Source organism: Eublepharis macularius, chromosome 1 (assembly GCF_028583425.1).
Source record: "Eublepharis macularius isolate TG4126 chromosome 1, MPM_Emac_v1.0, whole genome shotgun sequence".
In the NCBI taxonomy this organism is placed as follows: Eukaryota; Metazoa; Chordata; class Lepidosauria; order Squamata; family Eublepharidae; genus Eublepharis; species Eublepharis macularius.
Window position 1 is genome coordinate 145,488,623 of NC_072790.1, and position 107,749 is coordinate 145,596,371.

General features: G+C 40.6%; 3 protein-coding genes across 3 annotated transcripts; 2 read left to right on the top strand and 1 right to left on the bottom strand.

Annotated features, from left to right (window-relative positions):
• The first annotated feature begins 24,624 nt into the window (after positions 1–24,624).
• FAM89A (family with sequence similarity 89 member A) lies at positions 24,625–34,778 on the top strand. Its single transcript, XM_054987874.1, has 2 exons — positions 24,625–24,962; positions 33,637–34,778. The coding sequence occupies exons 1-2, from the start codon at positions 24,699–24,701 to the stop codon at positions 33,793–33,795; spliced, it is 423 nt and encodes a 140-aa protein (XP_054843849.1). The 5' UTR covers positions 24,625–24,698; the 3' UTR covers positions 33,796–34,778.
• A 15,388-nt stretch (positions 34,779–50,166) lies between these two features.
• Positions 50,167–64,307, bottom strand: ARV1 (ARV1 homolog, fatty acid homeostasis modulator). The gene is made up of 5 exons (XM_054981685.1): positions 64,154–64,307; positions 55,755–55,874; positions 53,724–53,877; positions 52,908–53,132; positions 50,167–50,761 (listed from the first exon to the last, which is right to left on the bottom strand). Exons 1-5 carry the CDS (start codon positions 64,250–64,252, stop codon positions 50,655–50,657), a joined length of 705 nt encoding a protein of 234 aa, XP_054837660.1. The 5' UTR covers positions 64,253–64,307; the 3' UTR covers positions 50,167–50,654.
• Positions 64,308–64,507: 200 nt separating this feature from the next.
• TTC13 (tetratricopeptide repeat domain 13) lies at positions 64,508–107,174 on the top strand. The gene is made up of 23 exons (XM_054996405.1): positions 64,508–64,718; positions 66,128–66,222; positions 67,429–67,504; positions 69,166–69,236; positions 70,465–70,530; positions 78,663–78,755; positions 79,582–79,698; positions 80,344–80,454; positions 81,919–82,001; positions 82,286–82,427; positions 83,666–83,840; positions 84,856–85,012; positions 85,877–86,007; positions 86,337–86,469; positions 87,575–87,667; positions 90,700–90,783; positions 94,184–94,268; positions 95,192–95,301; positions 98,422–98,557; positions 99,555–99,634; positions 100,224–100,302; positions 101,454–101,533; positions 107,024–107,174. Exons 1-23 carry the CDS (start codon positions 64,508–64,510, stop codon positions 107,133–107,135), a joined length of 2,520 nt encoding a protein of 839 aa, XP_054852380.1. The 3' UTR covers positions 107,136–107,174.
• Positions 107,175–107,749: the final 575 nt, after the last annotated feature.

Sequence of the window (107,749 nt, forward strand, 5' to 3'; positions counted from 1 at the left end):
AGTTCATTCTGCTTTCTTTTCATGGGGGTGGCTGGCGCTGTGCGTGCGTGTGTGTGTTGCTTTCATTCTTTTGTTAACTGCAGTTGACATTTTTATGGTTCCCAAAGCTTTTGAATGCAGATTGGTTTTGTTCTTCAGGGAAGCAGCGTCACTTCTGGGAGTGACATCACTTCCAGGAGCGATGTTACTTCCAGGCACGAGCGCAAGTTTTTTGCGTTCCACCCAGAGCTTTTTTTCTGGGAAAAGAGGTCGTGGAACTCTCTATTATCACAAATGCACACGCAAAGCACATGTGTACACTCCTGGAAATGAGTGATGACATCACTTCCGGAAGTGACGTCACTCCCAGCAGTGGCATTGCTTCCCGAAAGTGACACCACTTCCCAGAAGTGACTTCGCTTCCCAGAACCCAGCGCAATGCAGCGATGAGATAAATGTTTATAAGATTGGAAAATTACACTATTATGACAAAAGTTTTTTTCACTTTCTGTATCCTCTACAAAAAGTGAAATCTTCCATTCCCTTTCCCAAACATTTCATTTCTTTAGAGTCATATTTTAAAATATGCAAGAAGGAGGGGGCCTCTAAAAATCCAAAACCCATCTCAGAAATTTAAATTCTAACAGATTCCTTCTGCCAGCATAGGGGGAAAAAATCCAAAATTCTTTCTCAAAATTCCAGAGTCTGAAATCCCTAATCTAATGAATACTGATTTTTCAAATTTTCAGGGAGGGTTTTGCTGAAGCAAATCAAAATTAGATAGTCAGCTTTAGCTGCATTAGATCTATACTTAGTTTAAAATGGCTTTTTTTTGTTCCCTGCTAACTCTACCTTACCAATGGCTAAGCTGTTGTGACATTGTAAAATTCTCATGAATATTCCCATGTCCCAGACAAACAATATTCATAAAAACTCCCTTAACACCCATATGTCCACTGCAATTTCAGTGATGTTAATCAGCTGAGGGTGGGGGAAATCATTTGAGTTACAGCTATTAAGACATAAGAACACCTATATGCTGATTAATATATTGATGAAAGCCTTCTGTGACTTGGACACAGCTAACCATTCCTAGCATAAAACTGGAATAACCGCAACTGATATTTTAACTAATACAAATTACCATAACTGATATATTTAACTAACGCAGAACCAATCTCCATTCAAAAGCTGTGGGAACCATAATAATGTCAACTTCAGTCAACAAAACGATGAAAGCAACACATACACATACATGCACAGCCCCACCCACCCCCTGAAAAGAAAGCAGAATGAACTCAAAGCAGCACACACACACACACACAGTTCCACCCACTCCCCCAATGAAAATAAAACAGAATGAACTCAAAGCAGCACACACATACACAGAAACCCCTGAATGAACTGAAAGGAGAATTAACTCAAAGCATCTTAGCCTCCTCTGCAGAGCTCACGCCAGGCCCCAGATTGTGCTCTCTCTCTCTCTCTCTCTCTCTCTCTCTCTCTCTCTCTCTCTCTCTCTCAGAGAGGAATGAAAAGAAAGCAGAATGAACTCAAAGCAGCTTAGCCTCCTCTGCAGAGCCCGCAGCAGGCCCAAGCAGCATCTGCTCTCTCACTCACTCACTCACCCACCCCCACACACAAAGGAATGAAAAGAAAGCAGAATGAACTCAAAGCAGCTTAACCTCCTCTACAGAGCCTGCGTGGCCAAAGGAGGAAGGAATCACATGAGTAGGAAACAATACTCAATTACAAAAATTATCAAAATAGTATAATGGAGTAAAAAACCTCTCAATTCAATCAAAGAATCACATATATCATATAACAAAGTCAAAATACGGTGCACTTCACCAGACAACTTGGTGCACCTATGAATGTCCACATATACAAGGATATTTTAAAGTCCAATGAAGGAAGACATCCAACAGGTAAGTATGCTACCGTCAAGTCAGTAAAGTATACTCTTTATTTTCAGGTAGAGTTGTAATGGTGGGATGTAGATGGTATAGTCCACGATGCCCAACATGCAGTGCTGGCTTGGTACCACTGTTTTGTGTTCACAGCCTCCTCAGGGGCAAGATGTATCCACCACAACTAAAGAAAATATGCAATTATGCATAGCTACTGCATCTAAAAATAATAAAACAATTCCAATAATGCTGTACATTATCAATAAAGTCTTACCAATGATTAATCACAAGACTTCAGTCAAGTCAATCAATACAGTCAATATCAGCATAGTCATAGTGAGTCTCAAATGGTGTCCTCATGCACAGATCACTACCACAGGGCAAAAATATAACTGTGTAGGATAATTGCCACTTTATGCTGGGAATGCTCCTGCAAAGAAGTCACTCCTACTCAGAAAAGAGGCACACTGGATTTTCACTCTGAAGAGCCTCAAAACCTAGGGTTTGAATAGCGAACTAGACTTTTCTTGCTTTCTATGAGGTTTTTTACAAGACTTGTGGCAGTAGGACTGACTTCTTTGCAGGAGCATTGTGCACTATCTCCCCATGAACATTTAAAAACTCAGCTGCCATACTGACTTTTATATAAAATCCCTTTTCTGGAGTCTTGTAGTGTCTTTCTTCAACTGTCTGCAGTTTCCTTGACCTGATTTTTACCTCAGAACACAGAGATCCACAGCTGACCCATCAGCCAGCCAGCCACACAGGAAAGCCAGGCCCCCCAGGGAGATTGGTAACCCTAGACTGGGAAGTGTATTTTTACCTCAGGACACATTCAGTGACTCCCAATAGCAAGTATATACTCTTTAGAATGTTGGGATGATGACCAATCAAGGACGCATATGCAAAGGACCTCAGGGAAGAGTGGTAGTTGGCAGGGGGGGCCCTGCCAGACACTCAGGGAAGCTGTATCCCTATGGGAAAACACATTTGACCCCTTTTTACTCCCTTAGGGGGTGAATTTCTTAAAATTCCTTCTTAGTGAGCCCCTACATCACAAAAGGAATGTCCTGCCCAAACTTCATGTTTCTAGGTCCAGGGGTTTGGGCTGGGCGTTGATGAGTCAGTCAGGACACTTGTCTTTATATATATAGATTAAGCACTGTCCAGTCACAACCAACTTATGGTGACCCCTCATATACCATTACAAAAAGCCCTATTAGATTTAACAAATTGCAATACATATTCTAAATATTAACTTATCCAAATCTAAAGATGAGATGCACATCTCAGAGAAGATATCTAAGGAAAACTGCATTTAAATTGAGGCTTTGTATGATTTTTGCCCATACCATTGCCAAAGAGAAAAGTTTCCATTCCGTTTCAAAAGCAGTTTATCTGTTCACTAGTGCTTAGCATTGCTTCCCCTACTACTCATATGCAAATGTGAAAAATGCTGTCAAATAGTAGCCAACTTATGGCAACCTCTACTGGGGTTTTCAAGGCAAGAGACTAACAGAGGTGGCTTGCCATTGCCCACCTCTGCATAGCAACCCTGAACTTTTTTGGAAGTGTGCCATCCCAGTACTAACCAAGGCCAACCCTGTTTAGCTTCCAAGATCTGATGAGATTAGGCTTGCCTGGGCTGGATAGGTTAGGGGGCAAGAACATTAACAATAATGAATATTAATATTAAAAATAAGACTATAAGAACATCATCTGTGCAACTGCTCGAACTAGCTTCCCCGTAAAGGGAAATGCAGAGCAGCTGTGACATGATTCCACAGCTGGCAAATTTCCAAAACAGACGGCCCAGTAACCAGGCCTATGCATGGAAAAAAGGATTTGACCCTGAGTGAACCAACATTTATACTCATAAAAGTATCAGGAGAGGATGCTGAGGTATTTAGTCTCCAACAGCATTTTGAGAGAACAGTTATATCTCTAAATGCATTATATGGGAATCCTAGAAAATAGTAGAAATCTGTGTATCAACATCAATATAAAGAGAGTACATTTACTGGATTAAAAAAAAATTACTTCCCTTTGTTTTCCCCCATCTTTTGATCTTAATTTTTACAAGGTATGTTTAGGGATTTTTTAAAAAAAAATCCAAGGATCTTTTTTTTAAAAAAACCTATTGGATTATTACAGAAGATGGGGATTAATAGGACACTATACTATCACCCCCACCCTCAAAAAGAAGTCATGGTATTCTTACACACAGGATAGTAAATTACATTGGTCATAATAGCAGCACAGTATGCATTTCCCTTTCCATTAAATATCCATAAGTACCATATTTCCAAAACTGGTGATCCAAGGATCTTGTACCTCATTACCTCCCTGTTTACAAACATACCACTTAAAACGCAATCGAAGCTGAGCACTTTTAAGTCCCATTCATTTCAATGAGAGAGCTAAGCCCCTGCTTCAATCTCACCCATTGTAATGAATGAGCTTGAAAATTTTTAACTTAGGTTGGATTGGACCACAGTGTTCTTTCTAATGGTAAGTAGGCCAGAGCTACTTGGCTCTGCCTCATTATATACAGGATATCATTTCTGCTGGAGCAGCACAAATCATTGTTTGCTCTGTTCCAAGCAATCAAGCCATTCGTCCTATGTAACCAATGGAAATACATATCAAAAATCAAGTGCCCCCCTGTAAGTGGATTGTGGATAAGGGCCTGTGTGTATCTGGGGCACCAATCGCTCAGCTATTCCTTTATGGGTCAGCAGTTAACCTGTTCAGTAGAATTTAATTTCTGGCATGTAATTTATGTGCCATTTTAGAGATTATGTTTTTACCTCAAATAACCTCTGTATCTCATCAGAAGCCTGGCCTTCACCACAGACCTCCCTGAAAAGAAAGGTCTGCTCAGTGTCACTGGGATAATGAGACAAATGCCTTTTTAAACCCTGCTGCTCTTATCTCCTTGCTTATCTTCTTTCAGTAATCAGATTCTCTATAGTGCGGACAGTAAAGAAGCCTGTGTAGTTGCATGACTAGTATGGCCTGAAGAGTGCAGCAGTGCTAGATGTTTTCTTCAGCTGTTCTTTTGAGAGGTAAATGGCTGGTTTTCACCCAAAGATTGATCCAAAATTTAGAGAAGGGGCTAAGAAACCCAAGGCAATTTGAAATGAAACTTGTTTCATTACTTTTTAGGCAATGAAAAGGAGTTTCAGTGAAAAAGTCCAGTGGCCAAAGGCTACATATAGGGTTGTTACCTTCTTGTATTTATCTTTTGTTACAGTCTTCTACTACTACCCTTCTCTGTACAGTTACTATGCAGTGGTATCCCTCCTTGTCCTTTGAGCTAGGTATGAGTCAGGGATCGATTTGTCTAAAAAAACCTTTCCAGGTGCTTTTCTGGTTTTAAAAGAAATCACAAAATGACCATTAAACAGAAAATCACTAAAACCAGTGTAAAACCACAGCACATTACTATATATATCACACCAGAATTAAAAAACCCTTGCAGTAGTGTTGTTTTTACCTGCTGTCAAAAGCTAGGCCACTGACTTTGGGGATGTTATCTCTTTCCTTCCTTCTAGTGCAGCCCCCGACTATGATGTATTATGAATGAAACAACAGAAAACAGTAAATATTTATTACCTAAACACCTTGACTTTTGGGTAGAACTGTCTCTAGTTTCCATTAAAACAAGAAGGAAGCACATTGATGCATAGTATATACTTTGGGTTGAGATTATAAACTTTGAGACAACAGAACTCTAAAAGGTGTAGAACACCTTTGCAGCAGATGGCAGTAGGATTCTGAAGACTTGGAATATTTGGGGATGACTATTGCAGAGTTTAATGTACGTATCACCTCCCTTTTTTACTGCAGTGTCCTTTAAGTTTGTAACTCCCTTATGGGGGTTAATACATTATGGTATGTCATGCCTTAGATGGTTCTTGTTGGCATTGTTTTCCAGTTTTGTAATCTACTGAATTGTTTACTGGAGGCCCTTGCCGTCTGTTTGAATTGCTTTTCTTATTTTGTAATCGGCCTTCAGTCTCACTGAGAAAGGTGAGCTGTAGATGACAATGATAGTGATAATACAAGAAAATGAACTTTAGGGGGAGGAATCTGGTTTAATAGGGAAACAAATATAACATCATAGAATTAGGGAGTTCAAATATATACAAATAGATAGCAGCTGGTTAACCATTTCTTAGATGAAGTGGTTTTAGGAGGGCCTGATCTCATCAGATTTCAGAAGCTAAGCAGGGTCAGCCTTGGTTAGTAATTGGATGGGAGACCTTCAGCAAATACTAGGTTGCAGAGGCAGGCAATGGCAAACTCATTGGCAAAGAGGAATGGGGGCAGAAGAAAGGGCAGAAAACCTACAGGCATTTGACCTAAATTTTATACTTCAGCTAGAAACAGAACATAGTAGCTGAGGAAAGATGCTCTTTAATAATTACTACTACTACTACTTTCAATTTATATACCACCCCTCAGGATGACTTAACACCACTCAAAGTGGTTTACAAAGTATGTTATTATTATCCCCACAACGAAACATCCTGTGAGGTGGGTGGGGCTGAGAGGGCTAGAAGCTGTGACTGACCCAAGGTCACCCAGCTGGCTTCAAGTGGAAGAGTGAGGAATCAAACCTGGTTCTCCAGATTAGAGTCCCAAGCTCTTAACCACTTCACAAAACATGTTCATCTCGCTAAGAGTTTTTAACAACTTCTTCCATTCTAATTGATAAAAAATCATTGAAATAGAACAATTCTTTGAAAGACAGCCATTTACACAGCTCTAATAAACAATTAAAGCACTTCTGACTGACCATGAGACACCAAACACAAAGATTTTATATTTGAACCTAAGACACGGCAGCAAGATCATGACCTACCATGAAAAAAATGCATAAAGTGGGTATTTTTAGACTATAGTTTTGACAATTACAGAAGGGGATCTTCTGTCAGTCTTCATATATCACCATCCAAAAACTCAACACCTAGAGCAGAGTTTCATTTCTTTTTATCAGGGTTCAGGGAAGATCATATGCGAGCAACTTTTCTGTGTTGCCTTGTTTTTATACCTCACCCTTACTGTAGCTTTTGAGAGTCAAGGGTACCATGATTACCAGCTGCTGGAGGCACACCTGAGCTGGGGATGCCCTTTTTACCTCCATCATATCTGTTTAAGAGTATTATGGGGCATCTGGCTTGCTACCAATGGAGAGAGAGTGCTACACTAAGTAAGCCTTTGCTCTGATTCAGAAAGACATTTCTAGCATAAAGAATAGATGTTGGAACTTTATCAAAAGATGGAAAAAACCCAAAACTTGTCCACACTAGATTGCAGAGAAATAGCTGGGCACAATCCTCTCTTTAGTGCCGAATAAAGAATCTTAGAAAGCCTTGATTCTGTTCATTTACAGTGCAATCCTAACCCCCCCAGGCAGCGCCATCGCTCGTGCGCCGGTGTAAATGGGGCAGCGCTGGATGGCACCCTATTGACTTTTGCAGGATAGTCCCGCCGGCGCCCAAACGTGGCAAGGTGAAATGCAGCGGCCCCCTGGGAGGTCCCGCCCACCTTTCCCCTGACAAACCCACTCACACCAGCCAATGGCCACACCCCTCCCCTCACATCCAGGCGAGGGAAAAGCAGTGGCGCAGCCAATGGGGAGGCCGCGATCCCTGCCGCTGCCAAAAGGCCCCTGTCAGAGGGCAGGCATCCCTGCCAGGGAGGGGGGCAGAGGTGACAGTGAAGGTCCAGATAGAACACCCCCCTTGCCCGTCCAGCCCCCATTTCCGATGAGGGCCAGGCTGGTGGCTGCAGCTCAGTGCACCTGCACCAAAAGAAAAAGGTCCCCCCCCCCAGAAAAGTAGGGCCAGACAGTAGGGAGCTGATCTCTGTTGCCTGGAAAGCAGTTGTAATTTTGGGAGATCTCCAGCTACCACCTGGAGACTGGCAACCCTAATTAGTCCCCAGGTTCCGGAGAAGCAGATGGGAGGAGGGGAAGGCAGGGCCGGCAATGAGTGACAGGAATGCCCATTGGGAACTACGTGGGAGGCCGGGAAGCCAGGGAGCCGTTTGGAAACGAGGTGAATGCCGCGCAACAGGAACACATCACTGCATCTCTACAAAGCGAGAGCGGGGGCCGGACCTTGATAGCCATGTCCCAGATGCCCCCCCCCCCAGAGCGAACTGACAGACCTTCCCCATGCCAAGCCCATCCCTGCTTCTGCAAACACAACCCCCACCCCCTGGCAGCACCTTTCCACCTGCACCCCATCTTCCTGGCTTATCAGATGCCAGCCACTCAGCCTATCAGAGAATGAAAGTCCTCAGTGCCTCCCCTCTCCCCGCAGACATTCATGGGCCACAGTTCAATTTCCACCCCTCTGCCTGACATTACATTGGGTGGAGGAAGGGGGCGGGGAGGCTGAACGGGGTGCTGCTTGATACATTTGTGGGGATGAGCGAGTGGAAATGTGTGACAGGGTGTTGGGGGAGGGGCTAAGGACAAAGTCAGTCAGGCATGCAAACACACAAGTTTGTTGTTTTTCAACTTGTTTTATTAAACTGGAAACAGTGCCATTGTTTCTAGGCTGGAAAGGGAGCCAAGGCATTTCGCGCAGCCCTCCTTCTAGCTCCCAGGGGCGGACTGCTGTGAGATATTGTGGACTGAGATGCGGACTGCTGTGAGATATTGCTTCGTGGACTGGATCCAGATGTCACTCACAGAGGATTACGGGGGGGGGGGGGAAGCAGACATGCTCAGGACGTGCCTGCAAGAGAAAGACACACATGTGGGCTTTGCCTCGGTCCACAGCCGAGGCAAAGCCCACACTCCAACATCTGAGGAGATGCGCATAGTAGAGAGCACCAATGGCAGCGGTAATGACCAGTTGATGCAAGACCATCTGGCGAGGACGCACTCTGCCTTGGGGTCTTTCACCTTTAAGGGAGGAAACGAGCTGGTAGTTACAAACACCTGGTCAAGAGTAGTTTTCTGGGCAACTGCCTCTGGGGCAGGCAGGGGCTGCCACTATCGCTCCCTCCCCTGCTGAGCCTCACCTGAAGAGGTTAGTGGTCAGGTGGGTTCAGGTGATGGGGCAGTTAGCACTAATCAGCGGGATGGGTTAGCCATCGCCCCATCTCCTCCTTACCTGTCAGTGCTCCCTCGCTTCTTACTGAGCTGGAACTTCAGAGTCAGGACACCTGCAAGGAAACAGGAGTGGCTGTTGTTAGTTAGCCAGACATTCTGGACTTTGTCCTTCTTCCCTTCAGCGAGTGCACAGTTCTCCCACTTTTCTCGCAAAGTCCCCAAAGTGCACCCAGTGCCTGCCACTGTGGGCATCCTTTCTCCTGCCTCGTGTTCAAAGTGCCCACGGCACACAGCAAACAGGCAGAGCTTCCAGCCATGTGCTCACTTACCTGAGAGCGCGGGCAACGCTGGCTGGATGTTTTATAGGGTGCATTTGCGGGTGATTGGGTGCGGGGAGGAGGGCTCGTCCACGCCGGGAGCGCACAATGATTGGTCCCCATGATAGTTCCCATCCTATGTTCCTTCGGGCCACAGGGGCGGGGCGGGGCACTCAGAGAGGGGGCTGAGTTTTCACCTTTCAATGGGCTCCTATGGGCTATGCCTTGTTCTTTCGTGGCGTAGCTCTTTTGCACCGCTGTGGGCGTTCCCACTTCTGGAACGGCTTAGGGAGCAAACTAACTCCGGACCCGCCCTCCTCCCCACCCCCTCCTGCGCCAACGTGGGGCTCTATGCCGCTTCTCCGCCTCTGCCCGGTCGCCTCTCGCTTGCAGTGGTGCCAGCCTGCCAGCGGTGCTGCGCCTCGTGCCACCACCGACGGAAGGGCATTTACGCTCATGTAGGAGCCAGTTCCGCCGTCGCAAGCCTTAGTTCAGTTTCTATTAACTTTCCCTGCACCCTTTAGGATTGCACTGCCTGTCACATAAGATGAAACAGATATAACTTATGTTCTTCAGTATAAAGGAACAGTCAACTCCTTATTCGTTTTTAAAATGCACCTGGCTGCCCATCCTATTCAGTTATCACAGATGTGGACTGGAAAAACATTTCACTTTCCTAGAACCCATAATAATTTTAGGCATTAACCCTGCACAGTACAGGCAACTTGCCAGAGTTTCTAGGCACTTGCATCAAGTTTTCAGGTACCTGGGATTTTTCTAGCATTCTCAGCTAACCTCTTGTATTCTATTTCACAGATCGGAGCAAACTCCTGTTCTCAAAGTCTTAATCAGGTTATGGTTATTGTTACTGAAAGGTCAGGGAAGGGAAAAGCTTTGCATAGCAAGGGATAATTCTATGAACAGATTTCTATGCTATTACAATTATTTGCCTTAGTAACCATACATTTTCTTGGCATTTGTGCACTACCAAACTCACTCCTGTGCTATCTCAGCATATCTAGAGACCATATACATGGATATAGACAGTGGAAAGTAAAGGTTCTGTTGCACACACACCCTCAAATACACTCTCCTATTCTCCCCTGCAATTTCCTGACCACTGACTATTCCTCCCCCAGCTGTTTGGGTTGGGGAACATTTGTAGGTAGAAATTGGCAGGCAGGCAAGGATAAACCACCTCCTCCAGTTTGCTGGTTCAATATGTGTCTTGGCTTTGCATTTGCCCTTCAAGGAAAGCACTATCAAGAGCCTTGTGTTTTCTTTATAAAGCATAGTTCCAGAGTTCTTGTGTTACCCTAAGGGACAGGTCTCCTTTTGAGTTGGAGGAATTAGCATTCAAGGAGACACAGCAAGAGAGGGTAACTGCGTTCTCCACCAATATATACCAGGATTGTTCCCTTAGAGAACTTTTAAATAGGCAGATGTTCTACAGGAAAAGTTTCTTTTATTAACAGAGAAATAGAAGGCAAGCATACAGAAAATCACATGCAGGATACACACAGATTTAACTAAGAAAGCAGTGAGGAAATATGAAAGCAGTTTCATGGAGGGCTATAGTTACCAGTCTTGAAGAAGGAGGTCCACGGAGAAGCAGCAAAACAACCAGCACTTCACAGAAGAGAACAAGAAGGCTCAGACACTTGTCTGAAGGTGTGCATATGGATCCAGAAACATATACGCAGACACACATAGAGCATCTGGCTGGGGAGTCTAATTATAGGGCAAAACATATCCTGGGGCAAAACTGATGCCTTGCATCAAAGTCAATGGCTTGATGGCTTGTCCAGAGGTTTGGACAATAAGTTAAGAAAGGCTTAATGGCTCCACTTGAGGCAGACAAAAGGTGTGAATAGGGCTTGATGACCCAGCAACTGGGAGATGGGGAGAGCTATCAGGTCCCTGAAAAACCCAGATTGGGAAATTAGGTGAGGGAAGGTACAGAAGGGTGTTGATGAGATAAAGCTGGAACTCCTGAAAGACCTCTTTGTTTCACTTCTCTCCGGGGCATGGAGGGGCAGCTACTCAATCTGACACAACTTCTGGTAATTTTCCAACTCCAACCGGGGTTGGCATCTGTTCTGTCTTGCCAAGCAGTATTTTGTGCTTAAGGCTCATGAGAAAAAGGGGTTTATGATATTCCATATTCATAAACTGCCCTTTCAGTATGGAGAACGGGTCATACTACTAACAATGGTTTGGTCTGATGTCAGATCACTGTGAATAGGTTTGGTCTAAAATGATATACCTGGTGTGAGCCAGGATCTAAGACAAAAGAATGTTAATGTTTCACAATGGACACTGCTTGTTAGGAGAAGCTCTGATCCTTCGTGTCCATGAGAGCTTTGAAATGTATGAGTAAAGGAGCAGGTTTTGAGTTAGGAAGCAGGGGTGGAAGTAACTTACATTTTATTAGAACTGTATCTGTTGGGAGCTTGAAGCAGAGGATGGGAAGTACAGCTTTAGCCACTTTCTTACTGTAGTCTATGTCGGCTTACTTTCACTCCTGTGGGAAAGAGACAGAGAGACATGGACAGAAACAGAAATGAAAGTTGTGCTTTCTTTCTTTCTCTGGGGATCTGATGTGGGGTAGGAAATCTGTTTGGTAGAGATTCCCCTTTGCCTCTACCTGTGTGCTACTTATAACTTTGTAAATAGAGTAGATTTTACAGGAATGCCATAAAACTTCATTGCTCTCTCTTCCAATAATGCAGTCTCCTGGAACTTTTCACAGTTCAGAAAAGGGGGCGCCCATATCAGTCTCATATAAACAAAGTCTTCTTAGGTGGAGTGTCCAGACTGCATTTCAGATGTGCACTGATTCACAACCGAGCTGCACAATCTGAATACCGGTTGAGTACCGGGTCCGGTTCAAGGTCTTGGTGTTGACCTATAAAGCCCTATGCGGACTGGGCCCAGCATACCTTCGGGACTGCCTCTCCCCATATGTTCCCCGGAGGTTGCTTCGATCAGCCACTAAGAACTTGCTGATGGTCCCTGGCCCCAGGGAGGTCCGCCTGGCCTCTACCAGAGCCAGGGCCTTCTCAGTTCTGGCTCCGACCTGGTGGAACTCTCTGTCTGAGGAAACTAAGGCCCGGCAGGATTTGTTATCTTTCCGCCGGGCCTGCAAGACGGAGATGTTCCACCGGGCATTTGGTGGGGGCTAGGCTGTCCTCTCGCTGGCCATACCACTGAAGACCTTCCACCACCCATGCAGGACAATGCTGTCTTTTAATATTTTATACCCGCCAATTTTAATGGTTTTTATACGATGTTTTAATGTTTTTATAATGTTTTACTGTGTTTAATTTGTTGTCAAACCGCCCTGAGCCCGTCTGATGGGGAGGGAGGTCTAAAAATGTAATTAAATAAATAAATAAATAAATAAATAAATAATAGCTCTCTTTGAATCTGCACAAAGTTAGGCACAGTGCCAGGCCAGACCCATGCCATGCAGCCCATTTTCTCCTGCTAGCTGGAGCCATTTGTGATGTAGTTCAGCCAAAACTGTCAAAAATTACTATTGCTTCTAGCAGTTGCTGACCTAATTTGAAGTTGCCAAGGTAGGTGATGAGTCCCCCCATACATGACCTAGTTCATATCATACACATCTTATAGAAGGAAAAATCCTTTTGTTGTTTTTGGATACTAACCAATGTACTCCCTTGATTTATGAAAAATATTGCCTTGGAGGATAGCAGGGAGCTAAAAATGTTAATGATAATTTAAATGTTTCATATAACTATAACTATATTGTGAAAATGTGTATTTTTAAACTGCAGGGTACTATGATGTAAAAACTGCCTTTCAATGAATAGCAAATCAATCAGTTCATATTCTCACAGTGCAGTTCTAAGCAGAAATACAGCCTTCTAAGTCCATTGAAGTCAATAGGCTTAAAGGGTGTAACTCTGCTTGGGATTACACTGCCAGTGGCTCACATGGTTGCCTTAGTTCTGCACTTGAACTAAAAAACAAAGAAACAAAGAAACAAAACCCTAGATTTCTCCATCATCTCAAACTTGCTAAAATTATGGACAGTGAAGAACCATTGAACGGGTGAGCTCTTGAGGCTAAAAATTGAATTGGTGCCTACATGTGGGTTTAAAAATTTAACAATAAAGTGAATAATTGGCCATTTGCTGCTCTTCAATGACACTCATTATTTACTTGGACTTTCAAAAGGCTTTTGGCAAGGTTCCTCACCAAAGGCTCCTGGGTAGTTTAACAATCATGGGATAAGAGGACAGGTCTTCTTATAGATTAAAAATTGGCTAAGCAATAGGAAACAAAAAGTGGGAATAAATGTACAGTTTTTGCAATGGAGGGAAGTAAGCAGTGGAGTCCCACAAGGATCTGTATTGAGGACAGTGCTGTCTAATTTGTTCGTAAATGATCTGGAACTGGGGGAAGCAGTGTGGTGGCCACAAAACAATTCAGGATGGTAAAAATCAAAGGCAACTGTGAAGAGCTCCAGAATGATCTCCATAAATTAGGTAAGTGAAAGTTCAATGTAGGCAAGTATAAGGTGATGCACATGGGGCAGGGGGTGAAATCCTATCTTCAAGTATATGCTGATGAGGTCTGAACTTGCCAAGATGAGAGGGGGGGAAACCTTGCGGTTGTAGTGGATAGATCAATGAAAGTGTCAAGTCAGTGTGCAGCAACAGTTAAAAAGGCTATGCTGAGGAATATTAGGAAAGGGATTGAATATAAAATAACCAATAATATAAACATTTTTAAGAATTTTATTAAAGCAAAGAAATTAAAGTAAGTAAGAAGTTATACAGGTTCTAAATTAGACAGTAAATTGAATGTTATACAATCTTATACAACCAATAAACATATAAACAATCTAGGTATAATAGCTTTGGGAATAAAACAAGCAATACATTCAAATTTCCTTAAACCTAACTATGTAACATTTCTCCTTCTCTCTCTCTCCCTCCCTGTCTCTGACCTTCTGTGTCAATGAATTTCACTTAAGTAATCAAAGAAATGCTTCCATTTTTTCTGGAACTTGGTTATCAGTCTATTTTGTAAGTAGGTAGTCCGTTTAGTCATTGAAGCATATTCATAAATCTTATCTCTCCACTCTGAGAGACCAAGGCAGGCATCATTTTCCCATCTACCTGCAAATAATACCCTCGCTGCCGTCACCATATAACGGAAGAGGTATCCTTGTTCTTTTCTCACATTAATTGGTAAAATATTTAAAAGCATGCTTTTTGGATTTAATTCAAATCTGAGTTTGAGGATCTTTTGCATCTCTTCATGTATTTTTATCCAGTATTTTCACGATTCCTTACAAGTCCACCACATAGGGTAAAATGTTGCATCCATGTTCTGACATTTCTGTCCAGGGATGAACACCCCGAGCACCCCAGACTTGCCACAGATCCCCTGCCTGAGGACTGATGGCACCCTGGCTGCAGGCACAAAGAGCCTGGGGGAGGCAACTCAGCCCCAGCCAGCAGGGAGTGAAGGGGAAACGGAGCCAGCTGGAGCAGCAGGCCAGGCACATGCTGCCAAGCCAAGCCCTGAAGGCAAGAAGGGCACATGCATGCCTGGGATGCTGATACCCAGCCAGATGGGCTAGAAGCCCCTGCAACTGCCCCAGGTGTGGATGGCGGGCCTGACATTCACCCCAGGGGACCGGACAGAACCCAGGAGGCCAGTCTGGCACTACACGAACAGAGGCGGAGGCAGCCAAGCCACATCACCTGGAAAGGTCCTACTAGCCCCATCCTTCAAGAAAGGATAGAAGAGCAGGGAGGACTTGGAACAAGAGGAGGGACACTTGAGAACGTCCCCAGCTGGACGGCATCTAGCCCCACCCTGTAAGAAAAGATAGGAGAGCAGGGAGGAACTGGAACAAGAGGAGAAACACCCGAGAGCTTCCCCAGCTGGATGGCATCATGAGCAATCTGCCCAGGGCTGCCCAGGGATAGGAGAGAGCCTGGGGAAGTGGAGCTCTGCATGGTAGCAGTGGAGCTCTGCATGGTAGCAGTGGAACTCTGCATGGTAGCAGAGCTCCACTGCTACCATGGTGGAACCTGACAATTTCCAACAATGTCCACTGTAACCCTTACTAACCCTTGCAATATCTTTGGGAGTAATGTACCATCTAAAGAACATTTTATACCAATTTTCTCTCAATAACTGGCAACCTGTAAATTTTATGTCCTTAATCCATAAATTTTCCCATACATCCAATGGAATAGTTTCCCCAAAATTTAGCATCCATTTTATCATACAAGTTTTAACTTGCTCAATTTCTGTCTGGTATTGCAATAGTATTTTGTAAATCTTCCACAAAAGATGCGATGAGTCTCTAGATATTAATAGTTCATATTGTGTTTTTTCTCTCAGCCTGCCACCTTCTTTGAGAATTTGATCCTTCAATCTTGATACTATTTGGTGACAAGTCAACCAAGGAATGTTTTTGCCATGGGCCTGGATTTCTTGCTAGATTTTTATGTTTCCTTCTTTATCTATCATTGATTCATAGCTAGGTTGATCTGTTCCTAACTGCTACATCATAGTAGGCGTTAATTGGTGACATCAATGAGGAAATTGGTGGGCTCAATCTATTTCTGCATTGAAACCATATTTTAAGCAGACCATCCCTTACAGTGTGGGTCCTATCTTGCTTATGAATAGATTTCCATGATTTCTTTATCCATAAATAATTATGGATACCTTCTTTAGCATCCGCTGTTTCCAATTTAATATTCATAATCCAATCTGTTATCCAAACTAACACCGCTGCTTGATGATACAATTTAATGTTTGGTACAGCCAGTCCTCCCCTATTTTTGTCTTGCAATACATTCAATCTTATCCTTGTTTTTTTTTTCCTTTCCATATAAAGTCATTTATAGCTTTCTGCCGTCTATTGAGAATCTTTTGTTCTATAAAAATTGGAATCATTTGAAAAAGGAAATTTAATTTAGGTAAGATATTCATTTTGATAGCTGCATTTCTTCCTAACCATGAAATGTTTAGATTTTGCCATCTCTGCAAATCTTCAGTAATTCCTGTCCAAGCTTTTTGATAATTATCTTTGTAAAGGTTCTCATTTTGTGATGATACATTTATCCCTAAATATCTTATTGGCTTTGTAGTGATGATACAGTTAGTTATGCTTCCAATCTTTTCAGATTCCTCTTTCGTTGTCAAGAGTAACGTTATCTTTGTTTTCTTCTTATGCAGTTTATATCCAGAATGCTGCCCAAATCTTGACATTTGTTCCATTACATAAATCAGGGAGGTGTGTGGATTTGTCACTGATATAACCACATCATCTACATAGCTTTTCATCTTATACATCTCTTTCCCCTCTTTTATTCCAGCAATTCTGCTATCTTGTCTGATTCTCACCACCAAAATTTCAAGTGCAATGATAAACAATAGTGGTGAAATTGGAAATCCTTAACGTGTGTCGTGCTCCGACATGGCACCCGGGGCACGGCTGAGGCCAGGCTAGGTTGCTCACCCAGGCAAGGTTGGGCTAAAGGCAAAGTCCGTTTAAGCAAAGTCCAAAGTCGACAGTCCAGGTCAAATCCAGTCAAGGTAGTCCAAACAAGGGTCAGGCAGGTGCAGAGTCCAATAGCAAGCTGAGGCCGAAGTCCGGGAATCAGTCCAAGTGGGGAACAAGGTTAAAAGGAGGTGAGAAGGTCTCCAGGCACGAGGCTCCGGTTGCAGAGTGGCTGATGACTTAAGTTGTTTCCACGCTGCTCTGAGTTCAGCATCCATTCTTATACTCCGCCTTGTTTAAGAGGCAGAAGTGCCAGATGTTTCCTTGTCCATTGATTGCCCTGCCTCATCATTCTGGATCAGCTCCAGCCGTCTCTGCGCTTGGAATCGGGTGCTGTGGTGCCATTGCCAAACAACCTCTCATGCCCAACCCTTCTTCCAGGCAGCTGGCTCTGATGTCTCCCCCCAAGTGGCAGCCGGGGTTGTTTGTGCATTGCTTGCTTCCTCGGCCCCAGCATTTTTCCTGGGAGGCACAGGCTGTACCTCTGGCTGCTGCATGGCCGACTCCACAGGTACCTCTTCGTCTGGGGTGGGATTTGCCTGCCCAACGCAGTCCTCCTCCTCTGATGAGTACTCGCTGGTGGGCGGCAAGAGCTCAGTCTGGGGCTGGGTCATGACACCATGTTCCTTTTGTTATCTCAATCTTTTTCGTAAGCGAACCATTAACTAAAATTGCAGCTTGCTATTTGGTATAAATACTTTGAATCCAATTCAAAAACTCAATCCTGCAGTTCATTCCTTGCAGTGTTTTCATAAGAAACTTCCAAGAGACATTGTCAAAGGCTTTTTCAGCATCAACAAACATAAATGCACTTGGTTGTTGTGGATTTTCTGGGCTGTATAGCTGTGGTCTTGGCATTGTAGTTCCTGATGTTTCGCCAGCAGCTGTGGCTGGCATCTTCAGAGGTGTAGCACCAAAAGACCTTCTCTGGAATTAGAAAGGATTTACAAAATTTAAAGGCTGAAGTTTCAACTGGATTGCAAGAAATAACAAAAAAAATGAAGAAAATAAACAAAGCATTCAAGAGATAAAAGAACAACATAAGGAACTGAAGGAATCATATGATCATATTGAAGCACTGCAAACACAACAGGCAGTGGCCATAAAAGAAGCTGAACAAAGAATAGAGTCATTAGAAATTCAACTCAGGTGTAAGAATCTCAGATTTTGTGGTATTCCAGAATCAATTGGGCTTCAGGATCTTGAGAATGAATTTCGAAAGTTGGTTCAAAATTATGTAAAAGTCCAGGGAGATTTTCCAGAAATTGAACACATTTTTCAGGATCAACTCAAAGTACATGACTTGATATAAGCTTCCAAGAGATATATTAGTTACCTTTTCACAGAAGAAAACTAAGGATACTGTTCTTCAGTAGCAAAGGAAATATAACAATTTGGGAAGAAAGTAAAGCCTAAGAGGAATATTGATGGCAATAGCATCCAAAAAGAAGAAAATTAAGTTAGAAGCAAGAAATAATTTAACCCCAAAATTGAAAAAAGACCATAAAAGAACAAGGGATAGAGAAAAATGGGAAGAAATTAAGCAGCTGAAGAACAAATTGGGTCTACTGGATACAGAAGAAATTCAGAAAAAGTTGAAGTATTTAAAGCATAGATACTTTGAAGCTGCAAACAAGCCTGGAAGGTATTTGGTGTATTGTCTGAAGAAAGTCAGAGAAGGATATTGGGAATTAGGGAAGGCAATCAAGTAATTTACAGAGATCAGAAAATGAAAGAGCAAATTAGAGTTTTTTTCTCCAATCTATACAAAGAAAAATCAATAAATGAAGAAGAGATGGAGAAATATCTATTGGAGACACCAATCAAAGAATTTACTAATGAGCATAGAATTATCTTAAATCAAGCAATAATGATACAAGAGATAAATTCTGCAACCAAAACTTTGAAGACTGTAAAAGCTCCAAGTCCGGGTGGATTCACGACTGCTTATTACAAATCTTTTGAGGATATATTGGCTATACCTCCGCAAAAAGTGAAGAACGAGATACAAACTAAGAAGATCTTACCTCCAACATGGCAAGAAGCAAATATAACTTTGATACATAAAGAGGGGAATGATCCATTAATACCGCAATCATACAGGCCTATATCTTTGTTGAACATGGATTATAAGATATTTACAATAATAATGACTCAAAGATTGAAAAGATGTATCTCAGAGGTAATACATGAAGACCAAACAGGCTTTGTCCCGAAGAGGTATATGAAAAATAATATCAGATACCTCCTTCGTGCAATTGAACACTCAAAATGAAAAGGTGAAAATAACCAGTAATATATTGTCCCCATAGCAATCTATGATGCTGCATCATATATGTGCCTTTCTGGTTGCTGTATCTCCAAAATAAAAAAATAAAAATTGCAGAGTTGGAAATTTTATCCCTCTGCCATAATACTAGAACTTGAGGGCACCCAATGAAGCTGATGGGCAGTAGATTCAGGACAGAAGAAATGAAATACTTCTTTACACAATGAATGCTTATTTAAATAACATGCACAGGTAGCCTTAAAATGGGATTAAGGAGAGTCATGGAGGCTAGGTCTATCAGTGACTAAAGGGAACCTCCACATTCAGAGGCAGTGAACCTCTGAATACCAGTGCCAGGAGGCAACTTCAAGAGAAGGCCTCTGCCATTATGTCCTGTTATTGACCCTCCATAGGCAATTGGTTGGCCACTGTATGGACCGCTGGTCTGATACAGCCAGGCTTTTCTTATGTTCTCTAAGATCTCATTCCCAACAAATGCCATTTTATTCTGCCTACTGGCTTTCATCTCAGGTGTGTCTGTCTGCTCCCACCATCAACTCTGTGCACTGATCATCTGTTTGATGATACTCATGCGATGCATAGACATCACTGGTTGTACAGCTGGATGCTGCACAATATCTTTTCCCTGCAAGTTCCTTTGATGTTTGGGAAAGGAGAAGGGGATGTGCAAACAGGTGATCCGTGATAGGTGGGTGATATATTTATAGAGCCATACAACAAGACATATGCACTTGATATACCTTTGTTCATTCTTTCACCTTCCCTTAGACACACCGATGTCTCTCAGCTTTCAAAGAATGTTATGTTCTTCTGTTGGTTTTGCAGCATATTTTAAATCTAGCTAATCATTTGGGTGCATTTAAATGTCCATTTCCAAAAGAATAATGTTACTGCATACCTATGTTCCTCAGCTCAGACAACAGCTTCCTGAGCTTTTATCTGTTTCCTGCAACAAGACATCCGGATTCCACATGTGTCACTAAAGTCCATTTCCTTTGTTTCCTGTGACCAAATCAAGTGACTTCATACAAAATGAGTTGTAAAACAAAGGAAAACATACTTTATGAATGAAACAGGCTATTGTCTTTCACTGAATGATGAAATACCAATTTTGTGCAATGAACAAATTAAAAAATCCTGAAGTAACACATCTATGCCTTTAAAAAAAAGCTTTATTCAGAAAGTCTATCTGATAAGTGGAACATCTTGATTTGTGCAAGTGTTAATATGTACATGTATCCAGATGTGAAAATAATTTAAATTTCTCTCAGGAAGCTCAAAGCAGAAGCTGGGGTGTTACCACTTTGGCCTTTTTTACCATTCCTCCATACCAGCTTGAACTAGCAGAGCAATCCTAAGCAGTGTTACTCCAGTCTAAGCCCATTGAAATCAATGAGCTTAGACTGGAGTAACTTTGCTTAGGATTGCACTGTCAGTAACTTCCACTCCTGTGTATATGAGAAAGACTGTATCAGACAAAGACCAAAGTTCCAGAATTATGCATTACTAAATGCAATAGGTCTTATTAGTAGAGATGGGCATGAAACAGTAAAAAAACAAAACCAAAGTTTGTTTGTTTATTTATTTAATTTTATTTTTAACCCACCCTCCCCACAAGCGGGCTCATGGCGAGGTACAACATGGATTAAAATACAGCTTAAAATCAATTATAAAAACAGATAAAATACAGATAAAAACAGATAAAATACTGTGCCCCTTTCGGGGCAACCAGAGAAAGTGGACTTTCCATACCCCTTGTATGTTTTATGTTTCGTCATGTTCCATGAATCGCAAAACATGAACTTCCACAAAACTTTCCCATTTTGCAATACGATTAGTTAGTTTTGTGATTCATCAGAACCTGGGGCACTTCAACAGCCCCCTTCATACCCAGAGAGACTGGGCTTGGGGGGAGGGCCCCAAAACCACCACACAGACACCTGCCCAGGTGGGAGAGGTACACAAAATAAAACCAAAGGAAACAACAAGAGTGTGAGCCCTCAAAAGAGCAGAGAAAGAATTAAGAAACAAAGACAAGCAAAGAAAAAATAAGGGAAGCCTCAGTCAAGCTAGGCCCCAGAGCAAGGCAAAGGCCTGAGACAAGGGCGGGGTGGGGTGGAGGAAAAAAGGCATCCTCACCCAAAGACCTTCCCAGCAAGGCCAAGAGCTGAAAATAAGAGGTTTTTCAATCTTTTTTAAAGCAGCAGCCAAAAGCTTAATTCCTCTCTCTCACTCCAATCCCAGCAACAGGTCCTCCCTCTCCCTCTATCTACTGGGACTGAAAAGTACAAGGCAGAGAGCTCTGCCTTATATAACAAATACTCACATAGAGCAGAACAGGAGGTCTGTGGTTGGCAGACAGACTTGCTTAACAGGGTTAGGAGGGATGAGATTGGTGTTCCCATGGCTACAGAAGGCTCATCTCAGTTGCCTAGGGAATTAACCCCCCTGCTCCTCGCTGTATAGGGCAGAATGGAAGCTCTCCAGTTGGCAAGGAGAGCTGTCTTTCAAGGTTATGTGGGCTAAGATTGGGGTTTCCAATGGCAACAAAAGGTCTGCAGACATTCCAGGCCTATGTTGCCTAGGACATCAATGGATCGGTCCCAGCCTGTCTGGCATCATGAATTGTTCACGAATTGAATGAATCAGGCCAAAAAGTCATGAATTTTGTGAAAACTGCAGCCCCACAAAATGAGTTTCGTGAAACATGAATCAACACAATTCGTCATGAAATTTGATTTGTATTTCGATTCGTGTCCATGTCTACTTATTAGTGGTGAGGTGCATAATCATTACCATACCAATGTCTGCTCCAAATCCAAACCTTTATATATGCTTTTGTATATTGTTTGATCTAGCATGCATACCTTTTTGAAAAATGAGATCTTGCTAGAATAAGCCTATGCAAAGTTTAGCAGAGTTCCATTTTTATTTGGAATACCAGCTGTTTTAACATAGAGTAACACACATTCCATTTTAATTGCCACTATTACAAGAACTATGAAATGTTAAATGTATTTTTACATGATTTTTATCTATCTGTATAGAAGATTAGAGAGTGAGAGCCAAACTAGACATGATGGTTTAGGGTCCACATTTATTTATTTACATATCTACATGTGTAAAGTATGTGTGTGTGTGTGGACATTGGAGCTGGGCTAAGAGAAATGCTGTGTAGCAAGGTAAAGAGGGTAAGAGGACATGGTTTATCTTCCTTCATCTGCCCACTGTATTTTCTCTATGAACTGCTTTACACATAATGCCCTTCCCTCTCTTTCACATCTAATTAGCCCTCAGATATTGAAAAAATAATTTTGATCATTTAATTTAAATTTAATTTATTGGATTTATACTCCGCCCTCCCCACATCAGCGGGCTCAGGGCTGATGTAACTATTATGGTTTTCAGTCCTTGATGGCTCCCTGCTTGCCTATATAGCTGAGTATGGCTAGGGAAGAAACAAGGACAGACAGACCATAAACAGTGTTCTAAACATATATTGTTCTAACTGTTCTGTTGGAGACCATCTATCTTCAGTATGGGAATTATCTTGTGGGGTTCCACAGGGTGCAATGTTATCCCCCCATGCTATTCAACCTCTATGTAAAGCTTTTAGGAGAAGTCATTTGCAGTTATGGAACTGGATGCCATCAATATGCAGATGACACCCAGCTCTACATCTCACTATCCAAATCCCCTAGTAGAAGTCTTGATTTGTTGCCTGACAGCTGTGGTCAAATGGCTGAAAGGAAACAAATTGAAACTGGACCCAGACAAGATGAAAGTGATGCTGGGAAAGCAGAAATATTGATGGACATTGTGTTCTCTCTCTTTCCATGGGGTTGTTGGCCCTCATAGATTCAGTTAAGACTAGAACCTAGGGGTTATATTGGATCCAGCATTGCTGCTAGAGAAGCAAGTTAATGCAGCAGCAAAAGATGCCTTCTTCCACCTCAGATTAGCCTGGAAGAGAGCCCCCTATCTTGACATGGCTGATCTAATCACCTGGATTCATGCCATGGTAATGTCCAGACTAGACTACTGTACATAGGCCTCCCCTCAAAGACAGCTTGGAGATTCCAGTTGGTGCAGAATACCACTGCTCAATTATTATCAGGAGCTAGGCAAAGCACGCTTATTGCTCTCATTCTGCAGTATCTCCATTAGCTACACATCAGTTACCAAGCTCAGCTCAAGGTTTTCAGTGAGAAAAGCTGACTATAAAGAACAAAAATAAATACATAAAAATACAGTACCTATATTATTAGTGTGGGATTTCTGTTGGGAGCAGGAGGGGATCCATCCAGGGACCAATTAAATATTCTCAGGTAGCATGGCTAAGCATCAAACTTAAAGAGTTTTGTACTGGAGTGAAAAGTCAACGTAACACTGTTTCTACCAACTTCTTTCAGTGAAATATAGATATGCAGGCTGGAGATAATAAAACGGCACCCCTTTTTTGAAATCTGCTGCCAGAAGTAATTGCTTTATATAGCTTCATTGCAAAGCCGGTCCAGCTGGCACTGGCCTCTGCTCGAGTCTCTGGAGAGTTGTGGCCAGGACAAGACTGGGGTACTCTGGAAACAGCTCTCCAGGGTCTCAACAAGTAGAGGTTTTTTACATCAGCCAATCCATTTAACTGGTAATACTGATTACTCAACTTGGGATCCTCTGCATGCAAAATAGATGTTTTGTCACTGAGCCTTGATCTTGTCAGTGTCTGCTCAATTGTAGAAAAGGAGCTGCTTTTTTCTTTTTGCCTGAAAAAGCTGTCTGGATAAATTTTTTAAACGCTTGCACAAATACCACTTACGTCTGCTTTATATTCCTCTCATTCCACCGCCACCCCCAACTCCTTTTACCTCAGATCTGCCTAACTAAAGGAAAGTATGCATCTTTCCATTTTTTGCAACTGCAGAGCTGAACTGTACTCAAAAACTTACACAATTATCATGGGGGTGGGGGTCAAGTTCCCTTCAGGTGCCCCATCCTCTTTTTCCTCCTATTATTGCTATATAGCAGCATAAAATTAGCTACCTTTTCCTCCTTGATAATGAATTGTGACACTTTAAAAGACTAACCGCTAAGGTTTCGTGGGCTAGAGCCCACTTCTGCGGATGCAACGAGCAAAATGAAACACAAACAGGTTGGTCAAGGGGTCACGAAATGCCGGAAATACTATGTGAAATTCAGATCCTCTCAGAAAAGCACAGGGACCATTCACTAGTTTTGTTAAATGAGTTCACACTTCGAATGGGCGGGAGATCCCCGGTTCTGTTAAGATACTTAACACCCAAAGCGACTAAGCAATCCTAAAGCCTTGCTCGACTGGGAGAGGTGTGGGTCGGAAGCGTTCGCTGGCACTCACCGGCGTGATTTCACAGGCTCTGCCCTCAGCTCTCTGGTCCCGCCTCCTCTCTTTCATGAGGCGAGGGCCGCGGGGCGGAGCCTGCTGAAGGAGGCGGGCAGGCAGCCGAGGGCCGGAGCGAAGGCTCCCCATTTGCTCCAGCGGGCGGAACGGAGCGGGGATTTCGCCTCCGCAGTTGTCTGGACTGTCCGGCTCAGGAGCATGAGCGGGCCCGGGCTGCCGCTGAGCGGTGGGGCGGCGGGGCTGCCTCCACTGCCCAAGAGTCTGAGCGGGTTGCTGAATTCTTCTTCGAGCGGAGGCGGCGCGAGCGGAGCCGGAGGGCGCTGGAGGGACCTGGAGCGGCTCTACGCGCAGAAATCTCGGATCCAGGATGAGCTGAGCCGGAGCGGAGGGGGCCGAGGGTCCCCGCGGCCGCCCAAGCCCCCCAATCTGGACGCGGCGCTGGCCCTCCTCCGAAAAGAGATGGTGAGTGCGCGGCGTGAGCGAGCGAGTGGCCAGCCGCTCGGGCGCATCTACCGAGTTCCTGGGCCTGGGAAGTCGATAGGTAGAGGGGGCCGAGCTCCCACCCCCTGCTCTGTGTGTACTCCTCAGAACTTGTATGTATATGAATTGGAGCTTGGATTTCTTTCCAAGCTTTGACTGCAAGTGCAGGGCTCAGTTTCGGGATGCCAGCAATTCCTCTGAGTAAGTGCAGAGCTCACCCCCCCTCCCCCACATACATACTTCTTTACACACTGCATAGCTGCAAAAAGGTGTTTGCCATAACGTGTATGCTCAGCGAACAGTTGTTGCTAGTATGGGCTCACTCTTCTCTCCTGTTGTATCCCTAGGAGGGACACGTCTAAAATAGAAGAGAGTCCAGTAGCACCTTTAAGACTAACCAACTTTACTGTAGCATCAGCTTTCAAGAATCACCGTTCTTTTCCTTAGATGCATCTGACAAAGAGAACGGTGATTCTCAAAAGCTTATGCTACAGTAAAGTTGGTTAGTCTTAAAGGTGCTACTGGACTCTCTTCTATTTTGCTACTACAGACTAACACAGCTAACTCCTCTGGGTCTTTAAAATAGTACAAGTACAGCATACAATACAGAGTCTAAAAAGCACGAGAAACAATAAAAATGTACAAGCCAACAGGTTGCATCACCAGCATGGAGGCATTTAACAAGACCAGCGGGGAAAAAATCTTACAGATCTGTACATCAGCAGGGAAAGCCAGTAGGGGTTGTGTTGTATGAAACTTCCCTTGGGAAGCCAGTCCAAAGACATGGAAAATATGCTTTCTGGTGGCCACCAACTAGAGAGGCATGCTGTTTGATGTATGTGGTTAAAAAGCTTTTTGTTTTTACCTGTGTACTCTGTGTTTCTAAGGTGCACTGGTAAAACATTTTTTCTGGATACCTAATAGTCCTCAGTAACCACAATGAAGTATTTGTCTATCTGGTGTTTTAGAGAAGGGTATTCAGACCATAGTTTCTGATTTCCAGATACAGATACTCTGGCATCTCTTAATAAACTGACCTTTTAAGCAAATCCTACTTTTAAAATTAACAGTTCGCAGCTCCCCCTAGGAGGCTTTGTAACTCTGAATCAATTGTGGTGGAGTATGCTGAACGCACACACACCCCTCCCCCGTTTTCATGATGGCCGTGTCTAGCTTCATGTTGGTATGAAATGATGAGGGAACTTTTGGGCAGGGAACTAGATTTGAAACATATTTTCCCTTTCCTCTTGTCTCTTTACCCTCAAAAGCAGCATGATTAGTGATGTTAATTTGCTGTTGCTTTAGTATCCAAGTTAAAATATGATCTGAAAGCCCTGAGAATCTGTGCTTCAACTCTTACAAGTTCATGTTTGCATTATTATGAGTATAATTGTACTGGCTTACGTTTTAGAGTTGTTGTAGGGATTACAGAAACAGTATTTTAAGAATTCCAGAAAAAATACAGACAGCTGTGCTGATCCATTAAGGGAAAAAGTCCATAAACAATAGTAATATAATGCCTTTTATCAAGACTATCAAAAAGTTGCAGAGTAGTGAGCAAATTTTTACATTTCTCAGAACTCTTCATTGGCCATTGTGTGTGCTTGATATGTACAATATGAGCATTAAATTGGTTTTCAGGAAACACAAGAAAATGCCACTTGATCACATCATCATGCAAGATATCAAAAGTTCCTGTTCTTTAGTGAGTCAACATGATAATAGAAGCTATTTTTTGATTAAGCAGAAATATACTTTGGGGCCTTCAGATTTACCCAAAATTTTGGGCATACTCAGTGTTTTGTTTCTGCTCCTCCCCCTCCTTCGAACAGCAGGTCCCTATGCCGTATAGCAAACAGTCCTTAAATTACTTTAATGTTTAAAAAAGCTTGCTATGAGGCAAGGGGAACTGTTGTTGGAAGAAATATATGGCTCCTTGGGTGTGCAGAATGACTTGAATTTTCTTTAGATGCACATCTGTGATGGTTACCCAAGTTGTTTCTGTTTTATTTGAAACCTGGCTAGGGTTAGTGACTGAAACACTTCTCTTTTGTAGCAAGATAACATGTAATTCAGAGAAAGCAGACTGGCAAGCCAGGAAACATTTTACAGGCTTCTGATAAGATCTGAAGTATGTGTTCAAAACGCACCTTTTACTAGTCCCTTCTCAGTCCCCCGCCCACCCATTTCTTCTCTTGTTCCTCTTTATTTAATTTAAAATAACTTTCTCAAGTTGTTGCCCTCAAATTAAAGGATGTGGTGTCACACCTTAATTTTTTCAGAATGCTATCCTTGCTGGAATCTATTTTTTATTCTTCTTTAGAAGTAAGTGTTGATTGTTGTAGATTACACAAGTCTGTTTTCAGTGTGTTGTTATAAAAGTTACAGTTTTACTCCAGAAACTGGGACTTTTCTGTAGCAGGCTGTTTATTTCTCACTTTTGACTTTCCTCATTTTAAAGTGTAGGTTAAATTGACTTGATGGGTTTTGCTTCTCTCATTGTTGTTTTTGAATATAGATTGACATTGGTTGTACATTTGACACTGAAGACTGAACACATTTTTCTTAGAGTGAAAGGATAGATTAATAATGGAAATACTGACAAATATTTGATATAGCATATACATAAATATAAAATGGGATAAATGAACTTTGAAAATCAAGGATAGCCTTTAGTAAAAACAATGTTGTGTTAACACTTGTTTCATCATCCCACAAAAGCCTCTTTAAAATTCTACAGTAATGTAAAGGGCTATGAAGTAATAAAGATGTCTTTAACAAGGAAGGGAAATCTTAGAGGGGAACAAGCTATTTTGCTCACCGCAGAGCAAGGCTTAATGATTAGATGCATAATGCTTCTTTGTTTTGAATCTGACATTAAATTTCTAAGCATCAATGATGTATGCTGTTCTGGCATACCCAAGTTAAATAGTCTGGAGCTATCTCCTTATTCTTTTGGAGGAAGGAAGTTCTAATGAGCAATAAGCAACTTTAAAATTGGCTTGTCAGAGTTCATGAATATGCACCGCATGTTAACACTCTAAAGCTGGCTATTTCAAGACGTGATTAAAAGCTATTTTCTCCTCACAGTATCTGGTGGGACAGTGCTGCCAACAAGTGTAAGGTCCTTGGGAAAAGTACTATCAAACCATCTTGGTACTCTTTTCTGGTGCAAGATGTTTTTCTGCAACTAATTAAATTCACAATATGACTCAAATATATCCAGTGCTAGTGTGGGGAAACATATTGTTAGAATTTGTAGATGGCTGTGGATTGTGTCTTCCTAGTTGGTGTATTCCGGAGAGGTTCTTCAAAAGTGTAGCAAGGTATCACATGCCTCAAGCCGTTCAGAAGATTCTCAGTACTTAGAATGTACTTTCCAGTATTTGGTAGAATATTTTTGGGAAGCAGATAACATAGCAGTTGAAGGTTCTGCAACTATTTAACATAGGGTTATTCATCAGACTAATTTGTTTCAATGTGGTGTAGTGGAAATTTAATTTTCAGTTTCTGTAGGGATTATAAATGCTGTTTGAACATGGTGCAGTTGTTGCCCCATAGACTCCTTCCAACGGAGACCTTGTCTTTTTGCATGCAAGATCCTCTAGCCTTCCAAAGTCAGAGGTGTGGATGAATCATTTAGGGTGCCTGCCTTGCTCATTGAAAAGCAGGCTGGCATGGTGTCCAGGAGTGCCTTCTATCAACTGCATCTGGTTCACCAACCACCTCATTACCTAGTTTCAGCTGATTTGGCCACATTGATCCATGCTTCTATAACCTCTCTGTTGGATGGCTTCAACATACTCTTATGTGTATGTGCCCTTGAAAACAGCCCAGAAACTGTAGCTGGTCCAGAATGCAGCATCCTCACTATTGTCAGGGGATAGCCACTGGGAACATATGTTGCGTCTTAAAACAACTACATTGGTTGCCAGTCTGTTTCTGAGCTCAATTCAAGGTGCTGGTTATGACCTTTTAAAGCCTGCCATTACCTGGGACCAACATATTCAAAGGACTGTCTTCTTCCATGTGTCCTTTACACCTTGTATCTTCAGGCAGCCATCTGCTGGCAATCCCACCTCTCGGGATGGCCCATCGGTTGTTTATAACTGCATAGGTAAATATGGCTAAATCACACGTACCCTTTTTTATCTTGCCTGATAGTAAGATCTTTAATTTCTGTTGTTCTGCAATGTCCTGTAGCAGGTCAGTCCACGGAGTAATGTATTGATTATGGAGTGAGATATATCGGGGACAACTAAAAAGGATATGGGCAATTGAGTCAACTTGATCTTTACAATAAGTACAAAAGCATTTCTCAGTGGTGGTGGGGGGGTCTATTAAAATGGCCCTTCATCTCAGTGGAAGGTAAAGCATTGCATCTACGTAACAGAAAAGAACGATGATACTTTGGAACTGTTCGATGGTTGTTTTCCATTCTGCCTCCTGCTCTGTGAAATGGACTCTCTAGAGAAATGATGGGAGCACCCACCTGGGAGGTTGAGAGGCACTGCAAGGCATGTCTGTTTGCCAGGGTTTCTGAGAGGGGCTGAGCGGCAGGCATCTTTTAAGGGAGGGAGGAAGTTGGGGGTTATTTTGATTTTAACTGTAATTCTTTTTAATCTATTATTGCAAGCTATCTTGAACCATGAGGAAAGGCAGGGTAAACATGTTTTAATCAGTCCATCCATTTCACTCTCAAGGTAAGATCTCTTGATTAAGGCACACATTTCACCAGGTGCTTTCAAGATAAAGTTCCTTAACTGCCTTCATACTCCTGGGGAACATTAATCAAGGATCTTTTGTACGACCCTCCAAAACTTCTCACACCTGTGGCCATGAATAATGACCCTGGTTTACAGGATAATAAACTCTCACTCTCCCTCAAAATACACATTTCTCTGGTAATTCTATCATAAGCCATCAACTTTTGTCAGCAGCTCTGAGTCATTCATACCTTCCCCCCTGCTAATTCAATAAAGTGTGGCCAGACACACCTCCTGGTCTCATTATATCACCCTGGTGCTCTTTCCTAGCACCCTTTTACACTAGAATATTTGAACTGTCTTATGACTCCCTGGATCTTGACCCTCTCACCAATGTGGTCTCAGATCCTAAAGTTGCACCAGTCACAGTGCAGTCCAAATTCTATCAGTGCCAGAGCCTGTACTTTTGGCCCAATGCCATCATGGATCCTATTCTGCACCAAATGTGGCTAATAGCAGCCCTTCCCCTGAGCCCAGGTAAATCCAGATGCATCAGAAGGCTATGTCAGTCCCTCCATTTCGGTAGTTGGTTCTTCTCCTGGATTTTCTTCTATCACCTTGATCAGAAAATCACTGAATGATTTCTTCAAGCCAGGCAGAGATCTTTTCCTTCTCTCATCTCTTAATTTAACTCTTCATACCTTCCTACCTGCTTTTTGTCTTCGCTATTACTCATTTTCAGTTGATGTTTCTTACCATCAGCAGGCTTTGTCACACACCCCAAAATAGGGACTCCTACCTTCCTGTCTGAAAATGGTTCCCAATTATCCCTCCACACCTTTGGATCTTTTTTTGGGCAGCCCTAACCTATGTGTTCTCTTGTGGGAGGAAAAGAGTTTGGGTTAAAACTGGTTGTTTAGCTTAAAGTAATACAGCTCAATACTATGGTTGCACTAAAGTGATTTTTTAAAAATTGGACTGTCATACATAACTTTCTGTCATATTGTTGTCATTCAGTAGTTTAATAATAACAACAACAACATTCGATTTATATACTGCCCTTCAGGACAACTTAATGCCCACTCAGAGCGCTTTACAAAGTATATCATAATTGGGTGGAGCTGAGAGAGCTCCAGAGAGCTGTGACTAGCCCAAGGTCACCCAGCTGGCTTCAAGTGGAGGAGTGGGGAATCAAACCCAGCTCTCCAGATTAGTCCCGTGCTCTTAACCACTACACCAAACTGGTTTAGTCTTGCTGTCCTGTACTGCCATCTCACTCCCTCTCTTTCTCTTCTATATCTTGGGTAGGGTAATAATGTTATTTGCTGGTTAAATATCTGTCTTGGTTCCCTGAGAAATTTATTGCTGGGAATTGTCTATACAACAGACTTAATCCCTTTTTACCCTGGGACTCATGTTCCAATTCTACACATGTACAGAATGTGCTTCACATGCTTGGCTTTACACAGGGACCAATTTGGGTAATGCAGCGCTAGACATGGACTAAATATAATCTTTCCTGACTATTGAGTGGCAAGAAGGAACGGAAGCTTATATGGGTAGGAATTGGGGTGGAGGGGAGAGGGAATAAGAAGGCGGGAGGTAGAAAGATGGAGAAGATGTGGAGGCAAGGGAAAAGAGAGTAGAGGATTTCAGATCCAGAATTAAAGTTTGGGATCTTTAACTTGTAGGCAGGAGAAAAGACAAACTATGGCTTGATGAGAAAGCTGCAGTCATTAAATTCTGATCTGCACGTGGACACGTGCACACACAACACAAGCCAATACTAAGTACGTCTACCTAAATTTGCAACTGTAGATATATCTGTTGGCTTCAGCAACACTATTTGTAGAAGTAAATATAGCAAAGATTTGTTCATGGGATACATCTTCCTGGTAATTACTGAGCCTGTTTGTAAGGCTTATGTTGTAAAATGTCCTAAATTGTGTTAAGTGCCAAGGTAGCTTTTTGTGTAGATATAAGACTGTACATCTAAGGTAAAAAAAACCCCAACTGGATATGAATATATTCCTCTACTGTAAATCTTATGTTTTCTAAGTGAAAATATTGAGATATGCGGTCCTTATTGTTTGGAAGATTCCCCGTTAGAGGGAACCTAATTGACAGCCATCCTACCAGTCTTATTCATTCCACACCCATCTTTTGTTTGGCTTCTCAAGCTTGCCACCCCCTTCAAATACCTGCTGCTGTTGATCACCTCTGATGCAATGTTACTCTGCCTACGTTTTCTTATGTATATTTAATACTGAAGGCCAGATCTGCAAGTTAATTTTGCCATTTGCTGGAATTCTTCCTGAGGGGCAGACAAGAAGTTAATATCTGGTTATGTATCCGTTTGTAAGGCTGAATAAGGCAATATACTATGATCTGAAGAATTTTGAATTTGGCAGAAAGGACTTATCTTCCTGAATGAGATGGTGGCAGGACAGAAGACCTTAGTTGCCTGCTCCCAGCATTAACTACAGTGCATTCAGTCCTGCTTCATGTACAATGTTAGCACACCAGTGCAACACCAGCGTGGTCTGAAATCTCTGGCATGCTAACATTGGATACATAGTGTCTAGTTCAGGGGAAATGCTGGGTGTGTGCAAGTTTCTGTTGGGCTTCAGAGGCAAGACAGAATGTGATATTAGCATAATTTTCTTCTTAGTTTTGGGGGTGGGAGGGGGAATCCTCCCATATGGGGTCAGTCTAGCAATACCTAATTTAAAAAGATCCCCCCAAAACTAATTTCACTATTGTATTCACAGTACAGTCTGTGTAATCACAGCAGAAAGAACATTCATGTCAACTTCCAAACAACATAAAGTAGACCCACCCCTTCCAGGGAACACCCCTGTGTAGAAACAGAGTTTTGGATCCTGTAATTAGGTCTGTAGAGTGAGTTTGTGGAAACAATTTTCACCAGCTTTTCCTTCTCCAGCAGCCTCCTGCATCCCTTGAAAGACCAGTACTGGGCGGAAGTGGAATATGGTATGGAGGGAACTGTAGTAAGAAGAACTCACATGGGTGGAAGGAAGCCACATGATATTTCAGGGGGAACAGGAGGCTGAGGAAGGAGAAGCTGATAAATTGCTTCCGTGACTTTGCCTTGTTGACAGAAGCATAGGAGCCAACACTGTGTATCATGGGAAGCAGCCTTGAGAATAAGTAGAAATAATTAGTCTACATTGTCCCTTTGTTACTCCTGGGTAGTTTAAGAATATAAGTGTTTCCAGTCTCTCTCTCTTTAGCGAGGCAAACTCTGATGTCGTAGAACACTTTCCCTTAGGATGCTTGTGAGGAAAGTTGGACTAAAAATGACAGCAATGTTATGATTGTTATTTGCTTTACACAGACATTGCCCAGTATGTCTGCATTCTTTTTAAGGGGGAAGCAAACATCAGGGGACATACCTGTATGTAATCCGGGAGAAAATGGCTGGGGAGAAGCAGCTTTAGAGGGAAAGTCTGAGGTACCACCTGCCACTAGACCATGCAGCATTGCCTCATCTTCCTGCTTAACAATAAAATCAGTGTCCGGCTAATTCTGAGGCACAGGTCTGACCCCTAAAGTTTAGTTTTCCATTTGTGTTGGCCTCACAAAAAAGCGATGATCTGACTTTGTTTCTTTTCCCTTTAATAAAACAGTATATCAGCCTAGGATTACAGGGATCCTTGGCTATTAAAGAGGGCATGGTACCATGATTTAAGCATTAGGAATGTTTTGCCACATTGCATCCTGTATAATGTCACTTTCCCCGCAGCTGTTTCATCTTGTTAGTTCAGTAGGGTGCAATCTCCCACGTAATCTTGCTGTATTGCATAATTGTCAGGTACAACACTATTTCTTTTGGGCTTATTCATTGTGGAGAAAGAAATATGCATGGGGCAGCATTTTACAAGTAAAATTAAGCTCTAAATACTAACGCTGTGTTTCTCTTCTCTAAGGTTGGCCTCCGGCAGCTAGATATGTCATTACTGTGTCAACTCTACTCCCTTTATGAATCAATTCAAGAATACAAAGGTGCCTGCCAAGCTGTGTCAAGTGCAGACTGTGCGTATGCTCTGGAAAATGGTTTTTTTGATGAAGAGGAAGAATATTTCTAAGAACACAGTACCTCTGCCAGGAGCAAAGTGTGGAGGAACGTTGTAGCTATGAAACCATCAGTGTCTACTAGGACTTTTAAGTGCATCCCTGGTTTGTGTTAGAGGAAAGACACTCTGCAACCCATTTATTTCTGGCATACTGTCAACCCAGGTTACACACTGTGCTAATCCTTCTCCAGGAAAGCAACTTGCAACAAGCTTTGAAGTGTACTTAAGTGCGTTTGACTGGCCACATCAGTCTAATTTATACACTGGGTGTTTCCAACTTGAACATGTTGGCAAATGCCTCTTTATAACCACAAGTTGGATTATGCAAGAAATCAATGGACAGATAAAGTGGTAGTTAATGTTACTACCTAGAGTGTGTGCAGTTGTAATTATAATGAACAAGAATCTTGGCTATTTTTTTAAAAAAAATGAAAAGCAAGAACTAGGGAGTCTGTCTCTGCCATAGTACAGTATTAGATGGACCTTCTTGCAGTGTCTTAGATATCCTGTAAGAGCTGCTTATTGTATCTTCTTTCTCTTCTGTCTTAAGACTTACATGTGTTAGTGAATTTAACCTTTCCTTCCAGTGATCCAATTCATTTTCTCTTTTGTTACAGTCAGTAAACGTTAGCTATTTAAGCCAATTTAATTGGACCTGTTTTGTAACACTTTATATATTTTTACTTAAATATAATAAAAACAAGTCAACAGTCTGTCTGTTATTGTGTGGCTTAACAAGTTTACACAATTATTTAGGTAGCTTATACAAACTAAACGAGTAGCAAATATGAAGAAATTCCGCACAAACTCAGATCAACAGCAATATTTTATACGCATTGAATTGCCTGGAAGGTAATCTGTGAACTTGTTTGTTACAAATAAAAGAAATCTGTACAAAGTGTTTGTAGAATATTATATAATGTTATAGCTTTTATACTACCATAATTGAAAGAATTAAAGCTTGAACGCTAATTTATTAAACTTTCTAATATTAACTTATAGTGTGTGTATTTTTTAAAAACGCACAGAAGCAACTAAAGATTTTAGCCAACTGATGGCTTTGGAGATTCAGGTGAAGGCACAAACTACACAGAAAGCACTTGTATGTATGAATTTGCAGCAAGCTTGTGTACAGACTGGTAACCAGTGGGATACTGCGCACAGAGTTTGTTTCTGTTTATAGATGTGGTAAGATTGGCTGTGGCTAACGAGCACACACAAACATAATAGAAATGGGTATTCCATGCAAGAATTTATAAACACATGTATCTCAGCATTAAGCACTGGGTTGTATCCTAAGTGTTTCTGACAGGAAAGGTACTTACTTCTTTTCTTTCTGGCTGCAGCTCCTCACATATTGTGTACCATTCTGGAAGTCCACAGGACTCCAGGAGGAGATTTTAGGGAGAGCACAGAGAATAAAGCCTTGTTGAAGGCGATCTTTGGCATCCTGGCCTATCTGTTTCTAGTCTACATTTGTTATCTTAAAGCACTTATTTTGAGTACAGTCTGCTGAGCCTTGGGGCTGATTTTTCATTTTTTTAAAAAAGGGGAGCACATACCTGAGCACACAAGATGTACATTTCCCTTCAGGGGTAAAGACTGAGTATGCACATGTAGAATGTCTCTCAAAGTTTAGGGAATGACTCAAATTGTGTTGGAAGGTTGCTTATTTTAACTTTGTTACAGACATGCACTTTACCTAATCATGAATGTACACATTCTGTATTTCAGTGTGTAACTGTATTCAGGAAATAATATGGGTGTGGGGGAGGACAAATATTGTCCTATATTGGATTAAAATACAGAGAAACTGCAGCTACCTGTGTGAGAAGTGGAAATCTGAAGGGTTAAAGAGAAGACTTGCCAAGGTTCATGCTAACACATGCTGAACTTCTGGCAAAGTTCGAAGATTTAATTCCAGATTTAGCTGCTGTGTTTTGGTTCCTTGTATCAATATTTTAGTTGGTTATAATAACAAATGTTCAGGAATGGTATTCTCTTCCTGGCCTACTAGACTACAGAATCTTGTATGGATTTTAAGACGATTACAGCTTGTGGTATTTTTTTGGCTAAAAGGCCAAATGGTCTCTAGAGTCTAAAGGATGCTGCTGCAATTCATGCTACAGTGTAGTTAAACTTCTGGATTGAATGGCAGTACAAAAGAACAAGGTTACAGCACAAGTTCTGTGACTACATTAAGAACATTCACTATTGACCTTTAAAATAATATGCCCATTTCCACCACCACCACCACCCCTTAGCTGCTTTGGAATCATTATAGCACAGGATAATTGAAAGCTTGGAATTTGTTCATGACAGAACAAGCAGTTACTATAAATATTGCTACATTGCCTGTTCCAAACCATGAGGTTTAAAAAATTTCCAGTCTTCTCTGAAACTTCAGTTGTTAATGCTTGTTAAGGGTATGGTTGAGCAACTCCTAAATTATCTAATATCCTCTGCCTTGCTATCTTTTAACAGATGAACTCTTCCCTAGCATTCTTTCTCTACCCACCCAAATATATGTAATCACATAGTTTGTGGCTTGTCGACTGCTTTCATGAATTGAGGGCATCAAGATCAGCCCATCGTATCTTGTCAAGAGACAATATTGAAGGCAGCAGTGCAACTATTAGGCTGTTAACTTGGACACAGGTATTTTAATTGAACTTAGCAAACATTCCTTACTGTATCAGACCAAGGATCCATCTAGTCCATCTCTTGGCAACAGTAATTAGCCAGGTAATAGTATTTATGCAATGTTTAATACAAATTTGGCAGGCAATTCACACAAGCAAGACTTCACACAAGCCCAATCCTGAGACCCATTTCAGCACCAATGCACTTGCATCCATGTAACTACAGTGGCGCAGGTTCACTCCCTAAGGACTTTTGCAGGAGCCATGCTGGCAAGCCACGTCCAGCAAGGCATGGCCAGGAAAAAATGTTCTATAATCGCCCAGGCAACACTGGCAGTATCCACCAATTGCAGGGCAGCTGCAGATGACAGCTCTGTGAGCGGCAGGGAAAGATGTAGCCAGTCTATGGGCTGGGCTGCTTTTCCCCCATTGTCAGCTACCAATACGCTGCACTCCCCTGCCCTGCAGAGACCAGGTACACAAGGCAGGGAGATCCCCACGACTGGGCTTGCTGCACCCCAACAGAGGTGCCTACCCTGAGAGGAGCCCTGTCTGGGGGGGGGGAAGGGCACTGAAGGTGCAGACAGGGTGCCTGTCCATCTGCTCACCCAACCCCCATTTCTGGCAAGGGCTAGGCTGGCAGCTGAACCTCTGCTTGCTTGCAAACTCCACTGCCACTCTTGAGAAACATGACCCCCTCCTTGAAAAGTAAGACCAGGAAGGCGGAGGGACCAGGTGAGCAGCAATGGCCCTCAGGATCAGCCCCTCAAGTCTAGAAGAAGTTTCTTAGAGGCAAGCAGGGGGCGGGTTCCAAAATGAATCATGGGACCCTGAGAGACATGCCCCAGTCCTGGGGTGATGTCCCCCAGAGTGGAATGATGGCCTACAGGACCAAAGAAAATGCTCTGGGGGCCATCATCCCATCCCCTGCATCAGAGTCCTGAAGTTCATCCCTGCCTTTGTAAACAGCAAAAGGGGGGTGGTCTGACCTTGTGGAGGAGGAGTGCCTGAGATCCCAGGATGTCGCTCCACACGTACCTCTCCTGGCATCAACCTTGCGCCCTGCATGCAGTGGTTTTCTTCTGCTTGGCTTATCAGACACCAGAAGTGCTGACTGCTGGAGAATGAGTCTTCTATAGCGCACCCTCACCCTGCAAGACACGGGCAACACTACAAATCCCATCTCACTGCCTCTAGTGAAATTGAGGGAGGAGGAGAAAGGAAAGCTGTACAGGGCCGGAGCCTCCACAGTGCCACTGGACACGTGCTCTTACCGGCAGCAGAGGTACCTGGAGCCTTTGGGGCTACCCTATCTGTCCCAGCCCAGAGCCAGAAACCATTTGCTGGGAGGTGTGAAAGGGCATCCTTACCAGGAAGTGGAGAGGGGGGCAACTGTCATTCAGAGGCAAGCAAACAGACAGGGAGGGAGTTGTTGTTCAGCACAGACTTTATTGAACTGCGAAAAGTGGAGAGGATGTCTTGCCAGTGTTCTTCTGCTAGGAAGGGAGCAGAGCTTGTTTGCGCAGCAGTTGGAGCTGTAAGATCCATTCCTCATGCTGCCTTCACAGGAGCAAAGATAAGATGTGGGCTGCCTGCAGAACCACTCCCTGGGCTGGGCTTGAATGGCAGTAAAGAAGGATCATTGGAGGCTGGAACAGCCATACTTCCTGGCCTCCATGACAGCAAGAGGCCCATCCTTGTGCAAGTTCCAGCCTGGTCTACCACGTTCTGGGGAGGGTGTCTGTTGCTGGGAGCAGTGGCAGCAGCTCCATCATTACAGATGTTGCTGGCAGCCAGATGATCCATGCCCCGCCAGCGAGAAAGTACTCATCTGCAGCTAGATGGTCTGCTCCCATGGCTGCTTGCAGCTATGATCCTGTGAGTAAGACAGTCAAGGGGTTGTGCTTTCTGTCAACAGAGAATTGTGAGAATGAGCACCCAGTCACCCTGACCTGCAACCACACTCTCCCTTGCTTGAGGGGGGAGCCCAGCCAAGGGAGTTTGTACAGAGCCCTGGCATGGGCTGCTGGAAGTCCCCCTGTAACAGCTGTATCATGCACAGCTCTTTGGGCATCTGCCCTTTGGCCAGCATGGACCATGCTGGCTCACAGGCAGGGGCTGCACCCCATCCCTGGTAAGCCTGGAAGAAGAGGATATCTGGATGCTGCTTGACCAACGTGGTCATGATTATCTTGAGTTTGATGACACTGTTCAAATCTCTGCAGTTCATAGACACAATTTTAAATTTATCCAATTTGAAGAGATTCTGAATGAAGAAAAAATTCAGGAACATTAAAGCGATGAGCTCAATAGCCCTAAGATATCTCTGCATGCATAGTAGTTGCTCACAGATTTTTATGTTGGATAATGCATGGATTACCATACTTAACAGTACTACAAATATAACAAGAAAATCATAATCCTGCCAACAAGAACATTTTAAACTGTAGCCCTCCTCACTCGCCACAGCCAACAACTCAACCTTCATCTCGAGGTAGATCCTCAGGACCTGAATCAACCCATCCGACCAGGAAGACATGGAAAAATTTACCCCTCTTACCAAGAGATCAAAAACAACAAAGGAGGCTAAGATACTGGTACCCCTCCCCCCACAGCTGCTATTAAATTTTTAGGGAGAAAGAATATTGCCATAAACAGCTAACATTTTCCAGCCAAACAATGTTTGTTGGCTGAGAGAGTAGGTAGTGTTGTTGAAGAATTATTTAAGAAGAGTACTTGACAGGAAGCTTGCTTGTTTTGCTGAATTTGGAGGTCTTCCATGGTGATTCTTTCTGCTCTCTAACATCATTGTTGTCTGTGCTTTTTAAGTTTAGTGACTCGAAAAAGATTTGCCATTTTCTGGGTTGCTTAGGTGATTCACTTTGCCATTTTGAAAGACAGTGAGTCGAGACAAGAGACTCCATCTATAATTAAATGTTGGCATCATTGAGGGCTTTTATTATTGGTTTGAGAACTTCTAGCTTTTGAAGGGTTTCTGCAGATAGGTCTTGAAAAACAGATTTTTAAAATCTTTGTAGGGAAGTGAGCCTTTAAGGTGGAAAATTGGAGGTTTTGAATCTCATCTTGTAGTGTGAGTCCTAGCACGAGTGCCATCTTGGCTGTTTGCACAGTTTCTTTCAGGATTCTTTGATCTCTGTAAGTGATACTACAATGGGATGGAGTAGTTGTTTCAGTTTATCAGAGATGCATTTTCCAGTTTGTCCTTAAGCTCCATTAGGTGTTTTTTGCTAATGGAATCTAGTTCTTCAGTGTTAAGTCATTCTGGCAGCCATCTTGGCTCTTCTTGTTGCCCATCTCTGGGCTCTCTGGGGTTGGGGGGGGATAGTCTTTCACAGACTTTGATTCAATGGCTGGAGGCTTGATTTTGCCTCCACAAGTTCCCCCCATTACAATTGCTTCGTGCTGGCAGCTTTGTGGCAGGTCAGGTAAGGAGCTCCGGTTCTAAGTGACCACCATTTCTGTGCATCACTCCACACTCACCCAACCTGTGTCGGAAGATCTGTCTTATCTGTTCATGGCTCCAATCTCCAGATTTAAGTATCCTCAGTAGAGATGGGCACAAACCAAAATACGAACCAAAGTTCAGCACAAACTGGGCCTTTTTGTGGTTCGCGAACCAGCGGTTCATCAGAGCCCATTTCTGACAAACTGCCATGAACTTTAGGCTGGTTCGTTTGGTTCAGTTTTTGGTTCATCAGTGCAGACAGCCTGGCGCCGATCAATCAGTTTCCTAGGCAACAGAGGATGGACTTCCTGCAGACCTTCTGTTGACCCAGAAGTGGCCTTCTGCTGGCCCAGAAGTGACGATTTGCTGACCTGGATGTGACGTTTTCATGAACCAAACGAACCGGTTCACGAACTGGGGCAGGTTCGTGAAAGTTCATGGTTCATGAAATGCAATGAACCATGAACCGCATGGTTCATATTTTCTGGTTCATGCCCATCTCTAATCCTCAGATCATGGTCACTTTGCTATTAATATACAATATTATGATTATGGTATTTAACCTTAGGCTGCCAGTGAAGTCCATCCAGTCCTGTAATTTTCATGGAGTTGGGGAGCTGACATTGTGCAGTTCAATTATGGATTGGGAATTTAGAAACTTCTGGGCTCTGGTAATGGCATTGCAAGGTAACATAAAGTGGGATCACTGGGGGAGATCCCTTCCCTTTTATTTTTGCAAGAATGTCACAGCAATGAAAGAAACGTGTAGCTGTAGCAATTGGCGCTTATGTCCTTGTGTGACAGGGCCTGGAGATCAGACCCTATTTGGAATCTAGATAGACTTTCTGGATATCTAGAAAATTAATTGCTTTAATTTACCCAGTGGATTGGGTGTCAGCACTATCTATAAGTTCAACATATCTAAAGGGGATTTATACACACAGTAGTCTCTTTAAACAGTCTGAATGTTTTAGTGCTGAAGTTTCTTATTTATTTAATTGACAAAGGCTTGAACTATCCTGTGGTTTATGCATTTCTAAAGAAAGCAAAAAGAATTACTCTCCTTAAATACTTACCAATTTATCTGTAAAATGTTAATCCTGCTGCTAAGAACACATTCCTATGAAACTACACAAAGTTCAGTTTGCTTAGCTTGGTTTGGGCTGTTTCCACATCCATCTGGTATTCTTTGCAGATTCACAAGGACAGCAGGATATCAGGAAAGCAAAGGAAATGGCTTCCTGCTGTGGATTTCCCTCTGTTGTCCAAAAAATGTCAATGTATCTTATGTCAATATTTAAAAAGGCAGCCGTTTTAAGATCCGTTTGAGCTGACTATAGAGCATTCATGGGATTTGGTTATTTTACTGTTGTCATATGCAGCAAATATAGACTGTTTTAAGAATTATAAATATTTGTTATAAGAAACTTTTCAAATGCAGTATTATTAACAAAATATTGTGAGGTGAAGAGTATTGATCTAGTGTCAGTTTTATTTTATATGAGAGTCTGGGAGCCTCCCTTCTCACCAAGAATAATGTTCTAGACCAGTAATGGTAGCAAAAAAGAAATAAAAGCTTTGATGGGTGCCAAGTGCCAAAGCCCAGAAGTCTGTGGAGGACCCTTGAGCAGAGTGCTTCTATCTTAAACTTTGCACGGGGCTTCCAGCAAAGTTAAAGGTATACAAATTGCCCCTCATATGATGCTAGGTTCATGGCAGTGGGCCCAGTAAAATAACAATAACAACCACATTCTATTTATATACTGCCCTTCAGAACAACTTAACACCCACAGAGCAGTTTACAAAGTATGTTATTATCCCCACAGCAGCCCCCTATGAGGTGGGTGGGGCTGACAAAAAACTGTGACTGACCCAAGATCACCCAGTTGGCTTCAAGCAGAGGAGCAGGGAATCAAATCCAGTAACAAATGTAACATGTGGAGGTAGAGATACCTTGGAGGCACAGGTTAGTTCCATTAGTTCTCATACCTTTACCTCTCAGTCTTTGGCTAGTTAGAACTTGCTAATGGCTGTTAACTGAGAGCCTCCAAAATCCTTACAGAACAACCACTTCTTCTTGCTCTTTTACTTGGGATAAGGAATTTCTAAAAGTTTGTCTTTTTCAGGGCTGGTACTAGTAAGACATCATTGTTTTTTTAAAAAAAATTATATGCCACCATTCCAGGAACTCACTTGAGGTGACTCACAAAGCAAAAACAATGATATAAGAATTACTAATAATAAAACAACCCATTAAAAAGGCATAAAAATACTATACAGTCGAGTCAGCATGTTGTCAGAACTGTGGCTAGATAATGTCCTTACTCCAGACTACCTTCTGCAATCAGACAAAAGCCCGTTGTTTTCAAAAGTTTACTGAAGAAAGAATTCATTATAGTCCACTGGCCCAGATTCAATATCCAGGCTGGTACACGTGTATTGTTACGAATGACAGGCAAAGCATGAGGTACAAAGTATCAGAACCCAGCAGGCCCAACCTCCCCCCATAGTTCTCAAAACAATTCCTTTGAAGCTGAGAAAGCGAAAGTTTCCCAAGGCTGGAGAAGCGATAGCCAAAACAATCCTCTTCCGTGAGATAGCTGCTGGGAACATCTTGGCACCTGTGAATAAAGCACTTAGAATACTGAAAGAATTAATATGGAGTCTCTTTGGGTACATACATACACTTCAACCCTGACAGATGTAAGGGCTAGTGTTGGACAAGAATCTGGGAGAACCAGGTTCGAATTCCCATTCTGGCATGGAAGTTTGCTGGGTGACCTTGGGCCAGTCACACATATTAAACCTAACATTAGCAACAGGGTTGTTGTGGGGATATAATTGAGAAGTGAATTATGTAAGCCATCTTGGGTCCCTATTAAGGACAAAGGTGAGGCATAAATAAAGTAAGGAAATAAATATGATATTCATAGAAGAAGTTCTTGATCATATAAGTAAACCACTAAAACAATGAAGCAAGATAAGATGGAGCCCTTCAATTAAAAGCTAGGGTAAAAAGGAAAGTTCACTTGGCAACTAAATGACAGGAAGAGAGATGCAAGCCAAGTGTCCAGGGGAAGGACATTCCAAAGGCAAGGTGCCACCACTGAAAAAGCCCCAACACAGGTCATCATTTGCCTTGGCTCTGTAGATTAGGGCACCAAGAGCAGGGCTCTGGAAAAGGATCTTAACCAGCAGACTGGACTGAACAGGAGGAGGCAGTCTATCAGTATGGGACAATACAGGAGATATGTTTTAAGTAAACATACGCAGGACCATTATGTTGATTTAATGAGGATTGCTATGTATGTCAAAATTCTGAAGATGAAAAGCACGACAGCCAGACGTTGCTCTGTTCTGTGCAGCCAAGCCAAACGTTTACTGCTAAAATGGTAACATTGCCTCAAGAATGCCTGCTTTCTAAGTCTGTGAGATTTTACTGAGGTAAGCATGTACACATTTCCATTTTTTACCTCACAAATATTTACTTTATCCTGTCAGCCAAACACCTAGTCCCTCTTGGGTCAAAAACCATTTTGTGGTACTTGTTAGGTTGGCACGTGTGATCTTCCAAGATTTCATTTTGAATTCTAAGCACTAGGCTCTGTCACAAATAATAATAATGCCTGTCTGAATTCTGCCAGGTATTGCTTAAACTGTTTTGACTGGTTCAGCAGGAAAGCCTGAATCATTTAGAACAAACAAAGCTAGTGTGTCCCTACAAAGGCAGTGTCTTAGGATGTACCAAGAAACCTAAAAAAATGTAATAAAACCCTACTTTGGCTTTTTTGGGATGTTGTTCATGTTCATTTCATCTTGATCACTTATTAGACTTTTGATTTAAAGGAAATTCATTCAAAGGTTTAAAATTAATCCTCCAGTTTATACTGGTAATTGGAATTTAACAGCATATTTCATGGTCTGTAAAAAAACCTGGAGCGTAATCAATCTGAAATCCTAGAAATTTAACAAAGCAAAAGCTATCCTAGTAAAATGATGAAATATAGATCAGGGGATACAATACTTTTTCTTTTTCCAGCTAGTCTATAAAGAATCTGGAAGCAAGTTCTTGCTTTAGCTTAGCCAAAACAAATAAACAAACAAAACCCCACCCCAAACAGACTTTTGTGAAATGACCACAGTGGCTTGGATACCTCTGCAAGTTTCCACTCATGTGAGAAGCATACATTTTTGTAGATGCCCAGCTCCTGCTACTGACCCCTGATTTACCCCTCAGGCTGGTTCTGAGGGGCCTCTGTCCACCAGGAGAATCGTTTTAGGGGGTACTGGGTTTGCAGCAGGAAGGGAGAGGAAAGGAGATCCCATTCTGCTGGCAGAGGTTTCTCCCATTATTGGTGATTTATCATGGGATCCAACTGCTGTTCATATCTGTCCCAAAGGAGGATTTCTTTGCCTTACATGTACATGTGCCAAATGCAGCTCATGAAACCAAAGTGAGCGTAAATATAAGCAAATATATTGCCTTTTCTTCCTGTCTTCTGATAGCTTATTCCCATTTTAATCACTTTACACAATCAGTAGGAAAGAGCAAGAGTCCAGTAGCACCTATAAGACTAACAACATTTGTGGTAGGGTAGGTTAGGTTCTTGAAGTGAGCTGTGACTCATGAAAGCTCATAACCTACCACAAATTTTGTTAGTCTTCTGGAGTCTTGCTCTTTCCTACTGCTACAGATCTTTAAACAATCAAGTTACTTTTCAGTCTACAGCATCATGTTACCATTCTCATTAAACACAGGGGGAACTAAAGAACCAGTATGATGTAGTAATGATTACACTACCAGATTAGGATCTGGGAAACTCAGGTTCAGATTCAGAATAAAAATGCAGTAGAGGATCTAAGAGGCCAATCTGGATGAACAGAGGGCTCTGTGGGGAGCTGAGGAGGAAAAAGGAGATGTTCAAGAAATGGAGGGAAAGAAATGCATCCAAAGAAGAGTAGCTAGGGATAGCTAGGCACTGTAGGGCATCCATCAAGAAGGCCAAAGCTCAGAATGAGCTGAGACTGGCCAGGGGGGCTCGCCACAACAAAAAGATGTTCTTCAGATACATGAGGAGCAAACAGAAGGTGAAGGGGGTGATACACCAATTGCTGAGTGAAAATAGAGAAACAATTGAACATGGTTAAGTGCCAGGTTCTCCACCTGGATAGCAAAAATGCAAAGCATGCATACTGGATGAGGGATACAGTTCTGGGTAGCAGTGTGTATGAACAAGATCTTGAGATATGGGTGGATAGGAAACTAAATATGAGCAACTGGTGTGATGCAGCAGCAAAAAAGGTGAACACGATCTTGGGGTGTATTAACAAAGGAGTAACGTCCAATAACAGGATGTCATTACCCCACTATATACCACATTGGTCAGGCCCCACCTGCTGTATTGTGTGCAGTTCTGGAGGCCTCACTTCGGAAAGGATGTAGACAAATTGGAATGGGTGCACAGGAGAGTAACCAGGATAATCAGGGGGCTGGAGATCAAGCCCTATGAGGAAAGACTGAGGGACCTGGGAATGTTCAGTTTGGAGAAGAGGATGCTGGTGGGGGGGGCATGATTGCTCTCTTTAAAAGGCTGTCACTTAGAGGAGGGAAGGGAGCTGTTCCTGTTGGTAACAGAGAATAGGACTTGAAACAATGGTTTAAACTACAGAAGGGAAGGTACCTGCTGGACATTAGGAAGAACTTCTTTACATGAAGAGTAATTCAGCAGTGGAGTCGGCTGCTTAGAGATGTGGTGGATTCCCCCTCATTGGCAGTATTTAAGGAGTGGCTGGATGAATATTTGTTAGGGATGCTTAAGACCCTTTCAATTCTGATTCCCACTCTGTCATGGAAGCTTGCTGTGTGGCCTTGGGCCAGCCACACTTTCAGCCTAACCTACCTCACAGGCTTGTTGTGAGGATAAAGTGGAGAAGGGGAGAACGTTGTAAGTGGCTTTGGATGCCCATTGGGGAGAAAAGTAGAGTATAAATGAAGTAAAATAAATAATGCTAGTGACTTTATTAGAGACCGCTAAGAAACAAGTGACCAAAGGCTATACATCTGTTGTTAACAAAAACATTGATCCCAGGCCTCCAAAGCCAAAAAGCTGTCCACTGAACTACATCAGCAGATCTGGATGTAATCACATCTCTAACCTAAAATTGAGTCAGCCAGTGTGCTTTGGTTGAATGTCTTCTGGCATTTCTAAAATGAAAATAGGTATGCATGTTTGACGTTATACAAGATAAAATTTCCTCATCCCCATCGCTCATTAGCCAGCAATGAGTAAGCCTCTTTCCTGGTTTCCAGCAACAGTATATATATATATTTTTTCCTACTTTTGGAAAACATCCCTGAGAACAGCAGTTCTAGGAGCCTGAGTTTTCAGCATCAGAAAACTACCAGTAGACCTAAAAGGATTATGAATCTAGTTCTGTTAAGACAAACGTCTTAATGTGCTGAAAGGCAAGCCTACAAATATTATTAATAAATGATGACTAGCTTATGCCATTAGGAAGTATCTTTTGAAACTGGAGGACATTTCAAAAGCAAGGTTTCAGGTTGGTTTTTTAAAATATGGTACGGGATGTGCTGTTCTAAATGAAGCCCTTTTGGGGGGGGTACCTAAGCAGCTCTTACACTTCAGCCGGTATTTTGTGTTTTATTCTTTATTGTGTAAAATAGTATATCTTTGCTTTTATTTTGATCAAAACTGCTTTAAACTATGTAAATTTAAAACGTTAGCACTCGGCATCAGAAGTGTTTCTAAACCATGCTCAGGAGTAGCACTGCAGTATTAATCTAAAGCTCCCTAAAATGTATATGGTAACAGCAAAGTCCTGGTCTTCCAGCAGAGAGTGCATCTGGAAAATAAGCAGAAACTGAAACTTTGGGCCAGTGCTGACACCTGGAAACCAGGAATGAACCTCGACTGATACCTTTATTTTTCAAACCTCATTCAAAACAGCCATTGCCAGCCAACCCCACCCTCTTCTGTTTTGCCTGTATTAAGCTTGTGTTTATTCATATTCACACAGTAATACATTTTGTGAAAACATTCCCATGCAACAGAATTGTGCAATCACAAGCAGGGAAAGGAAGTTGTTACAGACCACTCTACCAGCTGCAGAGCATCTCAACTGTTTTTGCTTCCTGCTTGCGTGCAGCTATAAGAGCTGGACATGCCCAGAGGCTCACGCCAAACAGCACTTGGCTCATGGTTTGCACCTTAGGGTGCAAGAGCTAGTTTTAGGAGCAGAACCCATGAAGGATACTTTTTTGTTCTATTTAAATTATATTGTTAATTTGGTCTGGAAGTGTATATAAACCACTGTAGGACAGAAGAAAAGCAGCATACAAATGCCTTACCAAAGTAAGTGTGTTTTGTTTGGGGCACCACATAGCACCTTAGTCAGTGTATTTTGTAAAAGAGAAAACATGAATAGCACATAACTTTCTAATCACCAGATATCACTCTTCTGGACAAGGCAGCAGTTAATTCCCCAGTAAAGATTAACTAATGTTTGTTCTAACATTCTTCACTTGCTGCTGCTCTGAAAGTGTGAACATAAATAAATATGGTATTGGCCAAAAGGATCTGGGAATATTCTTATAGCTAAATCTTGAATATATGTTGAAAGATAAATATTCTCTTTTAAGAATCAGACAGTTCATGGTCCTTCCATGTTGGGCTAACTGTATACCCATTTTATCATATATAGAACTTTTAACATCAAAGTTTAATGTTAAAGCTGTAGATGTAGTTCGAATGTATTTTAGTTTCTTCTACAGCTACCTTTTCACTTGAATAATCCGCTGTTTACCAGAATTATTAAACTGGAAAGGATAATCTAACCATCAATTGCACACCTCTGTAAGTAAGAGCATCTTCTATACAGTGCCATATTCAAGAGGTCCTTCCTTTTTATATATATATATATATATATATATAATTTCTAACATAGAAAACTACAAAAAACTACAAAAATATAAAGGAAAAAAGGGGACTGGGGAAAAGGGAAGAGCAACATATAAACAGAAAACACACACTACATCTACATGTCTTGTATTCCCTTCATACTGCAATTTTTCTTTAAAGTTAACTTTCTAATATGTTATCAGATTGGTAGATCTTATAAAATACAGACTACATTCAGGATCAGGTCTCCCCCCCCCCCCCACCCCGCGTCTCGGTCTCAGTTCTCTCTGCGCAGCTACAATAGCTGCGCTCGCTCCCCCCCCCCCCCACTCTCCCCTTCAGACTTTGGACTTTCTTCTTGCTGAAACTCCTGATGGTTAAACAAAAAGTCCCTCAGCTGTACTTCCGATGTTATCTTGTAGGTTTGATCCTTGTATCTGAACCAGATGCCTTCCGGAAACAACCATTTATATTTTACTTCACATTTCCTCAGGAAAGCCGCAAGTCTTTTATATTTAAATCTTCTTTTACGAGCCAAAAATGGAACATCCTTCAATATCTTAACCTTATTGCCCAGATAGTCCAAGTCCACATTATACGAATTATGTAAGATGGTGTCCCGAGTCTTCTTAGATGAAAAGTCAATAATAATCTCGCGAGGCAGCTGACGCTTCATTGCATATTTTGGAGATGTCCGATGGACTTCCAGAATATCGCTTTTTAACTCTTCTTTAGTTGCCTTTGCGAATGACGCCAAAAGTTCCGACACCAAATCTTTTAAATTTTCACTTTGCTCTTCTTTTACATTTTGAAGACGCAGTACCGTTTGGGCACGGTCCACTTGTAATCCTATTATTTGATTCTCCAAAAGCTTCACTTCCTTACTTGTTGCTTTCATGAGTACTACGTTCTCGTGTGCAGACTGCTCTGCTCCGGTCGCTGTTTCTTTAATGGCTTTCACTTCACTCTCCACTGAATCAACCTTTTGCCCCATTTCATTCAGTTTCGCAACAAAGGGCTGCACAGCATCAAAGACTGCTTGTCTGACCATCTCTTCCAGGGTTTCCCCCTTCCCCTGTAACATCGCCATCACCGATTTACTCATCGCAGGGCTCTGCTTTTTCGTTGCCATCTTAGGGGGGGGGGGGCGCCAACTAAGTTCCGAAACTCCATGAAGGGGAAGAAATCCGAGCCTTCTTAGCTTCAACTCCCACCAATCCTTCGCAAACGCTTAGAAATCAGAAGGGATTCGCTTACTTACAGGTTTTCACCTTAAATCTGCTTACTGCCGTTCTCCATGGCCTGGCGGCACGCGATGTGCTGCGCAAGTCTGCCGGCCTCCGTTGGAGCAAACGGACAATTTACCCCCTGCATTGTTTTCAGGGGGTTCTTCCCGCCGTGCTCCGGACCCTGGCCCCCTCACTGGGAGTCGTGGGGGTTAACCCTCGCAGGTCAACCGCCCGGTCAGGCTGCTCGGACGTTTCCTCCCGGACCTGCGGAGAGGAGCGTCAGACATGGCCGGGAAAACGAAACCGAATCTCTCAAGAGGTCCTTCCTTGAAGGGCCTGCAAATTCTATGTTGTTTCATGCTTATAATCAAGTAATGCAGGACAGTTTAGACAGAGAGATTGTGATTTTAATATATTGCAATTGTTGAGACCCATTGAACAGATTTTCTTCCACAAAGGAGGTTCTTTAAGTGACATTCTTTGACATTTGGCCATTATCTTCCAAAATTCACAAAGAATAAGAAATGAGAGAAAATAGCTGGTTCTAGATTATAATCTGTTCAATATTTAAAGATCTATAAATTATCTTTGTGTTTTCATCAGATACTTTGCATCAAGGAATAGATAGCATACAAAGAAGTTAGAAACGAAGCAAAGGACTGAATGAAATTATACAAACTCATCTTAAATGAAACAATTCAATCTATTCTGAATTTTTAGAAATATTTTAAAATTTACTTTTACATGAGAGGTAATGCTTTGTAACCGCTACGTAACTATTCCCTTTATTTGGAGTTTCTGTAAACATCAAGTTAAAAATGTGATTAATACCCAAATACAAAATGATCTCACTACCACAGCTGCTGAAGTGATGCCCCTCCAATTCAAGTTTAATGTTATAGTGTGTAGTACTGCAGTCTACTTACTCTATCGTAAGCACTGGCTTGCACAGTTTTTCTGCATCAATTAACAAAGCAATCCAATCTGCTCTGTTCTGAAGAAGTGAGCTGTGGCTCATGAAAGCTCATATGCTACCAATAATTTTGTTAGTCTTATAGGTGCTACTGGACTCTTGCTCTTTTCCACTGCTACAGACAGATTAACACAGCTACCCATCTTGATCTCAATCCAATCTATCATTCTTTATTTCATAAACTTAAGATATTTAAATATTATATGGTCCTCTATGGGCCACTTTCTTCTTTTTTCTCATACAGAAACAACCAAACTAGCTCCCCCCCTCCTGAGTGCTGAACACAAAATAGTGAGGTCCGTTCTTAGTAGTGTTCTCCTAGATTCCTTAGTACTGTTCTCCTTGTGAATCCAGTTGTAATAGCAGTCAAAGATCTTTTTGCAAGACCAAAAGTACCAAAGGATGCTATAAAATTATCAGTGCATGACAAGTGAAGTTCTTGCGCTTGGTTTCAGCCTTTCTTCATTTTACCGTCATCTGCTCAGCCTGGAACAGCAGGTACACTCAGAATTCCTTTACCACTGCATTTATAACTAAAAGGCAACAACACTGTGGCAATGTAACAACTGAGAATTACTCCAAAGGTGTTCCTTTCTTTACATCTTCAAAAATCCACTGTTAGCAAAAAGACAGCTGACTGGCTCAAATGTTCCATCCTATCCTCTGGAACAAATAGATGACACCATTTTCCAAAATGAGTCCACTCACAATGGCCATCAGACAAAGTTTTCGGCTTGTATTCAATGTAACTGCAAAATAAAGGAGACATGAGATGGGCAGTGTTCCAAAGGGTTTGCTGCAGTGGATATAAATGGACAGAATCCTATTTCCAGTTAATATCTGATGCCTTTGAATACTGGCTTGGATCTAGCGAAGCATGTCTACAGAAACAAGTGTTTCCACCTGTGGAATGTAGCTTTCTTACTCCCCCCCTCCCCACTGCAGTCCAAAATGGTCCCAATGCTCCAAGTGGATCCATGGCAAAGCCTACATGATTTGGAACAGTTTGTAATGTTAAAAACTGTTACCAGAGTTTGAATTTTTAATTATTTATGGTAATTCTAACCTGCCTTTCTCTGAAAAGGAATCAAGGATAACTCATCAGTGATAACAGAAATCGAAACTCATTCTTAAGCCTATATAACCTATTAATGGAATAAACCCATTTTACAAAAAATGCCTGTCTAAAAATATTTTAAGTTTTATAGTCTCTGTAAACCAAGCAATCCACCAGGTAGGGCCAATACAGAAAACATTCTAGTATGAGAGGACATCATTTAAATTTTTAAAATACTTTGTTCTCATGTACAACACATTATAGTAGTCTAGCCTGGAAGTAACTGTGGCAGAGTGGCCACGTTGAGTGGGTCAAGATGGGAGCCAGCTTCTGTGCCAAATAGGGGGTGGGGGGAATTTGCTGCCGAGCCAACTTCTTTCTCCGACTCCTGGCTCTTCACTGAATCAGATAGGGCCAAATGAACCCCTCAAATGAGGAGAGTGCAATCCCCTCCAAAACCTCACCCTGACTGACCAGCCTCACCTCTTTCATATTCAATAGGTTTATCCTTAGACACTTAATCACAGCTACCTGACACTGGCCTGAGATGATGACAGCTGCCGAACCTATGGATGATGTCTCCATAGGTGATGTTTCACATCAAGATTAAATAGAATGGGAGATAACAGAGCCCCATGGAAACCCATGAGGAGGACCCCATACGGATGATTCCTAATTTCCCAACAATAAACTTCTGCATAGTCACTTTAAAATGATCTGAACCACTAATTCCACCTCTGACTGTCTTAACAAAATCTTGCAGTCCATTATGTCAAAGGCTGCTGAAAGATCCAATAACAGCAACAAAGAAGCATAGTGTTTAACCAAAAACAGAAACTGCCCATTGGAGCTACCAATGCCAATTCTGTTTCATAGCTGGCCTGAAGCCAGATCTAACAGGATCAAAGGCAGATTAGTTGATTAATTTTCAGTCTTGCTATTTACAGAAAGAAGTAAAATGTACACTTTAATTTGCAAATCTATTTGGTTCTGGTATACCACTGCAGAAGAGCGCTAACAACGAGTTCTTTAAGAACACATAGTAACTTTTGTTTTTTAAACTGGAAGATAAACTTCCTCATCTAAAAAGGTGGTAACACAAATTTACTTAATTGAATATTTAGCTAAAATGACTATAATAAGCTCAAAATTCAATTGACAGTTGTAGTTGTAAACTGAGCAAATATAATAATCCTTTCCTTGTTGAACATAGCTGTGATTTTTCACAGCTCTCCAGTATAATTTTGTTATTCCTTTTGTTGTACATCTTTAAACTAATAGTGAGGTTTAAACTAATAGTGAGTGAAAATCAACCATATTAAAACTATATCTTAAATTGTGCCATGGGTAGCCCAATCCTAAGTGGGGGAAGGATGAAAAGCGCTCAGAGAGAGGACTAAGGCTTACGCGGGTGTAACCCCCCCTCTACCAGCAGCTGCCACCAGTGGGCACACTGGGCGGCCGGACAGAAACATAAGTGTGGCATAAGTTCCCAAAAGTTAGTCAGCTTCCAAAGCTGCTCCCCCTGCAGCGGAGGAAAGTTACACCATGAAAAAAGGATGCATAGCCCATAGGCGCCCATTGAACAGGAAAACTAGGGCCCAGCCCCACCCACACGGCCTGACGGGGCATAGGATGGCAACTACCGTGGAGACCAATCCACGAGTGTCTCCGTGGTGGGTGAGCCCCCGCTCCACGCAGCCAATCAGCTACCTAGGCACCCTGAATGAGAGAGGTATGAAACCTGGATCAGCTGTATGCCAGGACTGAAAGAATGTGTCAGATCTTGACCTATTTCAGGGCATAATTATACTACTAGTAGAAAATTAGAAAGATACCTCTAATTGCTTGAGAATTTGATGTCAAGACAAACACTTTAATGAGCTTGAGACACAAAGGAGTATAGTCATGTTCCCAAATAACAGCTGGAATCAACAGAAGTTTTCCGTAACTAGACAGGAGCAGCGCTTTCAGAAGTAAGATGCAATCTGCCTTTGTTTTTAGGACTATTGGTCTTGCTAACCACAGAGCAGTGAAGATGCCAATCAAAAAGGCAGTTTGTTCTGAATGAGAGAAGGATGAAACAATTTTAAGAAAGAACTGTGATTATAAAGCATAAAGTCTGTACAACATTTTATTAGGTATATTCACAAGATGCCTTTAAAGAAGTTTTGATTGGAAATACAAACTTTTTGGGATTAGACTGTATAGATGGTAACAAGTATTTGAACAGGATCACCCAAAAGATATAAAAAGACAGAAAGAGTGATATCTCTAATCTCTGAGGATAAAGCCAGGATTCAAAGAACTGCAAATCTGCACTGGCACATGCACCAAGATTTTTCAGGCTCGTTGATTCCTCAGTAGCCTTCTGGCTGTGCGTCCCTAAAAGCCACTCATGGTTAAGTGCAATAACTGACAAACTACAAAGGTTTGTGGTTTGTACTTATACACCACATTTCCAGAAAACTCAAAGAAGTTTACAATTAAAACAAAATGCAGCATAACTAAGCAAATTCAGAGGAAGCTTAGAGAGAAATAATGAACCAGCGCTATAACATCCATTCTGCACTAATGATTTAAAGGCACTACAGACAGGTCTGAACTACGTTACACATTTAAAAACAGCAGCAACAAATAATCTTTGATCTTACCCAGGGATGCTATCCCAAACATTCGATAAAAATCCCATTCTTTGGCATATCTAATTAAATCATCAGGGTCAGGGCTTTGACTTGAATCCTGTAGTTGTAGCCACCTGAGATAAGCTTCACAAAGCAAACAAAATATGCAGAGCTTTCCATGGATCTGAGCAATAAAAAAAATGCTAGCATCAGAAGCAGACACTTCAAAATAGTCTCAGAAGCCACAACCCACAACCGTACCACCCTCAGTAGCTATTATAAAGCATGCTATTTGCTAGGTTCTCGAAGATTAGCCGTGAATATCCTCATATATGAAAGGCAGTTTTACACTTTTCTTGTGTTGGGAAGAGAAGGAATGACAGAAGCAGAACAGAAGGAGATGTGATCCTGTGCATGAAACACACAAGCCATCTCTTTCATCTCTTCCCCCAGACTGTTCTTGGAGCATACTAGGCCTGGCACTAAGAAAGCAGTGGGGGTAGTAAAGCAGGTCTCCTTATTCCCCACTAGTCTCAGGAATGGAATTTAACAAATGTGGGAAATGAGGGAGAAGCAAGTTGGACATGAACTTAACTGCCTTTACCTAATCCCTTCTTTTCCTGGTCCTACTGAACCTAGTGGGAGCTGGGGTGGCCTGGAGTAAAGGGCAGGATCACAGAAGCCCAAAACACATGCTACCATCCATCAAACTGACAGGTCCTCATTTAGTTGATGGTTATGAAAGACTTGTCTTAAAAACAATTCAAGAGTTTTGCTTTGCTAAACAAGGAACAAATATTCATGTGCAGAACTTAATACTTACAGAGAGGCAAGGCTACCATGGCCCCTTTTTATGACTATATGTCAAGTCGCTATCCTTTTTCAGTGCACTAACAGCGAAGCTCTTAGGAGAGAGGAACACATTAAGGCAAGCCTATAATAGATCTTACTAGCACTACAATGGGCCAACATTGTTAATAATGCAGTAAGTTGATCACACTGAGCCTAATTCATTTAGTTCAATTTCTGTTCTGCCCTTTCCCAATGACTCAGGGCAGCACACAAGATACCTAATTAATTTCCAAGTATCTACATGCTGGCTTAATCTTGGCTTCTGACTGAAATTTTATTGCTGTTCTGGAAAGTATTCAGGTTCAGACTTTTCACAGCATGACAGAGCCAGTGTAGTGTAGGTGGTTAGAGGGACAGACTAGGATCTGGGTGACCCACTCCCCACTTTGCCTAAGCAACCTCACAGGGTTGTTGTGAAGACAAAATGGAGGAGAGGAGAATGAAGCAAACCACTTTGGGTCTCCAATGGGAAGAAAAGCAGGGTATAAATGAAGTAAAATAAATTTTTGAGACCTTTAGGGGCAATTCTACATTTTGGGAGAAGCTTCTCTATACACTCTCCTTGCTGCTGATCGAGGTCCATTGATCAATTTTAACATATGTGATACCAAAGATTTTTGTACAAGCTTCTGTTCAGCCACTGTTAAGATTTACAAGCTCAATGCAAAACAGATCTGCCCTAACACAGCATCTACTTTTGCAAAGAAAAATGGCTCCTGTGCTTAGGTTTCAACATGTTAAAGGAATGTGGCTACAACTGAAGGCTCAAGGATCTTAAGATTTTTTTTTCAGAGAAGGAACAGTCTCTCCTAGAAGCATATATGCGATCACTACATTTCTTCAGCATATTCCTTGCCGCTAGCTTCCAGGCAGATGTGAACTATGGAACTACTTCCATTAAGGAGCGGTCTTGGAGCTAGCTCAACTCTTATGTATTCAGTTAATATGTTTATGTATGTTATATGGGCACAAGACAAGAGTGATTTTCAAGAGTCTTCCCATTCTCAAAAAACACTACACACAAGAAGCAACACCTGGGAGCCCAATGAAAGTCACTATCACTAGTATACTGAAAGGAAGGGGGAAAGGAAAATCAGTTCCTGGCAATAAGTCACAGATAAAATATTTTCATTATTATTTCACTGAGTTGTGATAAGATCTACATATCTTAAAATAAATTAAGATGAGAAAAAAATCCCAGGAACTTACATTTATCTTTGTATTGAACAGAACATGCCTGTAGGCCTGTGCTTTGCATAAGACAGCATTAATTAATATTATAACAGGATCATATTCAATATATTTGTCCACTGGTTTCTGGCAGGATTTCTGAAAATAAAGCAGGAGCAAGTTAAAATGCTTGCTAACAGTCTTGTAAATCACACAAAGTTCTTCCCATTTTGGGTAACAAAAATGGTCTGCACTGCATCTTCCATTATGTCTTTCATCTGAAACCTTCACAAAAGCAAAGACAAATATGAGAAATAGTTTCATGTTTCACCCTGCATTAAACTCAGCCATTAAATTTATAGACACTGCAAGACAGAGAAAGAGTTATTTGCCCACCGCCAGAGTCTGAAGGAATGTACTAGCAGCTCATAAAAAGTTCTTACTAATGCTGTGTATTTTGGCTATGTGACAGTATTTTGATAATTTGTGTAAAAATAAGCATTTAGAATTAATTATAACATATGTATTAAATATAAAAGCAGTTGTATGATTTAGAAAAAGATCTGAGAGTGCTATAAAAATATGGGTCCGTACCGTAATTCATTCCTGGAAGCACAGCTACATTATAAGCATCCCATGGCAGTGGTTTGTTACAGTAGTAAATAAGGAAAACTTAAAGGACTGGATCCAGCAGTAGATTTCCACTAATCAATTTAATCAAGCCGCAGAAGGCTTTCTAGAAACAGGAATGGTTCTTGTGCTAAGATGAAGTACCAGTGTTATGAACTGGAGATGTGCATGAGTAAGATGTAAAATTTGTGGGTATTTTGTGATCCAGCATGGTGCAGTGGTTTGTCAGACTAGGATCTGGGCAATCCAGCTTCAAATCTCCACTCCATGGAAGCTTACTGGGTGACCTTGGGACAGTCACACACACTCAGCCTAACCTACTTCACAGATAGTTTAAGGTGGTCAGCCGTGTTGGTCTGCAGTAGAACAGCAGGATTCGAGTGCAGTAGCCCCTTAGAGACCAACAAGATTTTCCTTCCCACTACAGCAGCTTCTAGCATCCCCTACATCAACTATCCTAGCTGCTTATTATTATTCATAAAAATATAATTTCTCTCTTGTTTTAAGGATGCTTGGTATACAAGCTCTAGCTTTTGCATGAAGAGTTACAGCTGGCAAACTGAATAAAGTTGATTAATATTATAAATGAAATTTGTGTGTGTGTATACACACACTTGCACGTATCTATATATATAAAGACAAGTGTCCTGACTAACTCATCAATGCCCAGCCCAAACCTCTGGACCCAGAAACATGAAATTTGGGGAGAACATTCCTTTTGTGATGTAGGGGCTCACTAAGAATGGATTTTAAGAAATTCACCCCCTAAGGGGGTAAAAAGGGGTAAAATGTGTTTCCCCATAGGGATATAGCTTCCCTGTGTGGCTGGGAGGCTGCTCATTGCGCCCCCCCCCCCCATCAACTGCCAACTCAGCCACTCTGCCCTGAGGTCATTTGCATATGCAGCCTTGACTGGTCATCATCCCAACATTCTAAGTATGCAGGACACATGCAGTATTCAGGACACATTCAATGATTCCCAGTCATTGAACGTGTCCTGAGGTAAAAATACACCTTCCCTCTAGGGTTGCCAATCTCCCTGTGGGGGCCTGGCTTTCCTGTGTGGCTGGCAGGCTGATGGGTCAGCTGTGGAACTCTGTGTTCTGAGGTAAAAATTAGGTCAAGGAAACTGCAGACAGTTGAAGAAAGACAGTACAAGACTCCTGAAAAGGGCTTTTATATCAAAGTCAGTATGGCAGCTGAGTTTTTAAATGTTCATGGGGAGATAGTTCACAACCTTTCTAGGGACTATTTCAATGCAAACCTCTTACATGAACCTGCCGAAGTGCCCACCACGCCACCCTTCGCTCAATCCAACTCCACCTCACACCTCTTGCAGCCATCACCTCTTACTGCCCCCAAGAAGCCTCATGGCAGACGTTGTGCAAGATATACCAATGCCAAAAGGAGGAAGCAACGAGATGCGGCAAAGAAATATGCACATTGTACTCCTGCGGTGCACTGAGCAGTAGTGGCCAAGTACCAGTAAGTCTCATGTCCAAGGGAAAGGAGACCATTCCTGCAGCTTGTACGTATTTTTTACTTTATTGATTGCACTTGTTGTATGCCATTAAAGGTACTTGATTGATTATTGCACTTGTCAGGGCTTGCGGCGGCCGCCACTGGGCGGGCCCCCGGTCTGACCGGCCCTGACGTCAAAGGGGTGCCAGGGATGCTGCAGGACCCTGCTCTGTGGAAGGAGGGGCGGTATACCTCACCCAGACTCCCTCTCAGTCCACTCGCTGGCCTGCTCAACCTGTGCCACTCACCCCCTTTGATCTCCACCATCTCCTTCATTGACTCTCCTCCTCGCCTCCACTCTGCTCCATTCCATTGCTCCTACTCAACCCGCTCCACCCTGTGGGTGTGCTTCCCTTTTATCCCTTCAGCCTAGCCATGCTCTACCTGCTAACCACACCCTCCTGCTGCCTTCCACCCATGGCCCTAGCTGGCCTAGGCAGCTGCACCTGTGCTCATTTGGCTGGAAGCACTGGGTCGGTCCGCCTGTGCCTCCCTGGCTGGCTGTCCAGCCTCCCTGGCTGATCTGATGGCTGAAGGCAGGCACAGCTGAGCCTCCCTGGCTGGCTGTCCATCTCCTCCCACAGAATGCCTCAGGCAGCTCCACCTGGGGCTGCTTAGCTCCCAGTATCCCCTGGGCTAGGTTAGTGCTTTCCAGCTGAGCTGCTGAGGCTGTTTCTCTTCCCTGGCTGGTAAGGCTTCAGCTTGGCCTGCTGCTGGCTGCCTGTCCCCACCATCTTGGCCCTCTCTGTTTGCTCTAGCCCCCTCTGGGTTGCCCCCAGTCTCCTTACCTGCCCCCCTGGACTCCCACTGGAGGGTGGGGCTGGCTGGCCTCCACCTGCCCCTTCTAACCCTCTGAGGCTTGGGTGTCTCTTCCCTTTCCCCTGTGGCTGGCTGGGGCTTGGGTGTCTCTTCCCTTCCCTCTGTGGCTGGCTGGGGCTTGGGTGTCTCTTCCCTTCCCCCTGGGGCCGTCTGGTGCTGGGCCTGGCTGTCTGCTGAGGCACCTGGGCTGCTGTCTCCCAAGGGTCTCCTGTCCTTTTCTCCAGGTAAGTCCGGGGGCTGGGCTGTAGACCCCGGACAGCACTACACTCTTTTCCTTTTAAAATTCTCTTCAATAAATGTTACATTTCGAAATTCACTTCATCAGTTTTATGCATCAACATGCTCTGTTTTATTCAAACACTTTTGTGAAGTGTGGCTACTATGCTATTATACTACAAAACCAACTAACCCCCCCCCACACACACAACCCAAAAAATGTTACATACCCATAAGTATTATAATGGGATTTAAAGGGTGGGTGGGTGGGAGTGAGTGAGTGAGAGAGAGAGAGTGAGAGTGTGTGTGTGAGAGAGAGAGAGAATTTAAACACCTGTCTCAAGATACCTGTCTGAAGAAGGGAGCTCTGTCTCTCAAAAGCTTACATTCTCAGAATCTTGTTGCTCTCTAAGGTGCCACTGGACTCAAAAGCTAACTATGTTTAAAATAAGACATGGTTTCACACTGTGTCTGGACTGAGTCAATCCAAGGTTGACTATATTATCAACTAATAGCATTTTCAGTCTTGTCTGAGTTGAATTACTGGCCATCCAGTCTGTTACAAATCATAATCAGATGCAACAGAAGGATGGTGAATGATGGGACATTACTCCAAATTCCCAAATGACCTCGAGATTCCCAAATAATACAGTATCAAGATAGCTAACAGTAATCTACCAAGCCCACACTGTGGTACTGATCAACCAGAAAGGAAGGAAACTGTTTGAACATGCTGCTTCCTAATGCCCATCTTAACCAATCCAGGAAGCTACCATTGTTGATGGTATCAAAAGCTTTACACTTACTTGCAACACAGTAAATTCCATAGAAGTCCCTATTGATAGTATGCTGTTTGGCAGAATTCTTCAAATGTGTGTGTTTAATCTGAGAAAACTGTCATTACTAGACCATGGCATAGGCAACTAATAGGCCATATTAAAAATGTACGGTGAGTTTTCTGGCACCTTAATGATTAACATAATGCTTTATTCCACCACCAGCATTCTGCACCTACATTAAGAAGATTCTCTCAATGCAATAGCCAGCATGGTGTACAATGTTGGACCAGGATCTGGGAGACCCAGGTTCAAATCTCTACTCTGAGTCTCTCTTCACAAGAGCCTGGGCATGTGTTCATCAAGTGTCAAGAGTGGCAATGTTAGCCAGGAAGTGTAGTTTTGAAAGACAGAGCTGGCGGAGATTACTCCAGAGGGTACGGATTCTCTCACAGCCCTGTGCTGACTCTGGCATGCCAGACTACCTCCCCTTCCAGAGCTTTTACCCTGCCGCCCTTGTTGCTTAAAACTTTAATTTAACCAGGGCAAAGGCTCCAGAAGGGGAGACATCAGAGGCGACAGAGGGCTGTGAGAGAATCCATCGCCTCCGGAGTGATCTCCGCTGGCCCTGTCATTTAAAACTATGCTTCCTGGCTAACATTGCATCTCCCAGTACATGAAGAACATGTCATATATCTTGTATAGACTCTCTGACATGGTAGCTTGCTGCGTAACCTTTTGCCAGTCACACACTCTCAGGTTAACCTACTTCACAGGATTGTTGTGAGGACAAAATAAAAAATGGGAGAATACTGTAAGCTTCTTTCAGTCCCCATTGGGGAGAAAAGTTGGGTATAAATGAAGTACATAAATATTTGTTTATTATTATTAGTGCTTGAGGTGGTTTACAGCATACTTATAAAAACTATTAAAATAATATAAATACAAACATTAAAATAGGTAGTATAATATTAAAATAGGAATACAAACATCAAAAACCAATAATACAATACAAACATTAAAATCTATACATCTAAAAGAATAGCGCTATCACTAAATCCTACTCATGCCCCTTGTCTATAATAAATAAATTATATGGAGTCAACCCAATAAAAATATCTGAATCAGCCTCCAAATAGCAGATGAAACATCTCTACTTTTCAGGTCCTCTGGAATTTCACCATATTCCAGAGACTCTCCTGTTAATGCATTCCAGGAGGATGGAGTCACAAACATAAAAGCTCTCCCTCTGGTCAAAGAGGGTCAAAATGGCCCTGGGGCTAGGAACCACTAACAGGCCCTGAGATGACGAGCATAGGGCACATGGGGGGTTATACTGGGAGAGGCAGCCCCGTAGGTATGAGGATCCCAGACTATTAAGGGCTTTAAAGGTTAAAACCAGCACCCTGAATATGATTCAGAAGACAACTGGAAGCCAGTGCAGTTGCTTCAAAATCAAAGTAATATGCACTGATCATACTGTGCCAGTCAACAGTCTGGACACTGCATTCTGTACCAACTGGAATTTCTGAAGTGCCTTCATTGGTACATAAAGTGAGTTACAGTAGTCTAGATGAGAGGTGACCATAGCATGGATTGCTTTGGCAAGGTGAGACCAAGATGGGGCTCAGTGGGGGACCAAGGTGGGCTCGGTGGAGATGGTAGAATGCTGACCTTGCCACCATGGACACTTGCTTGTCCATGGATAGTGTGGAATACAACCACACTCCCAAACTCCTGACAGAGTCCACCGCTGTAAGCCGGACTCCATCAAGTGATGGAAGAGCTGGGTCCACTATTGTTGCAGACTGCGAGCGGAACTACAAGTGACAAAAGGCACAGGTTGGACACTTGCCAGCTTCCCTCAAGTTTTGATGGGAAATGTAGGCAGCTTGGCGGAATGTTGGTCAAGTGACAGTTGAAAAGTCAGAGAGCCAAGCTGCAAGACTAGGATGCCTACATTTCCCATCAAAACTTGAGGGAAGCTGACAAGTATCCAACCTGTGCCTTTTGTCACTTGTAGTTCTGCTCTGAGTCAGCCACATGACTTCCACTTCTGATAGATTTAACTTCAGCTAACTCTATCTCAACCAATCAACCACAGCATTCAGGCACTGGACAAGGACTGAGATCTCAGCCTTTAGCTGCTCTATCCAGGATATAAAGTTGAGTGTAATCAGCTACTGGAGGCACTTAACTCCAAACCCTCTGACAATCTCTATTAAAGGGTGCATATAAATACTGAATACCATTGTGGAAAGAATCAATCCCTGAGGGACTCAACAGGAGAGTTCCTGCTGGGCCGACTTCTCCTCCCCAAGGGCAACCCTAAAAAAAGTCCTTGAAGGAATGAGGAGAACCAATCCAAAGCAGTTCCCCTCACTCTCAGTGTGACCAAGCCATTGACCAAAACTGAATGGTCAAGGGTGTCAAACACTGCTGACAGATCTAACAAAATCAGCAGCACATGCCCACTTTTATCCAAGTGCAGTCAGAGATTGTCAACCAGCGCCACCAGAGCTGTCTCGGTGCCAAATCCAGTCCTGAAGCCAGACTGGAATGGGTCCAACACAGATGTTTCCATCAAGAAACCCTGGGGCTATTCCACCACTGGCTGCTCAATTACCTTGCCCAATCAATTACCTTGCTCAGAAATGGTAAATTCTGATGGCTGTCTGGAATTAATATGGATAATATGATTAAGCATTTAGTGTTTTAAAAAAATTTAAATAGATTTTATGGATATGAAATGTAATTTCAATTTTGATTTGGCCTCTTCCAAACTATTTAACTACTATATGGTGAGCCTTTTAGGGATCAGAGTATTTTGATTTGGAGAAACTGCTTTACACTGGTCTAAACCAGTGAGGATATAAATCTAATCAACAAATAACAAACAGCCTAATTATTAAGAAAGCAAAGGATTCTGAAGAAGAACTGCTCAAAGATAAGCATGACTCTACAGAACAATTCATTAATTCAGATAGATGTAGTGGCAGAGTGCCCTCAAGTCATAGCTGACTTATGGCGACCCCTGGTGGGGTTTTCATGGTAAGAGACAAACAGAGGTAGTTTGCCACTGCCTGCCTCTGCAACCCTGGTCCCACCCAATTATTAACCAAGGCTGACCCTGCTTAGCTTCTGAGATCTGACGAGATCAGGCTCACCTGGGCTATCCAGGTCAAGGCAATTCAGATAGATAAGTATTGTCGAAGGCTTTCACGGCCGGAGAACGATGGCTGTTGTGGGTTTTCCGGGCTGTATTGCCGTGGTCTTGGCATTGTAGTTCCTGACGTTTCGCCAGCAGCTGTGGCTGGCATCTTCAGAGGTGTAGCACCAAAAGACAGAGATCTCTCAGTGACACTGAGAGATCTCTGTCTTTTGGTGCTACACCTCTGAAGATGCCAGCCACAGCTGAGAGATCTCTGTCTTTTGATGCTACACCTCTGAAGATGCCAGCCACAGCTGCTGGCGAAACGTCAGGAACTACAATGCCAAGACCACGGCAATACAGCCCAGATAGATAAGGCCTATGAAATTATAAAAATGCAAGCAGAAGCATGGCTATATAACAAGTGAACACTGTGGAGAGAAGGGGAAAAAAGAAAGCTAGAAACAGTATTTGGGAGCTATAGTCAAGAAAAGAGCATTCAGACAATGCTGTAAAAAGAGTAGTAGTAGAAAACAACAAAAGACTGTGCAACCTTGGGGGAGGAAAAAATCATGTACTCCACCCAGAGCTCCTTAGAGTGGGCTAAATAAAAGTGTATTCAAATTAAAAACTACTTGCACTATCAAGAATACTGGAAGAAAAGATCTGAGGAAAATCCCATAGCTCGCAGAGCCCATTAAATGAACTGAAAAGCACTTTGTTTTTACTCAAATGGGCTCTCTCAGATTTAATATCATCTCGTGCTTCTAGGCTAAGTGAAGACTCCAATTCCATGTCAAGGACCATCTTTCTTTTCAGTGGACTTCTAGGCTGCCTTTTCCTTCAAAAAAGCTCAAGACAATTAAACACAGAACCTACACCCTTCTGAAATCTGCTTTTAAAAATAAGACTGGAAAGTTTGTAATTGCAGTGCAGGGGAGGGGGGAGAGTTCTGTGAGAATCCTTTCCCAAATCTTGTATCTTTTTGCCCTCTATTTCAAATCCCCATTCTGCTATGGAAGCGATGGGTTACCTTCGGCTAGTCACTCTCTCTGTCTAGACTACCTCACAGGGCTGTTGTGAGACCAAAGTAGAGAACTATGATGTGAGACTAGTTCTCCACTGGAGACTAAAGCTCGTTATACATATCTAATTAAAATGACAATAAATAGGAAACAACAGAGGGAGCACACGCCTTTCCGTATAGTTTCTCCAGCTCTTTATGCTCCATTTTGTGGTGATATTTGCACACCTGGTGAGCTATTACACTCCTCTACCTTTCTCATTGTTTCTCCTTGCCCATCCTTTGCCCTCTCATAACTTACACAGATGGAGATGCGCAGCACGCCACGCTGATAATCTCTGTACAGCTCTGTAGCCTTTCCATTGCACTCGACGCACCTGTAAGCGCCAGGCGCGGCCATTTTCTTCCTTAGACCGGAGCCGCACCCCCCTAAACATTCGCGGTCTCTTCTTGGATTTTTGCCTCATTCGCTTCCGGAGAGGCGGGCAGGAGGTGGTGCAAAGCAGGTTGGTGCTTGTAGTTTAGCAGCCTCCGACTGCGTTACAAATGAGGGAAGAATTGGAACTACAACTCCCAGAACATATCCCGTTCACCCACTGTCCGCCTGAACTGCAAGATGAAGCGGCAGGCCGCTTTGCGCAGGCGCGCTCAGAAAATGGCCCCCGCCGCCGCCGCTTGGCACGCTCGCCTGAGCCTCGCCGTGCTGCTGCCGCTGGTGTCAGTGATTCTGCCAGCGGTAGCCCTGAGCGAGCAGTATCCGACGCTGTCCTTGCTTAGGCAGGAGCTGCACCGCCCGCAGGGCCAGGGGAACAGAGGCTGTGCGGAGCTCCTGGTGGCTGACTGGGGTGGGGAAGCCGGCGGCTGTGGTGAGTGGGAGGCAAGGAAGGCGCCTGCTCTGCTGCCTCTCTCCAGCCCTGGCTAAGGGCCAGCTCAGTTTGCTCAGCAGAATGGCTTTCCCGGAGCTGCTGGTGATTTTGAGAGAGGTTCCTGTGGAGTTTGTAGGTTGCTCATGTCTATAGGCCAGTTTACACTGAATCAAGAGATTAAATGTTTCCTGTCCTATGCCACTTAATGCTCCTTCTGGGGGGGGGGGGCTGTTCCCCCATTCCTCCTGCACATAGCAGTTCTAGCTGCGCAACCTGAATCTCTTGCCTCATGAGAAGCTGCTGGCTGGGAAGATAATAATTGTTTAAATTAGACTGTAATTGCTAAGCCACACTCCCTTCTGCCAGAGGTCCTCAGTAAGAAACGCTGTTTGGAAGGTGGTTGCCAAATGGTGACCCAAAGGATGCTGATTAGGGAAGACTGAAGATTAACTTTATTTTCTTTTGATCACTTCTGCTGTCTAATAATGACACACAGATTTATCCTTTCAATCATCAAAATGCAGAGAAGTTAGCCGTGTTAGTCTGTGGTAGCAAAATCAAAAAGTCCAGTAGCACCTTTAAGACTAACCAATTTTATTGTAGCATAAGCTTTCGAGAATCAAGTTCTCTTCTTCAGATGCCTGATATCAGGCATCTGAAGAAGAGAACTTGATTCTCGAAAGCTTATGCTACAATAAAATTGGTTAGTCTTAAAGGTGCTACTGGACTCTTTTTAATCATCAAAATGTTTTTGTATAAACAACTTACACAATCGCCTATAACAAACTAATTTTATGTATCCTAGTAATTGGTGTATAATGTTTAAAATGTCCATGTTTTGATACACTTCAATGCTGTTGCAGATAAGTTTTACTCTTGTCACATTTGGGATACCGGCTGTGTTTGTTCCAACTATCTGTTGAGATTTAAACTTGGACTTAAGAGTTCAAAGCTTCCAGCCTGAATGAACACCTGCCCAGTACTACTAAATCTTTTTATACTTGTTCACTTAGAATAAAACATTGATAATCTTGGTGGTAGTTCAGGGCTGAGGAGGTATATTTGGTCTTTCATTATTAAAACAAGAACAAGAGCCCACAAATACTGACATAGCACAAACGGTGTGTTAGGCACTGACTACAAATACAATAGCATCACACTCTTTCCCCCAGAAGGCTTATAGACTGCAACAATAGAACATCTTGAAGTGCTAGATTCTGCTTAGAACCCATCTATTGTAATTTTATTTTGAAGGAGATAATTCAGTGTTTGAACAATTAGTCTAGAAATGTTATTTCAATGTCTTACATGTTATGATTAGTACTGTCTTCTATATTGTAAATTCTGCCCACATGTAATTGTTTTAAGATTGAGTATACTCATTAATGAAGAAAATGTTTCAATTTTAGACTCTTCATTTTTGCACTTTCATGATGCAGACTGTGAACTACGAGGGTCTTCAGCTTGTGAATCCTTGCTTTCATTGAATACTGAAAAACTTTTGGTATGTTTAGCTATTTGTTGTGTATACAAAGGCTTGGATACTGTGGAACGTTTCTGTGGATGGAAGGGGGAGACTTTTGCTGATTTCCCCCTTTCTGCTGCCCACTTCCCTGTTAACTGTTCTTTAGGGTCCCTTGTCTTCAGACACTAGCAGCATCTTTGGAATCAATTTTAGTTCCACTGGGAGTGGGGAGGGAAGGAAGTCCTGTTTGCAGGGTGCAAGACACTAGAGAATGCTGGTGAATCATTACTGGGCTGTCACTACAGTAACAGTTTTACTATGTTACTTAGGATATTCATTTTGTTTGATGATAATGAAAATTGCTTATGTCTTTCATGCCCAAATATTGATACAAATGCAAGAAAGGAATTGTATATTTTATTTCATTTATTGCAATTCTTTAAATATCTCTGTGTTACAAGATACTGTATGAACTATGTATGTTGTTTAACTGTATCATGAGTCAGTGTGTCATACTGGTTAGAGCATCAAACTAGAACTGGGAAATCTGGTTTAAATCCCTGTTCTGTTGTGACGTTCGCTAGATGCTCTTTAGCCAGTCACTGTCTCTTGGCCTAACCTACCTCACAGGGCTGTGCTGAGAATAAAAGGGCGGATGTATGCCACCTGGAGCTGAACAGTGGAATAAAAATTTGTATAATAATAATGATTGTCTTGTTTTCTAAAACAACATGTGGTCTTGGTTATTTTTAAATCCAAGTCTTCTGAATATTTAAGCCTTTTGTTATCCAGTGCTAAGTTTTTGATAGAATTTTGAACATTGGCAGTATAATCCTAAACAGAGTTGTGTTTCAAAGCCATTGACATCCATGGACTTAGGTATAACTCTGCTTAAGATGTACTGTAAATCTCAGTAGTTTTGGTCTTATGCATCTGTCATGCTAACTGAGGTCTTTTCCCCTGATGAAATTAATTCCTTTTCTGGTGCAAGTGGAAGAGGCGTGTCGTATCGAAGGAAGACTACCGTTAGTGGAATGTATTCAGTGGGAGAATTACACTGCAGTGCTAGCAGGGTTGCACTCTTCTAAGTCCATTAATGCCACAGTGGGCTTAGAAGGGTGTAACTCTGCTTGGGATTGCACTGTTAGATTTAGATCTCTCCTGTTGAAATCAATGAAATGAACTTTGGCTGGATAATATACTTATTATTTTGGCTTTGTCAGTGATTTCTTAAATGTTTTGCAGAGCCAAGCAAAATTGCTTGCTGAACAAAAGAGATTTCCCTTTGCCACTGATGAAGACGATATAAATGAAGAGTTGGGTAAGATATACTACATATAATCTGTACCTCCAAATAGATTACAATGTCTGAGGAGCACTGCAAGTTTTTCTGAAATAGGAGTATTAGAACTTAATTACTTTTAATTACTGCTATGACTTCTCGCAGACCGGAGGGAATATTGACACTTACAAATTAGTCCTTTTTCATTTTCTTTTCATTTTCTTTTATCTGGAACCTTCCATCTTTGATATATTCATGCTGTCACAGCTTTATTCAGAACTCTGTTAGAATGGATTCACATGTGCAGTTTTGACACATATACCCACTTGGTGAAAAGTAAAGCTAGACTTGCACATGTGAATCTACTCTTATTTCAACTCTCTCCTTTGTCTTTCCCCCAGTGTTCTTTAAGGGTACATTCCTAATTCTGTTCTCCAGGCCTGTGATGTTACTCTGTCCGTATTATCCCCCTGAGCAGTTTTCTTTCCATGAACATTAGATTACTGCAGATGTGCATTTTAAAAACTATTGCTTTAAGATAAATGTAAATAGATTGTAGGAATGGTCATGTTTGTGCATGTTTAGAAATGACTTGCAGAATGTTGCTGGATAAATGCATGATCTTTTGAAATGTGTGTTTCTCTTTCTATATTATGCTCATGCATGGGTTTGTGATAAGGCTCTGTCTTAGTATTAGAGTAACTTATCCTGGGGAAGTTGCAAGGAGGCTTGCTATCAGTTCCCATTAAGGGATTAAGCTCCACGCACGTCTCATTATTAGACCCTGGAAGAACAGGTTGTGGTGGCAGTGCTAAAATTGTATTATATCTGTGATCTTTTGCTACTGAGCCATATGTGAAGAGTTCAAAGGAGTAAGTGGCAAATAGGTTTTTTCCATGATGGTTAGAGTAATATAGTACTAAATTCTGGTTGTTTAGTAACTTCTAGTTTGGTTTGAGGTGAAGGTACTTTATGCAATAGTCTCTATAGCAAGTTAAATTTTCTTTTAAAACCTGTATTGGTTGTTTTGTGGGGTAAAGCAACAAAGAGCCTTGTTTCACCTTCTATTAATAAATTGAGATAAGGTGGGATAGAAATGTTTTAAATAGATAAATAAATGTATTTTGCCATAAACAATTGTATGTCAGAGCTTTCTAGATAGGTATATATCTCATGAGTAGAAAGTGGGATGTGTGTGTGGTATAGTACTAGGTATTGGACTAAAACCTGGGAGACCCAGAGTCAAATCCTCACTGCCATGAAGTTCACTGGTTGACATTGGGCCAGTCACCCTCTCTCAGCCTCAGCCATCTAAAAGGGTTGTTGTGAGGATAAAATGGGACATGGAAATCCATGCGTGCTACTCTCAGTTGTTTAGAGGATGTCTGGGGTAAAAATACATTAGATAGATGCTCTGTCTACAGGTCAGCACAAATTAAAAATTGTCTTTAAAATATACATTGATGCAGACCAGCTACTCTTTACAGAGTACACATTGCATATACTGAATATTGAAATTAGTTGTTATTATTGTTCAGTAAAACTATCTGACAGCCTAGAAGGGTTAGAAAACTAGAGTATAAAAATTAACTGCTTTCAGCTCTTTGAAGGTGTTCAATTTCTCTTTGTATTTGTGGCAAATGTGGAATTCGTGGAAGCTTGAAATTCAGATTCATTAACCCATAATGTTATTTTGGCAGCTGTTGCTTATATATTGATTGGTAGTGGCCTTTATGATGAAGCCATACGTCACTTCTCAACAATACTCCAGGTAACTTTGTACTCCTTTTAATATAAATTTGCATACTGGAATTTCCCAATATAAGGTCATTGCCCTCTTGGGCCTTGACCTGGATAGCCCAGATGAGCCTGATCTTGTCAGATCTCAAAAACTAAGGGTTGACCTTGGTTAGTAATTGGATGGGAGATCTCCAGTGAAGACCAGGGTTGCAGAGGCAGGCAGTGACTCTTGCCATGAAAACCTCACCGGGGTTGCCATACGTCAGCTATGACTTGAGGGCACTCTCCACTTCTGCCTTTCTGGGAAACAGAAACAGAAGGGAAGACCTGCTTTCTGATCATCCATGACACACAATGAAGTTGAAAGTATAAGGATAGTGCACAGGTTTCACACATGTAAAAGAGAGGTAGATATTGCTGTAAGTATGGCCTGTTGTCTGAGCCTAAGGGGTTGTGTGGTAGGAGGAAAGAAATTCATGTGCAGCCAGTCTCTCTGAAATTGGGGATGGGGCGATCAGGTCACAGAACATTGTCAAGTCTGCTCAGACATGTGACTTGGTGGGGGCATGTCAAGGAAAGATGTGTGACTATCATGTCTGGGTTGGTCATGACAGGAGCTAAAAGTCACCTGAATTTGGAATTTTTCGTTAAAGCTGAACACTAGCTACTTCTCATATTGTATGATAGACAAAACTGCATGATAGTTTTATTGCAGTTTTCTCTATCATACAATATGAGTCGTAGCCAGTGTTCAACTATAAAGAAACATTCCAAATTAATGGATAAGAATCTATGTTGCATATATAAATATACCAGATGAGATGTGCAGACACAATATAGCAAAGCAGTGGTCTGAAACTGGTAATAGCCATCATGGAAGTATCTGTAGTAAATATGAAGGCATAATGAAGCCAAAGCTTTTCCTGAATCTTTTCTGTCCCATTCCCTTTCTCCGTCAACCCACTGAGATCTCTGAAAAGCTGGCAGGATCCATATGGGCAACAATACAATACAAGAAATAGCCAGAAGTAGCTCAGGGAGCTGCACAAAGATGGAAGCAATTTCAACCAGTTCTCCTATCTTGCTGTTCCCATACAAAATCCCCAAGGTGCTTTTTAAATATGTGTGAAAGTTGAAGATATGTGTCCTCTTTCCTGGATCTTGGCTTGTATAAGAAATTAAGGCATTCTAGAATGCAGCATTGACTATTAACTGTGTGGTTCCACTGGAACCTTCTAATTGTATTGTGCTCTGAACAGGAACAGCCGGAACTTGTTAGTGCAATTTATGGACGGGGGATAGCTTATGGAAAGAAAGGATTGCATGTAAGTATCTCATACTTTTGAAACAGTATGCAATAATCATATTGATAGTTTGAGCTACTCTTTAGCATATTAAACATACTAAATACTGATGCCATAGTGAAACTATGTATTGGCATAATGCACGCATTAGCAAAATAAGTATGTGGCAAAAACTGGAATGTTGAGCCTTTTTTTGTTCTGATGCATCTCGTAAATGGCAGACTGGTATTGAAATCCATTTAGGTAGTTCAGTATAGATGAGAAATTGTTGGTTGCAAAGATTAAAGCATTCAAAGAATAAATAATGAGAATTTTATAATCGTAGTGAAGAACAGGGATTCCTGTTTCATAGTTTCAGCTCTCAGCAGTTACGTTGCTCTGGTCAGTGCCACGCAAGTCATATGAATTACAGCTGTGAATATTAAAGAGAACATTATGCAGCATGTTTGATTTTAAATTAGTAAAAATTAACTTGCTAATTAATTGCAATTCTTGTTGTACTTCATTGTTATGATTTCTGGAGGCTTGGATAATTTTGAGCACCAGAGTAGTCTTACAAATGAACAGATATTTCCTACTGGATTTTATAGAGCTGAACTGGCATAGTGTTGTGGATTATGGATACTTGCCAAATACATAGGGCTGGATCTAAATAACTGTAAATGGCCTTCCACACATAGAATAGATCTTTCCTGCTTCCCATGTCTACCTCAGCCCCTGACACCACCAAAAAGACTGCTCCTGAAGATTAGAGGACCTTTGAGAATAGAATAGGATGCAATGCAGGAGACTGCATGTTGAATCTGAAATCTGTGGAAATTGTTTGAATGGAAGTTCCTTCTACTTGCATAAGTGCTGTTTTGTTTCAAATTTTTTTATATATATGAAAAAATATGTTGCATCTAATGCTTTTAAATTATCAGGATGGCACATCAGCAAGTGGAAGGGAGTGGAATTTTTGCTGAATCCCCCTTCTATTCCAGGCCACCAATGCTATTCTTCAAACTGTATCAGATATGTATACAAATATGTATACAGCTTGTAAATATAGAAGTATTGAGTCACTTAATTCACAGTGTACCTATCCCCTGGTATTTATTTTGGTGAAACTTCGAACTCATCAGTGAATTAACATGCAGACTGCATAAAGAAAGAATCAGCAGGAAAAGGAGGGGGGATAGTTGGCCACCAGTCTCCAGAGAATATTTTCATAGCTGATTGATAGACTAGCATGAATAGGAGTCCAAAGGGAAATGCAATGTTCTGTTAGTATGTATCTCGTATCATATTTGTATGAGTAATATCTTACAATCAACATGTGAACACAATTGCTAAATCAAAAAGAGTCCAGTAGCACCTTTAAGACTAACCAATTTTATTGTAGCATAAGCTTTCGAGAATCACAGTTCTCTTCGTCAGATGCATCTGACGAAGAGAACTGTGATTCTCGAAAGCTTATACTACAATAAAATTGGTTAGTCTTAAAGGTGCTACTGGACTCTTTTTGATTTTGCTACTACAGACTAACACGGCTAACTCCTCTGGATCTATGACAATTGCTAAAAAAACCCACCCAAGCATATTTTATATCTTTGTTACACAAGTTTCTTCTTTTCAGTAAGAACACAATTTTCCTTCAGTCCAGTTTTTTTTAAATAAATTTTTATTGGATGCTTAACATACACATAATATTGCTACATTTTACTTATTCCCCATATACCTACTATATGCTTCCCACCCCCTCCCCTCCCCCTTTCCTTTATTGACTTCCAACAGCACTACAACCCCCCGTTTCTTATAATTAATTCTGTCTCCTAGTTGTCATTTTAATGTTATTGGTAAAGATTTAAATTATACCTTATTTAATAACTTTCAAAAGACCATAATTGTCCTTTAACATCCCATCTTTTCTCTAGATATTTTCTCAATTTCCCCCAATCCTTGAAAAATTCCTTTGGATCTTGATCTCTCAATTTTCTTGTTAATTTGTCCATTTCCACCATGTACAACAATTTTTGTATCCACTGTTCAATCTCTGGTATTTCTTCTTTCTTCCAATATTGTGCATACAAAGTTCTTGCTGCTGTTATCATATAGTACAATAATACTCTGTCTTTTCTATTCATGTCCTCTAAGTGCAAAGACAACAATAACATTTCTGGATTCTTAACAACATTATTTTGGAGTATTAAAGACATTTATTTCAGCACACATTTTAGACCAGAAGTCTCTAGCCTTGCCGCAAGTCCACCACATATGAAATACAGAACCTTCGTGCTCCTTACATTTCCAACACTTGTTGGATAGCTGTTTGTTAGCATTGGCTAGCTTTTTCCGTGTTAAATACCATCTATATATCATTTTATAGCCATTCTCTTTAATACTGGTATATGTTGAATTTTTTAAGGTATTTTTCCACAATTGCTCCCATGCTTCCAATCGTTATCTTATTATTACAATTTATCGCCCATTTTACCATTTGAAGTTTAACTGTCTCGTCTTCTGTATGCCATTTTAACAATAACTTGTACATTTTGGAAATTATTTTATTATTGTCCCCCAGTAAAAGTTCTTCTAACTCTGAATTTTTATTCCTAAAGCCTGTCTTCCTTTGATCTGATTCAAATAAGTCTTTAATTTGTCGGTATTGTAACCAGCCATACTTAAATGGTATTTCCTTGTTCAGTCTAAGTTTAAGTTCATTATTTTCAATTTTTATTAATTCTTTATAGGTCAGCCATTCATCTCCCTTATATTCCAAATTTGGATTAATCACCTCCGCTGGAACAATCCACTTTGGTTTCTCTTGATTTATAAACTTTTTTATTTTAGCCAGGTTAGAAATAAGTTTCTTCTCAAATAATGGTGCTGGAACGTTGCATCCATTTTGTGTTTGTCATACCATAGATATGCATGCCATCCAAAAAGTTTGTTATAACCTTCCAGCGTTAACAGTTTGTAATTAGATAAAGACACCCATTCTTTTAGCCATACTAGACATATTGCTTCATGATACAAACGGAGATCAGGTAATTGCATACCTCCTCTTTCTTTGGCATCACAGAGCACTTTCATTTTGACTCTGGGTTTTCTTCCTGCCCACACAAATTCCGATATCTTCCTCTGCCATTTTCCAAATTGTTTTTTGTCTTTAACAATTGGTATCGTTTGCATCAAGAACATAACTCTAGGCAATACATTCATTTTGATTGTGGCAATTCGACCTAACCATGATAAATTCAATTTGTTCCATTTTGACATTTCTCTTTCGATTTGTATCCAGAGCTTTTCATAATTGTTCTTAAATAAATCAATATTTTTGGCTGTCAGCTCTATTCCCAGATATTTTGTTTTTTGTACCACCTCGCAGTTCGTTACTTCCATCAATTCTTGTTGTTTCTTCTTAGCCATATTTTTAGTTATTATTTTCGACTTCTTTTTATTTATATAAAAACCTGCCAGGTCTCCAAACTCTTTAATCTTTTCTAGCAGTCTTGGCAGAGTTTGTACTGGGACTTCCACTATAAACATCACATCATCAGCAAATGCTCTTAACTTACATGAAAACCCCTTTGATTTTATTCCTTTTATGTTCTCGTCTTCTCTTATCTGCCTTAATAATATTTCTAAGACCATAACAAATAATAACGGCGACAGTGGACAACCTTGTCTTGTTCCTTTTCTTATTTCAAATTTCTCTGTCAGGTCATCATTGACACAAATTGCCGCTCTTTGATTCTTATAGATCGTCTTTATTGCCTCTATAAATTCTTTACCTAAATCCATCTTTTCCATCGATGCAAACATGAAGTCCCAATTCAAGTTGTCGAAGGCTTTCTCTGCATCTGCAAAAAAAACCCCAACTTCTTTATCTGGACGCTTGTCATAGTACTCAATGGTGTTTATAACCACCCTCAGATTGTCCTTTAATTGTCTATTTGGCAAAAACCCAGCCTGATCTTCTCCTACAAAATCCATTAGCCATATTTTAAGTCTATCTGCTAATATTCTTGCAAATATTTTGTAGTCGTTATTTATTAACAAAATTGGTCTATAATTTTTGACGTCGGTTAATTCCTGTCTCCCCTTTGGTATCAAGGCAATATTTGCTTCATTCCACATATCTGGAAAACCTTCTCCTTTCAATATATCATTCATTACAACTCGTAATACTGGTACAAGGTCTTCATTGCTTTATAAAACTTCGCTGTAATTCCATCCGGTCCAGGTGCTTTACCTATCTTTGCCACATCTATAGCTTGCTTAATTTCTTCTTCTGTTATTGGAGCATTTAGCTTCTCCTTCATATTGGTTGATATAGTTGGTAATTCTATTCCCTGTAGATATTGGTCTATATTCTCTTGGGCTATTGCTTTCCTTTGAAATAATTTTGCATAATATTTGTAGAAAGCTCGTTTGATTGTTTGCTGGTCTTTTAGTTCTTTCCCTTCGATTATTCTACTAATTATTTTCTTTTCTCTTTTTTTCTTCAGTTGCCAGGCTAGATACTTTCCAGGCTTGTTGGCTCCTTCAAATGATTTTTGCTGTAATGTCCTCAATTTCCATTCTAGTTCTTTGTTTTCAATTGCTCTTATTTGCTCCTGTAATATTTTGATTTCTTATACTATTGATTTTTCCCCTGGTTTCTTCTTTAATTCCTGCTCTGTATTGCATAATTTCTCTTGTATCTCTTGACATTTTTCCAGCTTCCTTTTTTATCTCTATTGTTTAATGTAATTAGTATTCCTCTTATCACTGCTTTATATGTGTCCCATATCATCTGGGTTGAAACTTCATTGTTTTTGTTGGTTTGGAAAAAATATTTTGTTTCTTTCTGTATATATTCCATATTTTCTTGGTTCTGCAATAAATCTTCGTTTATTCTCCATCGTAATTTCTTCTGTCCCATTGTAGCTTTCCACAACAATGGATTGTGGTCTAAACTCACTCTCGGCATTATTTCTATTTTTTTTTGTCCGTACAGCTAATTCTTTTGTTGTCCAAATCGTATCGATTCTTGAGAATGATTGATGTCTCGCAGAGTAGTACGTATAGTCTTTACCTTTGGGATTTTCTTTCCTCCAAATATCCTCCAGTTTTTCTTGTTCTATTAGTTCAAAAAAAGATTTTGGTAGTTTTCCTGATTTCTGTTTGCCTCCCTTTATTTTCCTGTCCATTTGCAAATCCACAACCCCATTAAAATCTCCCATCATTACAATTTGATCGTATGAATCTTGATCTAATTTGTCTGTTATTTCCCTGTAAAATTGATCTTTTGCTCCATTGGGTGCATATATACCTATTATTAAGGTTTTCTTGCCACTTACATTAATTTCTACAACAAGATATCTTCCATTTTGGTCCCGGAGAATTAATTTAGAGTCCAGATCCTCCTTAATATACATTACTATTCCTTTTTTCTTTTGTTTTTCCGAAGCTATAAATTCTCTTCCGAATTGTCTGTTTTTTAAGAACTTAACATTTTGGTCCTTAATATGTGTTTCTTGTAGACAAATTATATTACAATTTTGTTTCTTTAACCAATGAAAAATGGTCCTGCTTTTTTGTGGTGAGTTTAGTCCATTTACATTCCATGATATTAATTTGTACTCCATGTTATTTTCTTACTGATCTAGGAAAGTCATTAGCATTTTCAAAAAGAAACAACTCCATTTCATGTCTTGATTTAATTGTGACTCTCAAACCCTTAAATTGAAAACTCAGCCCTTCTGGTAGTTCCCATCTATATCTGATATCCTTCTCTCTCAACTTTTGAGTCAATTCTCTATATTTTTTCCTCTCTTGGAGAATTCTTCTAGGTATCTCTTTCATTATCTTGATCCTGTTCCCCTCCAGTGATAGGGGATTTTCAGAATGCCTTTTGATAATTTCTTCTTTCATTCTTTTCATTATTAACTGCACAATAATGTCTCTTGGTAGATTCTTTTGTTGTGCATAGGCGGAGTTGACCCTATACACTAGATCCAAATTTGCTGTGATTTCTTCTGGTTGCTTATTCAAAAATTCAGCTAGAATATCTGTCATCTGTTCTTGTACACTTTGTGTAGTCGATTCTGGCACGCCCCTAAATCTTAGTTGTCTTTCCGTTGTCTTGCATTCCATCACTGCCATCCTTTCTCGCGATATTTTCTTTGTTTTGCTTCCGCGTCTTCTTTCTGCTTGCTGTTCTTCCTGCTTCCTGTTTGTTCTTTTCTCCTCTAGGCACAAGTTGTCTCCACCTCTTTCAGTCTCGTCTCATCTCGCGATGTTTCTTATGCTATTTCCCAGCTTCCTCCTCCTCTCTCGCGCCGGTTACCTCTCTTCAAACCGCAAGTATGCGTAAACAATACTATTTATCACTCTTTTTGTCCTTAAAAACTTGCCGAATTGGAGATTTCTTACTCAATAATTGTTCCTTATCGTTTCCTCTCTTTAATTAAGTCTTTATCATACTTTAATTTTTGGTCTTTTTTCTCCATTTTCATTTAAAAAGTCCGATAGCAATCTTTACCTTGCATTGTTTTTTCGGGTTGTCTGTGTTGTTTCCTCCGTTTATAGTTGGTCAAAGCTGGTATTGAGGCTTGGTTTCTGATGATCTTATGCCAAATTAATGACTTCATAGGTACTGCAGAGTTAGTAGCTCGCCCTTCTCCGAGGGGACCTCAAGGTGATGGAGAGAATCCTTGATTCAGAACCCCCCCCCCCACCACCGAGATCACACGCTCTCGGGGTCGCGTAGCGTTCTGGACCCCCTTCTCCCTGAAGGGGGGACGGTAGCAGGTGTTCAAGCACCTCGCTTTCCAAAAACAGTAGCTCCAGTTTTCAGACTGTTTTCTGGAATTCTGTATCGTAAAAGGAATGGTGGATCAAATAGGTTCTTTTATAGTTGATGCTAAGGGCATAAGCACAAGTCTCTCTGCCTTGTGAGTTCACATCAACACAATGCTGGATGCCATTGCACTGAGCTCAGTGGCTGGTGTTCATTGATGTGAGGCAATGCAGAACAGGACACAGAATGTTACATCACAGTTTGTGCTTATGATGTTATGAGGAAAGAGGCACGGAGCAGCATCAGCAAAACAAAAGTTCTTCCAATAAGCCACAACCCCTTTACTCTGGCTGACAGTGGCTCTCCATGGTTTCAGGTAGCAGTTTTTCCTGTACCTTTCTCTCTGATCCTTTATCTGATGATGGTGGGAGTGGAGCCTAGCAGATTGAACCAAAGCAGATGCTCTACCACTAAGCTTCCCCATGTAATATGGTTGAATAATTTCAACATTACACCTCTAATTTTGCAGCTTGTTGGTTAGGAACCAGTTTTATGGGGAACTTGGCTAGATTCAATACATGCCTGGTATGTTGCATGTAAATATGATCATAGCTTTCATCCAGTTTATAATGCTGACAATATTTATAGAGCCATGAATAACGCTGCATTTTGAAACTAAAACACAGGGTCAGATGAAAGAACCAGGTTGGACAACTAGGATGTCCAAATATTATCAAGGATAAGTGTTGAAAAAGGAATTAATTTACTTTCCCCATATTTATACAACCAGTTTTTTTTAATATTATTTGATATAAAGCAGCTCATTCTCTTTGAACACATCAAAATATGATGCAAATGATTGCTTTGGATCAGTTTTTACATTCTATAATATAAAAGATTCAGCCTAACCATACAAAGATTTATTGGCTTGGGTCAGGCTTAAAACAAAACTTAAGATTCAACTCACAGCTAGGCTGTTGAAACCTGGTTAACCTCAACAAATGGTGGTTTCATTCCTTCTCTTTGTAGCCAGGGGAGGGCATCACCAGAGAACAGGTCAAGATTAAGACAAAATGTTTATGTTCAGACATCATGCAAAGCTATAGTTAAGACTAAATGCAATCCTATGCAGAGTTACTCCAGTCTAGGCCCATTGAAGCCAATGGCCTTACACTGGAGTAAGGCTCCATAAGATTGTAATGTAAGTATTGTTAATAAACCAACTTCACCTCCTGGCTTTATGAACCTTAATTTAACCATATTTAGTGGAGTAGCTTGCATTCAGACAGTCTTGCTAACTGTAGTTAGCTTAATTAAGCTATAATTTTCTGTAATGTCTGAAATGAGCCAAAATGTACCACTGCTTATATTTTCCATTTTTAAGGATATAAAAAATGCTGAGATTGCTTTATTTGAGCTGAGCAGAGTAATTAGCCTGGAACCAGATCTTCCGGAAGTATATGAACAGCGAGCAGAGGTAACTTTTTTTGTTTTAAAGAGCTTCTGAATTTTGGTACTTTATATAATTCAATTTTCAATTTTTCTTGAATTCTTCTAAATACTTTCTGGATTTCTATTGTTAAAAATTCTTGTCAAAATAATATGCCTCCATTGTTGAAAAGGCTGCATGGCTGAAAAGGCTTAATTTAATTTAAGATTTGATGTACACAGATATATTGATAGATCAAGGAATACTATTTTGTGTTCCTGTTTAATTAGAAGTATCGTATAATTAAGCAGAATATAAACTTGTTAAGGTTCCTGTCTTCTAAAGAACACACCTGCATGGGAGTAATTACCTCCTCATTTTGTGTGTGTGTTTTATTTTAGGATACTTGTAATAATAGGCACAGCCAGAATTTTTATAAATTTTGCGGATGGGTTGCCAGATATTTGACCAGAAAGGGATATACCATTTCAGTATAGTCAAAAATATACTTTTGTTTTGTTTATTTACTTCAATTATAATTGGCTCAAAAAGCCTCTGGGGCCAATTTACGAACTAAATTTAGTTATACCACATGGTGGAATTCAATAAAAGTTCCCTCAGAATTCATAAGCTGAGGTCTTGCCTTAGCATTCCTTCACCACTTAATGTAATGAATATAGGATCATACACTCCAATGCATTTTAATATACAGTTCCTTTACTACATAACAAGGCACCTGTTAAGTGTAAATAGTGCACCCAAATTCTCAATTGTTCGTTTATTAGTATTGCATATTACAAGTTAAAACTGTATTGAGAAATAAAGGATTACTTGTGTGTTCTTGCTAGGCTAAAATGTTACCTTGAATTTATAGATACTGTCACCTTTGGGTCAAATTAGTGAAGCACTGTCTGATCTCACTAAAGCTATTCAGCTAAAACCTTCAGCACGACTCTACCAGCATAGAGGCACTCTTTACTTCATGTCTGAGGTTAGTTTTTAACTATATAACTTTAGGAAATTAGTTAAGGCAAGAAGGGACAAGGCTTTGTGGACAGCATTTCATTTTCCCCTCCCCCACCATGTCCTCTTTCTCTTCCCTGCCCCACGCCCAGCCTCTCCTTCTTTTCCTGCTTCCTTCTCTCCTTCCCAGCCACCTTTGTCTGCCCTGGGGCATTTTTCAGGCGTGTAAGAAGGTCTGTCTTGTCTGAATTTAAGTAGATCAGGGCCATTTAGCTATTGGTATATAAGATGTTTATTCTCAAGGGCTACGCCTGAAAGCTAACTGAAAACTAAGCTGTATGCTAATATGTATATCCTTTGAAGTTTGCAAGGCAAATATTTCACTTCTTTCTGAAATCCCCCATCTCTAACAGGGTAGCTCACAAAAGGTAGCTGGGAGACTCTTTGATTGGGAGAGTACTGACTGCAGAGTGTGAGGAAGTAATGTAGGTTATATAAACTATGATGCAAAAGCACAACAAATAACTGATACCCCCTAGCAATTTTGGAAACTGCTTGTTTCTAGAGACCAGTTTTATAAAAAGTATTATGTAATTTCAAGATAATTTATATAATCTTTATATTAAGACTGAGGAGGTTTCTCTTTCTGATGGAAATTATGTTTGTCCAACAGGACTATGTGATGGCCCATGAAGACTTCCAGAATTCCCTTGAGCTGAACAAAAACCAGCCTATAGCTATGCTTTACAAAGGGTTGACATTTTTTCACAGAGGGCTTCTAAAGGTAATTATTTTGAAGGACACCAAAGATGTAAATGGCTATAAAATGTCTTAAGGTTTTCTATCATATGCGTTTGCCAGAATGCATAATAGTAGTAGTAATTTCCTCTAATAGATCTTCACTAAATCCCTCCAAACACTGCAGATTCACCCCTCAAGCTTTTCTTTGCAGTCCTCTGTCTCTCAAGAGCAGCATGGGAGGGGCTTTGGGCTGCAGCAAGATGGAGATAAGAAAGTCCCATTCTGTTAATGGAAATCCTTTCCCCTGGATCCAACCCAATGTTCCCATGAGTGTAATCTGCTTCGCATTATGTAGGGGTGTGCAATCTGGATCCGGGATTCAGGAGAAAAGCTGGATTTTTGTAGATCTGACTAAATCCGGCTTTCCTGAATCTAATCAGAGAATCTAGGATCTGATTTGGGAATCCGTTCCAGACCCCCTAGGTAAATCTGGGAAACATGGGTCAATCTCTGGCTGGCTTCTTCCTGGGCTTCTCTTGTTCTTTTTTAAAGAGGGAGGGAGGAGGGAGGCAAAGGGAGGAGGGAGGGGGAGTGAGACAGGGAGAGGGGAGTGGGTGGCCAATCTGTGAGAGCTCTCCATGTTTGCCTGGCTTCTATGAGTGATACTGGTTTAGTTGGGTTAAGTTGCAACACTATCCATTGCCTCAGTTTGGTTTGGGTGGAATTCTCTTGTTTTGACATGAATCTCTGTTTTGATGTTGGTCAGCTTGATTCACTTTGGTTTTGTTGGGCTTCCTCTTGCATTCGAGAATGTGCCTTTGGACCCTGCATTAGGGAGTGTGTCCCTGTATTTTACCGCCTGAGACCCTGCTTGGAAATGCTTCCCCCATAAGAAACAATGGAGAAAGGCATCTTGTTCAGGGGCCCATAGAATTGGACCTGAAACTTTGATGGTCTTTAGAAGATAGTCAGGAGGAGGTTCCCTGCAAATTTGGTGGAATTTGCTTGAAAAACACCATCCCCAGCCCCTGATATCTCCCATACAGCATTCCCCATAGAGAGTAACAGCCAAATCTGGAATTCTTTGAGCTTTCTTAATCAGATCAGAGAAACTTTCCCAAATTTCAGGAATCCTGGATTTTTTGGGGATCCCTGAAACCTGGACCCATATTTCCCAGATTTGGGGGGGGGGGCACACCTCTAGTGATATGTACGTATGGAATTCCCCTGTCTATCAAGCCTAGCCATTTCTGTTCTGACTTGCTGTTCTCTAGGGTCTCAAGGGAAGATCTTTCCCCATGCAGTTTCAGTTTCAGCTCTTTGGTAGGCTTACTGAGATGTCATCATTGTTCCATTCCTTTGTAAATCACTTTGAAGGGGGGAGTCAGACTTGCTTAACTACTTACAAGAAGGGAGTCTGTGGTTTCAAAAATGATCATTTTAAAATCCCAGCAGTGGTAATACATTTACATTGAAATAATGTTAACTATTTTTGCTTTTTAAACAGGAAGCTATTGAATCATTCAAAGAAGCCCTGAAACAGAAAGCAGATTTCATAGATGCATATAAAAGTCTGGGGCAAGCCTATCGGTAAGCAACTTCAGAACAGCTTTTTAAATTACTACCATTCAACCCTCATTTTGCAAAGAAAGTAGACTGTTCCCAAGATTCGAGCTTGTTGAAAAAAGAGACTTTCAGCCATACTGTCTTTTAACATACCTGGATGTCACAATGATTTTTGCATTGTATCTTTTAACAATTTAATGAAAAGAAAAGTTATCTGAAGAAGAATTTGGAGTAAAAATTCTTAATCTTCTTAGTTGCTTTTTTGAATGAAAACATTGTTTTTTGATATCATTTCATAAATACATCAGAGAACTGGGTAACTTTGAAGCTGCTACAGAAAATTTTCAGAAGGCATTGATGATAAACCAAAATCATGTTCAAACAATACAGCTTCGGGGAATGATGCTTTATCATCATGGTAGCCTAGAGGAGGCGCTGAAGAACTTTAAGGTAAGCACTGGTAAAGTTATGGTACACTACACTTATGCATGCTAATAATTCATTGCAGATGCATGCATATATGTGCACATATATAGAATCTGACATTTACATGTTTATTACATTTTTATAAGCACAAGTTATTAATAGAATCTTGCACACCTTCCGTTATACACACAGCTGCTAATCTGTCACTGTACTGATAAGATCCAGAGGAGTTAGCCGTGTTAGTCTGTAGTAGCAAAATCAAAAAGAGTCCAATAGCACCTTTAAGACTAACCAATTTTATTGCAGCATAAGCTTTCGAGAATCAGGTTCTCTTCGTCAGATGCATGATACAAACTGGTCAAATACAGAAGAGGAGTGTAGGCAAGGAAAGGAATTCATATGCAAATTTGACGCTGTCAAGCTGGGACTGAATAGAGACTATGAATGGTTATCACATTATCACAGGTAACAGATTTCCTTTACAGCGGCGTGGTCTGGGGGAGCCCAGTGACGCCTGGTGTGGGCTTTCGGGGACCACAGTTCTCTTTGTCAGATGCATCTGGCAGGGAGAGCTGTGGTTATCGAGGGCTTATACTAAATAGAAATTGGATGCTTTTACTGCTGCAAACTAACACGGCAAACTGACTACACACCAAAAGGAGATGTTTACATTTACTAGCAAAGGAATGTTTTGGTTGCCTCCCCCCTAATTGCATCTTGTCCCTCCTCTCCTTCTCTCCCCTCTCCCCCCTCCTCTTCTGTATTTGACTAGTTTGTATCATGCATCTGATGAAGAGAACTTGATTCTCGAAAGCTTGTACTAATAAGGTTAGCAGAAGATTGAAGATTGACAAAACAAAGTACTTTACAGTGCATAATTCACAGAATTTGTAAGCTCTGGAGATGGCTAATAGCTTAGTTGGATTTTAAAAGGGATCAAGTGAATTCATGGAGGTTGGAACAATTGATGGCTACTAGCCAAGATAGCTAAATGGATCAGATAGACCCCTTGATGTGATTAAGCAAGATTTTCCTTATGCTTTCATAACTGGTGCTGAAAATACTCACCTGTGTTTGATTGTAGGAAGCATAATTAAGAATTATTTGATGATTAGGCTTGATTGTAGAAATTAAGAGAGGTTTGCTGGTATAATATGAAAAAAGAATTCATTTTATTCATGTACTTATTTTCAGATAGCCTATAAAGTCCTGTTATCTGAAAATGCATGGCTGACTTAGATCCTTTCTTTTTTAATTTTTAGAGATGTTTGCAACTAGAACCATATAATGAAGTGTGCCAATATATGAAAGGCCTCAGTCATGTCACTTTGGGACAATTTTACGAAGGAATAAAAGCTCAAACTAAAGTTATGTTAAATGATCCTCTTCCTGGTCAGAAAGCTAGTACAGAATACCTGAAAGTGAAATATCTCAGAGGTGAGTTGCAGCTAATCAAATACTGATTTTGGACTCAAATCTGAATAAATGTAATCATCATACAAGCGTATATTTTAAAAGAAACTTATGCCACCTCTATGTTGAGCATTATGTAGCTTTTATAAGTATCCCACATCGTACATCAATAAATGCTTGCACATAACTATAAAAATAACTCCTATATCTTCTAGCAATGGGAAGGACATTTCCTCATGTCCAAAGTTTCTGCTAATTCTCTGTTTCAGGGACCATGCTCAGGAGTGGCCTTTTGAGGGGCTACGAGAAGCGGGAAATATATGTCCTGCGAGCAGAACTTGACTTACAGTTTTTTGGCTCTAACCTAATGCTTATATTTTTGTTTGATATAAATCTCTATAGTAGTTGCTCTGGTGAACAGTGGGATCACAGATTGGGTTTTAGGCTACATTACGATATTTCCTTCTATTTTTATTTGCATTCCTCACTATCTTTGTGTATTGTACAACACTTTTCTCCCTTTTTGGAACTGCAGGCCAGTATAATTTTTTTCTGATTAAAGAACCAGTTTGTACAGTTGGGTCAATATACATCATGATAAATTTGATGCAGTTTTCCTGGGAAAGAAAAGTGCACTTCAGAGGATGATAATTGAGATGGTCTTGGGAAATAGCCAGGTGTAATGGCTGTACTGACAAATCTTCACTGGAAGAGCTTCACCAGTGGCAGTAACTTTGGGATAATATCTTGAGATTTGTGCCATTGGACAAAAACTTGTACTGCATTAATGAGTTATTGTCCTTTTGCATGAAGGAAAAACAACCAACCAGAAATAGACACTGGTGACAAGAAGTGGGGATAGCACATCTTAGATATGATTTTCTGTAGCTGCTTTTGGTTACTACGTAATTAATATAGCAGGATAATAAACATTTTAAAAAGTAAATCAAAATAGTAGATCATCTGAAGAATATTCAGTCTGGAGGTTCTTTAACTTATCTAACAGGAAAAAATTCAGTGATATTTTCTTCTTTCACAGAATATTCTCGCTATCTGCATGCACATCTTGATACCCCACTTATGGAATACAACATGGATATGGATCTTCCTGGGAAGTTTAAAGATCATTGGGCCAAAAATCTTCCTTTTCTTATAGATGATTATGAAGAACAGCCAGGGTTACAACCACATATAAAGTGAGTCATTTATTGCTTCTTTTAAGAATTGAGCATTTTGTGTTTCGCAATATGCAGATTGTTGAAGATTATCTCTGAACTTTTCACTTATAGTAGTTATAAATTTGGGGTGGGCGTAAAATGAGAGAAGTTTTCCAAATAATTACTTTTTTAAACCCTGTACAGTCTTTGATAGAAGTTTAATGATTATAACAGTGTCTCCTATATGATTTTACTTTGATTACTTAGTAAAGACAATGGTCTGAGGAGATGCCCAATTAACGCATAAAAAAGCTTTACATTTGGAGTATATCATTTAATATTTATTGATAAGGTTCAGCTATCTTACAGGTCTCTGAAAATTAGTTACTATAACAATTTTTCAAAATAATGTGCCATTCCATCATATGTGGCATTCAAGGTAGGGCTACGTAATCCGTCAAAAATACAACAGTACTTCCACACAGGTGTGCAAAAAACTGTTGGGCAGATGTTGTTTTAGCATCCTCTTCCCCAGTCTTAAAGATCTTCCTGCACTATCCCCCCTAATCTGCAGGAAAAAAGAGCTGGAAACTTATTTTTATTATTAAAAAATGGAAGCTAGGAACTAGCAACTCATGGCAACAAATTTTTATAACATTATAATGCTACAGAATTCTAGGAATTCAGGATTTTTAAAAATAAAATCCTTCTGGTAGAGGAGATGGAAATGGTGGCGACTGGGAGCTGAGGGTTGGAAAGTTTGGGGGAAACTGCTGTGCTGACAAATGCCCTTGCAGCAGCAGCAAGAGGTACACAAAGAATCATCCCTGTGTGGAAGGAGTCTCTGTTTAAGATTCTTTGAGAATCTTGGTATTTAATATCTATTTTGCTTATGACTTTAAGGGATGTGCTTCAGCAGAGATTTGAAAATTATAAACCCGAAATACAAGAGATGATATGTGCAGCTGATCACTTGGGTTCACTCATGCAATATGAGACCCCAGGGTTTCTTCCAAACAAGAGAATACATAGAGGTATGCTGGAAAAACATTATCAGAATGTGGAAATAAAAATAAGGTAACATGTGGCAAGATTGCAACTAAATACTTTAAATAAAACTATAAATAGGCCTGGTGGGCAGCTTTAAAACACTTCTTTAAAAATTCTATGTCATTCATTCATTAAATAAATATGCTCATATTTTTTGATGTTGCCACATACTATAATCTGTGAATAGTTAAATAAGTCACTAGTGATATTAATGCTCTCATTGCCTTTATTGCACTTATTGTGTCCCCCCACTCCTGTAAAACTTAAAAATGCAAGTGGGCATAACTGGTAACATGCTTTGCTTGTTGTTCAGCAATGGGGCTAGCTGTGCTAGAAGTAATGCAAGCGGTACAACGAACATGGGTGAATGCAAAGGTCCGGATAAATGGAAAATCCAAGCTGATGCAGTGGAGAGATATGTTTGACATTGCTGTGAAATGGAGAAGGTAATAAAGGAGAAGATGGGCTGAGAATTTACGTTGTGGATTTTGTTATGTTAGCAGGCATACAGGATTGAATTGTAGGCAGGTCTCATAAAACAGGCATAAAAGTACCAAGGAAGTTGCATATATAATTTTTTTGGAGTTTTATCTCCTAACTTTTATTGTGGATTCCATCTTATATATGCATCTGATGAAGTGGACTCGGGTTGAGAAAGTCTATAGAAAAATGTTTCAGCTGCCACCAGGTTCTTTGTTTTTTTCTGTGGCAACATACTAATATCACTAACTAGCTCTCTAATGAAGATCATTTCAGGTGGGTAGCCATGTTGGTCTGTCATAGAAGAGCAAGATTTAGGTCCAGTAGCATCCTAAAGTCCAACTAGATTTCCAGGGTATGAGCTAGAAATCTCAGAGAGTCAGAGAGCTCTGACTCTTGAAAGCTCATACCCTGGAAATCTAGTTGGACTTTAAGGTGCTACTGGACCCAAATCTTACCTCTCTAATATTTGTTGTCTGCAAAATAATTGTTGATATTAAGGTTATGTGAACACTTCACCAAAAATTCTTCTGATCTGCAGTTAAACCTCTGCCAGGGACACGTAGGAAAAAAATATGGAAAAACAAGATGGGGACCTATGCTCTCCGCCCCGTCTCAGTGCCTGCTCTCTTTTTCTGCTCCCTTCTCAACCCTCTTGTTTGTGCTTTCTTCCACAAACACCGCAGCCAAATCCTCCTAAAAAAACCCCTAGAACGTTTGTGTAATTTGTATTGAATGATGTACTGAATGATGATGTAAGTTACTCTGTGTGTGTGTGTGTGTGTGTGTGTGTGTGTGTGTGTGTGTGTGTGTGTGTGTGTGTGTGTGTGTGTGTGTGTGTGTGTGTGTGTGTGTGTGTGTGTGTGTGTGTGTGTGTGTGTGTGTGTGTTCGTTCAGATTTTTTCTCCTCAGGTTTGTAATAACATCTCCACCAACCCCTGGGAGGGCCCTATTGTGTAGCCTTTTCTTTGAACTACATAATGGGGCCATTTTGGGAATCAAATTCATGATTACATTTGGATCTATACAACTCTTGAATCCTTAATGATGTTGATACAATGTCTCTTTTAGGATAGCTGACCCGGACCAACCAGTACTATGGCTAGACCAAATGCCATCTCGAAGCCTTAGGAGAGGTTTTAATAATCATATCAGTCTAATCAGGTATGGTGAAATCTTTTTTGCATTGTGGGATGCACCTAATGTTTGTTTATGGTTTTGCTGGCTTTTACATTTTTAAAATGTATTATAGCATTTTTCTTTCAGTGAAAACGTAGTGTTGTATATGTTCTTGAGAAAAAATATAGTCTTTAATTTCCGCTTTTCTCCTTAAAAGCTGAACAAATGGCCCATTTGTTTTGCTTTGTAATCTTCATTGTTTTGGGTGATCTAATTTCATTATTACCCTCCATTCCTTATTTGAAGTACCTCTCTTTGGATGCAGAAATCTGCAGTGGGTCCTAAAATGTTAGTAGGTGTCTCTAGAAGGTAAAGCGCATCCGGAGCAAGATAATTCTTCATTTCAGTATGCAAAGAGTATTTCTACCATTATTGTATGTACCCTCTTCTCCTATCTTACAAAACAAGATTGCATGCATTGGAATATTCACAAAGACTTGAAGTGAAAAATGGCAAAAATATTGTCAATCATAGGGGTTTGCATTCAGGGGTATGCGTAGCCTTCCAAAGACGTGCACTTAATTCATATTAAGAATATTGAAGCCTCTCTTAGTTTTATTTCTGAAATAAATTAATAAACATATTAAAATGTGTGAATAGAGAAGGCCATATGCAGTTTTGCTGTGTATTCTTGTAGATGCAATCCACCAAGTATAAAACTTGCAGATGCCTCATTAGCTTCAGTAGAACTTCTGTGCAAAAGCTAATCATGATACTTCAGTGTACACAGATGTACATACCCTGTAGAGAAGTCATCTTGACAATTCAAGTGTCCTTCGGGGAAGGAAGATAACATCATGTTAATAAATATATGTATATAATGTATTGCTTTTACAAGCAATCTATTCAACTGCCTATACTTTACCAAAAGTAAAGTAAAAAGTTAAATTAGCTTTCCATTTATGCAGAGTAACCCAGTGTTTGTGGCTTGAAACATTTCATCAGCATTTGAGATTGGAAAAGTTTATATAATTTTCACCATCCTTTCTTCTCCACCATTTCTTCTTTTAAAACAATCCTTGACAAACTGCACTGGTGAATCTACCTTAGGAATCATATTTTTAGACTTCCTTTGATAGTTTGGATACAATAGTTTTGTTAGGGTAGTGAAATGTAACTAAACATGACAGGCTTAGGTGAATGGACCTCTCAATGGGTTACATAATTAACCACTGTGATTGACAAGTAGTTTTGTCTTTTGGTATTTGCAGTTATAATGTTTGCTCTATTAAAATCTTGTTTTGTAGACTGGGAGATGAGAGAAGACTTCAACAAATACAATAATGGTATGTAGCTTTCCTATTGGGGTTGTGTATAGTTCAGGTGTACATGAGTGTATGCTTAGCAGAAGTCTAGATAGATCTTTTCCTTTGTTCAATAACTTAATGTTCTTCTATGACTTGAATAATAATAACAACAACAACATTTGATTTATATACCACCCTTCAGGACAACTTAACACCCACTCAGAGTGGTTTACAAACTATGTTATTATCCCTGCAACAAAACACCCTGTGAGGTAGGAAGGGCAGAGAGAGCTCCAGAGAGCTGTGACTGACCCAGGGTCTTGATATAATAATAATATTTAGTTTATATACCGCCCTTCAGGACAACTTAATGCCCACTCAGAGCAGTTTACAAATTGTGTTGTTATTATCCTCATAACAATCACTCTGTGAGGTGGGTGGGGCTGAGAAAGCTCTGAAAGAGCTGTGACTGACCCAGGGTCACCCAGCTGGCTTCAAGTGGAAGAGTGGGGTATCAAACCCGGTTCTCCAGATTAGAGTCCCACACTCTTAACCACTACACCAAACTGGAGGGACTGCAATGTTGTAAATGTGAGACTTCAAAAATAATGTTTCCAGGAAATACTATTGTCAGTACTAGATACTAGGAATACATTTACTGTTCATCTACATATTTTGTCACTTCTCAATAGTAATAATAATTATCTGGAATTCTTACATGTATGAAAATGCACAAATTAGTGCACAGCCCTGTCATGTGGACCACCAGCTGTAATCTATCAAACAACTTTCATTTTTGTTGCTGTACCTGTCATATCCTAATTTCACTAGTTTTCAGACTGTTCTGCAACGTTCTGCAGAAACTAACATGGCTTGCCACAAAAATGATAAACTATCTTTGATGCATCAATACTTATCTGGAGTTTTATGTATTGGGAAATACGGATTTTTTAAAATGTTACATGTGGTAATAGTGAAATGGTTTATATAACCTTAAAAATAGAGGTGTAAAGATCTACTGTCAGTGGAAGATTGGATTGGATTGGATTGGAAAGATGAGGGTTTTAGTTGAGACAGTCAAACTTATAGTTCTAAAGAGAGTTAAAATCATTGTTTACACACATGGCAAATTGGAAACCTTTTATGACTCTCTGTGGATAAGAAGAAAAATGAACTAATGATTGGTCAAATTGAGAATAAGGAGTTGGGATGTTAAGAAGATGAGATGAGGTATATAAAAAAGATATTAATTAGACCACAGCCTGATTGATGTGAAAAGGAGGAAGTGTCGTAGGGAAAAAAACTGTAATGATTAACAGTACACTTACTAAGCTGGTTCTTTCTGGTAATATGCAGGCCTTTCTTTCTGGTAGGCCACTGTAGGCCTTTAGTAGTTGTATGTTTTATGCTTTCTTTTTATTTTCTGTACTATCTTTTTAACTTTTCCACAATAAAATAAAAATTGTAGCCGTTATATACAATCACAGAGAAGTGCCATGACTTGTCCATTATGTTCTTAATACCCATGTGGTGATAGCTAAGCCCAAAAGGCCTTACCAATGCTCAGCGCAAAGAGTACATGCTTAAATATGTTCAGAATCCTCTGCAATGTGCAGAAGGTCCACAGCAAGCAAATAAGTGTTTAAATTGTTCCATGAGAAAATTTGAATTCCATTGTCTTACTGTATAAAAATTGCATTTTTATTAACATTATGTAGATGCCAATTAAGTACTGAATGTACTGTTTTTAATTTTTTTTGTTATCTACAGGGGACAGGTTATTAATATGAGATACCTTAACTACTTTGAAAAGATACTTGATTTTATTAAAGACAGGATCCGGGTTTATCATAGGTAAATACATTCTTCCTTTTCTTATATTGATAACAGTATTATTTTATAAATACCTCAAGCTGGGGACTGTACAGGCTTAAAATTTTAAGAGAATGAGACCATGAGGAGGGACTGTTACTAAAGGCAAAAGGTACAAAATTAGATGCAACCAAAAACAAATGTGCAGCACCATCAAGAAGGAAAGGGAGAAAGTGGAGCAGAGAGAATCAATCCAGGAAGAAGATAAGCTGTAGTCAAGAATGGAATAAACCAATGGCTTTGCCCAAAAGGGATGAATTTTAGGTACTTTAAAAATTGGAAATGGCAAGTAGCTTGAATAAAAGGAGAAAAATGAGAGGACTCTGAAGCTGAGAGAAAAAAAAAAGACGCATTACAGTGAGGGAAAGAAAGTCATATATACAGTGAAAGAAGAAGACAGACCAATATTTCAGTTTTAGATAAGAGTACATCTAGTCAGAAATAACAGGACAACCATAAATATTGGAAAGTGAAGAAAAAAGATCTGTAAACGTATAGTTGCAGGCCATCAGGATAGAATGATACAGAAGGAGATGAATCCTGTTTTTTTCATCTCCTTCTCTATAACATACCTTGAGTCTCAGTGAGAAAGGTGGACCATAAATGACATAAATAAATAAATAAATAGATCAACTCCAGTTGGAATGCACTAGAAATAATTGTTGTTTACCATTAATGTGTGTGTAAAAGTATCACTAGGACAAGTGAACTTTAAATAAGGAAAGCCATGGTCCCAGAAATGCATAATGTTATTAAAGGCTGAAGATAAGAAAGTAGCACAGCAGTAAATTGAATTTATGTGGTTTAGCAAGTAGAACATAATTGAAAATAAGAGAGCAGATTCAATCAAATGACAAGAGAAAATGATGTGTAAAGGAACAGAACTGTAAATTAGTAGAAAGAAAATTGAAATACTAAGACAATCAAGAGCTTTCTGAGTGAATGGTGAAAGAGATACAAGTCAATTAAAAATGGAGTCAAGAGAATGTCCCTTCAGAATGGGAGAAACAGCAGACTTCTTGCAAGAAGTCTAAGGGGACAGTCCTAAGCAGATCTACGTGGAAGTAAGTCCCATGCTAATCAATGGGGCTTGCTTTCAAGGAAGTGTCCTTAGGATTGCAGTCTTGGTAATGGAAGAAAGTAGTAAAAAGACAAGAAAGTAGAACTCCATAAAGAATTGCCTTAAGCCCAGATGTGAAGAAAAGTATAAAATGGACAAGATGATAGTAGAGAAGTGAATTAAAATAGGAAATTATGCTGAGAGGAAGAACGTAGGAAATGAATAAACTTAGAGAAATTGCATTGCTTAGCAGGAGCTCAAGAAAGCAAAAGAAGGAGAAATATAAATCCAAACCAAATATCAAGAAGGGATGTTTACCAGGCATGGTCAACAGCATGCAAAAGATCCAAGATAATGAAAGAAAGGAGCTAATCTAGGTTTAAGTGGCAAAATGTTGACAAGAATGTAGAACATGTGAAGCAAAATTTAGTTCCATTAACAGTGTAGAAGGGAGCAGAGTAGCAGAAGTGTGAAAAGAACAAAGCAAAATAGGAGGTAAGAAAGGAGTGATGCCAGAAAGACAAGAATCCATGTTAAACTACATGGAAGTACAAAAAGGAGGAGACCAAGTCTGATAGTGTTACATAGAAGGGAAGAAGAGCAACGTTCCCTTCTCCCACGATTGGTTGTATGGGAAGAATTCCAAAATAACTATTTTAACTCTTTGTATAGCCTCATAGAAATGGTCTGGCTACAGAGGAACCTCATGAAGGAAAGAAGGGGGTGGGGGGAGCCCATAGACTCAACCCAAACAGACAGGGGAAAATACAGGGGTCAAGTTACAAAGTAAAACATTAAAATATATTCAAAATAGGAATTTATTTTCAGTGTACACAAAATTCAAGTTAAAAACATAGGGCCTGAATAGCAGGCTACATACATATGTTGAAAATAGGTAAACCGGATGATGATATAATCAGATCGCTAACACTAAAACAGACCATATGCATTTCGGCCCAAGACCTTCCTCATTGGTCAGTTGTACAATATTTATGGTAAACAAACACACCCACACATGCAGAAACCAATATAAAAATGCTCCTGATGTTCTTATCTCTTGTGTTCTGTGGTATAATACAGGTTGTTGTAGCAGGCTACAGACAGCTTCACATAATGACTGCACTCACACAGTGCTCTCCATTTGGTATTATATTCTGAAGCTTGGTTTCTGGATGTGTTTCATCAGTCTGTAGTTTCTACCTTCTGCAAAGCAATTCAGAGTTGATGGAGGCAGGGCAAGACCAAGGGGCCTGATTTCTCTCCTATAATTTCTATTAACCAGCTTTTTGAAGGATGCATAGTGGATGCAGTGGATATGAAGGGCTCCAAATTATATTAAGGTTGTAAAATGGAGCTAATGAATAACCTTAATATTCATGACTTTGAGTGAATAATTTAGTACTTCTGTATTTTCAAGTATGAGCTGTTCCTTAAATCTGTGCAAATCAAGTTTCAGATTTGGTCTTTAGACTATTAATTTTCAAACAGATTATTTATTTACAGTTTTCAAATGCATGACAGGTAGAGTATATCTAAAGAATCAGAGTGATAATAACATCCAGAGTGTCAGCCTGAATGTGGCGCAACCCTGGATTAAATCCATTTATGACGTTCCAAATCAGTGTCCAAATTACTGACAGAAAGGATCTTTTCTTCTTCCTAGCACAGCTTCTGCCGCCCCTCCCCAGCTGCTCTTGAGGGCTGGATGGGACTCCTCAGGAATGGCATGGCATGTGGCAAGGGCCATTGCAATGGGAACTGGGCAATGAGCAAAAATTGCACTTCTTCCCATTCTTTTGCTCCATTTATGTAACCGTTTATGCAAAAGTGGGGAGAGGAAATTTCTGCTAATTCTTCCATATGGCCACTGTCCCCAACTTTTTCAGAAGCTCCATGGTGGAAAGCAACCTCTCCTTCCACAAATTCATTCTATTCGTTGTGCATTGGATTCAGAGTGTTTCACCCTGGGAAACCTTATTCTGGCACGACAATGATGACACTACCACATTCCTCTAAGAGCAAGATATGAGTGTAATAAAATACAAATGATGCATTGCAGACTGGCTAACAAATATATGTTTGAAAGTTTAAACAGGAAGATTTGATCGAGAAAAGCTAGGTGTAGCAATAACTGTACTTACCATTTCTGTAGCATACTACAGTGTTCAGAGTGCCTCCATAGAAATAATCTTAGTTATGTAGCCTGAGACAGTCAAGTAAGTGTGTGTGTGTGTGTAAATGTGTTATAATGAATGCCCAACTGATATCAAAATTAGATTAAATACATAATAAAATGCATTAAACATATTATTTGACTTCTAGTACTCATAATCACAAAGAGCTTGTAGACATTCGAGAAGCACTGGACCAGGTACATAAAGTAGAAGAACTTCTCCCAATAATGAAGGTAATCTTTTTAACTCCTCCCCACCTAATTTTGGTACTAGGGGAAATTGTGCAAATACAATACTTGGTGAAGAATTGAGACATTAAAAAGTAAAAAAAGTTTTTAAAAGGGTTTTTATAGACTAATAAAATAATTGCCTTATTAGGGATGTGTTGACGAAACTACCCTTTTCTTGGAGTGGGCTACAGAGGGCTATATTGTTAGTGTTCAGATATTTTATTGATATGTGATAGTAGAAGGAGAGGAAGAGCATGGGCTACTAATGCTGCTCCTCCTTTGTAGTGGGAAGCATTTTATCATCCTGCAGGAAAAGCACAAACGGTAGAAAGGACTAAGCTGAGGCTGCACATCTCACGAGGGCAAGCTGTGCTGCTCTATGCGGCTCATGATGTTTTCCAACAAATGTAACTGGAGGTACTTGTATGTCATTTCCCATGCCCACTGAAGCATGTTTTCATGGGCAGGGGGAGTGGTGGGACATTTCAAGCATGATAACCTGCTGGCAATTCTTATTTACTATACGACTACTTATTTATAAGAGTAAAAGAATTAAGACAATTAATGTTGAATGCTATTTGTTTGAGAATATTTCAGCATTTCTGTAGTATATGTTTAAAAACAGTTGCATATGTTTTCAATTAAGTAAACATATCATAGTTAAGGTTTAGAGTAATTTGTGACTATTTAGAATGACTGTAATCCCAAAAAGACAAATTATCTGTCCCCTTAAGCACTCAGAGGGTACTGAGTGAAATTCTCTTAGCAGTGAAAACGTCTTGACTATTGCCTGACTTCAGAGCTTTTAAAGGGAAAGAAAACCCGTCTTTTTGGACCCATCCTCTATAGCATGAGGGGGCTGAAGCTATCAAGCGAGTACACAAAGGACAAATTATCTTGTTTTCCATTTTTCTTGTGTTTGAAAGCAGTTAAATAGTAAAACAAGAGATGGATTTACTGTCAGCACCAAAGTCCCTAGCCTCAAAGATTCAGGGCAAGAATATGATGGATGCACTATTACCATAACAGGAGATAAGTATGTTTATTTTTATTGTATATCCTATATATACTGGTCAAAAATCTTTAACAATTTACCAACCTTTGTTATGATTAACACTTTAATCAATTAAAACCATTTGGAAAGTTTAAATTTTTTTCTTTGTTATTTAGCTCTGACATCCTAGACTGATTTCACTATAACAGCATATAGATTGTGTACATTGCTGTTGTTTATGCTATCCCTGTAGGAAGCTTCTTTAGTGTGCACAAAGATCATTTTGATGCCAGTGATTGCTTGCCAAAACTCTTAATCCCTTTTCTCAGCATAATCCTTCTGTAAACATAAGAGCAAGTAATTACACAGCAATGAAGTTTGGTTATAGTGGGTTGGTTCCAATATTGCCTTCCGCAAGTAGAATAGTATTTCCACTCATTGCAAGAGCAAGTGATTTTTGCTAATTCTCTGTTCCTACTGAGTTCACTTGTTGTATCCTGTGCCATTGCAGTTGGTTTCCAGCCTGACCCTCTGGAACAGCTTTTCAGGTGGGGAGGGGATAAAATGGGAAGGGAGATGCAGGGAACGTGCATTTAACAAGTAGAAATCTGCTGCTGGTTCTTTTGGTTTCAACTCAATATTTCTTTTTTAAAAAAACATATTTTATTGGTTTTTCCATAAAAATAGAAATAGGAGAGGGGAAGGTTAAGAAGGAGAGATAGAAGAGAGAAAAAAATAATTTAGACTGCTTACATCAACATTCTAGTTATTTGTACATCATATTTTTTCCTACCAAGTATTCAACTGTGGTTACTGGTAACAGGTTACAATAGTGCCTTTATATATTTAGTACATTCTGTCTTTATATTTAATTTTAATCCAGTTGTAGAAGGGGGTCCATGGGACAGAAAAGTCTTCTTCCATTTGTCCTTTCATTAATGAAGTTAATTTGTCCATTTCCGCGTTTTCCATTATCTTCGTTATTAAATCCTCCTGCAAGGGTATTGTTGGATGTTTCCAGTAAGACACTAATAAAATTCTCGCCGCTGTTACTACATGTACTATAAAGTATTTCTGTTCTTTGTTCAGTACATCTGGCATACACTTTAACAAAAATAACTCTGGTCTAAAGGGAATTGAAACTTGCAAGATAGTTTGTAAAGATATATGTACCATTGTCCAAAATCTGTGTACCGCTTTACATGTCCACCACATATGATAAAATGTCCCTGTATGCTTCCCACATTTCCAGCACTTATTTGACATGTTTTTATACATTTTGGCAAGCTGATCCGGTGTTAGATACCATCTATAAAACATCTTATATAAGTTCTCTTTAAATGCAACAGACTTAGTTATTTTAACATTCACTTTCGATATCTTATTCCATTGTACTGGATCAATAGTATAGCCTAGATTCTATTACCACAGAGTCTTTCATCTTTCCACCCCCTCATTCATCCTCCTTTGCATCAAAAATAAGTACATTTTCTTAATCAGGTTTTCATCAGAATCACATAACAATTTTTCAAAATCCTTTTGTTCTAGATAGAAGCCTCCCACTTTTTAAATATTTTATCTAGATTCAGTCTGAACCCTTGACCACCAATCTAGATTAATACCTTGTCTCTGTAATTCCTCTTTAGTTTTTAATACTCCTTTATCATCCAAGAGATCTTTATATCTAATAATCTCATCTGGAGAGAATATATTTGGCTGAGAGAATGTTTCTAATGGTGCAACCCATTGTGAGATCTTGGAATATGTTAGCAGTGCAATTCCTTCCCATGTTGTTATAAGAGATTTCCTAATCCAATGATTTTTAAAATACTTATGACCAGTTGTTTTTCCATACCATACAAATGTGTGCCATCCTAACTGTAAATCATGACCTTTCAAAGCTAGTAATCTTTGATTTTCTAAAAGAATCCACTCCCTCATCCAAACTAGGCAACACTCTTTATGATAAATTTTCCAATCAGGTAAAGCAAAACCAGCATCTTTCAAGCCTTGAAGCATTTTCAATTTAATTCTTGGTTTTTTCCCTTGCCAGATAAAGTTAGATACTGCTTTACTTAATTCTTCAAAAAATGCTTTACTAATACTGATGGGAATAGTTTGGTATAAAAATATTATATGTGGTAATATAGTCATTTTGATAGTTGCGATCCTTCCCATCAGCGAGAGCTGAAGTCCTCTCCACCTCTCTAAGTCTTTCTTAATTTCTTGAAGCAGTTGCATATAATTATCTTTCAGTAACGAACTGCATTTTGAAGTTAAATATACCCCTAAATATTTTACTTTCTTTTCTAACTGGAATCCTGTCAGTCTAATTAAATCAATGTTTTGAGATGTAGTCATATTTTTGGTTATCACTTTTGTTTTCTGGTAATTAATCATTCCTGCCATCAAACCATATTCCTTTATATGTTGCATTAGTTGCTCTATTGAGCCCAATGGTTCCTCTAATATAAATAGTAGGTCATCTGCAAATGCTTGTAGTTTGTATTTCTGTCCTTTGACGGATGCTGCTTTTATTCCAGGGTCTTTTCTTACAGTTCTTGCCAATATTTCCTGCATCAAGATAAATATTAATGGTGAGAGAGGGCAGCCTTGTCCCTTTTTCTATCGATATCGCTTCTGTCAGCTCATCATTAATAATTATTTTTGCCTTGTGTTTCTTATATATAGCTTCAGTAGCTTTTATAAATCCCATTCCAAAAACCCAAGATTTCTAACATCTCCACCATGCTCTAATTCTGTAGAAACAATTCTTAAGTTGTTGCAGTTAAATTACACAGTTATTAAATTTAATTCTTAAATTACACAATTCACTTTTGAATGATACCTACTCAATGTATGTGGATTTTGTAATGGCTAAGAGTACAATCCATGCAAACACTGCTTCTGCCCAGGCTTTATGGTCTATATAAACGTAAGAATGGGGGAAACCGCACACACAGAGGCGGGCGGGAATTGCAGAGAAGAGTTGTCTTGATACTGCTTTTTAAAATTTTATCATTTGAAGTCTGAAGAAAATTCATTTTATATCACTTTCATTTCTGCATTTATCTGGCAGTTGAATATTTTACAAAGCTGACAATTGTTTCCATATATATTCCATGAATGTTTTGATACGAGTATTCACTCACATGTTTTTAGGATTGGGAATATATTATTTTCATTGGAAACACAGACAACAGAAGAAAGAACACAACTGTATCATGCAGAAATTGATGCTCTTTATAAAGACCTAACTGCCAAAGGAAAAATGCTTGTTTTATCTGCCGAACTTGGGGTAAGGTCTTCCATTAATTCCTTATTGTATTCCTTATATGTCTAGAATCCATGAGCCCAAAGGGGCTATAGAGTGGTTTTTCTCCTTCTACTGCCCCACCTGACAAAAACTTTCTCTGATCTGTCACAAGGGCTCAGCAGATAAAATAAAAAGTTTTTAAAAATCCACTAGATTTCAGCCTTACTCTCCATGTCCATTAAGTACATTCCTTATTGGTCAAGTTGCATTCCATCTTTAGATGGGTGCTTTAATGTAAAGTTCAAAGATGGCATCTAGTAGACAAACTATTGCACGTTGCTATTCTCTGCTTTGTTGGTTCTGTAGATCTTTTTTTTTTTTTACTCTGTGGGGTCAGTACATGAAGCTGCTTTATGCTGAGTTGATCTGTCAAGGTCAGTGTAATTTGCCTTGTCGAGGGTCTCAGGCAGAGTCTTTCACATAACTTCCTACTGATCCTTCTAACTGTAGAACTAAACCTGCAGTCTTTTTCTGCATGCAAGAGAGATGCTCCTGCACTCAGCCACTGCCCCTCCTCATATTTAATTACGTTTCAGTTGTGTTGATTTACATTCATTTCATGTTTTCTCTTTCTTTAGCTGTGCTGCAGGCCTGATACTTCCATACCATATTTTGGCATATTTTAAATAATATCATACTGTTTGTTTCAACAAAGTATGTTGTAAAATTCTTGTCATGTTGCTGTCCTTTTACTAATTATACTAACCATAAAATAAACTACAATGAAAATGCCATAAATGTTTTGATAAACTGTCTCTCAGATTTCATTTGCTTGATGTACACAGTTTTACAAGAATTAAAATAGGTTTTTAAATTAAAAGTGTAGAGGAAATATCTAAGAAATATTTAAAATTAGAAAATATCTCCAGCTGTTGTGTAAATACGTATCATTGAAAGTGTGCATGTTTTGAATAGTCTAACACAGTATATGTGTACATTGCATTTTCTCATGCTAAAGACATGGTGTTATTTTACTTAGGAGGCAGATGCTGTGTGCAACCTAATCCTGTCTCTCATATACTACTTCTATAATTTAATGCCTCTGTCCAGAGGTTCCAGGTTAGTATCTTTCTTCACATACCCTAATTATATCCATGGCTTCTAACATTCTGCAGGGCATTTCACAATCTTAAACTTTGCCACTAAACAAAGCTTCAGGATGGACAGATGACAAATAGATCACTCCAGTGATCAGTGCTGGTAACATCATGCAGTTTTTCCACTGGTGAAAAGGAGAGGAAGGGGATCCCCTTTGACCATCAAAAAGGCTGTGTGTGGGATCATGGGACTGCATGAACGAAAGCCTTGTGGAACAGGGCTTGTAACAAAGAGCGGAATTAGGAGATATTGAATGCTGCGGTCTTACTGATGTCAATGAGAGTCAGGTTGGGGGAACCCTGACCTGATTTGGAGAAAATGTCATGTCTAGTTTGGCCCATAGCCAAGTTAAGGAAAAGATCTTTTAAATAACAAACACCTAGTTGTCTTTACTGGGTAGCTGCATTTCCCATGGAAAGCCAGTCTAAAATAGCTGCTTTAGTTAACTTCAGAGCATAAGCAAAATTCAAATTATGAATACTCCAATAGAACTATGCACAGGTTACTTCAGTTCACTTAGTACAGACTTTTTGTTTTTGTTTTGTTTTAGTGTAGTGGCTTATTCAGTAATAATGGGAGCATTGATGGCAAGTGGAAAAGAAGTATCAGGAAAAATTCCTAAAGGAAAGGTATGATACATAAAATATGCAGCAGTAAATAAGGCCTCTTGTTATATCTAAACATGACACAAGAGTGTTACTTCTTATTTTTGTGTTGAAAATCTTCTGTAAAGTATATTGAGGCAGTGGTTTTGATGCATACATTGCAAAGAATCTGGGGGCAGCTGGGAAGTTCCCACATAATTTCTTGAAAAGAGACACCTTTCCAATACAGAAATGAAAGCATTTCTGTTATCTTAGTATTTGTTTAAATATGGTCCTTTCTCTCAACTGCTTTAATTCTGCTTTCTGTCAACTGCTTTCATTTAACAATACATACAATCAGCATCTAAAAAGTTGCAATAAGGAAAATTCAATATCATAACCATATTTCTCATGTCCCAATCTAGCAAGATGGTATTTACCTGCTTTTAAATAGTGGTGGTTGGGGAGAACTTGGAGCTTTCTTTGAGTGGACGTTCTATAACCTTAGTGCCACTGCTGAAAAAGCCCTGTTCTTTGTTGCCACCTACCATAGAGGGGAACCTCTAATAAGGTGTCAGAGAGTGAATTAAGCGCATGGTTGGTTCAATTGGGAGAAAGCAGTCCCTTAAGGTATCCAGGTTCCAGTTCATTTGGGGCTTTAAAAATCAAAACTAGCTCTTTGAATTGGCCCCCCAAAAAACTTAGTTAATGTATATTTCAGGTAACCTCAGCTGCCAACCTAACTGTTGAGTTTTGAATCTGCTGTAGTTTCTGGGCACTGTTAGTACAATCTTGCTGTGATCTTTCCCCTCTAAATGAGCACAGCAAACTCTTCTACCAATAATATAATAATGTTTTCTATTACTATCCACCTCTTTGTTTCAGATGGGCCAGAACTCAGGAGTATAGCCAGTACTCTTACCCTGTACCTGGCACCAGGAATCAGTCCCTTGTGGTGGTGGTGGTGGTTCTCATATTTAAATATATTTCCTTCTAAAACTATGCTGTCAGCTTCAGCATTTCACAATTGTGGCAACATGTGTGAGAAAGAGGTCAGAAGTGTACAAGTCTGCTTCAATAGCCTTCTAAATTCCATTTCCACACATTTTTGATATGGCAAAATACGTATACCTCGACAACCTTGGGACTTAAGTTTAAACCCCTTTTTAAAAATATAATTGTTGTATATGTTCCAGTTGGTAGAATTTGAAGCTATGACAGCACCTGATTCTGAGACGTTCAGTAAAACAGCAAAAGATTGGCTGAATCTGAAAAGGTAATGTTATTAATGTTTATTATTAATGATATTAATGTTGATATAATCCATTGTGTATCCTAGAAAAGTCTTTACATTACCATTAACTGAGCAGCTGTCATTTTCATATATGTTTCACCTCATACAGCTTTTTTAAAAAAAGTTTATTGGAAAAGACCAAGAAAATAACAATACATAAAAGAAAAAAAACAATATATAACAACCCATTTAAGCTAGAAAATATTGCTTCTCTCCATCTCCTACTTACTTTATACTCAGCATTTTATACTTGACATTTTATTTTCTAATTAGCCTGCTTCCATTAAAACTCTTCTTAGTTTTTCTTAATTACCAGCTACATAATCAAAAAGAATTTGCCATTTTTCCTGAAATTCTAAGATTGGTCTGTTATGCATATAAAAAGTTAATTTACACAATTTGTTCATCCACTCAGATACATTTGTACAAGAATCTGTCTTCCATTTTGTTGCAAATACTACCCTCGCCACCATCACCATATATTTAAAAAGTTCAATTTGTATTTTTGTAATATTACTAGGTAAAATATTTAATAATGTATTAAATAATACATTTAATAATATATTTTTAGAATTCAGCACAAGGGGAAACTTTAATATCTGCTGCATCTCTTCATGAATTTTTATCCAGTATCTTCTTGTCTTCTTACATGTCCACTATATGCATCTATTCATTGTCCGTCTTCTGTGCAGTCCCGCATAGGATTGTGCACGTGCAGGCCTGCCAATATGGCAAGGTTCCAAAGCTAAAATCCACTGGGGGTACTTACGGCGTTTCCTGCCGTACGCACCACCAGGAGGCAGCACCCTCTTCACCCTCAGTTTGTTCTTTGCTGCCAGCTAGGAAGATTCACGCTTTTCGTCTGCTGAAGGTGAAAGTAAAGTAAAGATAAGTGTTAAAATGCTGATAAAGCTTTATGTAAACACTGTTCTTTTTGTGCTACTAAAATGACCATCTGTTCTGGTCGTTCTGTCCATCTGGAGTGCTTAGGGGAAGCACATAATGTTCAGACTTGCGAACATTGCCACAAGTTTACCCCGAAGGCATGAGCTGAGAGGGCCACTAGGCTAAAGGCGCTCCTTTTGGAGAAAGCTATGAGAGCCTCTGATATTCCAAAGACCTCTTTCCCTTCAGCAGGTTGTGGAGACCAGACGGTCCCACAAGCACAAACTTCATCTTTGAAAATCACATCTCCCGCTCGGAGTCGACGCCCCTCGAGCCCCTTGACTGTTTCGGTTCTGATGACCTTAGATCCATCTCATGCTCGACACCAATCACTTGAGACCCAAAGCCTCACTGGGGTCCCTCGGATCCGACATCCTTCTACTAAGTTACCTTCAAGATCGGCGCCTGCGAAAAAGAAATGCCTGGAGATGACTGCTACCAGACTGCCGTCAGATCCGAAGAGCACACGGACTCGAGATGCACAGAACCAAAGTGTTCAAAAGCAAAGGACTCAGATCCAAGACTGCATTCTCAGACAAGATCTACACTGGAGGGTGTTACCCAAGTGCTTGCTGAGGTGGTCAGGCCTCCAAAAAAGAAGGCTTAAATCCAAATCTAAACATCTTGAGAGACAGGTTGAACAGTCTGATGGCATTGTTATTGATAAGCCTTGGACTCCTTCTCTCCACTCCAGATCCCCCTCATACATTTCAGCAGAGGAGTGGAAATAGAAGAAGGGTTCATTGCTGAACTACCTTGGATGGGTGAATACGATGAAAGATGCCCTTGTTGTGCACACAATTGCCAAGATTGGCTACAGCACACCTCTCAGTCTAGACAAGGGCCTGAGTTGGGGAGATCATATAGGAGCCAATCTGTGACATTGACCTTTGAAGTTTTTGACAGTCAATGGGGTCTAGGGATGCAGTATGAAACCCCTCACTCATCTGCTTCTTTGAACAGGTCCTGCCCCAGTCCTGCTTCTGATCCATCATCGGATGAGGCCGTTATGAGAACTGGCCAAATTTCTCCCACAGAGGATTATCGTTTTCACACAGAACAGATGGTCAGGATGGCTTGGTCCCTTGACATCAAAATATCTGCTGTGGACCCAAAACCAAAAGATAAATTCCTTCAATGCCTTTATTCTGGAACTGCAAGTAACATAGCCTTTCCTATCATCAAAGGTTTTGGCATTCACCCAGCATATAGAAAATTTTTAAGGTTCACATGTAAAGGCAAAGTCTTCCAGTATCAGGTACTACTCTTTAGTCTTGTCTGTAGCCCCTAGGGTTTTTACAAAGGGCATGTCTGTGGTGGTGGCACATCTAAAGAAACTGGGATGCTCTATTTACCCCTACTTAGATGATTGTCTGCTTTCAGCTCCTTCTAGTGAGCTGTTGGAACAACACGTGAGTTTGGTTTTTAATACCTGTCAGAAATTGGGCTTACTGGTCAACTTTAAAAAGTCTGTACTTATACCTTCTCGTAGGGCACAGTTCATAGGGGCTATATTAGACAGGAAATTAAATAATGGCTTCCTGCCTCTGGAGAGGGTAAACAGAATTAAAGACCGGGTGAGACGATTTACCAGATGTAGATTTCAGTCAGCATTGTCTGTTTAGACCCTACTAGGCCTGATGGCTTCCACCACTGCAGTCACACCTATGGCTAGACTCCACATGCGTAAATTACAGTTGTGGTTCTTAGATTTTGAGGACCATGGACAGGACAGAAAATACACTATTCCTAGAGTGATTCTCAGAGCCCTTGAGTGGTGGAACAATGATGATCACCTGCTAAGGATTGTAGACTTTGGATCACAGATAGAAGAAACTATAACTATCAATGCCTTAACAGTAGGCTGGGGTGCTCGGTGTGGCCCTCTTGACTCATGGCATATGGTCCAGAGATGAAAGGGAATTGCACATAAATGTCTTAGAACTGAGAGCTATTCATTATGCCCTTATCACCTTCTCAGATACCTTTAAGTGAAAGAGGGTGCAGGGTTTGACTGACAATTCCACTGCTATGTTTTATATAAACAAGCAGGGAGGCACCACATCCAGAGTGCTATGTGAAGAGGCCATTCTCATCAAATTACCCTCCAAGCAGTACACGTTCCAGGGACCGCAAATGTAGTTGCAGACAAGTTGAGCAGAGTGCCCACAGAGAACCATGAGTGGACCCTAGATGACAGAATGTTTTGGGAATAGGGACATCCCAAGATAGATTTGTTTGCAAAGGAAGGGAATTGAAAAGCACTGAGGTTTTGCCCAAGGGGGTGTGTGGGCAAAATCTCCCTAGGAGATGCTTTTCAACTGACTTGGAGAGGAAGCCTATTTTATGCCTTTCCCCCTATTCCCTTGATTGCCAGAACGTCAGCAAGATACAGAGAGACAGACTGGTAACACCTTACTGGCCCAGGCAACCCTGGTTCCAGCATGTACTGCACCTCTCCAAAGGTTCTCTTTTTCACTTTGGATTGGAGTTAGACCTGCTCGGTGACATGGGGGTATGGTATCATAACCTACTCAGACTGAAACTAACAGTTTGGCTCATACTGGGACAGGAGAACTCTCGGACAGAGTAGCAGAGGTTATTCTCAACTCTAGATGGGAAAACACTTGGAAATCCTATGGTTTTGAGTGGGACAGATTTGCCAGATGGGCTACGTTGAAGGGGATAGATCATTTTGAATGCACGCTATCCAAAATATTGGAATTCTTGTTAATACTCAAAGATGAGGGCCTGTCTAATTCATCAGTTAAGGTATATTTGGCAGCAATATCCGCTTTCCGCTCTAAAATAGATGGGAAGACCGCCTTTTCTCACCATATCTCTAAGTCATTCCTTAAAGGGTTGCAGAATCCACCAGTCAAGCCAATTGTATCTCAATGGTCACTTCAGTTGGTGTTAGCCAAACTTATGACCCCTCCTTTTGAACCCTAACTAGTTGTTCTCTAAAATTTTATCTCTGAAAGTCTCCTTTTTTGTAGTCATTGCATCTACTAGAAGAATGAGTGAGATGGTGGCTATCAGATCCAACCCTCCTTTTCTCAAGCTTGGTTCAGACCTAAGCTTGCTACTTCCTTCTACCTAGCTCAGGACATAGTGCTCCCCGTATTTTTTCCATCTCCTTCCAGTGATTCAGAAAAAGCATTACACACGCTTGATGTACACAAAGCGGTATTGATTTAACTTAAATTGTACATCATTATTTAGGAAGGACAAACAGCTGTTTGTTTGCTATGCAGGCCCCAAGAAGGGTAAAAGGGCTACAGCTCAGTCTATAGCTAGATGGGTTACACTTACAGTTAAGGAGTGTTATATAGCAGCACACTTGCCTTGTCCATTGGAAGTGAAAGCACACTCGACGAAATCTCAGGCTTCTTCTGCAGCTTGGATGAGAGGAGTGCCTCTCCATGACAACTGCAGTGCCTCTCCGTGACATCTACAGTGCAGCGACCCAGTCATCCTCAGACACTTCATGAAACATTACACCCTGGACGTGATGGAGAGAAAAGAGGCAGCAATGGGACAGGTGGTCCTCCATTCCTTCTTCCAGTAAGAGCACACCCACCTTCAGGTAAGAAGCTTGTTAGTCTCCCGTGTGAGACTGCACTGAAGACGGACAATGAAAACAGAGTTGCACTTACCGTAACTGTTGTTCATTGATGTCTTCTGTGCAGGCACATATCTTCCCTTGTGCCTCACTGTGCCTGACTATACTTACCTTGGGCCGGCGACTCAGGGGAACTGAGGGTGGAGGGGGCACAGCCTCCCAGTGGCGTGTTCGGCAGGAAATGCCAGCCATGCGCACTGGGTAGGCAAGCACCACCTAGCAGATTTTAGCTTTGAAACCTTGCCGTATCGACAGGCCTGCGCATGCGCAGTCCCATGTGTGCCTGCACAGAAGACGTCAATTGAACAACAGTGACAGTAAGGGAAATTCTGGTTTTTTTCACACTTGCAATAATTGCAAAATATAGCCATGTTTAAGACTTCCACCTTAAAGCAACTACGCTAGTGAATATTGAAGTTAAGTTGGAAAGTTGAGTTGGGGTATGCATTGGAGGATTACATGCATGGATGCTTACTCTGTGAGAGAAGGAAATGATTAATCTACATTAGAGTTGGATCCCTTTTTGAAAAGTGAAGTTGGAGTAAGATGTAATTCATTGTAAGGAGTTCTTCCTCAGTGGAAGATTCCTCACTTAGCAGAAGGAACCTTTGGGTCTTTGTGGTGCTCTGGAGTAGAAACATTTCTATGACTAGCTTCCTTCACCAGTTATCATGGTGACAGTATACAAATTAACGCCATGTATTCTGGAAGAAGCTTCATAGTATGAAATAATTATACTCTTGAGTCTTAAGAACAGAAGATACCATTATTTCATTATCCAAACAAAACCTTATATAATTAAATTCTAGATGAATACTGTAGCCCTTGGGGGGTTCATCCAAAATATTTGAAACAAATCCTCAGACTTTCTTTCTATTAATCTTTCTATTTTTCTTTTTCAGCATTTCACCTTCTTACAAAAGTCTTCCATCAGTATCTGAATCTTTTCCAACATTACGGACTATGATTGAAGCCTTGAGTACAGATTCATCATATTGTCTTAAAAGGCTTTAGTTGCTATATAACATCCCAATAAAGAGCAATATCATCTTCTGTTGTATGTTGTTTCTAAAAGAAAAGATTGTGGAGAAACTGAGGGGGATGGTCGCTGATATTTTGTAGACATTAAATACATTAATTACTTCCTTTTGGGACCATATACAAAAGGAAGCCTTTTCAATGTTTGAGGACTGTTGGAGAGAACATGGTGACCTGTTACATTCAATGTCACCGCTTCCTGAGAGCTGATAGTTAACAGTCCAGTTCTATGTAGGATATGGTTTTCCTCTGCCAGTTGAAATCATCAGGTGTAGGTGCATGACTGGACTATGAGGCAGCATTCCTGTACACACTTAGAGCCAAACTATAAATTATGGCATCCACGGGTCTGATCCATGGACGCTGCTGCCATTTTAGAGCTGAATTGGGGCTATTAAAAATGCTACACTGCAGGGCTAGGCATTCTTGTCCCATCTTGTCTCCCTCCCCATGTGACTTTTTGCGTACCAAATAGCGCCCCCCCATGAGGCGGGGGACACACAAATTCCTGGTCCCACCTTTCTGCAGACTGCTGAGAAAGGTACATTGAAGCAGCTGGATGGAAAGAGAGGACAGTAAAGGATGAGTTT

Excerpts from the sequence above, each read along its gene's own strand:
- TTC13 (XM_054996405.1), top strand. The coding sequence starts at position 64,508 with ATGGCCCCCGCCGCCGCCGCTTGGCACGCTCGCCTGAGCCTCGCCGTG. Across the intron at positions 80,455-81,918 it reads TTCACAGAGGGCTTCTAAAG|GAAGCTATTGAATCATTCAA; the intron begins GTAATTATTTTG and ends CTTTTTAAACAG. Across the intron at positions 86,008-86,336 it reads AAACAAGAGAATACATAGAG|CAATGGGGCTAGCTGTGCTA; the intron begins GTATGCTGGAAA and ends CTTGTTGTTCAG.
- FAM89A (XM_054987874.1), top strand. The coding sequence starts at position 24,699 with ATGAGCGGGCCCGGGCTGCCGCTGAGCGGTGGGGCGGCGGGGCTGCCT. Across the intron at positions 24,963-33,636 it reads CCCTCCTCCGAAAAGAGATG|GTTGGCCTCCGGCAGCTAGA; the intron begins GTGAGTGCGCGG and ends CTCTTCTCTAAG.
- ARV1 (XM_054981685.1), bottom strand. The coding sequence starts at position 64,252 with ATGGCCGCGCCTGGCGCTTACAGGTGCGTCGAGTGCAATGGAAAGGCT. Across the intron at positions 55,875-64,153 it reads TGCTGCGCATCTCCATCTGT|AAATCCTGCCAGAAACCAGT; the intron begins GTAAGTTATGAG and ends CTTTATTTTCAG. Across the intron at positions 53,133-53,723 it reads GTTTGGGATAGCATCCCTGG|AACAAACTGCCTTTTTGATT; the intron begins GTAAGATCAAAG and ends TCTCTCATTCAG.